The sequence below is a fragment of the Neoarius graeffei genome, chromosome 5 (genome assembly GCF_027579695.1).
Source record: "Neoarius graeffei isolate fNeoGra1 chromosome 5, fNeoGra1.pri, whole genome shotgun sequence".
NCBI classification, from domain to species: domain Eukaryota; kingdom Metazoa; phylum Chordata; class Actinopteri; order Siluriformes; family Ariidae; genus Neoarius; species Neoarius graeffei.
In genome coordinates, this window is record NC_083573.1 from 107116793 (window position 1) to 107226792 (window position 110000).

General features: G+C 43.8%; 2 protein-coding genes across 2 annotated transcripts in view; both read right to left on the reverse strand.

Moving 5' to 3' along the window:
* Nucleotides 1–559: 559 nt before the first annotated feature.
* Nucleotides 560–63549, reverse strand: prtfdc1a (phosphoribosyl transferase domain containing 1a). Its single transcript, XM_060922708.1, has 9 exons — nt 63427–63549; nt 62399–62505; nt 59445–59628; nt 44307–44372; nt 13796–13813; nt 9000–9082; nt 8525–8571; nt 2173–2249; nt 560–607 (listed from the first exon to the last, which is right to left on the reverse strand). The coding sequence occupies exons 1-9, from the start codon at nt 63460–63462 to the stop codon at nt 560–562; spliced, it is 666 nt and encodes a 221-aa protein (XP_060778691.1). The 5' UTR covers nt 63463–63549.
* Nucleotides 63550–80854: 17305 nt separating this feature from the next.
* LOC132886185 (enkurin-like) overlaps nt 80855–110000 on the reverse strand; it is a 29816-nt gene continuing 670 nt past the window's right edge. Inside the window, exons 2-5 of the mRNA XM_060920752.1 lie at nt 109801–109946; nt 81587–81816; nt 81295–81441; nt 80855–81036 (exon numbers count right to left, since the gene is read on the reverse strand). Of these exons, the coding sequence (XP_060776735.1) occupies nt 80863–81036; nt 81295–81441; nt 81587–81816; nt 109801–109946 (697 nt within the window). The 3' untranslated portion in view covers nt 80855–80862. The remainder of the gene's footprint in view (nt 81037–81294; nt 81442–81586; nt 81817–109800; nt 109947–110000) is intronic.

Consider the following 110000-nt stretch of genomic DNA (forward strand, 5'->3'; position numbering starts at 1 on the left):
TAACAGGATGTGTACACTTTTTATAGCCACTGTAGATAATTCAGTCCTCAGGATAGACAGTGTCTCTGATTCAGCTGCGTCTCCTCCTCCAGCTCTGCAGAGTGACTTTAAAGGGATGATATTTTTCATTACTGTATTAATTTTGTTCTCGAATGACATCATAGTGTTTCTTAGTGTATTTTTAGCCAAAACATAATTTACAGTGTGACGTATTGAAGATAGATCAAACAATCAAACAGCGGTGCTTGACTTAAACCTGCTCCTCAGTCAAGATGATATCACATGAAACTGGGACACGCCTCCATTTTAGACAAACTCCGCCCCCTGCATGCGTAACCTCTGAATAGCACTAAAGTTTGCAGTTATAGCCAAGTCTGATTATCAGTGTGTGTAATTTCAGTATTACATGCACTGAAGTCGACTCTGAGTACAGTCCATAGTGAATCACCTTTCCCCCCTAAATTCCATAAACTCATCACAGATCCTCCACTGTGAGATGTTAGTTTGAAGCACCATGTCAGTAGGAGATAAGAACAAACCCTGGTTACATGTCTGTTTCTCACAACTTATACTTCAGCTTCCCCATTTCACTGATCACACAGATGTGCTGCAGAGAGAGAAAGAGAGAGATGACAGTTCACTATATTTTCTACTAGTTTTCTGTAATATAGCAGCAGCTCCGATGGTAGTGCAGCTGCAAAGCTCAAATATATGTTCATGAACTCAATCTAATACATTGTTGTTTCCATAGTAACAGCTCAATTATAGGGACTCATACTGTGGATGCTCCAGGAAGCACTAGGGAAACCTGTGAACCTCTGGGAGCTAAAGAAGAAGAAAACTAGGGAATGTCTGGATACTGGGGAAGAAGAAAACAAGGGAACCACTGGAAGGAAGCAAAAGATGTAAACTAGGGAATGCCTGGAACGTAGGGAAGAAGAAAACTAGGAAATGACTGGGAGCTAATTACCCGGAAACTAGGGAATAAGATAACTAAGGAATGCCTCGGAGGTAGGGAAGATGTAAACTTGGGTGGGCCTGGTAGCAAGGGAAGAAGAAAAATGGGGAACATCTGGACACTAGGGAAGAAGAAAACTAGGAAATGTCTGGACACTAGGAAAGAAGAAGAAAACTAGGTAATGCCTGGAAGGCAGGGAAGAAGAAAACTTGGGAATGCCTGGAAAGTATGGAAGATGAAAACTAGGGAACACCTGGAAACTAGGGAAGAAAAAAAAGTATTGAATGTCTGGACACAAGTGAAGAAAAAGAAAAGTTGGGAATACTTGGAAGGTAGGGAAGATGAAAACTAGGGAACATCTGGAATGTAGGGAAGAAGACAACTAGGGAATACCTGGAAACTCAGGATGATGAAAACTAGGGCAGGCCTGGTAACTGGTTAGGAATGTCCAGACACTAGGGAAGAAGAAGAAAACTCAGGAATGCCTGGACACTAGGGAAGATGAAAACTAGGGAATGTCTAGACAATAGGGAAGACTAGAAAACTAGGGAATGCACTTCAAAGGTAGGGAAGAAGACTAGAAAATGCCTGGAAAGACAGGAAGATGAAAACTAGGGAATGCCTGGAAGGTAGGGAAAAAGACAACTAGGGAATGTCTGGAAACTCAGGAAGAAGGCTAGAGAATGACTGAAAAGTAGGGAAGAAGACAACTAGGGAATGCCTGGAAACTTGGGAAGATGAAACGAGGGCAGGCTTGGTAGCTGGTTAGGAATGTCCAGACACTAGGGAAGAAGAAGAAGAAGAAGAAGAAGAAGAAGAAAACTAAGGAACGCCTGGAAGGTGGGGAAGAACAAAACTAGGGAATGTCCAGACACTAGGGAAAGAGAAGAAAAATAGGGGATGTCTGGAAACTAGGGAAGAAGAAAACTAGTGCTCTATTTCACTCATTCAAGGCATCAGGGGAGGAGTCTAACACCAGGATATCCTCTCAAGCCGAGACCTTCAACCAAGTCATCACATGAGACTGATCTGTCACTGTGTGTGTGTGTGTGTGTGTGTGTGTGTGTGTGTGTGTGTGTGTGTGTTTAATCTGCCTGTAGAAACCAGAGATGTGGGAATTTTGACTATGAAAAGCAGTGTGGGAGTGGAGCTTTCCTGCCCTTCTCTGCTTTCTCTCTGAATCGGAGACTCACTAAACATCTCACACAACTCACATTCAGGTCTCGAAAGTATTCATTGTAATCCAGAGCGTAACCAACAACGAAGCGATTAGGGATGATAAATCCAACATCTGCAGAGACAGGAAAGAAAAACAAATGTAGATATTTCTGATGTACAAAACATAATAAAGAAGAAGATAGCCAGTTAGTTTGGTTTTTCAGGACAAAGTTTCCACTCACATTTCCAAGTTTTGTCAATTTTTTGAGGTTAAAGATCACCTCGATGACTTCCATGACCTCAATATGAAGTGAAATGAACTGCTTCCAGAAGCAAATTCATTCCTTGTGTCCATGCCTGGCTTGCAAATTGGTAAATGGGCCCTTTTTTTTTTGCCAGGCAAATTTTATTCGTGTTTATTCTGACCACTCCTTTACGCTAACCTCAAATCAGCAGAGGATTGAGAGAGGAGTAAGTAAGTAAGTACGTAAGTAAGTAAGTAAATTTAATTTATAAAGTACATTTAAAATAGTTTTCACTGACCAAAGTGCTGTACATAGGGTAGCTAGGAAATCAGAAGTAAAATGCACAAACAAACACAACACAAAAGAAAAGATGCATTAATAGCTGCAACAAAAATACACATTACAAACACAGAGATTGACAGATAGACAAAGAGGCCAGAATTACACAAATAACAAATGAACAACAACATTGAGTAACACCCACTACAAAAATAACTAGGGAATGGGCAGCTAAGACGATGCAAAAGCCAGTGAGTAGAGGTGAGTTTTGAGTCTGGATTTAAAAGAGGAGATAGAGGAATAGTTAAATTGAGGAGAAAAGAAAAGCTCGGCATGTCTGGAGATGGAAATGTTTCATGCTAGCTGAGGATTTGCCTGTGACATTTGACAAACAACTCACTGTGTTTTTTAGTGCTAAAATTAACACACATTCTCTGTGCATTGTGGGAAAGCCCTCTGGCACAGAGACTAAAATCAGACTTTGTTCAATGGATTTGACATTTTCTGGAATGTAACACACTTCTTAATATTTCATTAAAAATCAGAACAAAAATAAACGCTTCTGATTTGTTTGAGATTCGGGTAAATGCTTTCTCCGGGTGCTTAATTAAACAAACCAGATAGTAAAAAAATCCTGTCTGGGGTGTGTGTAAGCCTGAAAATGTCCTTGAAAGTCTCTTTCATTCATCTGTAAATTGTATTCTACACAATTTTCCACAGTGATTGAGCAGTGCATTACGAGCACATAGATAGAGGGCGCTCATGAGCACACTGTTAAACCACAAACAAAGCCTCATCACACTTATCACACTGAATATCTCATTCATCTCATTATCTCTAGCCGCTTTATCCTTCTACAGGGTCGCAGGCAAGCTGGAGCCTATCCCAGCTGACTATGGGCGAAAGGCGGGGTACACCCTGGACAAGTCGCCAGGTCATCACAGGGCTGACACATAGACACAGACAACCATTCACACTCACATTCATACCTACGGTCAGTTTAGAGTCACCAGTTAACCTAACCTGCATGTCTTTGGACTGTGGGGGAAACCAGAGCACCCGGAGGAAACCCACGCGGACACGGGGAGAACATGCAAACTCCGCACAGAAAGGCCCTCGCCGGCCACGGGGCTCGAACCCAGGACCTTCTTGCTGTGAGGCGACAGCGCTAACCACTACACCACCGTGCCGCCCCACACTGAATATGAAAATGTAATATCCGTAAATCATTTACAGGAGCGTTTACACAAGAAATCCAGTGTTTGTAAAAATCCGACTATTTTGGAAAATTTTTTGTGTCCTGCTTTTCTCTCTCGAGTTTGTGGAAATGTGTGTCTAAAGAGACTCACTAATGTGAACCTTGATCAAATTGAATGAGCATTTTGTGAAAGCCAAAGTCAAAGCCCCTCCCGTGCCAGGACCTGGTCTTCCCAGGAAGTCTCCCATACCAGTACTAACCAAGTCCTTCAGGCACATTGGGCGGTGCCGATATCCGTTTCTATAGTCGTCAGCCTCTCACCTATTACGTAACTAGGGTTACAGTGGGGGGCGGGTCCTCTGGTAACTGTGAGAGTTTGACTCCCTACTCACATCTGTATTACGGCCTTATCAGATGGCAGCAGGTACCATTTTTATGATGGTCTTTGATATGATCAAAGTAGAACTCACGATTTCCTGATCAAGAGGCGGAAACACTTTTGTGAAAATCAGTCGTTTCATATGAAGTGATTCCAAAACAAATCTATAAATTAAAGCTGCTGTGCAAAGGCAAACTGCAGTACCTGCATATTGTGTCAGTGACAAAAGACGGTCCAGTAGCATCACTTATTTGCTATTGGACCGTCTTTTGCCAATGACAAAATATTGCACGGCAGAAAGATTCTGACTGCAAAGTTGAATTCTGGGCAAAAATGTTCTATTTCTATTGCTGTTGGAGTTTAGAGATATTTTGCATTGATTTGAAATTGATTTGAGTTGAAACTGAGGAGCTGCGCTGCTGCACACACCGTGTATCCTGTGTGTAAATATTTTGCCAAGATAAAAAGTGTCCCACATTTTACGATTCCAGAGATTGCTGAAGCAAGTAACAATATCATGTGACCATCGTGGGGTGTGTTTGACCTACTTTTAACCAAAACAAGTCAGCATGGGCAAACATGGTGGACTCGGCTCTCCCACCAGCAGAAAAGAAAAGGAAAATATGAAAGCCAGTCAGGTAGAAAGTGTGCCAGAAAAGCGATGGAACCCAAAAGGTTATCCATAAGAATTTTCATGAAGGGACAGATTGACTGCTGGAATCAACTGAAGGATGAAACAGGCATGAAATCTAATGAAGAATTTGCAGCGCTTGTCTTGGATTGGTGAGTATGGAATTATACACCCAATGTTTTGATCTTACACAGAAAGAAACAAGAACACAAAAGCAGCAACAGAGAAAAATATATTCATCTTCTGTTTCACAGATCTATTTGTGAATGTCAACCACAAATTACATCCCTGCAACTCAAAAATCTCTGAGGTCGATGCAGAGTCACAATGTTTTCCACACATGAGGGAAGCCACGAACTAATGGTTAAAGAAGCAGCTTTTGGACCAAAAGTTTGATTCCCTGGACCAGCAAGAATGGCTGAAGTGCCCTTGAGCAAAGCACCTAACCCCCGACTTCTCCCCAGGCTGCTCTGGGTAAAAGCCTCTGCTAAATGCCTGTAATGCAATGTAATGCGCAGTGTTGTAGTTGAGTCACTAAACCTCGAGTCCGAGTCCAGTCTTGAGTCCCCAGTGTCCAAGTCTGAGTCAAGTCCAAGTCATTAAAAAAAATTTGAGTCGAGTCCAAGTCGAGTCCACTCCACTATTGATCCGAGTTGTGTCCAACATTCCAACTGCACCATTTGATGGTGTTTGTTTCAGCACCATTAACATTAGTTTGTTTTTGAACATGCCGTATGAACAGGTGAATGTGCTCCTCTTTATCAGGGAGTGTGAAGTATTCCGTCAGAGATAGTTGGGAGATGGATGTAAGTGCAGAAGGTGTGTTTATTAATCCAAGTGAAGACGGTAAACAATCCAGAACGGCAGGCAAAATCATAAAATAGTGAAACAGGCAATAGGTCAAGCAAGGCACAAACAGGCTCTCGTAGACTCGGCAGAATCAAAGACAAGGAACAGGAAATCAGGGATCAGGAAACCAAACAAGGAAATAAGGCTTGGTAATGTGTCAGCAACACAGCTCAATACTTCGCAAAGTAAGTGTGTTTTCACAGTTTTTATAATGGCACACTGATTACACCTTAATCCTGTGCAGGTGTGAGTTGTTTATGGTTCGCATGCGAGAGTCCACTTGGTGCGCACGCTGTCCGGAGCACACCTGAGAGTCTATCTGATGCATGCGCCAAGGCGCACAGGTGTGACACTCTTACATGAAATTAGTACAAAATTAATGTAGATATAAATATCTTCTGCCAAATTATTATGGCATGTTACAAAGAAAATAAAGAAAAAAATCCGACTCCTCGTCTCCATTTTCTGAGTCCTAATGCAGTTAATGCATGAGTCCAAGTCCGAGTCATCAGTGCTCAAGTCCAAGTCGAGTCACGAGTCCTTAAAATTAGGGCACGAATCGGACTTGAGTACTACAAGCCTGGTAACGCATCGCCATCTTGGTGTAATGCAGTTCCATAGTTATGCTAATTAGTTAAAGCTCCTCACATTCAGCTGTTTCCTATTTCCGTAGAGTCGTACTGTTTACCTCAAGAGGGAGGAAAATGTTCCCAAAACTGACAAAAGTGACCCTCAGGACATCAAAACAATCATATACTGTCTGCATGATATTGTTCTTGCGAGACATAGGAAAATGCCATGCACAATAAAAAAAATTAATTCAGATGAGTTTGCAGTCAGTACTTTTAAAACAAATGTCTAGCCATTCAATTAGGACAAAAGTAATGGTGCCATATAACAGGAGGAGGAGGAACTACAGTGGTGCTTGAAAGTTTGTGAACCCTTTAGAATTTTCTATATTTCTGCATAAATATGACCTAAAACATCATCAGATTGTCACACAAGTCCTAAAAGTAGATAAAGAGAACCCAGTTAAACAAATGAGACAAAAAATATTATACTTGGTCATTTATTTATTGTGGAAAATTATCCAATATTACATATTTGTGAGTGGCAAAAGTGTGTGAACCTTTGCTTTCAGTATCTGGTGTGACCCCCTTGTGCAGCAATAACTATTACAGTAACAGTTACATTTCCAGTAACTGTTGATCAGTCCTGCACACCAGCTTGGAGGAATTTTAGCCCGTTCCTCCGTACAGAACAGCTTCAACTCTGGGATGTTGGTGGGTTTCCTCACATGAACTGCTCGCTTCAGGTCCTTCCACAATATTTAGATTGGATTAAGGTCAGGACTTTGACTTGGCCATTCCAAAACATTAACTTTATTCTTCTTTAACCATTCTTTGGTAGAACGACTTGTGCGCTTAGGGTCGTTGTCTTGCTGCATGACCCACCTTCTCTTGAGATTCAGTTCATGGACAGATGTCCTGACATTTTCCTTTAGAATTCGCTGGTATAATTCAGAATTCATTGTTCCATCAATGATGGCAAGCTGTCCTGGCCCAGATGCAGCAAAACAGGCCCAAACCATGATACTACCACCACCATGTTTCACAGATGGGATAAGGTTCTTATGCTGGAATGCAGTGTTTTCCTTTCTCCAAACATAACGCTTCTCATTTAAACCAAAAATTTCTATTTTGGTCTCATCCATCCACAAAACATTTTTCCAATAGCCTTCTGGCTTGTCCACGTGATCTTAAGCAAACTGCAGACGAGCAGCAATGTTCTTTTTGGAGAGCAGTGGCTTTCTCCTTGCAACCCTGCCATGCACACCATTGTTGTTCAGTGTTCTCCTGATGGTGGACTCATGAACATTAACATTAACCAATGTGAGAGAGGCCTTCAGTTGCTTAGAAGTTACCCTGGGGTCCTTTGTGACCTTGCCGACTTACATGCCTTGCTCTTGGAGTGATCTTTGTTGGTTGACCACTCCTGGGGAGGGTAACAATGGTCTTGAATTTCCTCCATTTGTACACAATCTGTCTGACTGTGGATTGGTGGAGTCCAAACTCTTTAGAGATGGTTTTGTAACCTTTTCCAGCCTGATGAGCATCAACAAGACTTTTTCTGAGGTCCTCAGAAATCTTGTTTGTTCATGCCATGATACACTTCCACAAACATGTGTTGTGAAGCTCAGACTTTGATAGATCCCTGTTCTTTAAATAAAACAGGGTGCCCACTCACACCTGATTGTCATCCCACTGATTGAAAACACCTGACTCTAATTTCACCTTCAAATTAACTGCTAATCCTAGCGGGTCACATATTTTGCTACTCACAGATATGTAATATTGGATCATTTTCCTCAATAAATAAATGACCAAGTATAATATTTTGTCTCATTTGTTTAACTGGATTCTCTGTATCTACTTTTAGGACTTGTGTGAAAATCTGATGATATTTTAGGTCATATTTATGCAGAAATATAGAAAATTCTAAAGGGTTCACAAACTTTCAAGCACCACTGTAGTGTGTATCTATGGCAACCATTTTCAGTTCTTTGTGATCTTTACCTTTTATGGACTTTTGTGGGTGTGTCTAAATGTAACTAAATGTAAATTGCCTTGAAAAGAGGCTTGATCATTTCCAGCTGATTGGTGTTTGTCAGCACACACACACACACACACACACACACGAGTACAAAGAAAACTGGAAACATTTCTGGAAATCTCCAACTCCAAAACTTTCCTCCTTCATGGAATTTTTCTTTTTGAGGATAAACCATTTATTTGGACATGCTCATGTGGATCCTGAAAGAACTCACAGTCTGGAAGTGTTGCAGCTCCACTGGGAATCTGCTTTACCAGCAACCTGAAGAAAGAAACACACACACACACACACACACACACACACACACAGACCAGCTCATTAATCTCACTCGCTAAACATTACCAGTCTATGCATCTTTTCAACCAGCTGCAGACGGTAAACTCCAAAATTATTGGCACCCTTGAAGAGAAAAGTCAAGGATGACACAGAACATTTCCAGTTAAGCAACTGATGAACTTTACTTTTCTTAAAACACATGAAGTTAATAAAAATAACTTTTTAAAATAATTTCTTTCACAATTGTGCAGCAAACTACTGACACCTCTAAAGAACAGTTTAAGTTAAAAAAAATCAAACAAATCCATTTTTGACTGAAAGGATGCCAATAATTCTGGATTTGACTGCACATATGATTACAGAATGAGTCAGTGAAAATGTCTTGTAAACATATCATTTTGTTTCTTTCTCACCCGACCACTTTGACAGTCTTGGGTTGGAACCTCTCCACATGCTGCAGAAGCATCTTCATGGTCTTCCCCGTGTCCACTATGGCCTTCAGAGTGAGTGTCACATGATCAGTTTATTTATCAGAGGAAACATGGTGGAAATAGATGAGATATCATTATAATATGTCAAAACTCAAACAGTGTCTTGCAAAAGTATTCATTTCCCTTGGTGTTTGTCCTGTTTTGTCGCATTACAAGCTGAAATTAAAATGGATTTTTGGAGGGTTAGCACCATTTGATTTACACAACATGCCTACCACTTCAAAGGTGCAAATTGTTGTTTAATTGTGACACAAACAATAATTAAGATGAAAAAACAGAAATCTGGAGTGTGCATAGGTATTCACACCCCCAAAGTCAATACTTTGTAAAGCCGCCTTTTGCTGCAATTCCAGATGCAAGTCTTGCACTATTAGCTTAGCACATCTAGCCACTGGGATTTTTGCCCATTCCTCAAGGCAAAACTGCTCCAACTCCTTCAAGTTAGATGGGTTGCGTTGGTGAACAGCAATCTTCATGTTATGCCACAGATTCTCAATTGGATTGAGGTCTGGGCTTTGATTAGGCCATTTCAAGACATTTAAATGTTTCCCTTTAAACCACTCCAGTGGAGCTTTAGCAGGATGTTTAGGGTCATTGTCCTGCTGGAACGTGAACCTTCGTCCCAGTCTTAAACCTCTGGCTGACTCAAACAGGTTTTCCTCAAGAATTGCCCTGTATTTAGTGCCATCCATCTTTCCTTCAGTCCTGACCAGCTTTCCTGTCCCTGCAGATGAAAAACATCCCCACAGCATGATGCTGCCACCACCATGCTTCACTGTAGGAATGGTGTTTTCAGGGTGATGGGTTTGCGCCACACGTGGCATTTCCCCTGATGGCCAAAAACATCAATTTTAGTCTCATTTGACCAGAGAATCTTCTTCTATGTGTTTGGGGAGTCTGCCACATGCTGTTGGGCAAACTCCAAATTGGTTTTCTTCAGCAATGGCTTTTTTCTAGCCACTCTTCCATAAAGCCCCGCCCACTCTGTGGAGCATACAGCTTAAAGTGGTCCTATGAACAGATACTCCCATCTCCGCTGTGGATCTTTGCAGCTCCTTCAGTGTTATCTTTGGTGTCTTTTATGCATCTCTGATTAATGCCCTCCTTGCCCGGTCTGTGAGTTTTGGTGGGCGGGGCCTTCTCTTGTCAGGTTTGTAGTGGTGCCATATTCTTTCCATTTTGCTATAATGGATTTAATGGAGCTCTGTGAGATATTCAAAGTCTGGGATATTTTTTATAACCCAACCCTGATCTATACTTCTCCACAGATTTGTCTTTGACCTGTTTGGAGGCTACTTGGTTCTCATGTTGCTTGTTTATTAGTATTGCAGAGTCAGGGTCCTTCCAGAACAGGTTGAGTTATACAGACATCATGTGACAGATCATGTGACACTTTGATTGCACACATAATTATCTTAAATCAACTAATTATGTGACTTATGAAGTGAATTGATTGGACCAGCTCTTATTTAGGGGTTTCATATGAAAGGGGGTGAATACCTATGCACACTCCAGATTTCTGTTTTTTCATCTTAATTATTGTTTGTGTCAGAATAATATTTTTTGTAACTTTTAAAGTGGTCGGCATGTTGTGTAAATCAAATGGTGCTAACCCTCCAAAAATCAATTTCAATTCCAGCTTGTAATGCAACAAAACAGGACAAACACCAAGGGGGATGACTATTTTTGCAAGACACTGTATAATACATTTACATCAATGTGCTACTGATTTCAGATATAACTTGGCGTTCCATTGATGTGTTCAGGTTTCAGTGTGCTCACTGCTCCATTTTGCTTCCATACAGTTATTATTGCCCCTTGTGGTCAAAATGGGAACTGCAGCATGTGCTCATAATGGTTCCACTGGGGCAGGAAGCACAGTTCCCCATGTTCAGAGGAGGAGCAGAGGATAAGATTAGTTTAAAAATATTCCATAACCACCAAGATCTTGTTTTATAACAAATAATATGAATTAAATCAAATAAGCAATACATTTCTACAAAGGCAAAGAGGAAGTGCAGACAGTGTGTCTATGATGTACAGAACCATTTCTGTTGTAATGAATGTGATTGTATTTCATATTGCGAGATGAAATACAATATGATGCATTACAATATCTTGGGATATTGCCTTGGAAAATTATTACATGACCATCTCAATTTTCTTGCCTGTTCCTTGTCTTGACCGGAGTTTTCTTCCAGCGATGTGCTCCGATACACTGGCCTTAACGCTACTGATCTGTTTATATAAATATATTAGACTTCAAGAACATTCTAATGATATGTGATGCTAATGCGGCCTACTGAAATGTAATATTTTAATCGCTGATCAAAAATTTCACTTTGGATTCAAAGCAGCTTGTTAAACTTTTCGGAAGAAATGAATGTAACCTAGCTCATTTTTGGGACTATGAACTTAGTTCAAAATTCAAAATTGTAAACTATGAATGTGAACAAGTTCATTTTTCTCTGTGTGAACTGTGCTTTGAGATGGCTCTTATTAAGTGTGAACTTGCACAACATTACTATAAAGACTGGAAGAGGGAAAAAGGAATTATTCTCTCCACGTTCACTGTATATGAGCAATTGTGCACTCTGATTGGCTACTCTCCTACGAGGATATCATATACCGTGAGTAGAGAAAAACAAAATGGCAGAACGTGTTGCTGAACCAACCAAGGATGAAATAAAATCTCTACTCAAAAACAAAACCCCCCAAAAATACATCATCATCAGTGATCAGGCTATAGAGGCATTGCCTGTTGTCACCCGTTCTAGACTTGGGCTATTCGCTTACTTTTACTATTGCGTACACATGGTTGGGTGTTTCATACGGTGAGACTGTACGGTACAGGTCTCTCAATACAAAAACAAAAAGCAACAAACTTTACAAATAAAACAAATAAAAGTATTTGATGGTAAGAATGTATCTTTTTTTTATTTTTCAAGAATTATCATTATGACATTTTTCACAAATTGCTCCTGTCAGTTCGCCAGTTTGTTTACATTCTAAGGGGAAAATGATTTTGCCAGACATTTTGTATAAAGTTTTTATTTATCAAATTTGCAAAAAATAAAAATATAAATGCTCTTTTTCTCAAAATCCAGTGAATGTGGATAGAATAAAACAGTTATTCCACTCAATCTTGTTGTACATGGATTATAGACAACTCAGTGCTACACGCCTCGTCGGCTATCGGCTCATGTACAACTCGATTTCGTGGAATAACTGTTAATTATTAAGTGGATAATGTCTGTATAGTAGAAATGCATGCGCACCATGGTGACCTAGTTTCTCAAATAAAATCTGAGAGAAAGAGGAAAAATGTGTCTTAGTTTTTTTTTTTTTTGCCTACAATTTTTAGCTAGTTTCAGGAATTTTGTGTGGATTTTGAGATTCAGTTGGGGTGGAAATTTTTGCTAAAACCTGGCAACCCTGGTTAATGATGTTACAGAGAACCTAAGTCAATAAAGGTGCATCTAGAACCACTGAAAAATGAGCTGTACAGTATAAGTGAAGTGTGATAGCCTCTTCATTTCATTTTGTTTGAGGCTATGTCGTTATTAATGGCATCTCGCAAAACTGAAATCTATAGTCATGAACTATGGTGCACACACACACACACACACACACACACACACACACACACACGCACACACACAGTGAGCTTAATCCTTGAATTAACTGATTGATTGATTGATTGATTGATTGATTGATTGATTGATTGATTGATAGCCATTATATTTTTACTATTACAAAAATGCCTGAAAGCTCGACTGCCTTTCAGATTTTTAAAGTGTAGGTCATGAAAACAATTTTCCCGACACCTAATTATTTTTGTTTAGTGACCGAAAGCTACTGAATTCAAATCACAGACTTCCAATTTTATTAGGGTTTTTTTTTCCCTAAAAGAGCAATTAATGAATTTATCTCCATGTGGCTTTAAATTCTTCTCTATTTTTCCTGTTTCACCATGACCCAATTCAAGATACTACGTCATGCATCACGTGATGGGCTTTCCCTATTCACGCAAGGCATTGTGGGATACAAATTTGAAACAGGAGAGAAAAATGGAGGACGTGAGTGTGTGAATGAAACATGAAAGAGCAACTACAGTAACAAAAAGAAAGAAGAAAAGACGTTATGTTACATATGAAGGAAAGGAAACGCAGGACCAAACTAATAAATATCGGCGCTCAGCGAGCACCTCGGTGTGATCAGCCATTCATTTAGCAACAGAATGCTGGAACTGTCAGTGCACACTCAAAGGTAAACCTGTAGATGGCAGTAATGCAACACTGTGGATGCCAGCTGCTGTAAAACCCAAAAGAAGAAGGTAAACCTGTGCATGCGTACATGGACTTCCTCTGTCTGCTTGACTGCACCAAGTGAGCGATTTCATGCACATTATTTGCTTTAATCCCCTCAAATTAAATAACTTCCCAGCCACAGAATGGCCTGATATTTTGTGAGATATTACAGAAATAAACAGACATCACAGTGAGCACATTTCAGAGGGAACTAAATTTCACAGATTTTATGAAATCAAAAGGCCGTATTGCTTTAAGGCATTTGTAATTTCTTTAATTTGCACTATAATTCTATTGTATCCATATATAGTATATCTTATTATAATTTATATAACATATCACTTACAATTTAATTTCCATTTCATATATAAATGATAACTTTGAACAGGAAGTGATGTGGTGACTTACCTCAACAATCAGGACATTCTGTATTACATGTGAAGAGAAGATGAGTGAGGAAGGTTAGAAAATCAACATCATATAAGAACAGTAGCTACATACTATACACTTTTAGTAACTTTAGAACACTTATGAATACTTTATTTTCTTAAGCAGGTTTTTAAATAGAACCCTTTTTTAAAAAAAAAATTCTGCAGTGAGAAATTGGACATTTGGAAATCCACTAAATTTGTGTTTGTGTTTGCATTCTTCATATCAAGTGTGGAGACTGACAGACTCATCATCAGACTTCTTGTTTTTGATATCTTTCTGTTGATTTTGCCTCATATTTTGTGTTTTTTAATCTATTCATTCTAAGATAAATTGTAAAACACTACAGACATCCATTATCATTTAATTTTACTCAGAAACCTTGTGGGATGAAAACATTTACAACTTAAATGTTGAACAGTGAAATATTTAGTGGTTAACTGAGACGTTCTGTGGAATATTATACAACCCCGATTCCAGAAAAGTTGGGACAAAGTACAAATTGTAAATAAAAACGGAATGCAATAATTTACAAATCTCATAAACTGATATTGTATTCACAATAGAACATAGACAACATATAAAATGTCAAAAGTGAGACATTTTGAAATTTCATGCCAAATATTGGCTCATTTGAAATTTCATGACAGCAACACATCTCAAAAAAGTTGGGATGGGGCAATAAGAGGCTGGAAAAGTTAAAGGTACAAAAAAGGAACAGCTGGAGGACCAAATTGCAACTCATTAGGTCAATTGGCAATAGGTCATTAACATGACTGGGTATAAAAAGAGCATCTTGGAGTGGCAGCGGTTCTCAGAAGTAAAGATGGGAAGAGGATCACCAATCCCCCTAATTCTGCGCCGACAAATAGTGGAGCAATATCAGAAAGGAGTTCGACAGTGTAAAATTGCAAAGAGTTTGAACATATCATCATCTACAGTGCATAATATCATCAAAAGATTCAGAGAATCTGGAAGAATCTCTGTGCGTAAGGGTCAAGGCCGGAAAACCATACTGGGTGCCCGTGATCTTCGGGCCCTTAGACGGCACTGCATCACATACAGGCATGCTTCTGTATTGGAAATCACAAAATGAGCTCAGGAATATTTCCAGAGAACATTATCTGTGAACACAATTCACCGTGCCACCCGCCGTTGCCAGCTAAAACTGTATAGTTCAAAGAAGAAGCCATATCTAAACGTGATCCAGAAGCGCAGACGTCTTCTCTGGGCCAAGGCTCATTTAAAATGGACTGTGGCAAAGTGGAAAACTGTTCTGTGGTCAGACAAATCAAAATTTGAAGTTCTTTATGGAAATCAGGGACGCCGTGTCATTCAGACTAAAGAGGAGAAGGACGACCCGAGTTGTTATCAGCGCTCAGTTCAGAAGCCTGCATCTCTGATGGTATGGGGTTGCATTAGTGTGTGTGGCATGGGCAGCTTACACATCTGGAAAGACACCATCAATGCTGAAAGGTATATCCAGGTTCTAGAGCAACATATGCTCCCATCCAGACGACGTCTCTTTCAGGGAAGACCTTGCATTTTCCAACATGACAATGCCAAACCACATACTGCATCAATTACAGCATCATGGCTGCATAGAAGAAGGGTCTGGGTACTGAACTGGCCAGCCTGCAGTCCAGATCTTTCACCCATAGAAAACATTTGGCGCATCATAAAACGGAAGATACAACAAAAAAGACCTAAGACAGTTGAGCAACTAGAATCCTACATTAGACAAGAATGGGTTAACATTCCTCTCCCTAAACTTGAGCAACTTGTCTCCTCAGTCCCCAGACGTTTACAGACTGTTGTAAAGAGAAAAGGGGATGTCTCACAGTGGTAAACATGGCCTTGTCCCAACTTTTTTGAGATGTGTTGTTGTCATGAAATTTAAAATCACCTAATTTTTCTCTTTAAATGATACATTTTCTCAGTTTAAACATTTGATATGTCATCTATGTTCTATTCTGAATAAAATATGGAATTTTGAAACTTCCACATCACTGCATTCCGTTTTTATTTACAATTTGTACTTTGTCCCAACTTTTTTGGAATCGGGGTTGTACATGAAGAGATTTAAAATTATGCACTCCAAGACGACAGAAGTGTCATCGACAGGCATTCAGGCCCTGTCCACACGGCAACGGATTCAGGTGAATCCGATAACATTTTTTATCGTTTCGGCCTGGCGTCCACATGGCACCGGCGTTTTGGGTGCCCCAAAACGATTTTTTTTGAGAACGGTTTCCAGAGTGGAAAAATCTGGCAACGGCGCCATTGCGAAGTCGTCTGGATGAGTAGAACGGATTTGTTTATGATGATGTCACAACCACATGACGAGAACAAGCAGCACTCACTCATTCACGCCTGGTAGAAGAAGGGGTTTATGCGCATGTGTCCTACTTCTTCGATTGTTCTGGTGTCTCCGATGGGACCGTCTTACAGCGCACGTACCGGTAGAGGTGTGGCATGTGTATTGCATCGTTTTCAGCAAGCGTTGCGTTGCCATATGTACCTGATATTTTACTGATCCATTGCCCATGTGGACACAATATTTTTTTTACCCGCTAAAAAAAAATCTCGTTGCCGTTGTGTGGATGTAGCCTCAGCCCATGTTTACATTAGACCATATCAGCGGATCATCAGATTAACGTTTTTAAAACAATTAGTGTGCACACAGCAACACCAATACACGATTTGCGTGCACATAGCAACGCCAATACATGGATACGCTCGGCTCTGCAGGCATCCTGCGCTCCAAATCACTCCGCCCTGAACAGCGAGTGCCCTCTGGAGGGTGCGCACTCCGGCCCTGCGCAGCTCACACAGCGCGCGAGTGAAGTGCACAAGCCACGATTCGGGACTGAGCCGCTGTGTGTGTGATCCCAGTGCATATCACTTACTACTTGCAAGTGGAAGGATGGCAAGCCTAAAGACAATCATAACTACACAATGGGCAGTATTTGCATCAGTATTTGCAGTATTTTCATACTTTTATACTCTTTAATGAAAGGTGATACAAGGCGGAAGTCCGCGCCGTTTTTCAGCAGTCGTGTCACATGACCAACGCCAGCGAAACAGGAAGGTGGATGTCACAGTGACGTTGTCCAATGACGACGCCAGCTAGAGCTCAGCACAGCGTATCCGCGTATTCTGAATGTTTACACAGCACCGGAGCTGACACGATCTGGATTGAATACATGGACGCTGGCGGATTCCCGTTTCCCAGCGTTTCCAGGCGGTTTAATGTAAACAGACAGTGCAACCGCGAAGAAAACGAGACAGATACGGTCTAATGTAAACGTAGCCTTAGTCTGATAAAGTGGTTGTGTTTGTAATGTGAAACTGTTAAAGCTGATCTGTGGTCTTCAGGAACTCATAAACAGCTTTGTTAAACACCTCTCTGCACTCTATCACTCCTGTCCCTTTTTCATTCCAGTGTAGAAACCACAAGGTCTAACATTAGAAAAAAACACCCCTTGCTGAATGGAAAGACTCATGCAAATAACCTCCATCTGGCCAGACATTCAAGAAAAGATGAAATACAGTCCTGGTTAAAGTTAAATTAGACCATTTAGGTCAAAATAACACGTACTGTACATTAGTGCTGTAGAACTCGAGTCTGGTCTCAAGACCACTTTTTGAAGGTCTCGGTCTCGTCTCAAAATCGACTGCATTTTTATTCAGTCTTGTCCCCATCTTGGACATAGAGGACTCAGAATTTTATTTCAAGACCACAACTGTGGGGATTTCATTAAACTGCCAGTGCATTGCCTGATTCATTTGTTAACACTGTTGCTGTAATTGGATATAAAACTTCCTGCTTCAAATGCAGCCAATAATGGGACATTACTAATTTGAAATTTTTGTGACTGTTAATGGCTGTCAGTCCTCCCCCACCCCCATCCACACCCATTGGTCTGGTCCTAGTCTTGACTTGGTCTCACCCTGCCTTGGTCTTGGTCATGACTTGGTCTCGGTTAAGGTGGTCTTGACTACAACACAACTGTACATGTTTGTTAAAACTTCAAAGCATGCACTAAAAGGATCTTGAATGAATGTTAAAAATTTAAACATGAAAAAGGGTTCCAGTGTTCAGCTACACCAACTGCATGTGGTTTGAAGCAGAGATTTACTTGTAAGTTACAATAATAATAATAATAATAATAAGGGTGGCATGGTGGTGTAGTGGTTAGCACTGTCTCCTCACAGCAAGAAGGTCCGGATTCGAGCCCCGTGGCTGGCGAGGGCCTTTCTGTGCGGATTTTGCATGTTCTCCCCGTGTCTGCGTGGGTTTCCCCCACAGTCCAAAAACATGCACGTTAGGTTAACTGGTGACTCTAAATTGACCGTAGGTGTGAATGTAAGTGTGAATGGTTGTCTGTGTCTATGTGTCAGCCCTGTGATGACCTGGCGACTTGTCCAGGGTGTACCCCGCCTTTCACCCGTAGTCAGCTGGGATAGGCTCCAGCTTGCCTGCGACCCTGTAGAAGGATAAAGCGGCTAGAGATAATGAGATGAGATGAGATAATCCATTCATTATCTGTAGCCGCTAATCCTGTCCTACAGGGTCACAGGCAAGCTGGAGCCTATCCCAGCTGACCATGGGTGAGAGGCGGGGTACACCCTGGACAAGTTGCCAGGTCATCGCAGGGCTGACACATAGACACAGACAACCATTCACACCTACAGTCAATTTAGAGCCACCAATTAGCCTAACCTGCATGTCTTTGGACTGTGGGGGAAACCGGAGCACCCGGAGGAAACCCACGTGCACAGAGCGCTGGTACTTTCCAAACCACCTGCACAATTACTACTACGCCACCAGGCAGCATCACTCAGAACACCACACCAAGCACAAAAGCACTGCTGCACAGAGCGCTGGACAACCCTGATGTTAAAAAGAGCAACAAGCTCACTGCAGTCCATAGCGAAGAGCACAGGCATCACCCATGGCAGACCAATGCCTAAAGGGAACCGATGCCCAAAACTGGGTCTGGAGCTGCACCACAACTGATGGACAAAACATTCAAACAAAGAACAAACATCAAACTATACAAGCACAAAAAGAAAAGAAAAGCAAAGGGTAGAAAAAAGAAAAATAAAAAGCTCTGGTGAGAAGCGGCAGCCAAAATGTGCACAGCGTACTCTCAACCAGAAACGGAAACCTAGTGCAGCTCTTGTCCAAAACTAAAGAATGATCTTCAGACACTGAACACATCTTCAAGTTCCAGTTAAAGTTAAAGCTCTGACACTGGAGACTCTTTCCATCAGTGTTTCATAAACCTCTCCTTTCCATGGAGCGTTCGCTGTACACGTTTCCCTGTGAATGATCTGTTACTATAGAAACGATAACGTATTCAAATGAGTGTATTTATTATAAATAAACCTTTGAGTTGCAGCTGCACAACTATCAGAACTGATGTTATAGAAAACTAATCAACACCTTCTGACAGATTTGAAGGACTTTTTTTCTTTTCCAGTTGGAGACAGTATTAAAGTACCACCATCAGACCATTGATGTAAGCATAATTGAAGCCGCATGGGACACTCAGATAAGGAAATGCATCAACATGGTTCATGAAGCTATAAGGAATTCACTGCAGCTCGAGTTTAGTTGTTTCTGTTTGCTTTTACAGTACCAACTTTCTCTCAAGTGGCCTTCATTTCTAGTAGAGGTAACACAAGTCAAGATATAAAGTTTGTGTGTGTGTGTGTGTGTGTGTAGTAATAATCCATAATTGTGTTTTTCTGTTTTGTGCTACACATGACTTCCACATAACAATGTCAGATTGGCATCAAGTATCACAAAGCAGCGGAAGTTCATAAACAGTTCAAGAGTGCAGTTTCACAGCAAAAGTGGTTCTTGTGAAAATGGTGTCTCCAGGGCCAAGCATTTCACTTCCCTGAATTTATGCACAGATAACGGGAGGACAAATTAAACCCAGTATTGAGATTAAACAACAACAGATTGGAGCTGGAGTTGGGGGCGGGGAGTTAGAGGGGGAGAAGGAGAGGGAGGGGTAGGATGCCATGTGGTTCTGCCATTCTGATGTTCGTTTGAGTTTGTTCATTTGTGGCTGCTTTCGTCTGTTTTTTTTTCTCGCTCCAGCCGTCTGTACTGTCTGCGTTTACATACGAGATCAGATGATGACGACAGACTGGTTTTAGACACCAGTCCTCTCCGTAATACCATGCTTTGATGTGGGCTTGAGCCAGAAACAAGGGCAGGAGTGATGGTCATGTTTTCTCAAAGCTCAGTTTGTCCTGAGGCCGTGTAAAAAAACTCATGTTGGGTTTTTGTGTTTTTGTGAAGGCAGCCACCAAGATCAGGCCCAGCTGAAGGAAATTTATGAATGGTGTGTGTTTATGAGCTCAAATGCCCTGTTTGAGAGAACCGGTTTTCGTAATCTAGTGCATTTTGAAACTTGTGCGATCTAATTTATGTTTTAGAGCTCAGAGGTAAAGCAGCAAAAGAGCAAAAGACTTGTTTATCTAATCTTAAAACATTGTTTAAAATCAGTGTTTTTTTTTTTCTTAATCTTATGTTGGACTGCTTGACATAAACCACAATAGTAATTTGCTTGACACATTTGGAATAATTCCAGTAAACAAATTTCTATCATAATCAGTAATCAGACAGAAGCCATGGACGCAAGCAATGGAAACATAGAGCATTGAAATGACTGAGGATAGTTTTCAGTGTACAGTATATCAGTACACTGTAAAATTATATTCCTTCACAGGAAGGCTTTGGATTGATGGCATTACTTGAGATTCAACTCATATTGTTGATCTGAATTGTCACTGTTAGCAAGCACTGGTAAGTAACTCGTTAATGCTAGGCAAGTTAAAGCATTTTGTTTTTAATAAGTTAATACAGTGAATGCAAACTCAAATTGTAATTCCATATTTACTTCACCCAAACTCACAGTACATTCCTTTTACTCAAAAACTATCATGCCATGTCTGATTTAGCTCGCTAATGAAAGTTAGCCCGTTAACTAACGGATCTTATGCTTTGATTTATCTGATTTACTCAGGTCCTGTTGGATAGGTCATGATTCAAGCTACTGCGCTATCAAGCTAATCATATCTATCCATTTCAACACAGTGCAAAACCTGACCTGTGCCTCTCCTGGCCTTATAAATTAAATATTATTCTCTGTTTGCGTCTCTTCATTTACTAATGTGGCTATAAAACAGCAGGTTTTTTGTTACTTGAGTGAAATCAGAATATTTTAAAGGAGATACGCAGAGCCATGGCCTCACTTTTGTTTATAAATGCCTTGAGACCACAAGAATGGCATAGGAATAGTTTTAAGCATTAACAATAAATCTAGTATAGTAATTTTTATGATTAAAGTGGGGCGGCACGGTGGTGTAGTGGTTAGCGCTGTCGCCTCACAGCAAGAAGGTCCTGGGTTCGAGCCCCGGGGCCGGCGAGGGCCTTTCTGTGTGGAGTTTGCATGTTCTCCCCGTGTCCGCGTGGGTTTCCTCCGGGTGCTCCGGTTTCCCCCACAGTCCAAAGACATGCAGGTTAGGTTAACTGGTGACTCTAAATTGACCGTAGGTGTGAATGTGAGTGTGAATGGTTGTCTGTGTCTGTGTGTCAGCCCTGTGATGACCTGGCGACTTGTCCAGGGTGTACCCCGCCTTTCGCCCGTAGTCAGCTGGGATAGGCTCCAGCTTGCCTGCGACCCTGTAGAACAGGATAAAGCGGCTAGAGATAATGAGATGAGAATGAGACTTTGGTCTATAGCTGTAAAAGGCCTCGGCCTTAAAACCAGTTACTGCTGTGCTGTCACGCACTCAGGGCTGGCTGGATCAGTGGGGCAGCTCGAATGCCAACTTTGTAGTCGATTTTAACTTTCAAAAATATATATTTTTTAAATTCCCATTTATGCAGCATACAAGAGTCAAGGATGGAAATACTATCCACTCAGAAATGTATTTAAAAATATCCTTTATGTGAAATTATTAGCTATTTTGTGTATTGGGCTACAGCACCTATCGGTCTGGTGATGATGTGTATTAGGATGAATCATTTTTACATGAAAACACATTATAAACCCAGAGAGTAAACTAACACCAGCTCACTAAGGGACCAGAAGTGCTTCTGTTCTGTCCTCACTTACCCAAGAACTAGAGCCCCAATTCCAAAAAAGTTGGGACGCTGTGTAAACTGTAAATAAAAACAGAATGTGATAATTTGCAAATCATATAAATCCTATATTTCACTGAAAATAGTCCAAAGATAACATATCAAATGTTGAAACTGAGAAATTTTATTGTTTTTTAAAAAATTTTGAATTTGATGTCAGCAGCATGTTTCAGAAAAGTTGTGACAGGGGCATGTTTACCACTGTGTTGCATCCACTCTACTTTTAACAACACTCTGTAAATGTTTGGGAACTGAGGAGACAAATTGCTGTAGTTTTGAAAGAGAAATGCTGTCCCATTCTTGCCTGATATACAATTTCAGTTGCTCAACAGTTCAGGGTCTCACATCTTTGTCATATCTTGCACTTCATAATGCGCCAGATGTTTTAAATGGGAGACAGGTCTGGACTGCAGCAGGCCAGTTTAGCACCCCGACTCTTTTACTACGGAGCCATGCAGTTTTAATATGTGCAGAAAGCGTTTTGGCATTGTCTTGCTGAAATAAGAAAGGCCTTCCTTGAAAAAGATTCTGTCTGGATGGTGACATATTGCTCTGAAACGTGTATATACAGTATCATTCAGCATTAATGATGCCTTCCCAGATGTACAAGCTACCCATGTCATGTGCACTAATGCCCCCTCATAGCATCACAAATGCTGGCTTCTGAACTGTGCATTGATAACAAGCTGGATAACAAACCTCTGGATAACAAACCTCTCCTCTTTAGCCTGGAGGATGTGGTGTCCATGACTTTTAAAAAGAATTTCTACATTTGATTCGTCAGACCTCGGGACAGTTTTCCACTTTGCCTCAATCCATCATAAAAGAGCTCGGGCCCAGAGAAGGAGGCGGTGTTTCTGGATATTGTTTATATCTGGTTTTAACTTGCATTTGTGGATGCAGTAATGGACTGTTTTCACAGACGATGGTTTTCTGAAGTGTTCCTGAGCCCATACAGTGATTTCCACTACAGACACATGTCTGCTTTTAATGCAGTGTCTCCTGAGGGCCTGAAGATCACAGGCATCCAATGTCAGTTTTCAGTTTTGTCTCTTGCATACAGAGATTTCTCCAGATTCTCTAAATCTTTTAATGATATTATTGACCATAGATGATGTGATCCACAAATTCTTTGCAGTTTTACATTGAGAATGTTTCGTTATTCTTAAATTGTTGCACTGTTTGCCCACGCAGTCTTTCAAAGAGCACTGAACCCCTCCCCATCTTTACTTCTGAGATACTCCGCCTTTCTGGGATGCTCTTTTTATACCCAATCATCTTCCTGACCTGTTGCCAATTAACCAAATTAGGTTTTTCGCATTACACAATTTTTTTAGTCTTTTGTTGTCCTGTCCCATCTTTTCTGAAACATGTTGCTGACATTAAATTCAAACTGAGCATATATTTTTCGAAAAACAATACAATTTCTCAGTTTCAACATGTGATATGTTGTTTTTGTACTATTTTCAATGCTTCCATGATTTACAAAGCTTCACATGCTGTTTTTATTTATGTTTTACACAGCGCCCCAACTTTTTTAGAACTGGGGTTGTACTTCAATAAATATCCTACACCACTGTTTCCCAAAGCATTGGCTGTGGCCCCCTGGTGGACCAGAACGGTACTGCAGGTGGACTGCGAGAGGTCATTCACAATAAATAATCTAGAAGGGCACTCAGTAGAGTGTAGACCTTCACCAAGCCACATATTATCAACGTCAAAATCAAATCACTTGATCCAAGATAATACTAAATCTGTCCACTACTTTTTGACTTACATTAGGAAAAGACTAAAAAATCCTGGATCCACATACATATCTGGATTTGCATCAAAATCTTATCAATTGTTCCTTGGCCCATGACTCACCTCATCTCATCTCACTGTCCATCTGGTCATCACAGGGCTGACACATAGACACAGACAACCATTCACACTCAAATTCACACCTACGGTCAATTTAGAGTCACCAGTTAACCTAACCTGCATGTCTTTGGACTGTGGGGGAAACTGGAGCACCCAGAGGAAACCCACACAGACACGGGGAGAACATGCAAACTCCACACAGAAAGGCCCTCGCCGGCCACGGGGCTCGAACCCAGACCTTCTTGCTGTGAGGAGACAGTGCTAACCACTACACCACCGTGCCGTCCCCCATGACTCACCTTTCCTCCAAATTTCATCCAAATCCATCCACTACTTTTAGAGTTACGTTGGGAAAAAACAAACAAACAAATGGAGGCAAATTATAACCTACTCTAACACAGTTTGAAGAGGGAATAAAAAGCTTTTCATTTTTAATTAAATTTTAAATTACCATAAAATATTTATGATTCAATATTTACACTAAAAAAAGTAATCATAACTAATAAAACAACACCATGGGATTTAAATTGTGTTATTTTTTATATATCTGGCCTATTTTCAATCCAGAACATATTTTCTACAGTATCTTGTTATTGGCGGGGAATCGTAATTGAAGGAATACATCATCATTACAAATTGCTATGTCTAAGTGGATGGATGATTAATTTGCACCGCATTGCCATATACCTACGCTCACATCAAATTGTTCTGTTCATGAAATAAAATATATATTGGAAAATATTTCACCTCGGTCACCTCAGTTGAGAAAACTATGAGCATGCTAATCAGAAGCAAGTTCAGAAATGTAAAATTAGCAAAAACTACCAAAAAGAGTCAACTCAGAGAAGTGACTGTGCTTTTGGTCAGAATAGTGGTGCATCAAGCGTAATCTCTGTGGTAAAAGTGAATATTGTGATTTCTTCACTTGGTTTGTGTATGATGACATGGAGAGGACGTCCATGTCATCGCGTGTTGTGTGTGGTGGGAGTGATTTCAGGCTATCCCATACAGAGGACTGAAGAGGAACTGTAAATGTCCCAGTGTTCATTTCACCTTCATGTGCTTATCACATTTAACAGTAGACATTGTCACAAAGCAGTGTTACAGAATCCAGATGTGGATTTAGATCATTAACGAAAAAGCCAGAGGCGACAGTGGCAAGAAAAACTCCCCAAGACGTCATAAGAAAGAAACCAGGCAAAGAACCCGAGTCAGAAGGGAAGCCATTTGTTATTAATAAAACAGAAGCGTATGTGTCTAATCTCAACCATACACTGCATGGACATGACCTGAGAGTGTTCTCATCGTAGTACTTTAGTGCTTTATATTGTTTTTGTTCGAACTCAGCTCTGTAAGATGGAACTATCCCAATTTCTACACAGTTTCTCTCTACATCTTGAATCTACACCATTAGAAGAAGAGATACTCAGCAGCAATATACTGCTATACTCTGATGTTGTAGCTTTAAGGGATACCTTTAGAACTAGCTTACACTCAGGTGTGGACAATTCAAACTCATTTGAGGTCAGGAATAAGATCTTAATGAACACTGTTTCACCTACTGATGGATGGATTTGAACATTTTCCAGAAATGCACAAACATATTTCAGAGTTTGTGCTTTAAAAAGTCAATATTAGGGCATCGTGGTAATGCAGTGGTTATCACTGTCACCTCAAAGCAAGAAGGTTCAGCTGACTGGGATGTTTCTGTGTGGAGTTTATATGTTCTCCTCATGCCTGTGTGGGCTTCCTCAGGGTTCTCTGGTTTCCTCCCACAATCCAAAGACATGTGGATTTGGTCAAATGGCTACTCTAACTCACCCATAGTTGTAATGTGAGTGTGATGGTTGTTCATGTCTGTGTAGCCCTGCGAGAGATTAGTGGCCCACCCAGGATGAACCCTGCCTCTCACCAGAAGTCAAATGGGATTGGTTCTAGCTCAGCGGTATTGAAAATGGATGAAAAAGTCAATATCTGCTTGTAAAACTCTGCCAAAAATTACCATTAAATATTCATCAGATTCTGTCAATCATTGATTTTTAAGAAAAAATCCATACAGTATATAGTATAGTTTATGAATATCCTAATGCATTTATTTGATATATAATATATTTATACTTTATGTGATATATTTACAGTGCAAGTGTTTCTGTGGGAAAGAGTTTCATTGTGAATTTTTCAAGTTTAAAAACAAAAATAATTAGAGCTTAGTAGTTATTAAAGAAAGTAATATTCATATACACCCTCCGATGGTTGCTCCTTGTCGTGGTGGAGGGCTTGAGTGGTCCAGTGACTCTGCGAGCAATGCCATCGGGAGTCTTGTACTCCTGGTAGGGCCACCCTTGGCGATAAGGTCAAAAACGAGGACCCAGACCAAAACCAAACAACCACCTTTCAAAACCCCAATGGTGGAACAAGCAGTTGTACCAGTGGAGGAGGGCTACGCCAGATGGACTGGCTAGGAAGGCGCGATGAAAAGCAGCAGTCCACTGAAGTTTCGTGACCTGAATCTGCATGTCCCATACCACATGGGCTGCAGAGGATGGCACGGAATCAAGTGTGTGGGTCACTCCCCGGCAAGTTGTGATCCACCTTAATCAAATTCATGCTAATGGCATTTCTTACGGATGCTTTCTTCAACCTCTTCTCTCTTTCTCCAAAAGCCCAATGGCAAAGGGATAAGGATGATGGGAGCAGGTTTCTAGTGAGAACTGGAAGCTTCTAGTCTGGACCTACACGTTGGCGGCAGATGTGTGATGGCCACCTTCCTGAGACATGTGACTACTCAGGAATCCGGTCCTGCATCTATGACTGGGCAGGCCTTTTTAGGATAACCACTGCCCACCCAAAATAGGGAAGGCCCTAGAAAATGTGGGCTAAAAATCGGTAGTCACAATTGCACCTGGCTAGGAAGCCGCACCCAGTGAGTCACCATCTTGCGGTCAAAATATTAAGTACAAAACTCAAACTACTACTTTGATTATTGGGACCTGGAATGTTAGAACCTTACTAGATCTGAAAGACAAAGACAACAGACCTAAGCAAAGAACAGCTCTTGTGACACACGAACTATCAAGAGTAAATATTGATGTTGAGTGAAACCAGATTCTTTGGAGAAGGAAAGATTGAAGAATCTCGATCCGGTTGTACCATTTTTTGGAAAGGGAAGGAAGAAGGAGCCTGTCGCATCCACGGTGTTGGTTTTGCTGTGAAGACCAAACTGGTCAGAGAACTTCAACTGACTCCAAAAGCCATTAATGAGAGACTAATGACTATCTGTGTACCACTCTCTGGAACTAACTTCATAACCTTCATATCTGCTTATGCACCAACACTAGATGCAGTTGATGACTGTAACAGTTTCCTGATGGGGGTGGAGTACAGAAGCATGGCAGGCGGGAAATGATGTTCACACACGCTCTTTATTTTCTTTTATTTTCCACTTTTCAGTGTCACACACTCGCACTCTCCCAGTCTCTCTCTCTCTCTCTCACACACACACACACACACACACACACACACACACACACACATATGTTTTCTGGTTGGGAGAGCTCCCTTCTCTCTGCTCTCTCCCTCCTTTTCTATCCTCTGTCACTGCAACACAGACACGCATTAATTAGACACAGGTGCATTGACTTTGCCACTCACCTTCCCTGGCCCCGCCCTCCATTCACAAACTGATGCTAGGCCAAGCCCCCACTGCCGCATACCCCCACCGCCTGACTCAGGCCAGGGAGTTGTCCAGCCTGCAGCAGACCCCCCCCTTACAGGATAGGAAGTCCGCCACTACCACCTGTGCCCCTGGCCTGTGGACCACCTCGAATTTAAATGGCTGGAGAGCTAGATACCAACAGGTGATCCACGCATTGGCATCTTTCATGCGGTGGAACCACTGGAGGGGCATGTGGTCTGAACAGAGGGTGAAAGGGCACCCCAGCAGGTAGTATAGGAGGGTGAGGAGTGCCCACTTGATGGCCAAGCACTCTTTCTCGATGGTGCTGTACTTACTCTCACACATCGAGAGCTTGCGGCTGATGTACAGCATGGGGCGTTTCTTGCCCTCCACCTCCTGGGACAAAACAGCCCCCAGCCCTCTGTCCGATGTGTCTGTCTGCAAAATAAAGGGGAGAGAGAAGTAAGGGGAGTGTAAGAGAGGCCCCACACACAGTGCAGCCTTTACTCTGGTGAAAGCCTGTTGGCACTGCTCTGTCCACTGGACCAGATCTGGTGTTCCCTTTTTAGTGAGTGTGTGGAGTTTGGTGTGCAGGTCGAGAATGTATTGAATTTCGTTCTTACTAGATAAACGTCCCTCCTCCCAGTTTTCCTGCAGCACATCCAAGATGCCATGTGGCTTTCGCCCATATAATAATTCAAATGGGGAAAATCCTGTGGAGGCTTGCGGGACCTCTCATACTGCAAATAACAGGGGCTTGAGCCATTTATCCCAGTTACATGCGTCTTCACTTACAAATTTCCGAATTAGATTTTTAAGTGTTTGATTGAACCACTCTACTAAACCATCTGTTTGTGGGTGATAAACACTGGTGTGGATGGATTCAATCCCCAATAACCCATACGGCTCGCACAGTGTGTGTGACATAAATGAAGTGCCTTGGTCTGTCAGGATTTCTTTTGGAATCCTGACCTGGGACATAATACGGAAGAGCGCTTCTGCAATACTGTGTGCTGAGATATTGCAGAGAGGCACTACTTCCGGATATCAGATTGCATAGTCCACCAGAACTAAAATAAAGTGATATCCTCATGCTGACCGATCTAATGGCCCGACGAGATCCATACCAACTCTTTCGAAGGGGATCTCGATTAAAGGGAGAGGTCGCAAAGGTGCTTTTGGAGTTGCCATGAAGTTTACTAAGTGCCATTCATGACATGCCACACACCACCAACGAACGTCCTCGCAAATCCCTGGCCAATAGAACTGGGCCATTATTTGGGCAAGTGTTTTATCCTGCCCTAAGTGTTCGGCCATGGGATTAAAGTGAGCCGCATGGAAGATGAGTTCCCTATGGCTCTTAGGGATTAACAACTGGGTTATTTGTTCACTGGTTTGAGTAGCCTGCGTCACTCGATACAGTCTATCTTTAATAATTGGAGAGTACGGGAAGATGGGTGCCGCATTTGGCTAGAGAGTTTGACCATTGATTACTCTCACTTGGTCAAATGTATGCCACAGAATCTTGTCAAATGACTGCTCTAAAGGGAAGTCCTCGAGGGAGGGCTGTTCCTCACTCCTTGTATCGTCCTGATGCAGTGATGGCGTGGACGGCTCTGTGACAGCTTCTCCAGGCAATGCCACACTGTGATCCCCCAATGACATTTTATGGCAGGACCCACTCCCTACTACATATTCCAAAAAAGTTCGAAACCCTGGTCAATCGGTTCCCAAAATCAGTGAGTGGGTGAGACGAGGATTAACTGCCACCTTAACTCTATGCTTTTGGCCCCAAAATAGAATATGGACAGACAGAGGATAATTGTGAACATCCCCATGCACACACAACACCTTCACCGATTGTGCTCTCCTCAATGCCTCATCTTGCACCAGGCTTTGGTGGATTGAGGTCTAATTACAACCAGAATCCACCAACACATGATATGTATCCCCTTGAATGCTTACCAGTATGCGATACGTTCTGGACCAATCGGGGGCAGTCTCTGGTGCGTCGGGGATGTGGATCACAGCTCCCACCTCCATTGCAGAGCCCTGGCTCAGGAGATGCTCCGGCTCCTCATCGCATCAGCATACCTCTGCACTGGTGTCATGGGCGTCACTCACCTGAGGGGGAGAAGACACAGACGTGGAAGAGGGAGATGGGAGGACTCCATGGGTGTGACAGACCAGCTGGGGAAGAGCCAGCCGCCACCTCCGCAGTAGGGGAACAGGGTGAGGGGGGAGGAGAGAGAGAAAGAAGATGAGGAGAGGCACCTTGTCCGCCTGCTGTCGGAACCGCTTCCAGATGGTCCTCCGTCAACTCGATGGCTCATTCTAGTGATGCCGGGCGATGACACTGGATCCATTCCGCCGTTCCTTCCGGAAGTTGGGAGATTAACTGTTCCAGTGCCACCAGATCGATGATCCCGTCAGATCGATGACCCCGTCGAAAAGAGCAAGGAAAGCTTTCAGATCATCCTGTGGGCCCATTTTTGTGAGGGTGGTGTGAGGGTCCGCCGTGGTGCTGGTCAAAGCCCCTGCTAACACGAGCAGATGCTGGAATGCCTGGCAATCTTCCTGCTGGGCCAGCATCAAGGCTTCAAAGCATTGCTCCTGCTCCTTCTGGAGGGCGATCAGCACTTGATGCTGGTTCTGCTGGGCGGTAATGAGGGCATGGATGAGCTCTTGGAATGGGGAGGACTCCATGTGGTGGTTCCCTTCTGTAATCCCGGGTTTTGGCACTACTGTAACAGTTACCTGATGAAGGTGGAGTACAGAAGCACAGCAGGCGGGAATTGATGTTCATACACGCTCTTTATTTTCTTTAATTTTCCACTTTTCAGCATCACACACTCACACTCTCCCAGTCTCTCTCTCACACACACACACACACACACACACACACGCACGTATTCTGGTCAGGAGAGCTCCCTTCTCTCTGCTCTCTCCCTCCTTTTCTACAGTATCTTCTGTCACTGCAACACAGACACACATTAATTAGACACAGATACATTGACTTTGCCATTCACCTTCCCTGGCCCCGCCCTCCATTCACAAACTGACGCTAGGCCATGCCCCCGCTGCCACAGTGACATAAAAGATCAGTTCTATAATCAGCTTAACAATACCATCGCCTCAGTACCACCAAGAGACAAACTCATGGTTCTTGATGATTTTAATGCCAGAACATGAAAAGACTACTGATTATGGAAAGATGTGATGGGAAAGCAAGGATATGGAAAATGTAACTCTAATGGATTGCTTCTTCTTGGACTATACACAGAGCAGGAACTTTTCATTCCCAACACACAGTTCTGTTTACCAACCTGCTATAAAACCACATGGATGCACCCTTGTTCGAAGCACTGGCATGTCCTTGACTACATCATAACTAGACAACATGACAAGAAAGATATTCTTGTTACAAAGACAGCACAAAATGTGGATGACTGCTGGATGGACCATAAACTTCTGACTAGTAATCTAAAGATATCTTTATGTCCTAAACCTTGTGTACACCTACTGAATCCACCTAGGAAAAAGTTTGAAAACCCAAAGCTTCAGGACAGTGCAGTAGCTGGTAAATTCTACGACACTATCCAAGAAGAATTCTCCAGTCATCCACCTGTTGACACTGACAATGTAGTAGAAGAATGGAACACAATCCGAGACATTATTACAGAAGCAGCCAAAAAGTCAGCTGGATTTATGAAATAGAAAATGCAGGACTGGTTTGATGCAAACAACAATTAAATAACTGGACTTATTGATGTGAAATGTGAAGCTTATTTAGCATTACAACAAGACCCAACGTCTAACACTCAAAAAGTTTGTTTTGATAAACTTAAGAAGAAATGCTGATCTGAGATCAGAAAGATCAAGAATAATTGGTGGCTAGAAAAAGCAAAGGAACTTCAAAGCTATGCTGATGCCCGAGACTCAAGAAACTTCTATGCTGGCACGAAGGAATTGTATGGACCAATTCAATCTTCTATAGGAACATTATGGTCAGCTGATAATACTACAGTTATCACTGACAGCCAAGATATCCTGAAATGATGGAAAGAACATTTTGCCACTCTCCTTAACAGAAACTCCACAGCAGCTGAAGATTTCTTACAAAACATTCCTCAACACATTGTCCAATACTGGATGTCTGATCCACCAAAATTTTGCGAGTTTATTGATGCCATCAAGAAAATGAAGCAAAAGAAGTCCCCTGGACCCGACAACATTCCCTTGGAACTCATTCATTCATTCATTTCATTTATTATACAGGAATTTTTAAAAGTAACAGACAGTTACAGTTTAAAGGGCCTAGCTCAGCTTCAGCTGGTTTTCAGCAGGTTCCTGTCCTGGAACGTATTTAATCTGGAGGCCTTCCACTGAAAATGAGAATCTTCAACCTTATTTTCAAGATATGGGAACAGCAAATAAACCAGAAGATCTAAAGAATGCTATCATTGTTACCATCTTCAAGAAAGGAGATCGCAGAGTATGTGGAAACTATCGAGGAATATCCCTGCTTTCTATCACAGGCAAGCTCTTTGCCAGAATATTACTTCACCATCTCCTAGTTGTCTCTGAAGATATTCTACCTGAATCTCAATTTGGATTTAGAGCATCAACGTGATATTCTGTGCAAGACAGTTACAGGAAAAGTTTGGAGAGCAACAAAAACCTCTGCTATTTGTTTTTTACAATCTTGAAAAAGCCTTTGATACTGTACCAAGAACTGCTATGTGGTTGGTCCTTAAATGTTTTGGCTGCCCTGATCACTTTGTAGCACTTATTCAACAACTGCATGATGGAATGATTGGACAGGTATCAAAATGCCAAGTCTGAAGAGTTTCCAATAACCAATGGACTCAAACAGGGGTGTGTACTTGCTCCAACACTTTTCTCCATGTACCTTGCTGCAATGTTTTACGAAATCCCATCAGACAATCTGGGAGTGGAGATTAGATATCGCTTTTATGGAGGACTCTTCAACCTTTCAAGACTCCGTTCACAAAAACTGACCAAAGTCAACAAGATTACAGAACTTCAGTATGCTTATGACAGTGCTTCACTGACCCATACACCAGAGGAATTACAAGAACCCATTAATACCTTTAAACATGCATATGATCGTTTTGGACTGTCCATAAATGCCCAGAAGACAAAAGGTTTTAGTTCAACTTGCACCTGGATCGATTATACTAGAATTTGATGTGTATGTATCTGACACACCACTTGAACAAGTGGACCATTTCTCATACCTGGGAAGCATGTTCTCAAATCAGTGCAGTTCCAAGCGAGATGTTGGGAACAGGATCCATGCTGCCCATGTAGCCTTTGGCAGACTACGTATCTAAGCGCATTTTCCAGAACAGAGATCTAAAGCAACAAACTAAGCTCATGGTGTATCAAGCTGTTGTTGTCTCAATACTACTCTATGGTTGTGAAACATGGACCCTGTACCTCCGAGATATGAAGAAGCTCAAACAATTCCATCAACAGAAGTTGAGATTAATTTTGAACATTAAATGGGAGGACTATGTTACCAACCTTGCAGTCCAAGACAAAGTTCAAATGACCAGCATTGAAGCAATGATAGTCAAACATAGACTCAGATGGACAGGTCACATACTCCGCATGAGTGAATCCAGGTTACCCCGACAAGTTTTATTTAGTGAGATCAGCTCTGGGAAAAGACCTCGTGGTTGCCCCTTATGAAGATATAAAGACCAGCTCAAACAAACATTGAAGAAGGCAAACATAGATCTGAAGTCCTTGTAAGACCTTGCTCAAGATCACAAAATCTGGTGGCAGACAACTGTAACTGCTGCTGAGCTGTTTGAAGCTGACCGATGCCACAATATAGAAGAGAAAAGTAAGAGAAGAAAGATGAGATAGACTCTACCACGTTCACCACCAGAGATCCAGTGCAGACTGTGTGGGAGAATGTTTCATGTGAAAATTGGACTTGCCAATCACCAGAGGCATCGTCATAAGTTACCTGAAGGAATATGAATCTCAGAAATGAAGAACAGCTGATGTACAGTCCTGCGCAAAAGTCTGAGGCACATGTAAAGAAATGCTGTTGATGTTTCAAAATTAAAAAATACTATAAACAGTAATCAGTAAGCTATACTAAATGAAACAAAGTCAATATTTGGTGTGAGACGACCCTTTGCTTTAAATATATATATATCCATCTCAGGTCCAGTGAGTGCAGTTTTATGTGGAAATGAGCTGTAGGTTTTACTGAGCATCTTACAGAATTAGCCACAGTTCTTCTGGATACTTTGACTATCACACATGCTTCTTCATTTTGCACCAAAACCCAGTAGCCTTCATTATGTTTTCTTTTTTAAGCAGAGCAGCCCAGACTTCCCTCTCCCCAGCCACCTCCAACAGCTCTTCCAGGGGAATACCGAGGCGTTCCCACACCAGCCGAGAGATGTAATCTCTCCAGCATGTCCTGGGTCTGCCCTGGGGTCTCCTCCCGGTGGGGCATGCCCAGAAAACCTCCCTTGGAAGGCGTCCAGGGGGCATCCTAACAAGGTGCCTGAACCACCTCAACTGACTCCTTTCGATGTGGAAGAGCGTCAGTTTTACTCTGAGTTTCTCCTGAATGACCAAGCTTCTCACCCTGTCTTTAAGGGAGAGCCCAGCCACCCTGTGGAGAAAACTAATTTCTACCACTTGTATCTGTGATCTCATTCTTTCGGTCACTACAATGTTTTATATGTGTTACTGGTATTATTATTATTATTATTATTATTATTATTATTGCATGTGCTGTCAGACTCCATGAAACAAAGACTTTTATTTAAGTTTAAGGGAGTGGGGACTTTTATTTTGATACCTGACATTACAGGAAGTTGATTTCCAAGGTTCTCATTCTTTAGTTAGCGGAGCAGGTACATGCAGAGTGCAGTGATATTTGTTGTAAAAAGAACAGAAGAACAGGGGAACTTAAAGCATAAGCCATCTCTGGGGAAGTTACTGGTGAGCATGTTGTTATTTCTATTCATGTCAGCTGTTTGCTAGCGATGTTTTAATGTTATAACTTTAGCAATGTAATGCAGCTAATGTTCACTAGCAGTTACATTGTGCCAAGTCTTAGCTTTAGCCTTTGGCTTTATATGTGTTTTGTCATGCAACTTGGGTGTTGTAATGGGTGTAGTCTTTGGTTTAAAGTAATTGTGTACTTTGTATTTTTTTTCCTTGATTTGTAAAGGTTTTCAACTTACTGACTAATTGAAGCTAATTTCAACCTGAAATGCTCAAACAACTAAATAAAGAAAAGAAAGAAGATTAAGTTGTGAAAATCTGAGTTGATCCATCCTACCCTGTAGTTGGCTAAGGTCTTTTCAAGTTTGCCCAGGCTTTAAGTAGAGACACCCCAATAACTTGACAGTTGAAAACCACTGCTGGCCCAGTTGACAACCTTCCACTGTGAAGGCTAAAGACGAGCATCTTGCCTATTGATGACCCGAGAGACAGCGCGTTCGGCATTGGGACATGAAGATTAAAGACTTCAGAAAGTCCAGGTAGTAGATGCAGAGGAGAATTGCTGTCACGGCAAGATCATTTAAAAGGCACCAGGTGTTAGAAGGGATTGAATTCATTTCATAAGCAAAGAAGTCTCACATATCAAGATGGCTGTTGAAGCTCTTGGCAAATCACTGGATCAGTTGAAGAAAGAGAGAACAGTTGCAAAGGGCTGTTTCACCAAGCAAACAAACTACCTCAGTAGAAAGGCAAGTACTCTAATTGAGTCAGAGCTCAGAGAAGAATTTGCAAAGCTCTCTGTTGACGCACATAAGCTCATCGAGGCCAATGATGGATACAGAGCTGGGTTAGAAGCAGAGCTTGAATCCCGAGTAGAAGATGGTGAAGAGGCTGCGCTTGACAAGGAGCAAGACGCAAACCTTAAGAAAGTCACCAGTGACCATGAGCAGAAGTTTGAAGAAGTAAAAGCCACTGTTCAAACCAACCTCTGGGGCAGGTATGGGCATGATCCACTAGAGGCTGCTTTTGAGGAAGCAGAAAAGGCCTATAGGCATACCTACTCCATACCTATGGAGAGCGATAATTATGAAGGTTATGAAATCCACCTCATTGTAGTGGATAAGTTAATCAAGGAAGCTTCCAAAGTTCTATCAGCCTGGGAGTCCTGGGTTCCAACATCAGAGAGAGATGACTTCCAAAAGCGAAGTAAGGATGTGAAGCTAGCCTATATTGACCTTGAAATGAGAGGCTGAGTTTGCTAGGGCATGAAGGGTTGCCGAAGAAAGGCAGGCAACAGAAGTGAAACCGGTGCTAACTGGAAACATACTGCCGGTTGTAAAACTTAAGCCAACTCAATTGCCGACATTTAATGGCTGCAAGAGGGATTTCTACCACTGGAAGATAGATTGGGAAAGCCTTCAAAGGCAAGGTGAGCCAACTGGCTTACCAGAGGTTAAAAAGATCCAGCTTCTTGACATTGTGGGTGAGCAGATTGTCAAAAAATCACAGACTGTCAACTTACAACATGGCAGAGGATGTCTTCAGAGTGTTGGAAAATAGGTATGGGAATAAGTACGCCATTGCTCTGGAGATTGTTGAAGAATTGGAGAAGATTCCACCTGTCAGAGGAAATCAGCCAAGAAAAGTGGTAGACTTAATCCAGACGATTGAGAAAGCACTTGCGGACCTTGCAGATCTAGGAAGCACTGGTGCTATTAAAAACCCACTAGTGATTAAATCAATAGAGAGCAAGCTTCCTGAGTTTGTAAAGAAGGACTGGCTTGTGTTCATGGTGGATCCCAGTAATGGTGTCACTCAAGATAACCACTTGGACATGCTTCTCAGGTTCCTGAAGACGCAGGAGGAGATCTTTGAGAGACTAGACCACTTAAGAACAGACAGGTCAGAGAAATCAGACAGTGCAGACAGGAAGTTCAGCAAGAAAGTTGCTTCAACTAAAGCTACTAGACTAGTGGCAAAATCTGAAAAGAGGCCTAGAAATCACTTTAGGGAGGATGGAATGTTAGCTTGTGGCACCTATGTTAGGTGGTTAATATGACCCTTAATGGACACATTTTTGGTGGATGCCACTTGAATTAGGCTTTTAATAATTTTGTGTGTGGAAAAACATAATTACCACCCCTCAAATGTACTGCTTGAAGGGAGGCTGCTTTCATATTTTTTTTTTAAGTCGTGCTATTTTGTCAGAGCTTGTAAATGTTGAATAACAGTCTTTGTGATAAAGGATGTCAGTTTCTTCATCTACATCACTATTTTGAATCCTTTCTATGGTGTGGAAGTTGTCCACGTCGTTGTACTTTTTGCGTTCCGCTGCAGCTTGACGAACTCGTTCAAATCCAGTGTCTCCAAGTTTTCTTGTGTCCTTTTTCAGGTTTTTTCTCTGACAGAACAGACACAGATCCCAGTCAGAAGTAGTGTCAGAACTTCTCTTTTGGCTATACATGACAGATTCCATCGTGCTTGTTTAGCATTTGTCACAATATCCTGCCAAAGAAAAGCACATATTCAGAAATTGTGCTATTTTGTATTTATCCTTACCCTAAGCTTATCCTAAGTGAAAATTGACTTAATTAAGAGTCAGTGGTATCCATGGTTCATGAAGCAACTGTCATCTATGTTTACTCCAGACAAAGCAAGATTAATCATAATTTTACAATCTGCAGGGTACCTGGTGAAAGAGAGATGTTACAATACTTAACTAAATTAAGAATGACTTGTTTTGGTTTCCGTTCAATCATTCCAGTCTGTTACCATGAATAACAAGATACATATCATAAAATAGAGAAGTATTGTTTATAAGTTTCATATATAGTGGGTGTATATACATAATAAATACGTTTATCACTTTAGAAATCATAAAAGATTTTGTGTGGTCGCCTTAATTTTCCATTGACAAAATCTGTTGAACTGATGCAGGTGGACTGTCGCAGTATAGCTTATTATGCAATCCATCTTATTCAAGTTTACAAGGCATTTTCGTATTCTGGGAGCATTGAGGTTCCATTTGACATGCTTAAATATGTGGTATTGGTGCATTGGGTGTAGTGAAGATATTTAGAAATAAAAGCAGAAATACATGTAGTTTGATTGAAATTGGTTAGTTTCATTTTTTCAACACAATGTTTGATGAATCTCATACCTCCTTCTGAAACATGTATATCTGAGTGTTATATTTAAAAAAAGCTCTTTTTATCAGCTTTCATACAATATGAGTCGTTAACATATGCCATTTTTTATTTCTGACATGGGAGAAGATGCATTAGGAGTAACCCTTATTTTTCAGCCAACAAAACTGGCCGAAAATTGAGTGGGGTGGTGGCCATTAAGTTTTTGGTGTAAAACAATTTTTAGAAAGCCTACTTTAGGTGGCATCCACACTAAATGAGTTCAGTAGGGGCCATATTAACCCCCTGACATGGATGCCACAAGCTAACATTCCGTCCTCCCTTAAGTGAAATTTGGAAATTTGGCCACCAGTCTATACAGAAAGAAAGAAGGAGGATGGTGATGAAGGGTGTGTCATTTGTGGAAATGAGAAGCACCAAAACAGAATTTTCTTCTGCAAGGAATTTAAAGGCCTTCAGCTGTCAGAAAGGGAAGCTGATGTGAAAAAGATTGGTGCTTGCAGGAAGTGCTTAGGATGCCATAAGGACAATGATGACTGCAAAGACCTGTGCAGAAACAGACTGTAAGGAGAGAGGCTCTTCAGATCATCACTTTCTTCTCTGTCCAAGGGGAAACACCAAAAGACGTGACTGAGAAACCTCAAAGATAACAAGAACAGAAAGGACTTAACTGAGGAACAGAAGAAGTTCTTGAGTGAACTGTCCCCAGAATTGGCAGAGAGATGCCGGAAGGCGTTCACGAACAATTTATCTGAAGTTAGCTACTCTGTTGAGTCTAAGGTTGGCCTTCTGAGGGAAAGTGGACAAATGGAACTTCCTGTTATCATGATGTTAATGGAGGTGACCGCAAATGCAGGGCAGAAGATTGGAACCCTGGTGGACCTAGCGTCGGACACCAGTTACATCACGCATAAAGCTGCCAACAGACTGAATCTCAGGAGTGAGAGGATCACGCTTGTTGTGCATGGAGTGGGTGGAATGACCATCAAAGTAGACACAAGAAGATATCTTCTCAGAGTTTGAGTCAAAACCTCTAAGAGAACTGTAAGGGCACATGAACTTATCTGTTATGGCTTGAAGGAGATAGCAAAAGTCCATCAAGTAGTCAGGCCTAAACAGTTGAAGTTCTTCCCAGAAGTTGACCTTGAGGAGCTGAGAAGACCTGAGGAGATTGAGCTTCTCATAAGTCACAGAGAAGGGAGACTTGCCCCACAGAGAGTAAAAGTTGTGGGGGATCTTGTCCTGTGGGAAAGCCCTCTTGGAAAGACAGTAGGGGGAAGACACCCTGATCTGTTTGAGCAAGTAAATGTGGCTGCACACAGGTCAAAGACACACTTAGCTTGTTCCATGAGAACAGCTGTCATGAGATATGAAGAGATTCTTGCTGAGCCAACCTTCAAGGCTAAGACAGTTCACCTGCAAAACACCTTGGTCGAGACCAAGCACACAACTGTTACTCACCGAGACTTCCTAGAGTGGTGGAGATGGGATAGCATTGGTGCAGCCTGTGAGCCTAAATGTGGTGGATGCCACTGTGGGACCTGCCAACCTGGAGGGAAGGAAATGACCCTAGCAGAAGAAAGGGAGCTTGATGGCCTCACCTATGTCATGGAGGATGAACATAGCACATATCCACACTGGGATGCTAGATATCCATGGATAATGGATCCAGCTTGCCTCCCTAATAACAGGAGTGGAGTTGAGGCCACATTCTTAAGAACTGAAAAGCATCTCAGGAAAGATCCTGAGTGGCTCGCTGCTTACACGACTCAAGTCCATGAGATGGTTGAGCGAGGAGCTGCAAAGAGACTCACAGCAGAGATGATTGATAACTGGAGAGGACCAGTCTGGTATGTGGGCCATCTAGTAGCACCCAATCCCCATTCTGTCACTACTCCAGTGCACCTTGTTTGGAACAGTAGTCAACAGTTCAGAGGCATGAGCATGAATGATCTGCTGTTAAAAGGGCTGGATGTCTTAAATCCAATTTGAGCTGTCCTAAGGTTTAGAAGGGGTGCACATGCAGCCTTAGGAGACATCAGAAAGATGTACAACTTAGTGTGGCTGGAGAAGCGTGAGATGCACTTGCATAGATTCCTCTGGAGGGACAGACAGGGTGAGAAAATGGGGGAATATGCCATCACAAAAGTGAACATAGGTGATAGACCTGCTGGATGCATAGCACAACTGGCTATGCATGAAACAGCAAGGCTCCCTAGGTTCTCTCACCTAGGAGAGGCACATAGAGTACTGGAGGAAGACAGTTACGTGGACGACATCCTGACTTCCCACAATGACGCAAATAGGCTAGACAAGGTCTCCAAGGAGATTGAGGAGATCCTAAAGGCCGGTGGATTTTCCTTGAAGCCGTGGGTCCGATCTGGGCAAAGTGGGAGGCAGGAGAGTACGACAGAAGCCCTCACAGTAAAGACTCCATCTGAGATGGGGAAAACACTTTTGCTGCCAAATCAGATGAGAGAGAAGGATAAGGCCTTAGGCATTGGATATCTGGCAGAAGAAGACAAACTCTGTGATGACGTTGATCAACTTCTCAAGGAGGAGAGGAAAGATGAGAACAGGCCAAGACCTTTCGGTAGAGGACGTGAGATCAAAACACCTGATCCTCTAACAAGAAGAGCACTGCTGGGCTCTATGATCCTATTGGACTGGTCACACCAATTAAGCAGAAAGGTGCTATCCTTGTCAGGAAGGCTTTTCAGGAGTCAGGGGATGGAAATCTGGCTCGAAGCACTTGGGACAAGCCACTCTCTGAGAGTCTCAGGGAGGAGGCCATCAGGCTGTTCCAAGAGTATACACAGTTGGGACAGATTAAGTTCCATAGAAGTCTTACACCCTCAGGCTGGAGGGGAAAGCCTTTGGCTATCACTTTCTCTGATGGGAGTGACAAGTCATATGGAGCTGTTCTGTATCTTAGGTGGGAAACAGACCAAGGCGTTGATGTCCGACTAGTGGAGTCCAAGGCCAAACTGACGCCACTGGACCAGAAAGGAGATGCTGTTAAAGCTGAAGTCTGTGGTGCGGTCTTTGCGGCAAGGCTCAGGAAGTTTGTAGAGAAACATGGCCAGAGGGAAATAGGCCATTGGTTCCATCTAGTTGACAACCAAACAGTACTTGGAGCTATTCAGCGAGACAGTTATGGTTACCAAACATTCTTTGCCAACAGAATAGGAGAGATCCAAAGAGCTGGACCTGTTGAAGACTGGTGGTGGATACCAGGTAATATCAACATTGCCGACATTATCTCAAGAGGAGCTACTTTGAAAGATCTCCAAGAGGCTTGGCAAAGTGGACCAGAGTTCTTGAAGTGGCCATTGGCTGAGTGGCCAATAAAGTCTGCTGGAGAAGTTGTGACAGATGTCAGAGGCAGCATTAGTAAAATGCAAAAGAAAGCATTCTCAGCAGCGGTAACAAGGGCTCAAGCAAAAAGATGTCAAGGGGCCATTACAAAGAAAAACCTGAAGGCTGACGAGCTTAAAGACAGAAACATTGCTGACCTGGAACAATTCGACCTCAGCTCAGATGCATGTGAAAAGTCAATGCAGAGAATAACACTTGCTGGCTCAGCTGTCAAAAATCTCCTGGACATGAAGAAGTTCAGCAGCTTTCAGTGTTGTTGCATGGGTAAGGCGGGCCGCTGACAAGTGGCTAGGCTTGAGGTGCCAGGCCATGAAGCAAGTGGGAGGCACCACCCTCTGATGCAGAATCAAAAGCACTTGTGCTCAGTGTTGAAGACCGTGAGTATGCCTTCAAGATTCTCTGCCTGGCAGCTCAAGTAGGTGTGATGTTCCCCAACACAACCCTCAACCAGTTGGTAGTGTTCAAAGGAAAAGACGGTCTTCTCAACTGTGGAGGAAGAATCCAAGCCTTTAAAGAAGACAAAACTGCTGTGCCCATTCTCCCTCATGAAGCATGGATAGCCATGCTTCTGGCACGAGAAGCTCATGCTGTGAACCATGAAGCGGTGGCAGGAACACTTCTAAGGATGAGAAGTAAAGCTTGGGTTGTTACAGGAAGAAGAATAGCCAAAAAGGCAGTGGAAAGCTGTGCAACCTGCAGAAAAGCAAGGGCAAAACGATGTCAACAGATAATGGGTGACTTACCACCAGAGCGTATTGGACCAGCAGCTCCATTTCAGTTTACTGCCATGGATCTGTTTGGGCCTTATGAGGTCAGAGACGAGGTGAAGAAGAGAGTGAGACTCAAAGTGTGGGGCATCGTGTTCAGCTGCATGGCATCCAGAGCCATCCATGCTGACATTGTCAATGACTTGTCAGCTGAGGGATTTCTGCTGGCTTATCAGAGGTTTACATCACTGAAAGGACATCCCAGCAGGGTATGGTCTGATCCGGACACAAACTTTGTAGGGGCCAAACCTGCTCTTGAGGACCTAGAGAGGTCAGGACTGGAAGAGGAGTTTGCCAAACATGGCACAAACTGGTCCTGGAAGATCCATCCTGCAGACTCACCTCACAGAAACCGAGCAGCTGGGGCAGCCGTTTGGACTGTGAAAAGAGCCCTGCAGAACGTAGGTGGAAATGGTGTCTTCACATGGGGAGAATTTGAGACTTTTGTTTATATGGCAGCCAATCTGGCCAACGAAAGGTCTATAGATGCACGAATGTGGAGTACATCACCCCAAACTCTCTCCTGTTGGGGCGTGTCTGCTCAAGTGGACACCCAGGAGACTTCCAGTTCGAGAGTTATCCTTGCAAAAGACTGAGAGTCATCCAATCGGAAGTGAACAAGTTTTGGAAGAAGTGGTGTCAGCTCGCAGGCCCAAACCTCTTTGGCAGAAGCAAGTGGCATACGAGAGAGAAATGTTGCTGTGGGAGACATCGTTTGGCTTGCTGATCAGAATGCCCTAAGAGGTCAATTCAAGTTGGCCAGGGTAATCAGTACTAATCCTGATGAGAGAGGGATTGTGAGAGATGTCCAAGTCAGGACGTTTCCTAGCTATCCTCTAATGATCAAGAGACCAACCAATGAGGGATATACAAGCAAGAGCACTGAAACTGGAAAGAAGACCACCATGAAGATTCCTGCGACAGTTCTCCACAGAGATGTTAGGCGACTTGTCGTTTTGGTTCCGGTAGAGGAGCGACAGAGTGGAGACCCAGCAGCTTCAGGGGACGACTGATCTGATGTGACCTCCTTGGGTTCTGGAATCAGGAGCTCAAGTGGGAGGTGTGCTGTCAGACTCCATGAAGCAAAGACTTTTATTTAAGTTTAAGGGAGTGGGGACTTTTATTTTGATACCTGGCATTACAGGAAGTTGATTTCCAAGGTTCTCTTTCTTTAGTTAGCGCAGCAGGCACATGCAGAGTGCAATGATAGCAGAGGTGTTTGTTGTAAAAAGAACAGGGGAACTTAAAGCATAAGCCATCTCTGGGGAAGTCACTGTTGAGCATGTCTTTGACCTTGTTATGTCTGCTGTTTGTTAGTGATGTTTTAATGTTATAACTTTAGCAATGTAATGGAGCTAATGTTCACTAGCAGTTACATTGTGCTAAGTCTTAGCTTTAGCCTTTAGCTTTATATGTGTTTTGTCATGCAACTTGGGTGTTGTAATGGGTGTAGTCTTTGGTTTAAAGTAATTGTGTACTTTATTTTTTTTCCTTGATTTGTAAAGGGTTTCAACTTACTGACTAATTGAAGCTAACTGAAGCTAATTTCAACCTGAAATGCTCAAACAATTAAATAACGAAGATTAAGTTGTGAAAATCTGAGTTGATCCATCCTACCCTGTAGTTGGCTAAGGTCTTTTCAAGTTTGCCCAGGCTTTAAGTAGAGACACCCCAATAACTTGACATTACATTTTATTTGTATAGCTCTTTTAACAAAAGACAGTGGTGCAAAGTTGCTTTCCAGAAATATATAAATTCTGGATAGAAATTTTAAACATATGAATGAATTAATTTATTCCTAATGAGCAAGCCTGTGGTGACAGTGGTGAGGAAAAACTCCCTCAGACAAAATGAGGAAGAAACCTTGTGAGGAACCAGACTCAAAAGGGAATCCATCCTCATTTGGGTGATAACAGATAACGTGATTATAAATAACTCATGATTAAAAATAACTTCTCCTTCTCCTTCCTCTCCTTCTCTTTCTTCTTCTCAGATCTTTGTCACTTTTTCTTTTCCACTGTGATCCTGAAACCTTGAGCAGTACCAGCTGAGACTGATACCTAGTCAGTAGTACTTTCTTTAAAACTATTAAATTTGAAATATATTTTTTTTGTTTTTAACCTTAAACACTTCACACAAGCACTTTTTCCCACAGAAATGCTTACACTGTAATTATCACATATAATAAAGTATAAATATAATAAAATCAATGTTAACAAAAGAAGAAAAAGAAGAGAAGAAAAAAAGTCTCTTTATATGTAAACATTTCCAGTTCTAAAAGCCCACTTCTCTTCCAAGTCCAGCTCCAATCTTTACTGTTCATTCCATCTCATTTATTTCCTCTGATATCTGATCTGCAGTGTTTGGCTGGTATTGCCAATGTTCACACTGGAGTTTACTGAGAAATACTTGGAGTTTTTTGAAAGAGAAAACAGAGCAACTGTTGACCTGTAGAGAAATAAAATCAGAGCACGAGTCCTTCTCTTACTTTTCCTTTCAGCATAGAGAGATCCTCAGGACCGATGATGTGCAGGTCTTCAGTGGAGCAGTCGTTCTGCCGTCATCACAAACACACAGACAAGCATTTTATTCCTCTTGTATCACAACAATTTCCTTTATGTACAATTTAACAATGTAATTTTATTTCTCTTGAACTTATAAAAAGTGCATGTGGCAGTGGGGGCGTGGCCGAGCATCAGTCTGTGAATGGAGGGCGGAGTCAGGGAAGGTGAGTGGTCGTGTCACTACGCCTGTTGTCAATTAACATGTTTGTGTGTCTCCTCCAATGACTGCACCCTATAAAAGGAGAGTGAGAAGGGGAGGTCGGTGCCGAGGGCTCGATAATAGCCTGCGTGCGTGCACGCGCATGTGTGAGTGAGAGAGTTTGAGCTGTGTGCTGAAAAGCAGCAATAAAGAAAAGAATTGAGAACGCAAATAATTGGCTTCTGTGATCCACCCGCATCAGAGTCTTGCTACAGTGGTGCCGAAACCCAGGACAAGTGCAGAAGGGAACAGCCCCATGGAGACCTCGCTGTTCAAGGACCTCATCCATGCCCTTGCCACAGCCCAGCAGAACCAGCACCAAGCGCTGGTCGCCTCCAAAAGGAGCAAGAACAACGGTTTGAAGCCTTGGTGCTGGCCCAACAGGAAGACCGCCAGGCGTTCCGGCAGCTGTTCGCGTCAGTGGGGCCCATGACCGCCACCAGAGCGGACCCTCCCCACCTCACCCAAATGAAGATGGGTCCGCACAGCGATCCGGAAGCCTTCCTCGTGCTCTTCAAGCAAGCAGCGGAGGCGTGGGGTTGGCCAGTCGACCAGCGCACAGCACGCCTCCTTCCCCTGCTGACAGGCGAGGCACAGCTGGCTGCATTGCAGCTCCCCGCCGACAGCCGGCTCATGTACGCAGACCTCCGACGAGCCATCCTCCAGCGTGTCGGCCGGTCCCCAGAGCAACAACAGCAGCGCTTCCGCTCGCTGTGCTTAGAGGGGGTTGGCCAACCGTTTGCGTTTGGCCAACAACTCTGGGATGTCTGCCAGCAGTGGCTGAGGGCAGACGACCATGACGCCGAGGGCGTGATCAACCTGGTGACACTGGAGTAATTTGTCACGCGACTTCTGGAAGAAGTGGCAGAGTGGGTCCAGTGTCATTGTCCAGCATCGCTGGACCAAGCTATCGAGCTGGCAGAAGACCATATGGCGACAGTTCCGATGGCAGGAAGGCATGTCTCCTCTTCTCCTCTCTCTCCTTTCTCTCCCTCTGCTTCCCGTCCTCGCCCCATTCCCCCACCACGGAGGTGGGGGGCGGCTCCCCCCCAGCTGGCCGGGCACACCCGTGGTGTCCTCCCGTTTTCCCCTTCCTTGTCTGTGTCTCCTTCCCCCCAGGTGAGTGATGTCTGTAACACTGGTGCAGAGGGATAGCCTGGACCGGTGTGCTGGTGCTGCGGGGAGCCAGAACATCTCCAACATCAGTGCTCCACGATGGAGGTGGGCACGGTGGTCCGGGTCCCCGACACGCCAGAAACCACCCTCGATCTGGCCGGAGCGCATCGTATACCAGTAAGTGTCCAAGGGGATACGTACCAGGTTTTGGTGGATTCCAGCTGTAACCAGACCTCAATCCACCAAAGCCTGGTGCAAGGTGAGGCATTTAAGAGAGAGCACGAGTGGTGAAGGTGTTGTGTGTGTGCACGGGGATGTTCACGAGTACCCTTTGGTGTCCATCCACATTCTATTTCGAGGGGAAAAGCATAGTGTAAAGGCAGCGGTTAACCCTTCTCTCATCCACTCGCTGCTTTTGGGGACTGATTGGCTGGATTTTAAGGAGTTAATGACGCACATAGTAAGGAGTGGGTCCTGCAGTAATCCTTCTGGGGAAAGCCCCGGAGTAGCATTGGCGGAAGAACCTGTCACAGAGCTGTCTACGTCAGCACCATGTCAGGGTGATGTGAGGAGCTCCCTGCCCCTCCTCCCTCTCTTGGGGATTTCCTGTTAGAGCAGTTGTGAGACAGGACTCTGTGGCATGCATTTAACCAAGTGAGAGTAATTGATGGTCAAATTCTCCAGCCAAATGCGACGCAGGCCTTCCCCTACTTTGCTATTATTAAGGATAGGTTATACCGAGTGACGCAGGACACTCAAACTGGTGAAAAGATAAGTTATTAATTCTAAAGAGCCACCAGGAATTCATATTCCAGGTGGCTCACTTTAATCCCATGGCCGGACACTTAGGGCAGGATAAAACACTAGCCTGAATAATGGCCCGGTTCTATTGGCCAGGGATTCGCGGGGATGTCCGTCAGTGGTGTGCGGCGTGCTGCGAATGCCAATTAGTAAATCCCGTGGCCACTCCAAAAGCACCTTTGCACCCTCTCCCATTAATCGAGACCCCTTTTGAAAGAATTGGGATGGATCTTGTCGGGCCATTAGATCAGTCAGCACAGGGATGTCACTTTATTTTAGTTCTGGTGGACTATGCAACGCGATACCCAGAAGCAATGCCTCTTCACAGTATCTCAGCACGCAGTATTGCAGAGGCATTCTTCCGCTTTATCTCCCGGGTCGGGATTCTGAAAGAAATCCTGACAGACCAAGGCACTACATTCATGTCACGCATACTGCACGAGCTGTATGGGCTACTGGGGATTAAACCTATCCGCACCAGTGTCTATCACTCACAAACTGACGGCTTAGTGGAATGCTTTAATCGAACTCTCAAAAATATAATTCTGAAGTTTGTAAGCAAAGATGCATGTAATTAGGATAAGTGGCTCGAGCCCCTGCTATTTGCAGTACGAGAGGTCCTGCAAGCCTCCACAGGTTTTTTACTCATCTCATCTCATCTCTAGCCGCTTTATCCTTCTACAGGGTCGCAGGCAAGCTGGACCCTATCCCAGCTGACTACGGGCGAAAGGCGGGGTACACCCTGGACAAGTCGCCAGGTCATCACAGGGCTGACACATAGACACAGACAACCATTCACACTCACACCTACGGTCAATTTAGAGTCACCAGTTAACCTAACCTGCATGTCTTCGGACTGTGGGGGAAACCGGAGCACCCGGAGGAAACCCACGCGGACACGGGGAGAACATGCAAACTCCACACAGAAAGGCCCTCACCAGCCCCGGGGCTCGAACCCAGGACCTTCTTGCTGTGAGGCGACAGCGCTAACCACTACACCACCGTGCCGCCCTAGGTTTTTTACTGTTTTAATTATTATATGGGCATAAGCTGCATGGCATTTTGGACGTGCTACATGAAAATTGGGAGGAGGGACCATCACCTAGTAAGAACGAAATTCAATACATTCTTGACCTGCATGCCAAACTCCACACACTCACGCACTTAAAGGACATGGGACATGGATTTTTTTCTGGGTATAATTATGTATAAAGGACATAAGAAATGCCATCTAAATCACTGCAGGGCATCAAAAATGTGAAAATCATCACATTATTCAACTTCTTTATACATCAGCGTAAAACAATGATTCGTTAATGAGCTAAGCGGTCACGTGACCCGTGACGTCACAAAAACTTTCCAAGGAGCCAGCGCTTGGGTATCTAATGTAAACAGGTTACCGAAATGGACACCATCAACAGTGACATTCCCGATGTTTCACAGAGATGTGAAGTTAGACCCTATCAATTTGAACCAATAGCTGGAAATTCACATGAACATAGATCTTGTCTTTACTCTGATGGGTCAGATGATTCTGAGAGTGAGAGTTCATTCAATCCCCATGAAACTGAAAGCGGTCGGCTCGATAACGCATCCTGGTAAGTTAAAAACAATTCTGTTCAAAGGCTAATGATTTGTTGAAAGAAGTATTATTTTTGTATCATACATTGAAAGTTCATCATAGATCTAGCTAAAGTCCGTTGCAAGCTAGTTTTTTTTTTTTTTTGCTGATATTTTTCGAGATTGATTGAGATACAATGCTTCCAGAGTCCGAGATGAAAACATTCAAAATGGTGAAACAAGTCAGAATTATGATAATCAATAATTGATACACCCAAAATTATAATACTAATCCTTACCGCATGAGGCCCAGGGTAAAACCATACTTCCAGGAGGGGCTGCCGTCTGCCTCCCAAGCCGGCCGAGAGCGCTCCTCGTCGGGCACGGCCAGGCGGGCAAATGCCCTGGTCCGTCCGCCCTGTCTAAAAAATAATGGTACAACTCCGAGTGAAGGTATCAATGCGCTGACGAAGCACGCAGAAGGTGTTAGTACGCCTGTCATTATAGTGCGGACTTTCCATAGCATAGAAAATTGCCACGTTTCAATTTGTGTAACTGAACTTTGTTTCATGTCACTGGTCATATAAAACTATGTAAACAGGAAAAACGTGGACGAGTTTGGTCGCATCTAACTACAGCCCCAAAAAATACCATTGGCCATGCTGAGCCTAGCTACATTGCTAACAGGAGTAACAGCGCGTCTGACTGACTGGGAGGTCGCAATACACCATGATGTTCAATGTACGTTAAACACTCTAAAAACGAAACAATTTTCTTGTCATCCAAGACACAAAAACTATTTTGTCACATTCGTCATCATCACGATTCACACTTCTCCATATTCATCTACCCGCTTGTGCTGTACTCAAAAGTTTTTGTGAGGTATGATCACGTGACAGCGGCTCTTCCAGTTGTAAAATATGCATATCGGAGCTCGAGCAGAAATGCCATATAATCATCACGAATATAACGATTTTGCTGAATTTAATAGATAATTTTGTATTTGTTGATGCAATTATTTCATATTTTTAATGGAAAGAAACTGATATAGCGTGCATTTATGTTTCATGTCCCATGTCCTTTACCCCAGGAGAATTTGCGGCAGGTGCAAGAACGTCAAGTCCGACTGTACGACGGGACACATGCCTTAGGGAATTCACACCGGGAGACAAAGTACTCGTATTACTGCCCACGTCGAGCTCCAAATTGGTCACCAAGTGGCAAGGGCCCTTCGAGGTCACACGGCAAGTCGGGGACGTCGACTATGAGGTGAGGTGAACAGACAGGGGTGAGGCATTGCAAGCTTATCACCTCAATCTATTAAAACGTTGAAATGAGGAGGTCCCCGTGGCGTTGGTGTCAGTAATCCTGGAGAAGGTGGAGCTGGGGCCGGAGGTTCAAAAAAGGAAATTGACATCGCCCACTACTCTGGTCCCCTGTGGAGACCACCTCTCCCCAGTCCAACTCATGGAGGTAGCCCAGTTGCAGAAAGAATTTTCCAACATGTTTTTGCCCCTGCATGGCCGCACCCACCTCATAGAACACCACATTGAGACGCCCCCGGGGGTGGTAGTGTGCAGCCACCCTTACCGCCTGCCCGAACACAAAAAAAAGGTGGTCCAGGATGAACTCAAAGCCATGCTCGAAATGGGCATAATCCAGGAGTCCCACAGTGACTGGAGCAGCCCAGTGGTCCTGGTCCCCAAGACCGATGGGTCAGTCCGGTTCTGTGTGGACTATAGGAAAGTCAATGCGGTGTCTAAATTTGACGCATACCCAATGCCTCGCATTGACGAGCTGCTTGATCGATTAGGCACTGCTCGTTTTTATTCGACACTGGATTTAATGAAGGGATATTGGCAGATCCCCTTGACTCCTCTGTCCCGAGAGAAAACAGCCTTTTCTACACCATTTGGCTTACACCAGTTCGTCACACTTCCTTTCAGGTTGTTTGGGGCACCTGCTATGTTCCAGCAGCTTATGGACAGGGTCCTCCTCCCCCATACCACCTACGCAGCCACATACCTCGACGATATTATCATATACAGCAATGACTGGCCACGGCACCTCGAACACCTTAGGGCCATCCTAAAGTCGCTGAGGCGGGCGGGTCTCACAGCTAACCCAAAGAAGTGTGCAATTGGGTGGGTGGAAGTACAGTATCTGGATTTCCACTTAGGCCATGGGCAGGTGCGTCCCCAAATTAATAAGACAGCAGCAATTGCAGCCTGCCCGAGGCCCAAGACCAAAAAGGGGGTGAGACAGTTCCTGGGGCTGGCTGGCTACTATCGTAGGTTCATACCTAATTATTCGGACATCACCAGCCCGCTGACGGAGCACCAGATCCGGTCCAGTGGATGGAGCAATGCCAACAGGCTTTCTCTAGGGTAAAGGCTGCACTGTGTGGGGGGCCACTGTTACACTCCCCTGACTTTTCTCTCCCCTTTATTTTACAGACAGACGCATCGAACAGAGGGCTGGGGGCTATTCTGTCCCAGAACGTGGAGGGGGAGGAGCGTCCTGTGCTGTATCTTAGCCGGAACCTGTCACTGCGGGAAGGCAGGTACAGCACAATAGAGAAAGCATGCCTAGCCATCAACTGGGTGGTCCTCAATGGCATGCCTAGCCATCAACTGGGTGTTCGGACCACGTGCCCCTCCAGTGGCTCCACCACATGAAGGATGCCAATGCGTGGATCACCCGTTGGTATCTTGCCCTCCAGCCATTTAAATTTGAGGTGGTCCACAGGCCGGGGGCGCAGATGGTAGTGGTGGACTTCCTATCCCGTCAAGGGGGGGAGCCGTCCGCCCTGAGTCGGGCAGTGGGGGTATGTGGCAGCAGGGGCGTGGCCGAGCGTCAGTCTGTGAATGGAGGGCAGAGTCAGGGAAGGTGAGTGGTTGTGTCACTACACCTGTTGTCAATTAACGTGTGTTTTTGTGTCTCCTCCAGTGACCGCGCCGTATAAAAGGAGAGTGAGAAGGGGAGGTTGGCGCTGAGGGCTTGATAATAGCCTGTGTGTGTGTGCGCATATGTGAGTGAGAGTTTGAGCTGTGCTGAAAAGCAGCAATAAAGAAAATAATTGAGAACGCAGATAACCACCTGCCATGCTTCTGTGCTCCACCCACATCAGGGTCTCGCTACAGTGCAGCCTTTCATCAAACAAAAACCATGAAGTGTAAACTCCTTTCCTGAAAACATCTGAAAACTAAAAGCCACAGCTTCACCTCTGACTATTACAGAGCACTGACACTGAAGACTCCTTCCAGACATGTTACACAAACACATTTCTTCTTCTAATAAAAGTGTGTTGTACTGGAGTGAAATGTGAAGTGGTGATGGTTGTGTGAAGAATTTCACACACACGGGCCATGATGAGAAAAACATGAAACCTCAGGAGATATAAATACTCTGGTTTCTAAAGAAAATTGGTTCTTCAGAAGTTAATTCCCAGAGGTGGACAGTAATGAAGTACATTTACTTGTGTACTGTACTTAAGTACACTTTTTGAGTATCTGTACTTTACTTGAGTATTTTTTTAGGAAACTTGTGACTTTAACTTCACTACATTTTGAAAGGCAAATATCATACTTTTTACTCCACTACATTTCTGTCAAGGTCCTCATTACTATGAAGCAGCTTTGAAAGTGGATGTTTTTTTCCTTTTCTTTTCTAAAATGTGATTGTTTTTTTGCAGGTGACACTGAGACAGTCTATCAGTAATCACTAGGGTCATGTCACGTCCATAGACCTATAAAATCAAGTTCAGTGATTTTCTCTGCAGAATTATTTAACACGATCAGTTGATGGTAGAATGGAAGGAGGCGGTTCTTCTGGGGAATGCACACACTCATGGCCCTTGAACCCATGTTTCAGTTTTCTGAAAGGATTCAAGATTCATTTCGTTTTAAATGTTTGCTTTGTTTGCGGAAAACAAACCACATCTTGGCCTTCAATAATTCGCTGTCCAACCTGCGGAAGCATATTGAGGTGTATAAACGTTTTATTCCATGAGAAAGCTTGCAATGAAGTTTTATACGCTTTAAGAGCTAGCAATAACGTTGCAATAGCTATGCAGTCTGGTTAATCAAATGACTTTCTATGGATTTGCCCACCAAGTTGCCATTGTCTTTCTTGTCCATGGCTAATGATAACACATAGCTAGTTAACATGGATACTGTTAGTTAGCATGTAAAAACAGAGTTATGCTAACATGAATAACGTTAACTTATCTGAAGTGCTTTCAGAAATATGTTTTAGCATAATCTTGCCAAATAAACAATGTAGAAATCTTTCTTTTCTCGTAGCATTAGCTACCTAATATGATTTTGAGTTTGAAAAGAGTTTGCTAGTAAGTCAGGTGGCACGTCACTGACTAGCTAGCTTAACGTTAAATCACCAGGACGGCACAGCATGTGTTCATTTTGTAAAGCCAGTAGGTTGTTTCAGAGGCGTTAGGTTTTGTAAGCGTTGTGGCAATAATAGAACAATGCATTGACAGAAAATGTACTTTTAATACTTAAGTATTTTAAAATCAAGTACTTCAGTACTTTAACTTAAGTACAAATTTGACTGTACAACTTTCACTTGTATTGGAGTAACATTTGACCAGTGGGATCTGTACTTTGACTTGAGTAATGAAGTTGGGTACTTTGTCTACCTCTGTTTATTTACATAATTAAGAGTTCACAGCTTCCTAAAGAGGTTCTACTCTGAATCCTTTGTAATGAGAGGAACAAGTGTACTGTACATGTTTTTTAACCGGGCGAGGGGGGGTTAACAATTTTTCACTTATAGACTAGGTCAGAATTGCAAAAAGGGGCTTAAATAAGGAGTTGCAGGCATTTGTGAGTAAAAGTTGGCAAACAAACTTTTCTAAAGGTATTTTTTGCGCTGAATCCATTTTTGCTGTTTGCCAAGCTGTATCTCATACGTGGAGCCCAGTAGAGGGCACATTTGCATATAATTTGCATATTTCGAGTATTTCAATATAAAACTCTTCAATGTTGTACAGTATGAAAAAAGTAAAATAGCAGAAAGTTGCATATACCTCTTGGCTAAATAAGTACCAAATTTGGCTTCAATTGGGTGAAAGGAACTCTCAAAAACAGACTTTAGGTAGTGTGTGTGGTCCAAATTACCATATTAAATTATAAAATTCGTGGTCTTGAGTTTATAGACTATATAATAGACTATATAAAGGGTAATTCTGCTGAATCCATTTAGGCAGTCTTTTTATTTGTAACTCAGTAGAGTGGCAGTCTCATAGGCTAAAAAAATTAACAAATTTCTCAGCTCTGGCTCAAAAATAAAATCTTAAATTGCGACAGAAGATTTATTGGGTACAGAAAACAAACATAGGCTAATATTTAAAATACATAATATTTATCTCAGAATATTTTTGGTGAACACTGAACTTTTTATCCATTTTTTTAATAAATATATATATATATATATATTTTTTTTGGTCTTTTTTGCCTTTATGTAGGGCATTTAGAGGGCGAGAGGAAATGATTGGGAGAGAGAGATGGGGAAGGATCGGGAAATGACCTTGGGTCAGACTCAAACCTGGGTCCCCGGATTTATGTTACGGCATCCCAGCCAACCAAGCCATGGCGCCTCCAGAACTTTGATTTTTTTTTTTTACTTGAATGCATCCATATAGGAACATCAAAATCATATGTACATAAATGATCTGTAACTATGTAATGTAACTAGGGTGATGGTTTAACATATATTAACATAAAACTATAAACAACAACATGACAAGATTCTCCAATATGACTAATTTTCACAAAACAGCAAAAATACCACAGCCTTTTTCTGTCTTCTGCAGCTGCTTTTAATGTGAGAAGGCCCTGTTCAGTTGCTTTGAATACCTGATCTCTCTTGGACTCTTTGCATATAATGCAGGTATCCAATGGTATTGACTGGTCTAGCTTCAAGCTACACACAGCTTCCATAATGATGTTCTTACAATCTGACAGACTTCATGGATGATCTTACCGACAGAAATATTTCAAATGCTACCAGAAATGTTGGCTTATATAGCTCTTTGGATAGAGTTTTATGGTGATGAACTAGGGCTGGGCGATATGGAGGAAAAACATATCTCGATTTCTTCTATATCTCGATATACGATATATATCTCGATATTTTCAAATCCCCCTAAATAAATAAAAAATAAGTAAAACTTCTGCTAGTAGGGACAGAACTGTATCAGTTTTTAAACTGCTGTGGGACAAAACTGTCTGTGCTGCTGCTCCGCAGTAAGATATTTGCCTACTGCAGCATGGGCGATCGAAGCACGGGCAGTCTGAGTGAAGTCGCTGGAGTAGCCAACCGAAGGCATGCAGTGGAAATATGTGAAAACGCAATCAAGTAAATGCTACTGCACAATATTAAATGCTACTTATCTTTCAACTAACAGTGTTTTGAGGTGTTACAGAGTGATAGGGTGACCAAACCTCTGTAATTCCAAAAAGTAATTTTTTTTCTCGATTAATTCGACATCTCAAAATCCATATCGAGATACTTGTCCATCTCGATACATCTTAAATATCAATATATTGCCCAGCCCTATGATTAGCAATATTTAAACACTGTATGGAAATAGAAACGATGGCAAAAAGTGATTTTATTTTGAATTAAAGTTCTTGTGGATAAGTTTAAGTTAATTTACAAACTCTGATGTGATGGCAACAGTTTCCTTGCATCCTCAATGAAATGACTCAGGAATGTAAGATTTTCTATTTGTCTGCTTGAAATATAAGGATAAAAGAAGACATATTCAGGACAACAATAAGAAATGAAAGTGTAATTGTCCTTGTCACATACAAGTACCATAATTCTCACTACAAATAAACCTCCTAGACTTGATCATTAGTGTTGTACATGATGTAAAATAAAAAAAACGGAATTTACTGAAATTTTAGAGGTTGTCTTAGATTTTGTGCTCTACAGACTTCCACATAAGAGATACAGCTTGGCAAACAGCAAAAATGGATTCAGCAAAAAAAAATACTTTTAGAAAAGTTTGTTTGCCAACTTTTACTCAAAAATGCCCGGGGGTGTCACATTATCTGAAAATCGACCTAGTCTGTTAAGTTTGTGTTTTACTGAAAATGTCCTTGAAATTTGTTCTCAATTTTCAAGGCAGAAATATGACCACAGTGCCATCTGGAGGACAAAGATAGAGAGCAATGAAGAAAATCTAAACCCTTTGATCTATATTAACCCTCTTGGTCTCCTGTTTTGCTTCTGGCCTGAGTTTCCCAAAAGCATCACAGCATAAAGATAATCAATAAATGGTAGAGCAAGCAGCATAATGAACACACTCTCTCTCCTACTTAAGATGCTCTTAATGTTAAGAGGCTTTTGGGAAACCCATCCCTGTTCATATTTTTTTGTCCTGTTAGTCCATTCTTATATTTCCACTGGTTTTTGATACCTGAAGAACCCCATCCATCCATCCATCCATTATCTGTAGCCGCTTATCCTGTCCTACAGGGTCACAGGCAAGCTGGAGCCTATCCCAGCTGACTATGGGCAAGAGGTACACCCTGGACAAGTCGCCAGGTTGTCTCAGGGCTAACACACAGACAACCATTCACACTCACATTCACGGTCAATTTAGAGCCACCAATTAGCCTAACCTGCATGCCTTTGGATTATGGGGGAAACCGGAGCACCCGGAGGAAACCCACGCAGACACAGGGAGAACATGCAAACTCCACACCGAAAGGCCCTCGCCGGCTGCTGGGCTCGAACCCAGGACCTTCATGCTGTGAGGTGACAGTACTAACCACTACACCACCGTGCCACCCGTACCTGAAGAACCTTTTTATAAAAAAGCTTTTCTAACACTAAAAGCCTGTGCCCCTATTTAATGCAGATGTGGTGAGTAAGATACAAGTTATATCATATTTCTTCTAGATAAGATTCTTTATTCTTGATTGAATTGTATCTTATCTTATTGAATTGTATCTTATGAATATGTATCTAAAATAAATATGATGTAAATTATGAAAGCAAACTAACTGAAAGTAAATCCATCAAACGCATCACAATTTTAATGTGCAATAATTTATTATGTGCAATAATAACTGAGCACTTTTTTAAACTGCATATGTTGGCAATGTGTGTGTAAGTGTATGGTACAAACTGAATGAATGGAAACATTTACATCCATCCATCCATCCATCCATCCATCCATCTATCTATCCTTTTTATTTGACTCCAGTACTTGAGTGCACTTGAATTGCATTGTATGTTTTCTGTACAATGACAAAAAAGAATCGTATCTTCTATCCACATTCACTGGATAGGAGCAATCACGCACTCTGATTGGCTACTGTACTACGAGGCTATCAGGTCATAGACCGTGAATAGAGAAAAACAAAATGGCAGACCGTGTTGCTGAACCAACCGAGGATGAAATAAAAACTTTACTCAAAAACAACCCCCCCCCCCCAAAATACTAAAAAACAAGCAACAAAATATGGAATGAAAGTATTTGAGGGTAAGAACGTATCTTTTTTTATTTTTCAAGAATTATCGCATTTTTCACAAATTGCTCCTGTCATTTCACTGGTTAGTTTACATTCTAAGTGGAAATGATTGTTGGATGTTTTGTATAAAGTTTTTATTTATGGAATTTGCAAAAAATAAAAATGCTCTGTTTCTCAAAATCCAGTGAATGTGGACTCGATTTTATGGAATAACTGTTATATTATTTTATGATTTCAGATTTAGCACAGATAAAGCAAGATAAGGAGGGTGTTCTAGTTTCACATGTATAAATTTAAATTGTCAATTTTAATTTAAAAAAAATTGTCAAAAATAATTGTTATACTTCTGCACAAACAAAAATAAAACCTTTGCTGAGTGCTGTTTTATATTAAAAAAGAAAGAAAGTAAAAGCCCAACAAAAATACTGTTGACTGCTAAAGTGTGAATCTCCAGGTGGATTTTCAACCGTGATTCATTCTTATTTATGCATTTATTTGTTTGTTTATTGATTGGTGGCACGGTGGTGTAGTGGTTAGCACTGTAGCCTCACAGCAAGAAGGTCCTGGGCTCAAGCCCAGTGGACGATGAGGGCCTTTCTGTGTGGAGTTCGTGTGTTCTGCGTGGGTATGCTCTGGTTTCGCCCAAAGACATGCAGGTTAGGCTAACTGGTGTCTCTAAAGTGACTGTACACTGTAAAAAATGATATCTGAGCAAGTAAAACTACAACCCCAATTCCAAAAAAGTTGGGACAAAGTACAAATTGTCAATAAAAACAGAATGCAATAATTTACAAATCTCAAAAACTGATATTGTATGCACAATAGAACATAGACAACATATCAAATGTCGAAAGTGAGACATTTTGAAATTTTATGCCAAATATTGGCTCATTTGAAATTTCATGACAGCAACACATCTCAAAAAAGTTGGGACAGGGGCAATAAGAGGCTGGAAAAGTTAAAGGTACAAAAAAGGAACAGCTGGAGGACCAAATTGCAACTCATTAGGTCAATTGGCAATAGGTCATTAACATGACTGGGTATAAAAAGAGCATCTTGGAGTGGCAGCGGCTCTCAGAAGTAAAGATGGGAAGAGGATCACCAATCCCCCTAATTCTGCGCCCACAAATAGTGGAGCAATATCAGAAAGGAGTTCGACAGTGTAAAATTGCAAAGAGTTTGAACATATCATCATCTACAGTGCATAATATCATCAAAAGATTCAGAGAATCTGGAAGAATCTCTGTGCGTAAGGGTCAAGGCCGGAAAACCATACTGGGTGCCCATGATCTTCGGGCCCTTAGACGGCACTGCATCACATACAGGCATGCTTCTGTATTGGAAATCACAAAATGGGCTCAGGAATATTTCCAGAGAACATTATCTGTGAACACAATTCACCGTGCCATCCGCCGTTGCCAGCTAAAACTCTATAGTTCAAAGAAGAAGCCATATCTAAACACGATCCAGAAGCGCAGACGTCTTCTCTGGGCCAAGGCTCATTTAAAATGGACTGTAGCAAAGTGGAAAACTGTTCTGTGGTCAGACGAATCAAAATTTGAAGTTCTTTATGGAAATCAGGGATGCCGTGTCATTCGGACTAAAGAGGAGAAGGACGACCCAAGTTGTTATCAGCACTCAGTTCAGAAGCCTGCATCTCTGATGGTATTGGGTTGCATTAGTTCATGTGGCATGGGCAGCTTACACATCTGGAAAGACACCATCAATGCTGAAAGGTATATCCAGGTTCTAGAGCAACATATGCTCCCATCCAGACGATGTCTCTTTCAGGGAAGACCTTACATTTTCCAACATGACAAGGCCAAACCACATACTGCATCAATTACAGCATCATGGCTCCGTAGAAGAAGGGTCCAGGTACTGAACTGGCCAGCCTGCAGTCCAGATCTTTCACCCATAGAAAACATTTGGCGCATCATAAAATGGAAGATGCGACAAAAAAGACCTAAGACAGTTGAGCAACTAGAATCCTACATTAGACAAGAATGGGTTAACATTCCTATCCCTAAACTTGAGCAACTTGTCTCCTCAGTCCCCAGACGTTTACAGACTGTTGTAAAGAGAAAAGGGGATGTCTCACAGTGGTAAACATGGCCTTGTCCCAACTTTTTTGAGATGTGTTGTTGTCATGAAATTTAAAATCACCTAATTTTTCTCTTTAAATGATATATTTTCTCAGTTTAAACATTTGATATGTCATCTATGTTCTATTCTGAATAAAATATGGAATTGTAAAACTTCCACATCATTGCATTCCGTTTTTATTTACAATTTGTACTTTGTCCCAACTTTTTTGGAATCGGGGTTGTAGTTGAAACGATCTGGTATTTCATATTAGAAGAATACAAGACACCAATTCTGAGATTATTAAACCTAGTGCTAGATTGTAAGCAACTTATTCCAAGATGTCTTGTCAAGCAAAATTATTTGTCCATGCAGCAAGATAATTTCACTAGTATTAAGTAATTTTCTCCTTAAATTCAGTTTTCAATTTTTTGCAGTGCAGGTGTGAGTGTGAATGGTTGTTTGTCTCTATGTATCAGCCCTGCAATGACCTGGCGACTTGTCCAGGGTGTGCCCCACCTCTCACCCATAGTCAGCTGGGATAGGCTCCAACTTGCCTGCAACTCTGCACAGGATAAGCGGCTATAGATAATGGATGGATGTTTAATCTATCTATTCCTGTTATGCCAAAGATCTCTTTGAAAAGATGTATTTGAATGAAAGTAAGTATTGTATGTTATTAAGTCACAAGCGAGATATGCTCATTCATGGCATCAGTGTGACTCGTGACGTTAATAAACCATATGACTCCGGTGCCTGTCAAGATGTCGTATTTTAAGGGAAGCTCATCCTACCAGGTAGCTCTTGAGGCGGATGAACTCCACACGGGTGGTGATGGGACGATCAGAACTCCGGCTCTGGGCCTTAATGGACTCCACCAAGTCAGCACAGAACTTATAGCCTCCTTTCAGAACACACAGAACCATCAGGTTATCGTGACCCATGTCCTCCAGGATATTTCTGGCTAAACACTCGATCCTGAATTCAACACACAGAAGAAACACACAGCATGTGCAGGGTCACACAGTAAAAGTTGATATGATAAAAATTCAGAAAGAGAAAAAGAGAGAAGTGTATGAAAGCAAAGAGCAGAGTTTGAGCTTGAGTGTACTGGTAGATCCTGAACTACAGTGGATATAAAAAGTGTACACACCCCATTAAAATGATAGTTTTTTCTGTTATAAAAAATTAGACCACGATAAATAATTTCAAAACTTTTCCCACCTTTAATATAAACTGTATAATTCAATTGAAAAACAAACAAATCCGTCAGGGGGAAAACATAAAAAAAAAAGTACAAGAAGCTGGTTGCATAAGTGTGTACACCGTTAAACTAATACTTTGTTGAAGCACCTTTTAATTACAGCATTCAGTCTTTTTGGGTTGGAGTCTATCAGTCTGCCACATCTAGACTTGGCAATATTTGCCCACTCTTCCTTGCAAAAGCGCTCCAAATCTGTCAGATTGTGAGGGCTTCTCTTGTGCACAACCCTCTTCAGGTCACCCCACAGATTTTCAATTGGATTTAGGTCTGGGCTCTGGCTGGGCCGTTCCAAAACTTTTTTGGGCTCATTGTTGTGCTGAAAGATGAGGTTCATCTTCAGTTTTCTAGCAGACACCTGAAGGTTTTGGGCCAAAATTGACTGGTATTTAGAACTGTTCATAATTCCCTCCACCTTGACTAAAGCCCCTGTTCCAGCTGAAGAAAAACAACCCCAAAACATGATGCTGCCACCACCATGCTTCACTGTGGGTATGGTGTTCTTTTGGTGATGTGAAGTGTTGTTTTTGCACCAAACATACCTTTTGGAATTGTGGACAAAAAGTTCAACCTTGGTTTCATCAGACCATAACACATTTTTCCACATGCTTTTGGGAGAGTTGATGTATTCTTTTGCAAAATTTAGTTGGGCCTTGATGTTTTCTTTGACCCTACCTCATAGTCCAGACATATGGAGAATACAGGAGATTGTCACATGTAGTACACAACCAGTACTTGGCAGAAATTCCTGCAGCTCCTTCAGTGTTGCTGTAGGCCTCTCGGCAGCCTCCCTGACCAGTTTTTGTCTTGTCTTTTCATCAATTTTGGAGGGACGTCCAGTTCTCAGTAATGTTACTGTTGTCCCATATTTTCTCCACTTCTTGATGACTGTCTTCACTGTGCTCCATGGTATATCTAATACCGTGGAAATTTTTTTGCACCCTTCTCCTGACTGATACCTTTCATCAATCAAATCCCTTTGATGCTTTGTAAGCTCTCTGTAAACCCTGGCATGTGTTGGAGGATGCAACTGAGTAAATGTCTGAACTTTATTTGGGGTTAATCAGAGTCATTTTAATTGATGGCAGGTGTGAACCCAAAAAGACTGAATGCTGTAATTAAATCAAAAGGTGCTTTAACAAAGTATTAGTTTAAGGATGTGCACACTTATGCAACCAGCTTATTGTACATTTTTTTATGTTTTTCCCCCTAACAGATTTGTTTGTTTTTCAATTGAATTGTACAGGTTATAGGTCACATTAAAGGTGGAAAAAGTTTTGAAATTATTTATTGTGGTCTAATTTTTTACATCAGAAAAACCTATCAATTTAACAGGGTGTGTACACTTTTTATAGCCACTGTATGTGTACAAACATGAGGATATTCATCTTCATTTTTTTTTTTTTTACATCTGAGACATGATATAAATGTAGAAACAGAATTTACATTTATATTGGCATTAGTTCAAGTTTCCTTCAGTTCCCTCAAAAGCAAGCAAGCAAACAAACAAACAAACAAAAGATGCAGCATCTCATGTCACCAAGAAACCAAAGTAATGTAAACTCCTCTGTTCTGAAGACATCAGCAGTCTTAAAGTTATAACTTTATCTCTGACTGTTACAAAGCACTGATATTGGAGACTCCTACCACAAATGTGAGAAATGTTCAAAAAGGGTTGCTGAGAAAACTTCACCTCATTTACACATCCCTGTGAGTGATCTGTTTTGATAGTAGCAATAACGTATTAGAATGAGTGCATTAATTATAAATAAACCTGTGAATTACAGCTGCAATACTGTCAGAGTTGCTGTTATAGAAAATTAATCATCACCTTCTGACCCATCACAATCCAGAATTCAGTGTTGAAAGATGGTGTATCATGATGATAATGGTGAATGATGGTATATGATTGTGTATGATACTGTATGATGATGAATGTTGGTGTATGATGATGATGGTGTATGATGGTGTATAATGATGATGATGATGTGTAATGGTGTATAATGGTGAATGATTGCGTATAATGATTGTGTATGATGGTGAATGATGGGATATGATGGTGAATGTTGGTGTATGATGATGATGGTGAATGATTGCGTATAATGATTGTGTATGACGGTGAATGATGGGATATGATGATGAATGTTGGTGTATGATGATGATGGTGTATGATGGTGTATAATGATGATGTGTAATGGTGTATAATGGTGAATGATTGCGTATAATGATGATGATGATTGTGTATGATGGTGAATGATGGGATATGATGGTGAATGTTGGTGTGTGATGGTGAATGACAGTGTATAATGATGACGATGGTGAATGATGGTGAATCATAGTGTATGATGAGATATGTATTTTTGTATCTTGAGGAGGTTCAAAGTAATGAGGACAGAAGAAACAATATCAGAATACACAATGTAAGTACACAACAAACAAGTCTAAATTTATTTTAGCTATTCTTTTTCTTTTGTAGTACTCTTTTACCTGTCCATGATGATGCCGTGAGGGATGTACAAACACTCCAAATCACCACGGTAATGCTCAGGATACGTGAACAGCTCTAATTCATAACCTGGCCAATCATCTGCTATCTGACATATAAACACACAATTCAGTCTGGAACATAAATGACATCACACTGACTCAACCTCTAAAAGCTATAATAATAATAATAATAATAATGTATTAACAACCAGCTTATTTTGATGGTCGGAACCCTGACCATCTTAACAGCAAAATTACAAAAACAATACATGGGTCATTTTTTGACACTATACTGTATCTCACATTGAAGTTTTGCTACACTGGACTCTTTTTGTGGTGATATGCCTCATTTGTCAATCTGCTGATACAAATGGTAGCTCTGCATCACCTGCCCTTGTGGATGAACCACCACACCACTGATGCTGTGTTATTTTCTTAAAATATTTTCCCCACCATGTTGCGTTAGTAGAGATAATTCAGTAAATGTTTCCCCAGCTGGTGAAGAAGGTGTACCAGTTGGACCAAACCGGCCTGTGGTTTGGCTGCTGATCGCTCATCCAACCAAGCTGCATTTTTTAGGAGAGAGTCAGACATGTCTGAGGACTACTTTTAGGTTAGAACATGTTGATAAATAATGAAAGTTTTGCATGTACAAGTTTGAAGATGTCAGAAAAATTAAATTAAAGTTAAAATTAAAGTTAAATTAAATTTAATTAAAATTTAATTAAAATTAAAGTTAAGCTTTACCTCTGACTGTTACAAAGAACTGACCCTGGAGACTCCTTCCAAAAATGTTTTTAAAAAAGTGTTTTTAAGAAAACATCACCCCCTGTGGATGCTATGCTAATATAGAAACGATAACGTATTAAAACCAGTGCATTAATTATAAATAAACCTGTGATTTGCAGCTGCACTACTGTCAGTGCTGCTGTTATAGAGAATTAATCAACACTTCTTCTGATCAATAAAACAATAGAAGCATGTGAGATTAATTAAAATGAGATATGAATCAGAAATTCCTTATTTACCACAACAGCCTGTTTTGTCTGTCTGTCCTCCATCATAAGTGTGTTTAAAAGAAGAATCCACTTCAGTAAGAGAAAGTAAAGACGCACACAGAGGACTCCTGAGCACTATAGAGCTCTGTAAAAGTCCTGCAGGAGGTTACGTGTTCATCAAGAAGTCCATTCGGCAGGAATTACATGATTGGTGATGTATGATAGGGCAGGAGCACGTGGTTGGGCGTGTGTGTGTGTTAGTCAGAGGAACAGTGTATATGGCTGGTCATGCCCAAGTTATTATGTACAACAGAGAAGTGTAGCTTCTTGACTATGACCTTCCCCTAAACATTGTGTGTGTGTTTGTGCATGCACACTGTTGTAGTAAAATACTGAATGAGATGCTGTTACCATCCCATTGTTGATTAGTGTCCTATAACTGCATGTTCCCATGTGTTTGATGTAATAATGTGTAAAAGAGTAAGATGCAAGGAAATAATGACACGTTTCCTGCTTAGAAAAAAAGAAAAGATGCTATGCATCAGTTAAAACCTAAAATTTTTTTATTTTACTTTTATAAATGTATTTAAACTTTTTATAAATGCAGCATATACAGTCGTGAAAAAATAAGTACATCCCATGAAAATTATGGACTTTTCTCAACATATTTAAACAAGCAAACATTTCCCTCTCTCTAATACAATGCCAACAGATAAAGATGATATTCTCCTACAAATGACACATAAAACTGACTTTTTGTAGTCATTCACAATTTAAATAAAAAAATAAATCAGTTAAAAAAGAAAGTACACCCATACATCGATCACACTTTCAAGTCCATTGTCAGTAAGGGTGTTGACAGCGACAGCTCTAGCCGAACTACAACCCCGATTCCCAAAAAGTTGGGACAAAGTACAAATTGTAAATAAAAACGGAATGCAATAATTTACAAATCTCAAAAACTGATATTGTATTCACAATAGAACATAGACAACATATCAAATGTCAAAAGTGAGACATTTTGAAATTTCATGCCAAATATTGGCTCATTTCAAATTTCATGACAGCAACACATCTCAAAATAGTTGGGACGGGGCAATAAGAGGCTGGAAAAGTTAAAGGTACTAAAAAGGAACAGCTGGAGGACCAAATTGCAACTCATTAGGTCAATTGGCAATAGGTCATTAGCATGACTGGGTACAAAAAGAGCATCTTGGAGTGGCAGCGGCTCTCAGAAGTAAAGATGGGAAGAGGATCACCAATCCCCCTAATTCTGCGCTGACAAATAGTGGAGCAATATCAGAAAGGAGTTTGACAGTGTAAAATTGCAAAGAGTTTGAACATATCATCATCTACAGTGCATGATATCATCAAAAGTTTCAGAGAATCTGGAAGAATCTCTGTGCATAAGGGTCAAAGCCGGAAAACCATACTGGGTGCCCGTGATCTTCGGGCCCTTAGACGGCACTGCACCACATACAGGCATGCTTCTGTATTGGAAATCACAAAATGGGCTCAGGAATATTTCCAGAGAACATTATCGGTGAACACAATTCACCGTGCCATCCGCCGTTGCCAGCTAAAACTCTATAGTTCAAAGAAGAAGCCATATCTAAACATGAACCAGAAGCGCAGACGTCTTCTCTGGGCCAAGGCTCATTTAAAATGGACTGTGGCAAAGTGGAAAACTGTTCTGTGGTCAAACGAATCAAAAGTGAAGTTCTTTATGGAAATCAGGGATGCCGTGTCATTCGGACTAAAGAGGAGAAGGATGACCCAAGTTATCATCAGCGCTCAGTTCAGAAGCCTGCATCTCTGATGGTACGGGGTTGCATTAGTGCATGTGGCATGGGCAGCTTACACATCTGGAAAGACACCATCAATGCTGAACGGTATATCCAGGTTCTAGAACAACATATGCTCCCATCCAGACGGCGTCTCGTTCAGGGAAGACCTTGCATTTTCCAACATGACAATGCCAAACCACATACTGCATCAATTACAGCATCATGGCTGCGTAGAAGAAGGGTCTGGGTACTGAACTGGCCAGCCTGCAGTCCAGATCTTTCACCCATAGAAAACATTTGGCGCATCATAAAATGGAAGATATGACAAAAAAGACCTAAGACAGTTGAGCAACTAGAATCCTACATTCGACAAGAATGGGTTAACATTCCTATCTCTAAACTTGAGCAACTTGTCTCCTCAGTCCCAAGACGTTTACAGACTGTTGTAAAGAGAAAAGAGGATGTCTCACAGTGGTAAACATGGCCTTGTCCCAACTTTTTTGAGATGTGTTGTCATGAAATTTAAAGTCACCTAATTTTTCTCTTTAAATAGAATAGAATAGAATGCCTCTATTGTCACTATACACATGTACAATGAGATTAAAGCATCTCCAATAACAGTGCAAACAGCGTGTAGAGAGGGAGAGAGAGAGGAAGGGGGGAAGGGAAAAGAGAAAAAAAGGGGGGATAAGGTGCACAGTCTGAGGTGTATGTGTTGTGTTACACATTATGGAGTGAGGTATTGCACATATAAAGTATTGCACAGAGACAGTCACATTGTAAATTATTGCACGAGATAGTCACATTATAAGATAAAATATTACACATTATGAATTATTGCAAGGTAAGGTAAGGTGCACAGACTTGAGGTGTATGTGTTGTGTGTAAGGTGCACAGTCTTGAGGTGCATGTGTTGCGTTTCACATTTTGGAGTGTGGTATTGCACATTATAAAAGTATTGCATAGAGAGTCACCTTATAAAGTACTGCACATTTATAAATTAGTAAAATAGTAAAATAAAATAGACTATAAAGTCAGAGCATATCCGAGTTCAGGGCGGTTATGGCTTTTGGAAAGAAGCTGTTTTTTAATCTATTTGTCTTTGCCCTGATGCACCTGTAGCGCCTCCCTGAGGGCAACAGGTCGAACATGATATATTTTCTCAGTTTAAACATTTGATATGTCATCTATGTTCAATTCTGAATAAAATATGGAATTTTGAAACTTCCACATCATTGCATTCCGTTTTTATTTACAATTTGTACTTTGTCCCAACTTTTTTGGAATTGGGGTTGTACAAACATGGCTTCTCAGAACTACAATGCCCAAGAACCATAGCACTCCCTGTCACCAGCTTATTGATTAGAGCTGACTCTCATTCACACACAATCAGCCATGCTAATTAAGCCTCTCTCACTCTCATTGTCATGGTGAAGTATTGTTCTGAGTTTATCCAGTCATACCAAACCTTTCTATCTCTGTCTGCCTCTACTTTTCCTGACTATCACTATCTCTTTACTTCTACGCCTATTGTCTCCTCTTTACTGCCGTGTTTGCTGATCGACTGACCCTTGCTTGCTGTTTGACTATGATTCTAGTTTTGTGGTTTGGCTACGTTTCTTGTTTGCTATCCCACTCTCCCCTGCACATACATCCGTAAGTGCCTATACCCTGACAGGATACTTTGCCTCGATGGATGCAGCAGAGGAGATGAAGCAAACTGCTCTGAGTGCTCAGGGATGCCTCTTTGGAGAACACCAACAGATGCTTGCAGACCTCTACACCAAGATGGCACAGATAGCAGCTGTGGTGCCGCAGGCCCTCCTAACACACTCTGAAGCTTCTCTGAGTCCTGCTTATCAGCTCTCCATTCCAGAGAAATATGCCAGGGATGGCATCAATTAAAAAGGATTTCTACTTCAGTGCTTCTTGTACTTCTCAGCCATGCCTAACATCTCTGAGAAAAATAAGATCGCTAACTTTGTTTCGTTTCTCACTGGCAAAGCACTACAATGAGCTAGTGCAGTATGGAGGAATGGAGTGGAGCACACGACATCCTATGAATGTTTCCTTGAATTATTCAAACAAGTGTTTGATCACAAACCTGAGGGGATTGAAGATGGCGACAGTTTACTCACCATCACACAAGGTGCTAGGGGAGTCACAGAATATGCCCTGGACTTCAGAACTCTAGCGGCAGCCAGTGGATGGAATGAGCTGGCTTTAAAGGCAGTGTTTCGCTAAGGTCTTCGCCCTGAAATTCTAAGCGAACTGGCGTGTAGAAATAAACACCTTACCTTGGACTCCCTCATTGATCTAGTTATTTGACTGGATCATTTACTCTCCAACCGACCCTCTCTCAAGGAGGACACCAGACCTGTTCAGCATTCTGATGCCTCCACACCTATGCAGGTTTCACATACCCATTTGAAATGCTCTGAACAAGAGAGAAGGAGGAAAGAGGGGCTCTGTTTCTATGGTGGGAGTTCAGAGCATCTTATCACCCAGTGTCCTGTTCACCTACCTCACACCAGCCAAGCTGAGACCACTCCTGATTCGGTGAGTCCTATAAGAGAATTCAACTCACAGTCTTTTAAAATACCTGTATTGCTGAAACTGGCATCTTTGACACACGTTATCTGCCTTTTTTGACTCAGGGGTGGAGGGGAATTTCATCAACTGCTCAATCATCCAGAAGTTTGGTCTGCCCATAACCCCACTGCAGAGTCCACTCAGCATCAGGACCATCAATGGAGGACCAATAAGGGATGGTTTTGTTACTAGTCGCTCCGCTCCCATTCGTATTCATGTGGGTGCACTCCATTATGAATTCATTTCTCTCTATGTGACCACTACCGTTAATCACAATATCATCTTGGGATATCCTTGGTTACAGCTTCACAACCCACTAATCTCATGGCAGAATAAGGAGATCCTCCAGTGATCGTCCACATGTTTTCAGAACTGTCTTCTACATCACCAGCTCTGTCTCTCCTCGACTTCAGTAGAGAGTCCACAGCCAGATTCTATGGACAATGTTCCCGAGTGTTATTCTGACCTGAGAGAAGTCTTTAGCAAGGGTAAAGGTTGTGGTTTACCACCACATCGTCCATACGACTGCGCCATCAATCTTCTGAAAGGTACAGTGGTGCTTGAAAGTTTGTGAACCCTTTAGAATTTTCTATATTTCTGGATAAATATGATCTAAAACATCATCAGATTTTCACACAAGTCCTAAAAGTAGATAAAGAGAACCCAGTTAAACAAATATGAGAAAAATATTAAACTTGGTCATTTATTTATTGAAGAAAATGATCCAATATTACATATCTGTGAGTGGCAAAAGTATGTGAACCTCTAGGATTAGCAGTTAATTTGAAGGTGAAATTAGAGTCAGGTGTTTTCAATCAATGGGATGACAATTGATTGAAACATAGGGAAGTTTGGGCTTCCATGCTTAGACTGCTGCCTCCGCGACCCGGTCCTGGATAAGCGGAAGATGACGAGACGGGATGACAATCAGGTGTGAGTGGGCACCCTGTTTTATTTAAAGAACAGGGATCTGTCAAAGTCTGATCTTCACAACACATGTTTGTGGAAGTGTATCATGGCACAAACAAAGGAGATTCCTGAGGACCTCAGAAAAAGCATTGTTGATGCTCATCAGGCTGGAAAAGGTTACAAAACCATCTCTAAAGAGTTTGGACTCCACCAATCCACAGTCAGACAGATTGTGTACAAATGGAGGAAATTCAAGACCATCATTACCCTCCCCAGGAGTGGTCGACCAACAAAGATCACCCCAAGAGCAAGGCGTGTAATAGTCGGCGAGGTCACAAAGGACCCCAGGGTAACTTCTAAGCAACTGAAGGCCTCTCTCACATTTGGCTAATGTTAATGTTCATAAGTCCACCATCAGGAGAACACTGAACAACAATAGTGTGCATGGCAGGGTTGCAAGGAGAAAGCCACTGCTCTCCAAAAAGAACATTGCTGCTCGTCTGCAGTTTGCAAAAGATCACGTGGACAAGCCAGAAGACTATTGGAAAAATGTTTTGTGGATGGATGAGACCAAAATAGAACTTTTTGGTTTAAATGAGAAGCATTATGTTTGGAGAAAGGAAAACACTGCATTCCAGCACAAGAACCTTATCCCATTTGTGAAACATAGTGGTGGTAGTATAATTGGTTTGGGCCTGTTTTGCTGCATCTGGGCCAGGACAGCTTGCCATCATTGATGAAACAATGAATTCTGAATTATACCAGCGAATTCTAAAGGAAACTGTCAGGACATCTGTCCATGAACTGAATCTCAAGAGAAGGTGGGTCATGCAGCAAGACAATGACCTTAAGCACACAAGTCATTCTACCAAAGAATGGTTAAAGAAGAATAAAGTTAATGTTTTGGAATGGCCAAGTCAAAGTCCTGACCTTAATCCAATGGAAATGTTGTGGAAGGACCTGAAGCGAGTAGTTCCTGTGAGGAAACTCACAGTGAGGAAATTCTGTGAGGAAATTCTAAAGGAAACTTTTTACCCCCAGTGTGACAAGCGGGTGCGTGACCAGTGCCTTCATGGCTGCAGGAGCGGACGGCTGCTTGCTTGCACTGGATTACCTCCTCCCCTCCCCTCCCCCCTTACCCCTGATTCCCCCCTCAAGTCCCGTGTTTAAAGTGTACCTGTGTTGTAGTTGTGCTTATGCAAAGGTTTTTTAAATGTTCCCACACTGTACTCCTGACAGGAGCATAGTGGGGGGGGGGTTCTTTTTTTCCTTATCGCTCCTCATGTTGTGTTTCCTTTTTATTTTTATCCCTGTCTTCCTGTCCTGTCTACCCTATGTCAATTGTATATTGTATATGTATGGACAGGTTGACGGCTAATTTCCCTGGTACATGTGACTAGTGAAAAATAAAGGGCATCATCATCATCATCATCATCATCATCATCATCATCATCAACCCACCAACATCCCAGAGTTGAAGCTGTTCTGTAGGGAGGAATGGGCTAAAATTCCTCCAAGCCAGTGTGCAGGACTGATCAACAGTTACTGGAAATGTTTAGTTGCTGTTATTGGTGCACAAGGGGGTCACACCAGATACTCAAAGCAAAGGTTCACATACTTTTGCCACTCACAGATATGTAATATTGGATCATTTTCCTCAAATAAATAAATGACCAAGTATAATATTTTTGCCTCATTTGTTTAACTGGGTTCTCTTTATCTACTTTTAGGACTTGTGTGACAATCTGATGATGTTTTAGGTCATATTTATGCAGAAATATAGAAAATTCTAAAGGGTTCACAAACTTTCAAGCAGCACTGTATGTCACCTTCACGTAGTCAGATTTATCCCCTTTCTCAGAAGGAACAGACTGCCGTGGAAGACTACATCCAAGAAGCCCTCAAGCAGGGATACATATGTCCATCAAAGTCACCAGCTTCAGCGGGGTTCTACTTTGTGGAGAAAAAAGGTGGAGGTCTCTGACCCTGCATAGACTTTAGGGAATGTAATCAGATCTCTGTCAAATACCCCTATCCTCTTCCACTGGTCCCCTCAGCTTTAGAACAACTTAGTACTACCAAGCTCTTCTCCAAACTTGACCTGCGCAGTGCCTACAACCTGGTCAGAATCAAGGAGGGTGATGAATGAAAGACCGCCTTCAGCACTACCCTGGCCATTTTGAGTACAGGGTAATGCCTTATGGCCTTTCTTCAGCACCAAGTGTATTCCAATGTTTTATCAATGACGTGCCATGGGATATACTGGGCAGGTTTGTGATAGCATATATTGATGATATCTTGATCTACTCTCCCAATGAGAAGAGCCATCTGGGACATGTCAGATCAGTTCTCCAACACCTGTTAGTAAATCACCTCTATGTGAAAGTCAAGAAATGCGAGTTCCAATTGTGTCAGATCTCCTTTTTTGGGTTACATCATTGGCGCAGAAGGCATCAGTATGACTCCTCCAAGGTCTGTGCAGTCACGTCCTGGCCAGTGCCCATGTCTGTGAAGGATTTCCAATGTTTCTTAGGTTTCTCCAACTTCTATCATTGCTTTATTAGAAATTTCAGTACCATTGTTTCTCCTCTAACAGCCTTGCTCAAAAAAGGATCCAAATGCCTCCACTGGAACCCTTTGGCAGGGGAAGCCTTCAATCGACTCAAGAATGCCTTCACTTCAGCCCCAATCCTGCAACACCCTGACCCGACCAAGCCATTCACGGTCGAGGTAGATGCCTCCGACACTGGAGTTGGAGGGATTTTGTCTGAGCATTTCAGCGAGAGACCGAAACTCCACCTGGTGGCATTTTTCTCAAGAAAACTCACATCAGCAGAGAGAAACTGTGACATCAGGAATAGAGAATTACTAGTCATCAAGCTCACCCTTAAGGAGTGGAGACATTGGCTGGAAGGAGCCACATATCCCTTAGTGATATTGACCAAACATCAGAACCTAGAATATCTCAAGAAAGCCAAGAGACTTAACCCACACCAAGCCAGATGGGCACTTTTCTTCACATGTTTCAATTTCACAATCTCCTTTTGTCCTGGTTCAAAGAATACCAAGGCTGATGCCCTATCCCAAACCTTCAACTCGTGAAGTCATAGTCCTGAATCTCACCCCATTCTCTCACTCAACTGTTTCATCCAGATCGTTACTTGGGACTTAGATCAAGAAATAAAGAAATCTCAACCTCGGGAGAGCCCAGTAAACTGTCTGCCGGACCTTCTTTATGTCCCGAAACACCTCTGACGGAGGCTCATCACATGGGCACATGCGTCCCCCACCATGGGTCATCCAAGCAGCCAAGGAACTTACCAAATGCTGAAGCACAAGTACTGGTGGGAGAACATGTGAACAGAGGTCAACCAGTTCATCGCTTCCTGTTCTGAGTGTGCCCAAGCTAAAGTTCCATGAACCCCTCCTGTGGGTAAGCCCTGTCCCCTCCCTGTATCTCAAAGACCCTGGTCCCACCTGGCCATTGGTTTCATTACAGATCTACCACCATCTCCAGGTAACACCACCATCATGGTAACTGTAGACAGGCTCTGAGACTCATTCTGCTACCTGGTATTCCCAGGCCAAGTATGCACAGAACTCATTCAAGCACTCTGCTACCTAACTAAGAACACTTCAGTGCATGCTCAGCTACCAACCACCCCTTTTCCCATGGGACGACGCACCCACACAGGTACAAGCAGTTGAAGAATGTTTCTCACGAAGCCAAGCAATATGGGAGGAGGTTCACTAGTGCATTGAGTCTGTAAACACCAAGTATAAGGATTATGCTGACAAACACAGAAGTAGCAACCCAGAATTTTCTCCATGTGACAGAGTATGGGTCTCCAAGAGAAACCTCAAGGAACCCAACACATGCAGAAAGCTACAGACTTGCTACATCAGTCCATACAAGGTACCTCAGCATATCAATTAAGTTTCTTACAGACTAGAGCTCCCACTGCTCAGCTGGATAGCCCCCACTTTCACATTTCCTGCCTGAAGCCTGCTATTCAGGGTCCTCTGTCAGAGAATGCTCCCATCCAAGATCACCCACCTCTAAGCCTAGAAGGACAGCCCATCTACCAGATAAACAGAATACTTGATTCCAGACGCAGAAGAGGTCAGATTGAGTATCTAGTAGACTGGGATGGCTATGGATGAAAGGAGCAAAGCTGGGTGTGAGCCAAGGATATTCTGGACCCTCTTTTAAAGCAAGAATTCCACACACAGTACCCTGACAAGCCTGCACCTAGGGTTAGAGGGTGCCCCAGGAAGAATATAGCTCCCAGAGGGAGCTCCTTGGGGGGGTGTCTGTCAGCAAGGGCATTGAGAGTGACAGCTCTAGCTGAACTACAAACATGGCTTCTCAGAACTACAATGACCAAGAACCACAGTGCCCCCTGTGACTGGCTTATTGATTACAGCTGACTCTCATTCATGCACAATCAGCCACGCTACTATAAGCCTCTCTCACTCTCACTGTTATTGTGAAGTATCGTTCTGAGTTTACGCAGTCATTCCAAGCCTTTCTATTTCTGTCTGCCTCTAGTTTTCCTGACCCTCACTATCTCTTTGCTTCTACACCTATTGTCTCCTCTTTATTGCCCTGTTTGCTGATCAACTGACCCTTGCTTGCTTTTTGACTGTGATTCTAGTTTTGTGATTTGGCTATGTTTCCTATTTGCTACCCCACTCTCCCCTGCACATACATCTGTAAGTGCCTGCACCCTGACATCCATAAATGAGTCCGGTTTTCCAGATTAGGTGCCATTGATTAGACCCTCCTGCAGATGGAGGTGCAGGTGGAACCAGTCTTATTTAAATCTGATATCAAGAGTCTGGTGTTCTCTTTGCTATTGAAGTGTGTAGTGTTGTGAGATCTAAAGCGCTCTCTAAAGACCTCAGAAAAGAGGCTGTGGGTGTCAATGAATCTGGCAAGGGATTTAAAAAGATCTCTACATAATTAGAAATAAATAATTCTACTGTAAGGTAAATCATCTACAAGTGGCATAAATTTCAGACAACTGCCAATTTGTCCAGGACTGGCAGCAAATTCAGCCCAAGCACAAACTATTTCATGCTAAAAGAAGTCTCCAAGAATCCCAAAATGTCACCACTGCAGGATCTGTAGGTAACTCTTTCAGCTGTTGGTGTGAAACTGCATCCATCTACAATCAGAAAGAGATTGGACAGATGTGACCTCCATGGGAGGCGTGCCAGGAAATAGCCTTTGCTTTCCAGAAGGAATGTTAAAGCAAGACTTACCTTACCTTAGACCTTAGTTCCTCCTGTGCCTTTAGAGGCACATCGGGCAGCAAGCTTCCATGTCCGTTTATCGGCTGCTACTGTCTCCGCTTCCTCCCAGGCGATGTTTGCCCTTTTTAGATCTTCCAGGAATGTCCTTTGCCAGGTGTTTTTTGGCCTTCCTCTCTTTCTTCTGCCGTCTGGAGGAACCCAGGTCATGGCTGTTTTGGAGTGTCTGTGTCTGGGTAGGCGGAGGATGTGTCCTGCCAGCTGCATCCTCTTGGCTGTAATAATGTCACTGAGCGGTCTTGATTTAGCCCTTCTGAGGATTTCATTTGTTATGTGCTCTTGCCACCTCACCTTTAAGATCTTCCTTAGGTTTCTCTGGTGGAAGGCATCCAGCTTTTTGGTCATTCTGACAAAACGCTTCCATGTCTCGCTTGCATATATTGCAGTGGGTAGGACTATGCTGTTATACAGTCGGAGTTTTGTGTCAAGGTTGATGTTGGTTGCTGTCCAGATAGTATTCATCCTTCGGAACACTGAAGTGGCTTTCCCTACTCTGCAGTTGATGTCTGGCTCCACATCGCCTCTGTTGCTGATAACACTGCCAAGGTAAGTAAACAGATCAACTGTCTCCACCTGGCTGCCATTGACAATGATGCTCAGTGATGTTTGACTGATGTGGTTTCCCACCTCCATTGTCTTGGTCTTCTTGGAGCTCACTCGCAGCCCAGCTTTCCCGGCAAACTCCTCTAGCCTTGTGGTTAGGTGTTGTAGATCCTGGTTGTTTTCAGTCAGCAGGGCTAGGTCATCTGCAAAATCTAGGTCTGCCAGCCTTGCTTCATCCCTCCATTTGATACCCTCTCTGCCTTCTCTGGTGGTCTTCTTCAGAACGAAGTCGATTGTCAGAAGAAAGAGGAAGGGTGAAAGGATGCAGCCTTGTCTGACACCTGTGATGATGTTGAAGAAATCTGTTGTTCCTTCCTCCATTCTTAAGCAGCACCTTGAGTTTGCATAGAGGCTCTTAAAGATACTGACAAAGTGTTCTGGTATTCCATATGACAGAGCAATGTTCCAGAGAGTCTCCCTGTGTATACTATCGAATGCTTTCTTAAAATTGATGAAATTCAGTGCTAATGGTGTTTGATGTTCAAGGCATTGATCAATGATGTTTCTAAGGGTGAATATCTGTTCTGTGCATGAGCAATTACTACGAAAACCAGCTTGTTCTTCTCTCAACCGGCAGTCAACATCTTTCTTCAACCTCTTCAAGAGCACTGTGCAGAACACCTTCCCAGGGATGGATAAAAGAATAATTCCCTGCCAATTGTTGCAGTTTGAGAGGTCCCCTTTCTTTGGGAGCTTCACAATCATGCCCTCTTGCCAGTCCCTAGGGACCTGTTTCTCCTGCCAACAGCGGTCCATCAGCTTGGTCAGCATCTCCACTATAGGCTCATCCCCATGCTTCAGCATCTTTGCCGAGATCTCATCTAGTCCTGCTGCCTTGTTGTTTTTCATAGCTTTAATGGCTTCTATGGTTTCCTCTGTCCTGATAGGCTCCTCACAGACCTCCAGTGGATCTGGTATTTCTTCTGTTTCGAAGTTGAACAGAGTACCTGGTGTTGGCTGGTTTAGGGTTTCCTGGAAATGTTCCATCCACCGTTGGTTTTGTTCTTCTGTAGTCACCAATATCTTCCCATGTTTGTCCTTTACAGGCACGTTTGAGTTGTTGTTCCAGTTTCCAGAGAGCTCTCTGACGAGATGATACAGGGTCCTTGAATCGTTTCTCTTAGCTGCTTCCTCGGCCTCAGCGCCTTTCTTTTCCAACCAGTGCCTTTTGTCTGCATGGCAACTCTTCTTCACTTGGCCATCAAGGTCACGGTACTGTTGATCTGTTCGTTTCTCTTCCTCCTCTGTTTTTGCTCTATTACCCTTCATCTTCTTTCTTTCATCAATGAGCTTCCAGGTAGGCTCCTGTATCCATTGCTCTTTCCTTGAACCCCACCTTCTACCGATGGTTTCTTTTGCATTTCTTGTGACTGTTTCCCTGAAGAGTGCCCACTGATCTTCTAAGTCTGGCCCCATCTCTTGCAATCGCTGGAATCTGTTTTGGAGGTTGAGCTGGTACTGTTGGCTATCATCAGGGTTTTTGAGCTTCTCACTTGCATAGGGTTTCACTTTCTTCTTCACTGTGAGCTTCTTCAACTGCAGCCTCACCCTTGCCCCTAGCAGGTGGTGGTCTGAACCTACATCCGCTCCCCTGAAGACTGACATCGAGAAGTGACGACCTCCAGCGTTGGCTAATACAGATGTAATCAATCTCATTTTTTGTTGTCCCACCGGGTGCTCTCCATGTTTTCTTGTGTATCATCTTGTGCTGAAAATAGGTATTTCCAACGTTGAGGCTGTTGATGTTACAGAAAAGCAAGAGACGTTCCCCATTGTCGTTAGTCTTCTGTGCTGTTCCAAATGGTCCAACCACAGTGTCAAACCCTTGTCTGCTACTGTCAACTTGAGTGTTGAAGTCACCCATCAAGATTTTCAAGTCATGACTGGGGATGTTGTCAAAAGTATCCTGTAGCTGGTTGTAGAACTGGTCTTTATCACTGTCCTCAGCATCTTCCGTTGGTGCATACACCTGGACTATAGTGGTCTTTCCATGTCTTGACTGGAAGCGTGCTGTGATGATCCGGTCGCTGACAGGCTTCCATCCGATAAGGGCTCTGGTGGCTTCCTTATCCAAGACCATGCCAGCTCCACGGCAGTGCTGGTCCTCATGTCCGGAGTAGAGGACTGTCCTTCCATCATTGCACAACTTCCCACTCCCGGTCCACCTCATCTTACTGATTCCAAGGATGTTGAGTTGGTACTCATCAAACTCCCTCAGCAGCTGTGCCATCTTCCCACTCTGGTACAAAGTTCTTACATTCCAAGTTCCAATCTTCATTTCGCTTTTGGCATTCAGAATCCGGCACATCGGGGCCCTAACTTCCTTGCAGCTTTCATCAGGGTCCGTCACTGTAGGATCTGGTCCACTGCCATCTTCCTTGCGCCGATATCTTCGATTTTCACTTGCTGTTCCTGTAGCGGTTTTTAGGTTTTTACAGGATTGGGGTGCTGACCCAACGCCTAACTCCGGTGTTTATGGAGAGGGCAGAACTGCTAATTAGTACCTCCCTGGTGCCATAAGCCCCCCGAAGGTTACAGGTCTCCCATGCACCAGACCCAGGCAGACACCAGGTAGGAACAAGCTGCTACACCTCATCAAGGTTACACAGTTCCTTGTTCTGTTGGGATGCAGGCCCCCAGAACCGTAGCAGTACCCCCAGAACCGTAGCAGACTAAAGCAAGACTACAGTTTGCCAATGAACATACAGACAAAGACCAGGCCTTTTGGAATAACATGCTCTGGACAAACGAATCAAATGTGTGGCGCAGACCAAAGACGGCTTTTCAAGAGAAGTACCTCATATCGACTGTGAGGCACAGTGGTGGAAATGTTATGGATTTGGGTTGCTTCACTGCCTCAGGGACTGGGAAGCATGCATTCATTGATTCAACTCTGAATTCTGAATCATATCAAGGAGTGCTTGAAGATAATTCAAGGCCATCTGTTCAAAAGCTGAAGCTGAACTGGAGGTGGACCTTTCGACAAGATAATGATCATAAGCACACTTGCAAATCAACCAAGGAATTGCTCAAAAAGAAGAAATGGAGGGAAAAGGAATGACCTCGTCAAAGCCCATATTTGAACCCCAGTGAAGTGTGTGTGTGTGTGTGTTTAAAAAGGGTAGAGCATGCAAGAAAACCCTCGGACATCTTGCAACTGGAGACATTTTGCATGGAAGAGTGGTAAAAAAAAAATTCAGCAAGCCGATGTCAGAGACTGGTGGACAATTATACAAAACACAGACAAGAACTCATTTCTGTTAAAATGGGGAAAATACTAGCTTCTGAAGCCAAGGGTGTATTTACTTTTTCCAGGGTGTCCTTACTTTTGTTGGCTGATTTTTTTTTTTTTTTTAGTTAAATTCTGAATGACTACAAAATGTCAATTTCATATCACCTTTATCTCCAGGCATTGTATCAGAGAGAGGGAAATGTTTGCTTAATTTTGAGAAAAATCAACAATTTTCATGGGATGTACTTATTTTTTTCACATGACTGTATGTTCTTCTCAAGTCACTACACAACTCCTGTCCAGTGATGGACACATGCTTTAGCTTGATGGTTCAGGGCTTCCAAGTCCTCAAAGGTGCATGGCTCTTGGAGGAGAGGGCAGACCAGCAGATGTTCCATAGTCTGCGCCTCCCTGCAGTCACAAGTCACTTCACCATTGTTGTATCCCCAGCTTTGCATGAGGGATTTTCATCTTCCAGTAGCTTTTCTCAGGCAGTTGAGACATAGCCAAAAGGACCATACCTCACAAGAGCCAGATGGGATGGACTTCTTGGGAACAAGGGATAGCTTGTTTGATGCACTGCGAAGATGCTCAGACCAGAGTGCTATCCTCCAGTTGTGGGGACCATCCTGGAGAGCTTTGACAGAGTGTTGGAAGCTGTTCCCAGATTTGAGCCTCTTCTCCACTGGTTCTTGTTGGAAGAGTAGGTGGATTGGGTCATTTTACTGCTTGTTCTCTTTATGAGACATAACCATCCTTCTAATATGTGGGGGAGCAATGCCACTCAACAGGTAGAGATCATTTATTCTTGTTGGTTTGAGGCATCCAGTGATCACTCTGTAGGCAGCATTCAAGACTTGGTCAATCTTGGCAGCATGGGCCGACCTGCTCCAGACTGGGGTTGCATATTCTGTGGCAGAGAAACATTGGGCAAGGGCTGTGGTGCAGATGGTACTGGCATCTGTGCCCCATTTGGTGATTGCCAGCTTCTTCAGGATGGAGTTCCTGGCACCGAATTTCACCTTGGTCTTGGCAATGTGATTCTTATACAGTAGGTGAGCAAGTTATTCAAAGTGACATCTTGGTAGGTAGGAAGGCATATAAGCATTTATTCTAGCCACATTCCTTGGATGTTAGCAATTGCGCACTCTGATTGGCTACTCTACTACTAGGCTATCAGCTCATATACTGTGAGTAGAGAAAAACAAAATGGCAGAGCACAACAAGTCAGATATATAACTTTATCAAGTATTTAAAAGAAACAGAAATAGCTAAAAGGATTTTTTTTAAATCCCCACTTGCCCCTCCTTTGGGCAGTCTTTTTGTTCCCTCAAGCTTGGGTCCTCTACCAGATGCTTGGGAGTTTGAGGGTCCTGCACAGTATCTTAGCTGTTCCTAGGACAACACTTTTCTGGACAGAGATCTCAGATGTTGTTCCTGGGATCTGTTGAAGCCACTCTCCCAATTTGGGGGTCACTGCACCGAGGGCTCCTATCACCACAGGGATCACTGTTGTCTTCATCTTCCACATCTTTTCTAGCAGTTCTTTCAGCCCTTGGTGCTTTTCAAGCTTCTCAAGTTCCTTTTTCCTGATGTTATTGTCACTTGGTATTGCCACATCTATCACCACAGCCTTGTTCACCCATTTGTCCATCACTACCATGTCCAGTTGGTTAGCCATTACCAGTTTGTTTGTTTGTATCTGGAAGTCCCACAGGAGCTGAGCTTGGTCATTCTCAACCACCTTCAGAGGTGTGTCTCACTTTGACCTTGGGACTTCCAGTCCATACTCAGCACAGATGTTTCTGTACACTATGCCAGCCACTTGGTTATGACATTCCATGTACACTCTTCCTGTCAGCATCTTACACCCTGCTGTTATGTGCTGGATTGTCTTGGGGGCATCTTTGTACAGTCTGCACCTGGGGTCCTGCCTCGTGTGGTAGACCCTGGCCTCTATCGAGCTTGTGCTTAGGGCCTGTTCCTGTGCAGCTCTGATTAGTGCCTCTGTGCCATCTTCCAGTCCAGCTTTATCTAGCTACTGGTAGGATGTTTCAATATCAGCCATGTCTTCTCTCTGCCAGTGGTACAGTCCATGCAGTGGTTTATATTTCCATGATAAAGAGCAGTTGTGGGATAGCTCAGTTGATAACATTGCTGACTTGGTGCACCCTAGTGCAGAAGGTCAAGGGTTTGTGCCCTAATTGAGGCAAGTCCAAGGAGGGTGTGTAATACCTACCTCATCAGTGAGAGACAGAAAAATAAAATTTAAACTGGCTTGGATATTGAATAAGGTCTGTGTCAGGTGTTGAGGAACAAGAGCAACCTGATGAGAAATGGGCTACTAGAACACGAGCAAGACACTCATGGGCAAGAGCTGAGAAAGAATATATATTTATTTTTTCCCCAAATATCTCCTGTTCCACAATCCAGCCCAGTCAGTGGCTGCAATACACCTTTAAGTTGGTTTGACAACCAAAAAACCCTAAACAAGAAGAAAAAAATGGCAGAGCATGTTGCTGAACCAATCAAGGATGAGATAAAGACTCTACTTGAAAACAAACCCCCCCAAAAAATAAAAGAAAAAGCAACAAAATATGGAATGAAAGTATTTGATGGTAAGAAAGTATTTTTATTTATTTTTCAAGGATTATTATCACATTTTTTCACAAATTGCTACTGTCATTTAGCCCATTTCTTTATATTTTAAGTGGAAATGATTTTGTTGGATGTTTTGTATAAAGTTTTTATTTATCGAATTTGCAAAAAATGAAAATAAAAATGCTCTGTTTCTCACAATCCAGTGAATATGAATAGAATATAGCAATTATTCCACTCAATCTTGTCGTACATGGCTTATAGCCAACTCTATCAGCTCATGTATGACTCGATTTTGTGGAATAACTTTTCAGTGTCTAATGCTAACAGATTAAAAAGCACATATTGTTGACCAGGTGAAGGCAGTTAGTTGTACAGTGCATTCTGTAGTCTGTATATGATTAATCTGTGATGTCAGGTGTATGGTGATCAGTTTTTAGCGATGTAGATGGTTTTGTATCTCTCAATTAACTCAATATCTTTCTCCAGCTGCTTCATCTGTGACTCCAGTTTCTCCTTCCTTTGTTTCTTTGGCATTGTATCCGTGATCACAGACAGGCCTTGGTACTGATGATGGAGCTCCTCCCAGTTCTTCTTCAGACCCTGACACATACACACACACACACACACACACACACACACACACACACTTCATTAGTGTCTTGTAGCTTCATTATTTTCTATACATGAGTAAATACATCGTGCGAGATCAAGTGCTATTCTATAATTTCATGAATAATGAGTGGGGAAGCCATTTTATTGCAGAGAATAAAAATGTTCCAGAACATATACAATTTTGTGTGTGTGTGTGTGTGTGTGTGTGTGTGTGTGTGTGTGTGAGAGAGAGAGAGAGAGACCAACATGCAGTATTTCCTGGCGTTCCTCCTCAGAGAACTTCTTCATGGCTCCCTCCTTCATCCTCTCCTTCACGTAGTGATCGTACTCCTCCTGTGCTCTCCTCACCTCCTCCTGCCTCTGACTCAGGTACTGCGGGGTCTGACCGTAATCCTGACACCACGCGCGCGCACACACACACACACACACACACACACACACACACACACACACACACACACACATATATGCACAAGTGTATAATCTCCTGAACCCTCGCTCCATTGCTCCTCCTTCCTCCACACCTTCCCTTACTCACCTTTTTCTTTATGAACTTTGGGACAAGGCCTGAGTTCTCCAGCACCTCTTTGTCTCCATGTTTGGTGTGAGCGTACGCAGGCTGAGGTTTACATGGAACTGCCATCATGTTCTCCACCATGTTACTTCTCACAAAGTTTCTTTTGGTGTGCCCGGCCATGAGAGGCTGCTCAGTTTTCATGGGTATCCGGGGCTTCCTGGGCTGGACATCTCTGTAGGAGAAAGGCTTGTCTGGGGAGAAATCATGAACATCGGAAACTGTAATAACGTACTGCTCATGAACCCAGAGTTAGCAATAGAGATGGTCATATGATAATATGATGTTGACATTGTGACATTATTTTATTACTTTGATTAAATCCTCGTTATTGTTAAGCATCAGTGCTTTTATAACAGTGAACTTTAATTCTGAACATAAAACTATGGATGTACAGAGACCCTTACTGGTGCTTTATTAGCAAAACCTCAAGAAAATTATTTCACATGGATTGTAAAGATGTTTTCTAGTGTTGTGACATGATATTTTTGCCAGATCACTCAGTTATATTTTCATCCAACACCTTTACAGGCCCATGTGTGGACAAATACGTACTGAATACTGACTCATTAGCTTACTTATTTACTGAACAATTTATTTTCTTTTTATACAATTCTTTCATTTCTATAAATGTTATACAGAATTCTCTGCACCTGTTGTGCTTCTTCTTGGTGTTCGCAAAACTTCAGTGAAATTATACATAATGGACTGTAAAAGCAGAGGTGGCGGCAGGAAGTTTTGGATGGGGGGGTGACATGTAACGCGCCAAAGGTGTGCCAAATCTAGGGGGGTCTGGGAACACCCCCCCCCGGAAATTTTTGGAATTTTTAACCCTCTAAAATGCTATTTCCCACATTTTGAGAGACAAATTTTGGTGGAGTAAAGCTAAGTTTAATGTCTCTATTAGAGTATATTTGGTCCATGTATTTTTTTTTTTCCATATGAAACAGAACCAATGACACTGTCACGCTTCTAGGCTCACCCTCCATCTGCCCCAACACAGAGAACTCCATTTCCCATAATCCCCCACACACATAGTCACTACTCCGTCAGCCAACCCGGAACCACTTCCTAAGAGTGGTTCCCCCGAGTTCTAATCGCTATCACCTGTACCTTTTTGTTTATGTTTGTATTTATACCCCTTTGTCTGTCTTGTTTGTTGCACAGTATTGCTTCTACTTTTCGTGAGCCTGGTGAGCGTTATTGTACTGATTGTTTACCTATGTATGACCCTTTTTGCCTTCTGTTTTTTCCCATTTTGCCTAGTCCTTGTGTTTGTTTGCCTGTTTCTCTTGCTTCCCGGTTTCTCGATCCTCACCTGTTTTCTGATTACAATTTGCCCAGCCCTTGTGTTTAGATTGCCCAAGTCTACTAATTCCCGATTCTTGGACTATTGCCTGTTTCCTGACCACGATTTGTCTAGCCCTCATTACTGTTTTAGATCTCTCTGTATTGACCTGGCCTGGCTTTTGTACATTGTCTTTGATTTCACTGCTCTCATTAAAACCTTGAGTTCATTTATAATCTGTGAGCATCTGGTCTGTCACAGATGTGTTACAGAATACTGTGCCATCATGCAGACAGTGGATTACACGGCGCTACAGGTAGTGCTTAGCAGTCAAGGACAGATGCTTGGACAACATCACCAGTGTTTTGACTCTGTGACTCAGTCCATCCAGACTCTCACGCAACAACAAGGTGAGCAGCAAAAGCAGTTGGTACAAATTGTTGAAATCATGAGGGAAATCACAACCCAACTCCAATGACTCAGCTCCTCTGGCTCACCTATTGTTACCAACCAAGCTGCCCCCTCCACGGCTGTTACCAGTTTGTTTACTGTCAGTAAACCAAATAAATTTGATGACTCGCCTAATCAATGTAAAGGGTTTTTGTTACAATGCTCCATATTTTTCTCAAATTCCCCTCCGAGCTCTGACAAGGCTTGCATTTCTTTTATGATTTCTCGCCTTATGGGCAAGGCCTTAGATTGGGCTACTGCAGTTTGGCCCACAGTCCAATCCAACACTTATGACTACTTTGTTAGAGAATTTAAAGCAGTTTTCGACCACGCCAATGAGGGCTGCTCTCAAGGGAAATTACTCACTCGATTACGTCAGGGTAACCGCTCAGTTTCTGATTACGCTTTGGAATTTTGCACTCTTGCGACTCGGAGTGGTTGGAATGAGCCTGCATTACTAGTGGCATTTTGCAACAGACTGAACTCCGACATCCTAGCGGAAATGGCTTGTAAGGATGACAGTCCTTCACTAGAAAAGCTGATTTCCTTGGCCATTCAGCTCGACCAACTGAAGCATGGGAGGGGTCCTTGTAAATCTCCTACGGTTCCAGCAGCTGCATTGACCCCTCGCTGCTCGTATCCACCAACGACCTGGATTTGTGAGGATTCAGAATCCCTGGAACCTATGCAGTGTGACGTGTTTCATTTGTCTGTGGAGGAGAGGCACTGACGTCTCCATGAAGGGTTGTGTCTCTATTGCGGAACTGCCGGTCACCTTCTACGTGACCATCAAATCCGTTGACACAAAACTCCGGCACCAATCCTGGGAAAGCACATGGAGTCTACTCCATGTGCTAATGTGGTGAGTACACCCACTAAGGGGTTGGTCTCCAAGTCCTTCCTCCTACCCGTGACAGTTAACTGCCCTAAGTCTGTCTTTGTGTTCTCAGCATTAATTGATTCCGGAGCTGAAGGGGACTTCATTCACACCGAGCTGGTGGAGCAACTCCAGATTCCTGTGGAGCCACTGGAAACACTGCTGAGACTGACTGCTGTTGATGGGGATCCCGTGGGAGAAGGACTTGTTAACCGGGTCACGAAAACCCATCAGCATGACTGTCAGTGCTTTACATTCAGAAGAGATCTGTTTTTCTGTATTGAATTCTTGTATGTTATCATTTTAGGTTTGCCCTGGCTTAGAAAATATAGCCCCGTCATATCTTGGTCCGATAAAGAAATATTCATGTGGTCCAGTTACTGTTATGACAACTGTCTAGTGCTTCCTACAGTTATGGTATTGTCAACAACTATAAAAAGCTCCAATGCCAATGTCGTAGTTTCCATTCCCCCCGAACACATTGACCTGTTAGAAGTATTTAGCAAGAAAAGTGCTACAAAACTTCCCCCTCACAGAGAATATGACTGTTCCATTGAGTTAATTGGCACATTCTGTGCCACTACTTCCTAGTTCCTGAGTTGTTTGCAATGAGCCTTTTTTCCGCAAGTGTTGGCATTAATTACTAATCTTTTTTTATTTTTTTCGACAAATAATTTTCCAGCATCCTCTTCATTTTTTTATTGTACTGTGGCTTTCCTTTTTGTACTTTCCACTTTTTGCTTTCCTTTTTCTGTTTTTTTCTCTCTCTTTTTTCAGAAGAAAGCCAAGACCGGAAGCTTTTTTTTTTCTCCTCCTGCATAAAGACCACAAGCAGAGGCCATCCACATTGGATCTGCTTTAATATCAACAGATTTTCAATTAAGGGGACGTGAATCCTTTCATCATGGCACACCTTCAGCCTGTTCAGTGTGCTGACTGCAGGATGTTTAGTCATTCTTCCTCCATTGCTAGCGATAGCTTTATTTGTGATAAGTGCAGGTTAGCTAGCTCTCTGATGGAGAAGATTATAGTGTTAGAAGCGCATATCCAGGCTTTACAGAAGGTCAGTGAGAATGAGAACAGTGTAGTTTCTGTAGAGGAAAGTCTGGATGCCCTAGGTGGAGTTAGCAAATCCCCAACTCTGACATTAGAGTCCTTACAGCGGGGCAAATGGGTGATGACTCGGCGGCATAAGAGTAGAGCCAAAGCTACCGCTGAGGCTCGCCCACGGGAGCACCACTCCTCTCCGCTTCACATATCGACCAGGTTTGCTCTCCTTAGTGATGCACCCACTGAGAAACCTGAAAGAGCTCTGGTTATAGGGGACTATCATACGGCACGTGAAATTAGCTCAGCCTTTAGGGGCACCAGCAGCTTTAGTCAGGTGTATACCGGGAGCCAGGGCACTGGACATAGCAGGTAATCTTAGGGTCCTAGGCAAGCACAGGTTCTCAAAGATAGATATCCATGTAGGAGCTAATGATATACGCCTTTGTCAGTCTGAGGTTACTAAGAGTAACTTTGTAGAGGTGTTTAAATTAGCAAAGGCGATGTCCGATGCTGTAGTATGCTCTGGCCCCATCCCAATGTGGTGTGGCGATGTAGCTTACAGCAGGTTATGATCGCTGAACTGCTGGTTGTCCAGATGGTGCTCTGAAAACAGTGTGGGCTTTATAGATAATTGGGCTAATTTTGAGGGCACTGCTGGCCTGTTAGGGCGGGATGGTATCCATCCCACTCAGGAAGGTGCTGCTCTCATTTCCTGCAGCATAGATCATAGTCTCAGAACAGGCCTAGTTAATTTCTGACAATCCAGAGCCAAGGCCAGGGAGCAGACAAACAGGCTAAACCGACTGTCTGCTAGCTGCACAGTCGTCACTCAGGGTCCACTACATCGAGACTGTGTCTGTTCCCCAAGCTAAACAAAAAAGTAGAAATATTCAGAGTTTGGTCCAGTAACCTAATCAATATAAAATTAGATCATACTGACTGTACAGCCGCTGCCAGCACCTTTGATCTAAAGGTGGGGCTATTAAATATTAGATCTCTTACATCTAAAGCACTAATGGTTAATTAACTTATTACTGATCAGGAGTTTAATGTGCTTTGTTTAACTGAAACATGGATTAAGCCAAATGAATATATAGCATTAAATGAAGTCCTCCTGGATACAGTTACAGTGGGGCAAAAAAGTATTTAGTCAGTCACCAATTGTGCAAGTTCTCCCACTTAAAAAGATGAGAGAGGCCTGTAATTTTCATCATAGGTATACCTCAACTATGAGAGACAAAATGAAAAAAATAAATCCAGAAAATCACATTGTCTGATTTTTAAAGAATTTATTTGCAAATTATGGTGGAAAATAAGTATTTGGTCAATAACAAAAGTTCATCTCAATACTTTGTTATATACCCTTTGTTGGCAATGACAGAGGTCAAACATTTTCTGTAAGTCTTCACAAGGTTTTCACACACTGTTGCTGGTATTTTGGCCCATTCCTCCATGCAGATCTCCTCTAGAGCAGTGATGTTTTGGGGCTGTTGCTGGGCAACACGGACTTTCAACTCCCTCCAAAGATTTTCTATGAGGTTGAGACCTGGAGACTGGCTAGGCCACTCCAGGACCTTGAAATGCTTCTTATGAAGCCACTCCTTCGTTGCCCGGGTGGTATGTTTGGGATCATTGTCATGCTGAAAGACCCAGCCACGTTTCATCTTCAATGCCCTTGCTGATGGAAGGAGGTTTTCACTCAAAATCTCACGACACATAGCCCCATTCATTCTTTCCTTTACACGGATCAGTCGTCCTGGTTCCTTTGCAGAAAAACAGCCCCAAAGCATGATGTTTCCACCCCCATGCTTCACAGTAGGTATGGTGTTCTTTGGATGCAACTCAGCATTCTTTCTCCTCCAAACACGACAAGTTGAGTTTTTACCAAAAAGTTCTATTTTGGTTTCATCTGACCATATGACATTCTCCCAATCCTCTTCTGGATCATCCAAATACTCTCTAGCAAACTTCAGACAGGCCTGGACATGTACTGGCTTAAGCAGGGGGACACGTCTGGCACTGCAGGATTTGAGTCCCTGGTCGCGTAGTGTGTTACTGATGGTAGCCTTTGTTACTTTGGTCCCAGCTCTCTGCAAGTCATTCACTAGGTCCCCCCTTGTGGTTCTGGGATTTTTGCTCACCGTTCTTGTGATCATTTTGACCCCACGGGGTGGAGCCCCAGATCGAGGGAGATTATCAGTGGTCTTGTATGTCTTCCATTTTCTAATAATTGCTCCCACAGTTGATTTCTTCACACCAAGCTGCTTACCTATTGCAGATTCAGTCTTCCCAGCCTGGTGCAGGTCTACAATTTTGTTTCTGGTGTCCTTTGACAGCTTTTTGGTCTTGGCCATAGTGGAGTTTGGAGTGTGACTGTTTGAGGTTGTGGACAGGTGTCTTTTATACTGATAAGTTCAAACAGGTGCCATTAATACAGGTAACGAGTGGAGGACAGAGGAGCCTCTTAAAGAAGTTGTTACAGGTCTGTGAGAGCCAGAAATCTTGCTTCTTTGTAGGTGACTGTAGCGAGAATCGCGTGTGGGTGGAGCACAGAGGACGGCAGGACAGAGTAAAATTCAATCACTTCGTTTTTATTTGCTCTTTTCAGACACAGACACCACTCTCTCAGCCACGCACACAGACACACACACACAAGTCGTCTGGCTGGGGAGAGAGCTCCCTTCCGCTCTCCCTCTCCCTCCTTAAGTAGCGGGCGGTTTACTGGGGAAAACATACACAAACACAGGTTAATTACCCTCAGGTGTAGCGATTCTGCCACTTACCTTCCCCGACTCCGCCCTCCTGTCACAGACCGGTGCTTGACCACGCCCCCGCTGCCACATACCCCCACCGCCCGACTCAGGCCGGGTGCCCGTCCGGCCCGCAGCCGACTCCCCCCCCCCCACCTTGACGGGAGAGGAAGTCCGCCACGACCATCTGCGCCCCTGGCCTGTGGACCACCTTGAAGTTGAAGGGCTGGAGTGCCAGATACCAACGGGTGATCCGCGCGTTGGCATCCTTCATGCGGTGGAGCCACTGGAGGGGCGCATGGTCCGAACAGAGGGTGAAAGAGCGCCCCAGCAGGTAGTAACGGAGGGCGAGGACCGCCCACTTGATCGCCAGGCACTCCTTCTCTATGGTGCTGTAGCGCCCCTCACGCACTGACAGCTTCCGACTAATGTACAGGATGGGGCGATCCTCCCCCTCCACCTGCTGGGACAAAACGGCCCCCAGCCCTCTGTCCGACGCATCCGTCTGTAACGTAAAAGGGAGAAGTCAGGGGAGTGTAAAAGTGGCCCCCCACACAGTGCAGCCTTTACCTCAGAGAAAGCCCGCTGGCACTGCTCCGTCCACTGGACCGGATCTGGCGCCCCCTTTTTAGTGAGGTCAGTCAGCGGGCTGGTGACGTCCGAATAATTAGGTATAAACCTATGATAGTAGCCAGCCAGCCCCAGGAACTGCCTCACCCCCTTTTTGGTCTTGGGCCTCGGGCAGGCCGCAATCGCTGCTGTCTTATTAATTTGGGGACGCACCTGCCCGTTACCCAAGTGGAAGCCCAGATACCATACTTCCACCCGCCCAATCACACACTTCTTCGGGTTGGCAGTGAGCCCCGCCTGCCTCAGCGACCTAAGGACGGCCCTCAGGTGTTGCAGGTGCCGCTGCCAGTCATTACTATGAATAATGATGTCGTCAAGGTAAGCGGCCGCATAGGTTGCGTGGGGCCGGAGGACCCGGTCCATCAGCCGCTGAAACGTAGCGGGCGCCCCAAACAGCCCAAACGGAAGTGTGACGAACTGGTGTAAGCCGAACGGTGTGGAAAAGGCCGTTTTTTCCCGGGATAATGGAGTCAAGGGGATCTGCCAATATCCCTTCGTCAAATCCAGTGTCGAGTAAAAGCGAGCCGTGCCTAGTCGATCAAGCAGCTCATCAATACGAGGCATTGGGTACGCGTCGAATTTAGACACCGCGTTGACTTTTCTATAGTCCACACAGAACCGGACCGAGCCATCGGCCTTAGGAACCAAGACCACCGGGCTGCTCCAGTCACTGTGGGACTCCTCGACGATGCCCATTTCGAGCATGGCCTGAAGTTCTTCCCAAACCACCTTTTTTTTGTGTTCGGGTAATCTATAAGGACGGCTACGCACTACCATCCCCGGGGGCGTCTCTATGTGGTGTTCTATGAAGTTAGTGCGACCGGGCAGGGGCGAGAACACATCCGAAAACTCGGCCTGCAACTGGGCGACCTCCGTGAGTTGGGTCGGGGAGAGGTGGTCTCCACAGGGGACCGGAGAGGTACGAGATGCCAATGTCCCTTTTTGGACCTCCGGCCCCAGCTCCGCCTTCTCCGGAACTACCGACACCAACGCCATGGGGACCTCCTCGTTCCAGAGTTTTAGCAGATTGAGGTGGTAGATCTGTAGCGCCCCCTCCCTGTCCATTCGCCTAACCTCATAGTCGACGTCCCCAACTCGCCGTGTGACCTCAAAGGGTCCTTGCCACTTGGCGATTAATTTGGAGCTCGACGTGGGCAACAGGACGAGTACCTTATCTCCCGGAGTGAACTCTCTAAGGTGCGTGTCCTTGTTGTACAGGCGGGTTTGCCGTTCCTGGGCCTGCCGCAAATTCTCCTGAGTTAGGTGGGTGAGCGTGTGGAGTTTTGCGCGCAGATCCATAACGTACTGAATCTCGTTTTTGCTCTGTGAAGGTCCCTCCCCCCAATTTTCCCGCAGTACATCTAAGATGCCGCGCGGCTTACGCCCGTATAATAATTCAAACGGGGAGAACCCCGTGGAGGCTTGGGGGACCTCTCGCACTGCAAACAGCAAGGGTTCGAGCCACTTATCCCAGTTACGTGCGTCCTCACTTACGAATTTTTTGATAATATTCTTGAGGGTGCGATTGAACCGTTCAACTAAACTGTCCGTCTGTGGGTGATAAACGCTGGTGCGGATCGGCTTAATACCCAGTAGCCCATACAGTTCGCTCAGTGTTCGTGACATAAACGAGGTGCCTTGGTCAGTCAGAATCTCTTTCGGGATTCCAACCTGGGAGATGACGTGGAAGAGGGCCTCTGCAATACTGCGTGCTGAGATATTGCGAAGAGGCACCGCTTCCGGGTATCGCGTTGCATAGTCCACCAGAACCAATATAAAGCGGTACCCTCATGTTGACCGATCTAATGGCCTGACAAGATCCATCCCAATTCTTTCGAACGGGGTCTCGATTAATGGTAGGGGGCGCAAGGGCGCTTTTGGGATGGCCGCTGGATTTACTAACTGGCATTCGCGGCACGCTATACACCACTTACGGACGTCGCCGCGAATCCCCGGCCAATAGAATCGGGCCATTATCTGGGCAAGTGTCTTATCCTGCCCGAGGTGTCCAGCCATGGGATTAAAGTGAGCCGCCTGGAATACCAATTCCCGGCGGCTCTTTGGAATTAACAACTGGGTGACTCGCTCTTTCGTCTGAGTGTCCTGCGTCACTCGGTATAACCTATCCTTCAAAATGGAAAAATAGGGGAAGGACGGGGTGGCGTTCGGCTGGAGCGTTTGACCATCGATTACTCTCACTTGGTCAAACGCGTGTCGCAGAGTCTCGTCTCGCGATTGTTCCAGTGGGAAATCCGCGAGGGATTCCCCAATAGAAAGAGGAGGGGCCGGGGGCTCCTCGCTCTGTCGCGGAGATGACGTAGACGGCTCTGCGACCGCAGCTCTAGCCAAAGCAACACTGGGACCCTCCCCTATCAACCGGCAGGACCCACTCTTTACTAGGCGTGCCATCAAACCCCGAAATCCCAGCCAATCAGTCCCCAAGATCAAAGAGTGGGTAAGGCGAGGATTAACCGCCGCCTTCACTATTGATTTTTCCCCTCTGAAATGTATGTGGACCGACACCAACGGGTAGCTGTGAATATCCCCGTGCACACACAACACCTTCACCCCTTGTGCTCCCCCCAATGCCTCGTCTTGCACCAGGCTTTGGCGGATCGAGGTCTGATTGCAGCCTGAATCCACCAACGCCTGATATGTAACCCCTTGTACACTTACCGGTATGCGATACGCTCCGGCCTGATCGAGGGCAGCCTCTGGTGCGTCGGGGATCCGCACCACCGCCCCCACCTCCATCGCTGCACACTGTTGCTGCGGGTGGCCTGGTTCCCCGCAGCGCCAGCAAACCGGCCCGGGCCTTCCCTCTGCAGCTGTGTTCTGAGGCTCACTCACCTGAGGGGGGGGAGAGACAGACACAGAAGGGAGAAACGGGAGGGCACCACGGGTGCGGCGGGCCGGCTGGGGTGGAGCCGGCCCCCGCCTCCGTGGTGGGGGAATGGGGCGAGGACGGGACACGGGAGGAGGGGGGGAGAGAGAGAGAAGAGGAGAGAGAAGATGATGTCGTTGGTTGTCCTGCCGCCGGAACAGCCGCCAGATGATCCTCCGCCAGTCCTACGGCCTGATCCAGCGACGCCGGGTGGTGGCACTGGACCCACTCCGCGGTTCCGGCTGGTAAGCGGGCGATGAACTGTTCCAGCGCCACCTGGTCAATGATTCCCTCGGCGTCGCGATCTTCGGCCCTCAGCCACCGCCAGCAGGCGTCCCGGAGCTGCTGGCCAAACGCGAACGGGCTGCCAACTTCCTCCATCCGCAGCGCGCGGAAGCGCTGGCGCTGCTGCTCTGGCGTGCGCCCCACGCGCTGGAGGACAGCCCGGCGAAGGTCAGCGTAGGCCAGCCGGCGATCGGCGGGGAGCTGTAGTGCGGCTAGCTGCGCCTCTCCCGTCAGGAGGGGGAGGAGGCGCGCCGCGCGCTGCTCCATCGGCCACCCCGAGGCTTCGGCGACCTGCTTGAACAACGCAATGAACGCCTCAGGGTCGTTCTGCGGGCCCATCTTGGTTAAGGTGAGGGGAGACGGGCCCACGGCCGGGGCGCTGGTGGACCCCGCTGACGCGAGGAGACGCCGGAATGCCTCTCGATCTTCCTGCTGAGCCAGCGAGGGCGTGGACCAAGTCCGCGAACGGGGAGGATTCCATGGGGCTGCAGGACTGATGCTCCACCTTGTCCCGGGTTTCGGCACCACTGTAGCGAGAATCACGTGTGGGTGGAGCACAGAGGACGGCAGGACAGAGTAAAATTCAATCACTTCTTTTTTTATTTGCTCTTTTCAGATGCAGACACCACTCTCTCAGCCACGCACACACACACACACACACAAGTCGTCTGGCTGGGGAGAGAGCTCCCTTCCGCTCTCCCTCTCCCTCCTTAAGTAGCGGGCGGTTTACTGGGGAAAACATACACAAACACAGGTTAATTACCCTCAGGTGTAGCGATTCTGCCACTTACCTTCCCCGACTCCGCCCTCCTGTCACAGACTGGTGCTTGACCACGCCCCCGCTGCCACAGTGACCAAATACTTATTTTACCGAGGAATTTACCAATTAATTCATTAAAAATCCTGCAATGTGATTTCCTGGATTCTTTCCCCCCATTCTATCTCTCATAGTTGAAGTGTACCTATGATGAAATTACAGGCCTCTTTCATCTTTTTAAGTGGAAGAACTTGCACAATTGGTGGCTGACTAAATACTTTTTTGCCCCACTGTATATACACCAGCCTCATCTAACTGGCAGAGGAGGAGGTGTTGTGGTTATTTATAATGATTATCTAGGTGTAACACAAAAACCTGGTTATAAATTTAATACATTTGAAGTTTTTCAGACTAATATAATTGTAGAATCCGAGCAGGTGGGTGGAGCACAGAAGCACGGCAGGCCAGAACTGAGTTCTCACAAACTTTTAAAGAAATATATATAGCTTTTCAGCTCACTCACTCTCTTACGCACACATTTCTGGTCGGGAGAGAGCTCCCTTTCTCTGCTCTCTCCTTTTATAGGGTGCGGTCACTAGAGGAGACACACAGATTAATTCACATCAGGTGCAGTGATACTACCACTTACCTTCCCTGACTCCGCCCTCCATTCACAGACCGATGCTTGACCACGCCCCCGCTGCCACATACCCCCACCGCCCAACTCAGGCCGGGGAGATGTCTGGCCTGCAGCTGACTTCCCCCCCCCCCCCTTGACGGGAGAGGAAACAAGCCATGACTATCTGCGCCCCCGGCCTGTGGACCACCTCGAATTTAAATGGCTGGAGTGCCAGATACAAACGGGTGATCCGCACATTGGCATCCTTCATGCGGTGGAGCCACTGCAGGGGCGCATGGTCCGAACAGAGGGTGAAAGGGTGCCCCAGCAGGTAGTAGCGGAGGGTGAGGACCACCCACTTGATGGCGAGGCATTCCTTTTCTATTGTGCTGTACCTGCCCTCGCACACCGACAGCTTCCGGCTGATGTACAGCACGGGACGTTCCTCCCCCTCCACCTCCTGGGACAGAACAGCCCCCAGCCCTCTGTCCGACGCGTCTGTCTGCAAAATAAAGGAGAGAGAAAAGTCAGGGGAGTGTAACAATGGACCCCCACACAGTGCAGCCTTTACCTCAGAGATACCATACTTCCACCCGCCCAATCGCACACTTCTTCGGGTTGGCTGTGAGACCTGCTCGCCTCAGCGACCTCAGGATGGCCCTCAGGTGTTCCAGGTGCCATGGCCAGTCATTACTGTAAATAATGATGTCGTCGAGGTAGGCGGCCGCGTAGGTGGCATGGGGGCGGAGGACCCTGTCCATAAGCCGCTGGAATGTAGTGGGTGCCCCAAACAGCCCAAAAGGAAGTGTGACAAAATGGTGTAAGCCAAACAGTGTGGAAAAGGCCATTTTCTCTCGGGATAGAGGAGTCAAGGGGATCTGCCAATATCCCTTTGTCAAATCCAGTGTCGAATAAAAATGAGCCATGCCTAGTCGATCGAGCAACTCGTCAATATGAGGCATTGGGTATGCGTCAAATTTAGACACCGCGTTGACTTTTCGATAGTCCACACAGAACCGGACCGATCCGTTGGCCTCGGGAACCAAGACCACCAGGCTGCTTCAGTCACTGTGGGACTCTTCGACGATGCCCATTTCGAGCATGGCCTCGAGTTCTTCCCAAACCACCTTTTTTTTGTGTTCGGGCAGTTGGTCAGGGCGGTTGCGCGCTATTACCCCCGTGGGCATCTCAATGTGGTGTTCTATGAGGTGGGTGCGGCTGGGCAGGGGCAAGAACACGTCAGAAAATTCTGTCTGCAACTGGGCGACCTCCGTGAGCTGGGTCGGGGAGAGGTGGTCTCCACAGGGGACCGGAGCGGTGGGTGATGTCAATTTTCCTTTTTGAACCTCCGGCCCCAACTCTGCCTTCTCCAGAACCACCGACACCAGTGCCACGGGGACCTCCTCTTTCCAACATTTTAGCAGATTGAGGTGGTAAATCTGTAACGCCCCACCCCTGTCTGTTCACCTCACCTCTAGTTGACGTCCCCGACTTGCCGTGTGACCTCAAAGGGTCCTTGCCACCTGGCGATCAATTTGGAGCTTGACGTGGGCAACAACACGAGTACTTTATCTCCCGGTGTGAACTCCCTAAGGCGCATGCCCCTGTCGTACAGATGGACTTGACATTCTTGGGCTTGCCGCAAATTCTACTGGGTTAGGTATGTGAGTGTGTGGAGCTTGGCGTGCAGGTCGAGAACGTATTGAATTTCAGTTTTACTAGTTGAAGGTCTCTCCTCCCAATTTTCACGTAGCACATCCAAAATGCCACATGGCTTACACCCGTATAATAATTCAAACAGGGAGAACCCCGTGGAGGCTTGCGGGACCTCTTACACTGCGAATAACAGGGGCTCAAGCCATTTATCCCAGTTACGTGCATCTTCGCTTACAAATTTCTAATTATATTTTTGAGGGTGCGATTAAACCATTCGACTAAACCATCCGTTTGTGGGTGATAAACGCTGGTGCGGATAGGCTTCATTCCCATTAACCCATACAGTTCGCTCACTGTGCGTGACATGAACATAGTGCCTTGATAAGTCAGAATCTCTTTGGGGATTCCAACTTGGGAGATGACGCGGAAGATCACTTCTGCAATACTACAGTATGTGCTGAGATATTGCGAAGAGGCACTGCTTCTGGATATCGCATTGCATAGTCCACCAGAACTAAAATAAAGCTATATCCTCGTGCTGACTGATCTAATGCCCCGACGAGATCCATCCCAATTCTTTTGAACGGGGTCTCAATTAACGGCAGAGGGTGCAAAGGCGCTTTTGGAATGGCCGCGGGATTTACTAACTGGCATTTGCGACATGCCGTACACCACCTACGGACATCGCCGCGAATCCCTGGCCAATAGAACCAGGCCATTATTCGGGCTAGTGTCTTATCCTGCCTCAAGTGTCCGGCCATGGGATTAAATTGAGCCACCGGGAATATGAATATGAATTCTCAGCAGCTCGTTGGGATTAAAAGCTGGGTTATTGGTGTAGGTACATTTGGTAATTATTAAGTGATCAATCTCATTAAATCAGTCTCATTAAATTTGAAGGTTAATAATTAAATTGAATCAGTCTCATTTGAATCGTTTAAATTGAATCAGTCTCATATTATCATTAAGTCACTCATGGAATCAGTCTCATTAATTAATACCATTAATTTTGGTGCTTAATAATAAATTACCAAACAGCTAAATTATGGTATATTCCAAATTATTATGATCACTTACTGTATTACATAACTTATATGCACCTTTCTGAATTCTTTGGGAGATTGTGTGACTTCAGAAATATTGGAACACAAATACACACAGTTTCAAGAATAAATTAATTTATTATAACAAAGATAAAAATGGATAATAGCAGATGGAATCATTATATACAAATATGATATGGTGTGTGTGTGTGTGTACGTGGTGGAGGCCTAGCTTGGTTGCTAGCTAAGACAAAGGAATGTTATCAAAGTAGAACAAAGGATTAGCTCTGTTGCTAACTAAGGTGTGAGGCCTTGTGTAGCTAAGCTAAGACAAAGTAATGCTAGCTAAGTAGAACAAAGGATTAGCTCTGTTGCTAACTAAGGTGTGAGGCCTTGTGTAGCTAAGCTAAGACAAAGGAATACTAGTTAAGGTGTGTGTGGGGGAGGACCTTCATGTGTTAGAGACAAAAGATTAGCTCTGGGTCACTAACTCCATGTGTTTGTGGGGGAGGAGTTGACCACATGGTTAGGCTTAGATTAGCCTCGTGTGGCTAAGCTAAGACAAAGGAATGCTAGCTAAAGGTGTGTTTGTGTGTGGGGGAGAGGACCGCCACGTGTTAGAGACAAAAGATTAGCTCTGTGTAGCTAACTCCATGTGGTGGAGGCCTTGTGATCCCTTGAGACAATACCCTTAGCCCTGGAGGCCAATGGGACAAAAGAATTAGCCGTAGGCCAATTTCACTAGCTTATAACAGTACTAGTTCCACTGAAATCTTGATGCGATCAAGATACGTGTAATAATGAAATCAAAATGTTAGTAAGGGATAAAGAAGCATGCACAGCCTATCGATTAAAACAATTGAGAGATTAAAACAAAACCGAACAATCAACAATTCAACACGCTGCGTGTCGAACAGTGTAAACAAAACGTTCCTGAGTTTAAATTCACACTATTTCAATAAAAGCTAATTCCTAAGACTAGGTTTTGCCCAAATGCCAAGTCTTACTCAGTATCTTGCCTCTAGCAAGATTATGAAGAGATGTTCCGAGACTTTTGGAGTTTCACCGTTGTAGAGCACGTGAGTCGCTTCCGTGAGGCACAGAGAACTTCCTGGTCTGATGCGTGGTCGCTCGTGATGAAAAGAAAGTCTCTGATTAAACAATGTGCACAGCTTTTGAGTTAAAAAGGATCCAGTCACTTCTTAACTTTAAAATAACTGCCTGGCTGCAGTGTTGTACGTACTCATGAGGAATAACTGAAAACCGGTTTGTAACTCGAGCTGAGTTTAAAATCACGTGATTCTGGATTTTTACCATGGCCAGTGGTAAACAAAGAAATCGCGCTGAATCGTGGATCTTGCAAGAAAGAGAAGAAAAAGATGTCTTTTGGTTTTCTGGTGGAGGGTATCTCTTTGTGCATCCAGATGGCTTGGAATCCGGACGAGAGAGAGCGCGAGCTAGGAGTTTCCAGATTTCTTATGCTTTCATGGGGGATGTGACGTTGGTGATCCCACCCCGGCGTGACGCAGGTCAACGCGGAAGTGGGCTGATGGGAAATGTAGTTTCTTAAAGGGACAGTGCACTGTACCTACATTGGTTCCTTAGTCTGAGTGTCCTGCATCACTTGGTATAATCTATCTTTAATAATGGAGAAATAGGGGAAGGACGGTGTGGCATTCGGCTGCAGAGTTTGACCATTGATTACTCTCAGTTGGTCAAATGCATGCCACAGAGTCTCGTCTTGCGACTGCTCTAACAGGAAATCTGCAAGGGAATCCACGAGAGAGGGAGGAGGAGCAGGCTGCTCCTCACTCTGATGTGGTAATGACTTAGACGGCTCTGTGACAGCCACTCCCGCCAATGCCACTCTGGGACCTCCCCTCGCTAAACTATGGCAGGCCCCACTCTTCACTAGATACGCCATTAATTCCCCAAATCCCGGCCAATCAGTCCCCAGAATTATCGAGTGGGTAAGGCGAGGATTAACCGCTGCCTTTACTCTGAATTTTTCCCCTCGAAATAGAATGTGGACCGACACTAAATGGTAGTTGTGAACATCCCCGTGCACACACAACACCTTCACCAATTGTGCTCTCCCCAATGCCTCGTCTTGCACCAGGCTTTGGTGGATTGAGGTCTGATTACAGCCGGAGTCCACCAATGCCTGATACGTATCCCCTTGGATACTCACCGGTATGCGATACACTCTGGCCCGATCGAGGGCGGTCCCTGGCGCATCGGGGGATCTGGACCACGGCACCCACCTCCATCACCGAGCACTGATGCTGGAGATGCCCTGGTTCCCCAGAGCGCCAGCATACTGGCCCAGGCTCGCCTTCTGCACTGGTGTTCCGGACATCACTCACCTGATGGGGAGAAGACACAGACAAGGAAGTAGGAAATGGGAGGGCACCGCAGGTGTGGCGGGCTGGCTGGGGTGGAGCCGGCCCCCACCTCCGCGGTGGGGGAATGGGTAGAGGACGGGGAGCAGAGGGAGAGAGAGAGAGAGAAGAGTGGGGAGAAGAGGAGATGCGCTGTCCTGCCATCAGAATGGCTGCCATATGGTCCTCCGCCAGCTTGATGGCCTGATCCAGCGACACCGGGTGATGGCACTGGATCCGCTCCGCTGTTCCTTCCGGAAGTCGGGCGACAAATTGTTCCAGCGCCACCAGGTCGATGATTCCCTTGGCATCACGGTTGTTGGCCCTCAGCCACTGCTGGCAGGTGTCCCGGAGTTGCTGGCCAAACACGAATGGCCGGCCGACCTCCTCCAGATGCAGCGTGTGGAAGCGCTGCCGTTACTGTTACGGGGTGCGACCAACACGTTGGAGGACAGCCCTGCGGAGGTCTGCATAAAAAAGCTGGCTGTCTGCGGGGAGCTGCAGCGCGGCCAGCTGCGCCTCACCCGTTAGCAGGGGGAGGAGGCGTGCCGCGCGCTGTTCCACCGGCCAACCCCATGCCTCTGCTGCCTGCTCAAAAAGCACGAGGAAGGCTTCGGGGTAATCATGTGGACCCATCTTCTTTAGGGTGAGGTGGGGAGGGTCCGCGGCGGTGGTGGTCGTGGATCCTGCTGACACGAGCAGGTGTCGGAATGCCTGGCGATCTTCCTGCTGTGCCAGCACCAGGGCTTCGAACTATTGTTCCTGCTCCTTCCGGAGGGCGATCAGCACCTGGTGCTGGCTCTGTTGGGCTGTAGCGAGGGCATGGACCAGGTCCTTGAAGGGGGAGGACTCCATGGGGCTGTCTCCTTCTGCACTCCGGTCCCAGGTTTCAGCACCACTGTAAAATCTGAGCAGATAGGTGGAGCACAGAAGCACGGCAGGCCAGAACTGAGTTCTCACAAACTTTTATTTATTTATATATATATATATATATATATATATATATATATATATATAAATATAGCTTTTCAGCTCACTCACACTCTCACACACATTTCTGGTCAGGAGAGAGCTCCCTTTCTCTGCTCTCTCCTTTTATAGGGCGTGGTCACTGGATGAGACACACAAACACAGGTTAATTCACATCAGGTGCAATGATACTACCACTTACCTTCCCTGACTCCGCCCTCCATTCACAGACCGACACTTGACCACGCCCCCACTGCCACAATAATGTATGTAGCCTCGAAAAATAGGTCTACCTAGTTAATTCCGTTATTATTATTTACAGGCCCCCGGGGCCATATTCTGAGTTTGTTTCTGAATTTGCACATTTGTGGCAGATCACAGAATCCAGGGACACATGTCGGCCCAGGGGCATTTTGAGTTATTGACAGATTCAGAAAGTACAGTTTCTAAGCTTTCCAATGATGCCTTCCATGTGGAGATCTGACAATATTTGAAGAATGTGTGGCCTTTTGAAAGTGTATACTTCTTAAAACAGAAAAGGGAGAAAATCGCCCTCAAAGTTTTCCATCTCAGCTACTCTGAGTGTTGGGCAGGCACATAATGGTGCTCATTTGCATGATATTAAGGAAAGCCCTACCCCCTACTAGCTAGCACGATACTACTTTCATGTAAACAAAGATCACCACATCAATTTTCCTTCCATGCAAAGTATGCCCAACACAATTATGAAGTACAAAAATAAGTCCTAAAGTATACTTTAACGTTTGATGGTTGAAAAATTACTCACACCGTAAGAAAGAAAGATAGCACGATGATGACACAACTAACACAACACTAGTTTCATGTAAAGCCTCGGTCACAACCAGCCGTACAGTACGTGCTCCTACAGCCGGTCTACACGCAAAAAACGCAAGAAACACACGGAGAGCGCGCATGAAACGCACGAGAGCGCGCGTGTGATGTGCTGATTTTCGAGCCGCAGACCGGCCACAGAGGTTCTTTGTCATGTCAAACAAACTCTACAGGCGCTTACGTTTTTTTCAGGTTGCAAGACAAACTTACGGCCAACGCGCGTCTTTCTCCGTGAACAAAAAAAAAAACCGCAGCGATTTGGGAAACGCCAAAAATCACACGGCCAAAAAATCGTATGTCCGGTTGTGACCTAGGCTTAACCAAACCACAACACTCTCTGTTACATGCAAAAATAACCACACAGCCTTAGATTAATAAACTTACCCCATCAGAAAGAGAAACGGCGCCTTGCACACACCAATGCCTCCGATGGAATAATGTAGTCCTAGAACAGTCCGTGTATCATCCGATCATTCAAGTATTCCATTCAATCTGGAAAACGAGGTTGCGTTTTTTTTTTTTTTGCTAGAAATGGTGATCTCCGATGTAAATACCATGTGTCTGTTTGCTTCGCGGTGTTTGCTCCTCTGCGCTCTGTTTAGTAACTCATTCCATAGTGAAATCACACGCCTCTATGCAGGTTAAGTAGCCATGCGCTCAGCCCGCATCATACAGCTGATTCGCGGAAAAAAAAACAAATTACTTTAAATCATCATGTGAATGGCCCATATGGTAATTTACCCACACCCCCTAGCAGGCTACAGTCCTGACAAAAACAAGACAATTTGCAACAAAAAATGTATGCTTTTCCAACAAAACAATCTATTATCTGAAATACTGATCGCATTCTTCAAGATCTCAAGTTGCACATGATGGAAAAAAACAAAAATCACAAATTTCGAAAAAAAAATGCTTCTTTTGCGATTATCTCGGATTCGTTTCGGCCGACATGTGTCCCTGGATTCTGTGAGCGGTCACATTTTATTTCAGATCTGATTGTTTCCTTAGACAAAGCTTTAGTTGTCGGAGATTTTAATATTCACTTTGATAACCCAGAAGACCCTTTGAAAACAGTGTTTGTGTCCATTTTAGATTCAGTAGGGATTAATCAGAATGTCATAGGACCGACCCATAATGGTGGTCACACCCTCGATCTAATACTAACATTCGGGTTAAACGTAGAAAATATAGTCATACTTCCACAGTCTGAAGTTATCTCAGATCGTTATCTCATCTCATTCAAACTATGTCTGAGTAATAATATATGCACCTCACCACGCTACTGTATTAAACGTACTTTCACGTAAACTACTGCACAGAGCTTTATAAATGATCTCCCAGAGTTATCAACTTTGATTGGGTCACTGTCAGCCCCTGCAGAACTTGATCAGGCAACTGAATGCTTAGAGTCAATATTCCGCCATACCTTAGATAATGTAGCTCCTCTTAAATGGAAAATGGTCAGAGACAAAAAATTAGCACCCTGGTATAATGATGACATTCGCACATTAAAACAGACCACTCGAAAATTGGAATGTAAATGGTGTCAAACAAAATTAGTCGTGTTCAAATTAGCATGGAAGTTCCTGAAGTAAAGAAAAGCTCTTCGTGCTGCGAGATCAACATATCTCTCCTCCCTAATAGAAGATAACAAAAATAATCCTAGATTCCTATTTAATACTGTAGCAAAATTAACCAGGAATAAGTCCACTATAGACACATGCACACCTGTAGTATGTAGTAGCAATGATTTCATAAATTTTTTAATGACAAAATTGAGAATATCCGACAAAAAATGCAAACTACTAATTTAAGGTCAGACAATGTAAATGACCCTGTAGTTAACAATATAACTGTATCAGATCAGCAATTAGAATGTTTTACTCCCCTTAGAGAAAATGAATTACTTTTCATTAATCTCAGCATCAAAAGCCTCAACTTGTGTACTAGATCCCTTACCTACATGTCTATTCAAACAGATAATACCTGAAGGAATTGAACTGCTTTTAAAAAATAATAAATTCTTCTCTTACAATTGGCTATGTACCCAAATCCTTTAAACTAGCAGTTATCAAACCCCTGATTAAAAAACCTGACCTTGATCCCTGTCAGCTGTCCAATTATCGGCCAATATCAAACCTTCCCTTTGTCTCCAAGATCCTTGAAAAAGCTGTGGCACAGCAGTTATGCTTATATTTACATAGGAATAACATCCATGAAATGTATCAGTCAGGATTTAGACCTCATCATAGCACAGAGACAGCTTTGGTTAAAGTAGTAAACGACCTACTGTTGGCGTCTGATCAGGGCTGTGTCTCGCTGCTTGTGTTGCTTGACCTTAGTGCAGCATTTGATACCACTGATTATTCCATTCTCCTGGATAGACTAGATAATGTTGTTGGAGTTAAGGGAATGGCCCTCTCCTGGCTCAGCTCTTACAGTGGGGAAAACAAGTATTTGATCCCTTGCTGATTTTGTTGGTTTACCCACTAAGAAAGACTTGATCAGTCTGTAATTTTAATGGTAGGTGTATTCTAACATGTGGAGACAGAATATCAAAAAGAAAATCCAGAAAATAACTTTTAAATATCTATATTAATTTATTTGTATTTTATTGAGAAAAATAAGTATTTGATCTCCTAGTAACCATCAAGAGTTCTTGTTAATACAGACAAGTTAGACTCTCCAAATTACCTTGTCACCTAAATTGAAGACACCTGATATCACTAATGACTTGTATAAAAGCCACCTGGCCACAGAATCAATCAGTTTGTCAGACTCCAAACTCTCCAACATGGGAAAGACTAAAGAGCTTTCTGTGGATTTAAGGGAGAAGATTGTAGACCTGCACAAGACCGGTATGGGCTACAAAACCATTAGCAAGAAGCTGGGTGTTAAGGTGACAACTGTTGGTGCAATTGTGCGCAAGTACAAGACTCACAACATGATCATCAATCGACCTAGGTCTGGGGCTCCAAACAAGATCTCACCTCGTGGAGTTTCCAGGATCATGAGAACGGTGAGAAATAGACCTAATACAACACGGGCAGAGTTAGTGGATGATCTTAAAGCAGCTGGGATCACAGTCACCAAGCAAACGGTTGGTAACACTTTACACCGCAATGGTCTAACATCTTGCAGTGCTCGCAAAGTACCCCTGCTTAAGAAAGCACATGTGCAGGCCCGCCTGAACTTTGCCAATGAACATCTGAATGACTTGGAGAGTGACTGAGAGAAGGTGTTATGGTCAGATGAGACCAAAATTGAGCTCTTTGGCATCAATTCAACCCGTCGTGTCTGGAGGGAGAGACATGCTGCTTATGACCCCAAGAACACCATCCCCACTGTCAAGCATGGAGGTGGTAACATTATGCTTTGGGGGTGTTTTTCTGCACAGAGCAACTTCACCGTATCAATGGGAGGATGGACGAAGCCATGTACCGTAAAATCCTAAGTGAAAACCTCCTTCCCTCTGCCAGGAAGCTTAAAATGGGTCGTGGATGGGTCTTCCAGCAGGATAATGACCCAAAGCATACAGCCAAGGCAACCAAGGAATGGCTGAAGAAGAAACATATCAAGGTCATGGAGTGGCCCAGCCAGTCTCCGGACCTGAATCCTATAGAAAATCTATGGAGAGAGCTGAAGCTCAGAGTTGCCAAGCGACAGCCACGGAATCTTGATGATTTAGAGGTCATTTGCAAAGAAGAGTGGACCAAAATTCCTCCTAATATGTGCAGAAACCTGGTCATCAACTACAAGAAACGTCTGACCTCTGTGCTTGCTAATAAGGGGTTTGCCACAAAGTACTAAGTCCTTTTGGCAAGAGGGTTCAAATACTTATTTTCCTCAATAAAATGCAAATAAATTAATACAAATTCTTTAAAGTCAATTTCTTGATTTTCTTTGTGATATTCTGTCTCAGCATGTTAGACTACACCTACCATTAATATTACAGACTGATCGAGTCTTTATTAGTGGCCAAACCAACAAAATCAGCAAGGGATCAAATACTTGTTTTCCCCACTGATTGCTATCAGTATGTTGATGTAAATGGTGATATTTCTAGACATACTGAGGTAAAGTTTGGTGTTCCACAAAGTTCTGTCTTGGGTCCACTGCTTTTTTCTTTATATATGTTCCCTCTGGGTGATATTATTCGTAAACATTGTATTAGTTTCCACTGTTATGCTGATGACACACAATTGTATGTTTCTGCAAAACCTGATGAGAGACACCAGCTTAATAGAATTGAGGAATGTGTAAAGGACATTAGACACTGGATGCTTATTAACTTCCTTCTGCTTAACTCTGACAAGACTGAAGTACTTGTACTAGGACTACATGCAGGTAGAAGTAAGTTTTCTGATTACACAGTAACTCTGGATGGCCTTTCTGTTTCTTCATGTGCAGCAGTAAAAGACCTCGGAGTGATTATTGACCCCAGTCTTTCATTCGAAACTCACATTGATAACATCACCCGGATAGCTTTCTTTCATCTCAGAAATATTGCTACGATAAGAAATTTAATGTTACTACATGATGCGGAAAAACTAGTTCATGCTTTCGTTACCTCCAGGTTGGATTATTGTAATGCCTTACTGTCTGAATGTTCCAATAAGTGCATAAACAAGCTCCAGTTAGTTCAGAATGCAGCAGCAAGAGTCCTTATAAGAACTTGAAAACATGACCACATCACCCCTGTCTTATCCACACTGCACTGGCTCCCAATCAAATTTCGTATTGATTATAAAATACTACTATTGACCTTTAAAGCACTGAATGGTCTCGCACCACAGTACCTGAGTGAGCTTCTGCTCCTCTATGACCCGCCACGCCTACTTAGATCAAAAGGTGCAGGCTATCTGCTGGTACCTCGTATAGTGAAGGCTACATCAGGGGGCAGAGCCTTTTCTTACAAAGCCCCACAGTTATGGAACAGCCTTCCAAGTAATGTTCAGGAATCAGACACAGTCTCAGCATTTAAGTCTAGGCTGAAAACATATCTGTTTAGTCAAGCCTTTTGTTAATGGTGTTTATGAGGTAAAGGTGTAGATCTGGAGGGTCCTCAGACATAGAGTGTTTTGGTAAACTGGGATGTATGGATGCTGTCAGTCCCCCATTCGCTTGCTCACTTGAGTTTGTTGATGGTGTAGTGGCTGGCTGCTTTATGTCCCGGGGCTCCCTCATGCCTGTGTTAACTTCTGGCTGTCCCCTTTTAGTTATGCTGTCATAGTTAGTTGCCAGAGTCCCTGCTTGTTCTCAGTGCAATATCTATACTGTTCCTACTTATTCATGTGACATCGGGCATACCTAACAACCTGTGTTTTCTCTCTCTTCTCCCCCCCAAAAAAACCAAATCTGTCCCTCTGAGTTACATGTCGGTTCTGGGATCGAGATGCTGACCTCTTCTGCTCCTCTGACCTGCCTGATCCATCCTGGTGCCCTGTGTCTGGTTGGGGTCTCGTCACGTCGCTCCTGTGGAGGACGGCCCCATGTGGACAGTTGGGGGTCATGCCTGGAGGACGCTCTGGACTCTTGCAGTGGTGCTTTTGTGGCTGGGGACTGCAGTTGACTTACAGACTTTAGGGCTGCAGTTGACTTGCTGACTTTAGGGCTGCAGTTGACTTGCTGACTTTGGGACTGCGGTTGTCGTGAACGGTTTTGCACTCAGGTTTCCATCGGTGGGGAGTTTATAGCATCAACAAAGCTGACTTTATGTTCGGACTGTTAATGTTATAGTCATGTTGTCTGTTGTTGCCCAAATGAGGATGGGTTCCCTTTTGAGTCTGGTTCCTCTTGAGGTTTCTTCCTCATGTCGTCTGAGGGAGTTTTTCCTACCCACCGTCGCCACAGGCTTGCTCATTGGGGATAGAGTAGGGATAAAATTATCTCATGTTTTAAGTCGGCGGCACGGTGGTGTAGTGGTTAGCGCTGTCGCCTCACAGCAAGAAGGTCCTGGGTTCGAGCCCCGGGGCCGGCGAGGGCCTTTCTGTGCGGAGTTTGCATGTTCTCCCCGTGTCCGCGTGGGTTTCCTCTGGGTGCTCCGGTTTCCCCCACAGTCCAAAGACATGCAGGTTAGGTTAACTGGTGACTCTAAATTGACCGTAGGTGTGAATGTGAGTGTGAATGGTTGTCTGTGTCTATGTGTCAGCCCTGTGATGACCTGGCGACTTGTCCAGGGTGTACCCCGCCTTTTGCCCGTAGTCAGCTGGGATAGGCTCCAGCTTGCCTGCGACCCTGTAGAACAGGATAAAGCGGCTAGAGATAATGAGATGAGATGAGATGTTTTAAGTCGTTCAAATTCTGGAAAGCTGCTTTGCAACAATGTTTATTGTTAAAAGCGCTATACAAATAAACTTGACTTAATAGATGATGCTATTCCACCTAAGTCTAGGATTTATCCACTCACTCAAGCGGAGGAGAGAGCAATGGAGGCGTATGTTCAGGAGGCTTTAGAACAGGGTTTCATCTGTCCTTCTACATCTGCAGCTGCAGGGTTCTTTTTCGTCAACATAAAGGATGGGGGACTTAGGCCCTGCATTGATTATCGTGGGCTAAATACAATCACTAAATCCTTTTCTTGCCCATTGTCTTTAGTCCTAGAGCAACTTTGTGGAGCATCTATATTCACAAAACTTGACTTAAGAAGTGCATACAATTTCGTCCACAGAAAGGAAGGTGATGAATGGAAAACAGCATTTCTTACCACTAGGGGGCACTATGAGTACTTAGTAATGCCCTTCGTGTTGTGTAATGCCCCGTCTGCATTACAAGTGTTCATAAATGATGTCCTCACAGAACTACACAGTCATTCTGACCATTGTTGACAGGTTCTCACAAGGAGTTCGATTTATCCCCTTTGTTAGCCTACCTACAGCCTTTCAGACAGCTGAAGCCGTGTTTTAACTATGTGTTCCATATATTTGGTATTCCAAAGGATACAGTATCAGATCAAGGGCCTCAATTCACCTCTCATGTATGGTCATCATTCTTTGAGAGACTGGGAGTTAACGTCAGTCTCACCTCCAGTTACCATCCCCAGTCTAATGGTCAATATGAAAGGGTCAACCAAAAACTGTGAAGGTTTTTGAGATTGTACTGTCACGATAATCAAGCCAACTTGTTAAAATATTTGCCCTGGGCAGAAATGGCACATAATTTGTTAATCAGCTCTGCTATGGGGTTAGCACCCTTTCAATATATGCTGGTGTGATGACTCTGAGCGCTGCTGCTGCCACTCTTTCTGTGAGCACTCACAGGTGTGGCTTTGGAGCTTGTTAAGGCTGCACCTGATTTGCTCCCTTTAAAAGGCCGGACTTGGAGATGATGTCCACTGTTGTTGTTGACGCTGCTTGTGCTGCTTCTCTGCTCGGCTGCTTGTGTCTCTGGGCGCACATCTGCTGTTTTGCTTTGTTTTTTATTATGGCTTTGTTTTGTATTTGATTTCTTTTCATGCATTTAGTTTCACTACACTAACACTGCATGTCTGCAATGTTTAACATTACTGATTTACTGACTAACATGTTTTGTACATACATGTTGTATATAGTTTTCCTTTTCTTAAGTAAATTTTTTCATTATTTCGTAATCTTGTGTCCTGTGTCCTCCTTGGTTTTGTTACGATTCTGAGCCAGATCATAACAGCTGGGTTACCAACCCCCCCTTAATGCCATGGTCTGTCACACCCTCTGACAACCCAGTCATTGACAGTTGGATGCAACAGAGCAAGCAGGTCTGGGAACAAACCCACCAGTGGATTAAGAACATCTTCCACCAACACAAGAGGCTGGTGGATCATCATAGGAGTGACACACCTACCTACCTCCCTGGGGACCGAGTGTGGTTGTAGACCCGGGACTTCGGGTTTCCTGAGGGGAAGTAGAAAATTATTGCCCAAATACATTGGTCCGTTTAAGATTCTCCAGAGAATTAATGACGTTACTTACAAATTAGATCTGCCTGTGTATTATGGTGTTTCAAACTCGTTTCATGTATCTCTCTTGAAACTTGTTGTCTCAGGTCTGTTGGACAAGGCCACACCCGATGTCACGACCCCAACTCCGGTGTATGTGGAAGGCACCCCAGTGTATGCTGTCTGCCGGTTGCTGGACTCCAGAAGGAGAGGAGGGACCCTGCAGTACCTAGTGGACTGGGAGGGCTATGGGCCTGAGGAGCGCAGCTGGGTTCCCGCACAAGATGTCCTAGAGCCGGGGTTGGTGGATGAGTTCCATCAGCGTCATCCAGAGAAGCCCGTGCCTTGGCCTAGGGGCCGTCCCAGGCGCCATGTGTCCAGCCCTCCTGGCAGTCTGTGCAATGGTGGTCCCAGAGGTTGTCTGCGGCGATGGCCATCTGTCCAGCACCGCGGTAGTTCTGAAGGCTCGCTCAGGAGTGTTCCCGGCAGCGTGGGTGGCGGTAGTCGTGTTCATCCTCGTCCCTCGGCCTCCTTGGACTGCTTGGGGGGGGGGAGTGCTGTCACGCTTCCGGGCTCACCCTCTGTCTGCCCCAACACTTAGGACTCCATTTCCCATAATCCCCCTCACACACCAGTCACTACTACGTGCACTCCGTCAGTCAACCCGGAACCACTTCCTAGGAGTGGTTCCCCCGAGTTCTAATCACCATCACCTGTACCTTTTTGTTTATGTTTGTTTTAATACTCCTTTGTTTGTATTGTTCATTGCACAGTATTGCCTCTACTTTTCGTGAGCCTACTGAGCATTACTGTACTGATTGTTTACCTGTGTATGACCCTTTTTGCCTTCCATTTTTTCCCGTTTTGCCTTGTCCTTGTGTTTGTTTGCCCATTTCTCTTGCTTCCTGGTTTCTCAATCCTCGCCTGTTTTCTGATTACGATTTGCCTAACCCTTTTGTTTAGATTGCCCATGTCTACTGATTCCCAGTTCTTGGACTATTGCCTGTTTGCTGACCACGATTTGTCTAGCCCTCGTTACTGTTTTGGATCTCTCTGTATTGACCTGGCCTGGCTTTTGTACATTGTCTTTGATTTCACTGTTCTCATTAAAACCTTGAGTTAATTTATAATCCGCAAGCGTCTGGTCTGTCACAGCCGTGTTACAGATACGTAATTATGTCTACTTAGTATTGTTGAGAGGATAACACCCTCTTACCATGGGTTTGGTAATTTCTACTCTGTTTACACGTGAGTAAATACACATACAACGTTCAAATGTACCTTGCTTAATTGAAGGAACCAAAGTAACGCATTCTCTTGTCATTGAAAGATGAGAAGGCAGCAGCAATAGGGGTCAAGTCCATGGTGTCCACAATATCTTTATGTACATGTAGCATTGTACAGTTGTTAAGTCGTTGTTCGGTCATCAAAGACCAAGGGTATGTCAACACCCTTTTCAAGGTGGAGAAAGCTCTTTCAGATGTTGTGGATGCTGCCGGGGCACCGGGATGAAGGGATGCAGCGGGATTTAATAAGGGAAAACAAAGGCGCGCAGCGGGCTGTTTATTCACACTACTCTCTCCTTTGCTTCCTTTTAAATAGTCAAAGGACTCCCATCGTAACTTGGGGGGGCACAGCCCCCCCCAACCTAATTTTTTTGGGGGGCAGTCCCCCCCGCCCCCCCTCTGCCGCTGCCACTGAAGAGCATAAGTAATGTAATGTGATATTTTTTTCCATAATTTTTTTCATCATCAATCATCACAGTCGAATCTTACTCTCAGGAAGTTTGGGCTCTTTGGAGTGTTTCAGCAGGTATTTATCAGGAGAAGGCATTTTCACTTTCGCCAAACCCATCGTCTTGTTGGACGCTTTGTTCTGCTGCTTCTCCTGCTTTACCTGCTCTCTGAACTTTGACATGTACCTGAAAAGAAACATGACATCATCATCATCACATGATATTACCATGCACTCTGTG

Coding starts and splice junctions, on each gene's coding strand:
- prtfdc1a (XM_060922708.1), bottom strand. CDS start 63,462: ATGATGGAGGACAGACAGACAAAACAGGCTGTTGTG. Junction 59,629..62,398: donor CACGGCATCATCATGGACAG/GTAAAAGAGTAC, acceptor TGTTGAATTCAG/GATCGAGTGTTTAGCCAGAA. Junction 8,572..8,999: donor AAGACTGTCAAAGTGGTCGG/GTGAGAAAGAAA, acceptor TTCTTTCTTCAG/GTTGCTGGTAAAGCAGATTC.